General features: G+C 41.3%; 3 protein-coding genes and 3 pseudogenes across 3 annotated transcripts; 3 read left to right on the forward strand and 3 right to left on the reverse strand.

The window, feature by feature from the left end:
- The first annotated feature begins 1,363 nt into the window (after positions 1-1,363).
- TRMT2B (tRNA methyltransferase 2 homolog B) lies at positions 1,364-71,760 on the forward strand. The gene is made up of 13 exons (XM_069463513.1): positions 1,364-1,626; positions 2,314-2,368; positions 4,036-4,170; positions 5,309-5,408; positions 6,397-6,467; positions 19,529-19,675; positions 20,866-20,960; positions 21,304-21,518; positions 21,679-21,780; positions 22,563-22,679; positions 22,893-22,992; positions 29,240-29,424; positions 71,279-71,760. The coding sequence occupies exons 1-12, from the start codon at positions 1,379-1,381 to the stop codon at positions 29,364-29,366; spliced, it is 1,512 nt and encodes a 503-aa protein (XP_069319614.1). The 5' UTR covers positions 1,364-1,378; the 3' UTR covers positions 29,367-29,424; positions 71,279-71,760.
- ARL13A (ARF like GTPase 13A) lies at positions 46,294-58,713 on the reverse strand. The gene is made up of 8 exons (XM_069464236.1): positions 58,655-58,713; positions 58,210-58,280; positions 52,936-53,185; positions 52,167-52,272; positions 51,487-51,674; positions 50,779-50,869; positions 50,503-50,683; positions 46,294-46,442 (listed from the first exon to the last, which is right to left on the reverse strand). Exons 1-8 carry the CDS (start codon positions 58,711-58,713, stop codon positions 46,294-46,296), a joined length of 1,095 nt encoding a protein of 364 aa, XP_069320337.1.
- A 10,152-nt stretch (positions 71,761-81,912) lies between the features above and the next one.
- LOC138378289 (ubiquitin-ribosomal protein eS31 fusion protein-like) lies at positions 81,913-82,428 on the forward strand (annotated as a pseudogene).
- Positions 82,429-88,695: 6,267 nt separating this feature from the next.
- On the forward strand, positions 88,696-104,286 carry XKRX (XK related X-linked). The gene is made up of 3 exons (XM_069463861.1): positions 88,696-89,634; positions 94,504-94,772; positions 102,680-104,286. Exons 1-3 carry the CDS (start codon positions 89,300-89,302, stop codon positions 103,423-103,425), a joined length of 1,350 nt encoding a protein of 449 aa, XP_069319962.1. The 5' UTR covers positions 88,696-89,299; the 3' UTR covers positions 103,426-104,286.
- Positions 104,287-115,101: 10,815 nt separating this feature from the next.
- LOC138378932 (ATPase inhibitor, mitochondrial pseudogene) lies at positions 115,102-115,431 on the reverse strand (annotated as a pseudogene).
- A 22,067-nt stretch (positions 115,432-137,498) lies between these two features.
- LOC138378115 (tropomyosin alpha-3 chain-like) lies at positions 137,499-138,179 on the reverse strand (annotated as a pseudogene).
- Between the last annotated feature and the right edge of the window lie 6,000 nt (positions 138,180-144,179).

Here is a 144,179-nt window from a genome sequence, read left to right on the forward strand (position 1 = left end):
TTTCTATGTTGCCTAGGCTGGTCTTGAACTCCTAACCTCAAGTGATCCTCCTGTCTTGGCCTCCCAAAATGCTGGGATTACAGACATGAGCCACCAAGCCCAGCCATACTGTCTATAAACACATCATGATGGTTATTAATGCTTACCAAAGAGCTTTTGCCAGGTACTGGACACTGCTTTACAAACATCATCTCTATTTAATCTTCTGCTAAGTACTTTTTATTAATTATTTTTCTTTAACTCTTACAACCACTATGTGAGATAGGTAGTATTGTTATCTCCATTTTACAAGCAAGGTCAGAAGGAATGATTAACTTGCTAAAGGCCACCTAGCTAGGAAGTGGTGGGGCCAGTGGACCACCCAGGTCAGGTCTCTCTCTCTGATTCTAGGGCCTAACTCCTAAAATCTCAAAGCCTTCATTTGTCCCTACTGCTTTCCACTTTCCATTGCCTTCTTTTCCTTCTTTCTTTTGCCTCAGACTTACTGGATGTGTCAGTGCCTTCATCAAAGGCATCTCCCTTGGCTTCCATGGGTCCACACTCCCCTGGCTCTCCTTCTGAGACACCAGCATCATCTCTTCTTGCCCTGCAAATGTTACCTTTCCACCAAGTTTAGTCATTGACCTTTTGCTCTTTTCTTTACTCAAAGCTTTCTTTTTATCTTACAGCTTGTACTTTCACCAAATCTCTAGCCCTGACTTCTTGTACTGCTTCTGTACTTACTTGTTAGACATTTCGATTTGGATATTTCCCTACCATTTCAAATGCAACATGGCTCAAATGTGAACTTGCTTTTAGTCAGACCAATCTACCCACTGTCCTCTAAACATTTTATTTACCTCCTTGCCATCCTTTAAGACCTGGTGCCAGGCCTACCTGTTCTACCACCTTTCCTGAGCACTCATCAGGTATCAAGCGTATTGTGTTATTTACTAATGTCTTTCCTGTGTTGGCAATTAATCTCCTCATTTAGATTATAGCCTTTGTAACCCTTCCAGTATCTAGTATGGCGTGGTGTCTTGCACATAGTAAGCACTTATTAAATATTAGTTGATTGATTGGCTGTTGGGTGGCAGGGTGGAATAGGGAAAAAGATTGGTCACAGTAGTATGTTCAAAGAGTTGAACTCTTTTCTGGAGGGCAAAGACTACATTTTTCTTATCTCTCTATTTGGGAAGCCTAAGACAGTGCCTTGCATGCACCAATTCAGTTCTGTTAACAGGCCTGCTTTTACTGTGTACTGTGTACCAGCACTGTGCTAGGTGCTGGAGTTCCATAAGGGTTCATAAATGAATGAGGGGGTTTGGGTGTTGTGCCTCCGTTTCCCAACTTCTGTATCTCTATCTTTCATGCAGGTGAATTTCAGTGGTATCTTTGGATGGCAGGCATTAAGAGAAAAGTCCCAGTGCACAGATTGAGATGCTTCCTCTCTGTGGTGGGTTTCTTCTCCGAACCAGGGCTGTTTCCCTGGTGTGCCAGAAAATCACCAGGTTGGTCACAGCTCTTTTTGAGCACAGCATGTAAGGGAAATTTCACCCATATGATAGCCAAGAAGTGTCAAAAAGGACAAAAAAGTCAGAAGGAACCAAGCCATCTTGGACCACTAGATGGTTCCTGGCAGGAAAGGTAAGGCCCAGGCTGATTCCTTTCTCCTTACCAAGTCTCAATCTGTGGGTCTACTGAAACTCTGTATTCCTAATGTAACTAATGTGTCATTGCAAGGATTCGAAGGGGCATCTGAGGTGGGATACCCAGGGCAAACTTGAGGATATCTGAAGAATATTGGTGGAAGTGCTTTGGAAATGCAGAAAATATTCTCCTTGTCTTTGAGTATGTTTTTGTCAGAAAGAAGATATTAAACTGGGATCTTGTCTTTAAAAAAGTCCGGGGCAGGTATGCTTTAAACCAGGGACCCAGAATATTAGATGGGTTACAGATGAATAGTCCCCATTGCAGCCACAGAAGTACAAATATACCACATTTTATGCCAAAAATGTATTTTCTAAATCAAATTATATTTTAAAAGCATTAGGGAGGTAAGCTATTTAAAGCAACCCAACAGTGAAGCCTTTTGTAATATGATTAATTACCTCCTGATAAATCTGGATTTTTCTTATATTAGGTTTGCCCATCTGGAACACCAAAATGGGCTCTTCTCCCAGACTCCATCTCCCTAGGGGCATGAGAGTTAGGTGTTCTGAATAATAGATAAGTAAAATGCCAGAGAAAATGGTGGCAGGAAGTCCTTATGCATGGTAGGCGCTCAGTACATGTTTATATAATTAATGAGGTGCCTGAATTATTTTATTCAAGGCTGGCTGATGTTGTGACGCCACTCTGGAGGATGAGCTATGAAGAACAGCTCAAGGTAGGTGTACAGCTTAAGTCTTCACCTCTTCTCTCCAGCAGGGGGATGGTGCTAGACTTGTAGGAAGCTTCACTGGATAGTTCTACCCAGATGCCTGAGCAGTTTAAACTCAATATGCTAATGACTCTGAAATTTGAACTTTAGGCCAATTATATCTTCCACACTGTAGATCCATAGATCCAAATGCTTATTTCCTTTCTCCCTTTTTTTTTTTTTTGGTTGTTGTTGCCATTCTTATAGCTCTGTTTATGTGAGTAGCAGTGCTCTTGCTGTTTCATATATAGCTGTACTTTCCAACATGGTAACCACTAGCCACATGTGGCTATTTAAATTTGAATATAGTCAATTCTGTTATAATCCTTATTTTGAAGCAGAAATTTGTTCCAGCGGATTGACATATTAGGGAAAATTTGAGCATAATGCAAATTTCATGTTTGCTTAGGAGTGATTTCATCCATGAGAAATACTAGATGAAAGAAGGAAACTGCACTCAGTTGAACCAACCTACGTAAGAACACGTAAAACGAATGCATGCACACATCTCAAACATCTGTCAGCTCCCTCAGTTCCCCAAGCATGTTATGAGCCACACCTACCCATCTGCATCTTGATGTTAGGACTTTTCTTTTCTTTTCTTTTTTTGAGACAAAATCTTACTCTGTTGCCCAGGCTAGAGTGCAGTGGTGTCATCATAGCTCACTGCAACCTCAGACTCCGGAAGTCAAGTGATCCTCCTGCCTCAGCCTCCTGAGTAACTGGGACTACAGGCACGTGCTGTCATGCCTGGTTAATTTTTATATTGTTTTGTAGAGATAGGGTCTCACTATGTCACCAGGCTGGTCTCAGACTTCTGGCCTCAAGCGATCTTCCCGCCTCAGCCTCCCAAAGTGCTAGGATTGCAGACGTGAGCCTGGCAGAACTTTACATTCAGCTCATATAACCCTCCTTTTACCACTTCATGATAACTACAAACTGCAATCACTCTGACACCTGCTTCTACGAGCAAACTTCAGGTCTTTTTCAGGGTAAAGTGCCATCTTTATTGTAATATTCATATTTCTTAACCATTTGATGTGTGTAAAATGGTGCTACTATTTTTATTAGGTTCCTATCGTTTTTGTGGGTGTTACTGATAACATTTTGGAATATTGTGTGCCTAATCCCATTTTTCCCATGAGCCTTGTGATTTTTTTAATGTGATTTCACATAACGTGGTATAGGAACACTTATTTCACATTTTAGCAGAGCTGACTCTGTAAGTTAATTGAAATTAAAGATTAAAAATTCAGTGCCTGAGTCCCACTAACCACCATTTCACATGGTCAGTAGCCACATGTGGCTAGTGCCTACATTTACATAGAAAGAACAGGGCAGACATCGAACATTTTTGTTATAGAAAGTTCTACTGGACAACAGTGACATACACCTTGAGTGTTTAGTCTGAAAGGTAAGATAAAATGATGGGCTTACTACTACAAGAGCTCACTCTTGACTTTTCCTCAATGCCTGATTAGGTCTGTTCCTGTTCCATTGTTACGGGTTCCTTATCTGCTGAGACCGTGAGCTAAGAATCTGTGGGACACCCTTCTTTTGTCCTGTTTATTTTCCATTCTTTGAGGTGAAACTACAAAAGTATTTTGTTTCATTGCTTATATATTTTTTTGCAGGTGAAATTTGAAGCTCAGAAGAAAATTTTACAAAGACTAGAGTCTTACATCCAAATACTCAATGGAGTCAACGTGACAACAGCTGCACCCAAATTTGAGGGGCTCCATTGTCTTCTTCATCCTATTATACCCTCTGTAAGTCCCTACCTACATATTCCTTATTTACTAAGTCCCCTTAATGCCTAATAATATCAGCCAGTATTTACTGGGCACTTGCTAGGTACCAGGCCTTATGCTAAGTGATTATCATGAATCATTGTCTCATTTTACTGTTTACAGTAACCCAGAGGGGTAGGTACTATCATTTTATAGATGAAGACAGAGAGTCCCAGAGAGATTAAGTAATTTTCCCAAGACACACTTCTAGAAAATACTAGAGCTAAGATTCCACTCAGATCTATCTGGTACAGAGTCTACTTTATCAACCACTCTACTTACCTCCTTAGATTCCAGACTTTGGAAACCTTTTTAACGAGGCCTCAGAGAGGCAGAATTTCATTTATGGCTGGGGTTGGCAAACTACGGCCCTGGGGCCAAACTTGCCTTGCTGCCTGATTTTGTAAATAAAGTTTTATTGGAACACAGCCAAACTCACTTGTTTATGTATTGTCTGTGGCTGCTTTCACACTACAATGGCAGAGTTGAGTGTTGCAGCAGGGACCATATGGCCTGCAAAAACTGAAATATTTACGCTCTGGCCCTTGACAGAAGAAATTTGCTGACTCCTGCTTTATGGCAAGATTGGAACTCCTTTCTACTATGGAGTGTCTTGATCTTCTCAGCCACAGACTTTCACATATGGCATGTCTTCCAAGCAAGCATCCCTTATCCTTATCCAGAGAACATTCCTGCTTTCTTTTTTTTTTTTTTTTTTTGAGACAGAGTCTCACTCTGTTGCCCAGGCTAGAGTGAGTGCCGTGGCGTCAGCCTAGCTCACAGCAACCTCAAACTCCTGAGCTCAAGCTATCCTCCTGTCTCAGCCTCCCGAGTAGCTGGGACTACAGGCATGCACCACCATGCCCGGCTAATTTTTTCTATATATATTTTTAGCTGTCCATATAATTTCTTTCTATTTTTAGTAGAGATGGGGTCTCGCTCTTGCTCAGGCTGGTCTCGAACTCCTGAGCTCAAACGATCCGCCCACCTCGGCCTCCCAGAGTGCTAGGATTACAGGCGTGAGCCACCACGCCCGGCCCCTGCTTTCTCTTTATTGTTTTCCTCCTTGGTTTCATTTGACCTCTTGTCCCCTCTCCTGTCCTTCTGTCTTCTCCAGCCTGTCATCAGTGGCTACCGAAATAAGTCCACCTTCTCTGTGAACCGAGGTCCAGATGGCAATCCAAAGACTGTGGGGTACTACTTGGGAACTGGGAGAGGTCAGTTGAAGGCTGTGACAGACCAAGGACTGGGAGGAAGAGAAGGGTACAGAGAACAGTGTCAGCAGGAGCGGAAAATAATGGTATTCTTAAAGAAGAAGGTTGAATTGGAAGTCTTTGATGCAGAACATGATCACAAGGTTGATTGTGGATACTTTTTGATGGGTAATCATTATAACATAGCCATAGAAATCACAACCCTTGCCCTTTTTTACTCTAAAAGCTATACGCCTGATAGCTAGTAAACACTTAGTAAATGTTAGCATTGTTGCTGCTTCTGTCTCATCGTCATCATCATCATTTTTTGCTACTCTCCATACCGGGAGCAGTCTCCTCGTCTTTTCTATTTCACATCCCCATATGCCTGGAAACTAGAGCTTTCTGTGGTAATTCTGCCTTTAAAAAATTGGAAGGGGTGGTGCATACTGGTGAGGGAAATCACAATGGCATATTTCTGAGACTTAATTCCCGTATCCATTCCTAGATTCCATCCCTGAGCTTTCCATTTGCCCGTTTTCAATAAATCCACTTGAAACACCATCATTTTATATTAGTCACACTGTTTAATATCCATATGCCTTAAACTACAGTTTGTTAGGGCAGGCACTTGGCCTTTTTCCCTCTTGTGTGCTAAATTAAATGAGTATATGACGTCAGTGTTCTATTATTTAGTAATAGAAAAACAAAACCCATTACATTTTATTTCCCTCTTAAAATCTGAACAGAAAGCGGACGTTGGCATATTGCGCATTTGTGGCATGAGAGAAAATATTAAGGACTCGCTCCATTAAGAATTAGCTGCTTAATGTGTAGACCAGGAAACAATTAGGTTTTCTCTGAAAAATGACTGTGAGCTTGAATTAGGCACTTGGCTTCTTCATATCTACATATGCCTCTTTGAAGGAGGGAATTTGAAATGCTAGACATTTTATTTTAAATAATCTTTTGGGACTAAAACCATATAAATTAATTCTTTTTCTTTCCGTAGATGGGAACATTGTTTGTGTACAGTCTAAGCATCTGAAAAACATCCCTGAGAAACACAATCAAGTGGCACAGGTAAAATAGGAACAGGGCTGGTTGAAGATGACCTGAGGCATAGTAGTCTTATAACAGCACTGTCCCTGACATTTTAATAATGGAGCCGCTTCTAGTGCTAGAGGGTAGGAGGAGCTCTGTACTGAAAATGTACCTCTTCACTTGAAGAGAACATTGCTAGTGTTTCATTGCAGTAAGGGTGGAGAAGAGGAGAGAGAACTACATTCATTATTGTAAATGTCAGGCATCCAAGAAAGGACTTTAATAGTATGGAAGTATCAGGAAAGAGAGATATTGATGAGGCCACTACAGCAAGTGTTAGATGTCTGAAATATTTGGAAGGCTAGTGTTTTCAACAGGACAGAATTGAGAAATACGAGATGTAGGGGTGCTGGTAAGGTATATACATTATGAGATTGGCCTCTGAGACATTTTTCTATCATTCTATTTCATGTACTCAATATTTGTTAAGTGCCTCCCATGTGTTTTAGGCACTGTGCTAGATGCTGGGGCTACAGTGTTGATTTAGCATGTCAGTAGACATGGTGCCTGTCCTCATGGAACTTAAAAAAAAAAAAAAGACCAAAGCCTTACTAGTGAACACTGAACAGTACTCCCAACTGACTCTCCTGTTCCCTGTTAATTCTTACCAGCACCCACTCTCTTAGTGATTCAGGTTTCTGATACTTGGGTGCTGTCTTCTGATAGGACTTATCTTTTTTTTTTTTTTTTTTTTTAATTTTTTTTGAGACAGAGTCTCACTCTGTTGCCCAGGCTAGAGTGAGTGCCGTGGCGTCAGCCTAGCTCACAGCAACCTCAAACTCCTGGGCTCAAGGGATCCTCCTGTCTCAGCCTCCTGAGTAGTTGGGACTACAGGCATGTACCACCATGCCCAGCTAATTTTTTCTATATATATTTTTAGCTGTCCAGATAATTTCTTTCTATTTTTAGTAGAGACGGGGTCTCGCTCTTGCTCAGGCTGGTCTCGAACTCCTGAGCTCAAACGATCCGCCCACCTCGGCCTCCCAGAGTGCTAGGATTACAGGCGTGAGCCACTGCGCCCGGCCTGATAGGACTTATCTTGACCTGCAGAATTTCCCTGCTAGGACACAGCTCCCTTTGTAGGATCATTCTCTAGAAATCTTCCTCCATGGCTCTTGTTAGTTTCTTCTCCTATTCTTTTCAGTGACTATTCTAAATTCTTACCTCTCCTCAAATTTCCTACCCCATCACCTTTGCCCTTGCTCTTGGCAGATGACCCATGCCTGTTCTTCACTGGGAAATTAAGGCCATTAGATGAGAACTCCATTAGCTGTTTTTCCTACCATCTACAAATTTCACTGGAATCTTATCCCTCCTTCCCCCCTTCTCAGTGAAGGAAGTGACTGGTCCTCCCTTTGTCCAAGGCTTATCATTCTTCCTGTTTGGACTCATCTTCTACTTCCTAGTATCCTTGCTCCTTCATTGCATACCCTCTTTCTTCTATTTCTTTACCTCCTCCCCCACCTCTATCAGCTCTTTCAGTTCATAAGAATATTAAATATCTCCTATCTTTAAGAAAATATGGTGGTGGTTCTGCCCCCCAACACTCTATAGAAATTGATCTTTTTAAATTTTTTTGAGACACAATCTCCCTCTTGTCACCTAGGCTGGAGTGCAGTGGCACGATCATAGCTCACTGCAGCCTCCAACTCTATAGCTCAAATGATCCTCCTGCCTCAGTCTCCCGAGTAGCTGGGATTATAGGCACGTGCCACCACAACTGGCTAATTTTAACATTTTTTGTACAAATGGGGCCTTGTTTTGTTGCCCAGGCTGGTCTCAAACTCCTGGCCTCAAGCATTCCTCCCACTTTGGCCTCCCAAAGTGTTGGGATTACAAGTGTGAGCCACTGCACCTGGCTAGAAATTGATCTTATCAAAGTCATTAGTGACTTCCATTTTGCCACATCCAATGGAAACTTTCTGTTCCCAACTTACATTTTCTCTGCCTGTGGCACCACTTATTATTCTTATTTTCCTCTTTTTTTTTTTTTTTTTTGAGACAGAGTCTCACTCTGTTGCCCGGGCTAGAGTGAGTGCCGTGGTGTCAGCCTAGCTCACAGCAACCCCAAACTCCTGAGCTCAAGCGATCCTCCTGTCTCAGCCTCCCGAGTAGCTGGGACTACAGGCATGTGCCACCATGCCCGGCTAATTTTTTCTATATATATTTTTAGCTGTCCATATAATTTCTTTCTATTTTTAGTAGAGATGGGGTCTCACTCTTGCTCAGGCTGGTCTCGAACTCCTGAGCTCAAACGATCCGCCCACCTCGGCCTCCCAGAGTGCTAGGATTACAGGCGTGAGCCACCGCGCCCGGCCCTTATTTTCCTCTTGAAACACTGCCTTCATTTGGTTTCTGGGATAACATTCTCTGATAATTTTTTTTTTTTTTTTCTGATCTCGCTGGCTACTTCTTAGTCTTTCTCGTGGGACTTTTTCTATTCTTTCTCACTATAAATGTTGGTGTCCCCCAGGAATCTGTCCTTGGCCTTCTTTCTGAATATATTCATGGGAGACCCCATCCAACCATTGCTGATGACTTGAATGGCCACTTATAAATTGATTGACTCCTAAACTTATATTTGCATTCTGGCGCCCTCTTGAGCTTTGGGAGGTGTGTTTCCAAAAGGCTACCTACCGAATGACCTCACTTAGTTGTGATGCAGAGCTCTTGAAATCACCATTTTTCCAGATCAGATTTTCTCAACCATCACACTATTGACATTTTGGGTCAGATAATTTTTTGTTGTGGGGGGGTTGTTAAGTGCATCATAGAATGTTCGGCAGTATCATTGGCCTCTACCCACTAGATGCCATTAACTGTAACAACCAAAAATGTCTCCAGAGGTTGCCAGATGTCCCCTGGGCAACACAATTGCCCCACGTTGAGAACTGCTGCTCTAAACTTATCCTCTTCCCTTCCCAAATGTATTTCTTTTTTTCTCACCTTAGTTAATGGTACCACCATGTACTAGAAACGTGTCATCCTAGACTCCTCCATTTTAATTTCCCCTTCCTCCTCAGCCGTATCTAATCAACCTCCAAGTCTTAGAGGTTTTACTTTCTAGACATATCTTGGATCCACATACTTCCCTCATTTTCTTCCACCGCCACCACTCTAGTCCCAGCTCCTATCTTCTCTTGCCTAGACTACTGTAGTAGCCGCTAAACTGATCTCACTGGTCCCAGCCCCATCTCTCAGTGTATTCTCTGCACAGCAGCCAGAGCCATCCTTAAAATGCAAGTAAGATTATGCCACTCTGTTGCTTAAAATTCTGCAGTAGCTGCCCAATAGCTTTTGGAATGAAGTTTAAATTCCTTACCTTTTGCACTTAAGGATCTTTATGATAAGATCCCTAGCCTAATCTTCTGCTACATCCTCCCTAGAGTTAACCTATGCATTGCCCTGCTATCTCAGTTCTGCCTGAGGCTGTCCTATCTATCTAGAATGCCTTCATCTGGCTTCTGCTAACTCTCTAAGATTCATTTTGGGCATCAGAATCTGTAGAAAACTATCTGACTCCTCTGTCTGATTAGGGCTTCCCTCTTCTGTACTCCTGTATCTCCATTGCGTATCTCCTGTTGTAGTACTTGTTACACTTTATCAGGTCGTTTGGTGGTGCTTCCCATGCTGGACCGTGGAGGTAACAGCTGTGTATTATTTAACTTTGTACTCACACTTAACACAGATTCATACACACAGTGGGTGCTCACCAAGTGTTTGGTAAATGAATACCTCTTTGCAATATTACCCAAGTTTCTAGACCTTTTGGCTGCTATTGGGTAAATTTCTACCCTCCACATCTATCCAGACGAATTCCTCCTCCCTGCAAAATTTGTATGAGACCTAAAATCCAATCCAGTAGGTACTCAAATACAGGCCAGATGCCTTTTGTAGTACCTTTCAGGCATATACAAGAAGATACAAAAAACAAAAACGAACTAAAAAAATAATAGTACTTTACATGTATATAGCACTGGGCTGTTTTCAGTATTTTTTATACCTTTGTGTCCTTTCCCTGTTATTGGTATTGACATTCCATTCCATTAACATGGTAGCATAACCTTAGTTTGCCCCCTATTTGAGGCTTAAATATCTATTTTGAGGCTTGAGGCAAAATGTGAATTCTATGGGAGCTGGCAGCCAGAGCACCAAGACCTAAGAATCTGTCTTTATTTTTATTTTTATTCTTTTTATGAGACAGGGTCTTGTTCTATAGCCCAGGCTGGAGTACAGTGGCATGATCATAGCTCACTGTAACTTCCAACTCCCAGGCTCAAGCAATCTTCCTGCCTCAGCCTCCTGAGTAACTAGGACTACAGGTGCACACCACCATTCCTAGCTAATTTTTCCTTTGTAGAAATGGGGTCTCACCGTGTTGCCCAGGCTCCTCTTGGACTTCTGTCCTCAAGCAATCCTCCTGCCTCAGCCTCCCAAAGTGTTGGGATTATAGGCGTGAGCCACCGTAAATAACTTGGTTCTTTCACCTTCCTCAAAAAGTGATCAGCTTACATTTGTTTGTTTGTTTGTTTTGGTATCATTATGAACTCATAGAATTTTTAACATACTTGATATGTTTCAATCTGCCGTAGATACTATTTATTTTCAAATTGTTCCATTTTGGGCCATTGGAACCTCTCTAAATTGCCTTAGAGCCCTAGATGGCCCTGATAGTTCTGGACTGATAAGATAGTCGTAGCACATTTGGTCCATTTTCTGCCGGAAACTTGGAATCAGCCACTTCTTCAGGGAATCCTTTTTCTTTTAGTGGGAAATGGTATTTGGAGGCCACAGTATGGCTGCCAGGGTGTTCATTTGTACTGGGTTGGTCATATTTCAAGGCTTTTCTAGTGGACAGAGCTAGGAAATATATTTTTTTTTTTTTTTTTTTTTTTTTTGAGACAGAGTCTCACTCTGTTGCCCAGGCTAGAGTGAGTGCCGTGGCGTCAGCCTAGCTCACAGCAACCTCAAACTCCTGAGCTCAAGCGATCCTCCTGTCTCAGCCTCCCGAGTAGCTGGGACTACAGGCATGCACCACCATGCCCGGCTAATTTTTTCTATATATATTTTTTAGCTGTCCATATAATTTCTTTCTATTTTTAGTAGAGATGGGGTCTCGCTCTTGCTCAGGCTGGTCTCGAACTCCTGAGCTCAAACGATCCGCCCACCTCGGCCTCCCAGAGTGCTTATATATTTTTTTTAAATATATATGTTCTATTGATACATCCAAATCAAGTTTAGAATTAGTTTTTACTTAAATCTTTCAATTTTTTTTTTTTTTTTTTTTTTTTTTGAGACAGAGTCTCGCTTTGTTGCCCGGGCTAGAGTGAGTGCTGTGGCGTCAGCCTCGCTCACAGCAACCTCAAACTCCTGGGCTTAAGCAATCCTACCGCCTCAGCCTCCCAAGTAGCTGGGACTACAGGCATGCGCCACCATGCCCAGCTAATTTTTTCTATATATATTTTAGTTGGCCAGATCATTTCTTTCTATTTTTAGTAGAGATGGGGTCTCGCTCTTGCTCAGGCTGGTCTTGAACTCCTGACCTTGACCGATCCACCTGCCTCGGCCTCCCAGAGTGCTAGGATTACAGGCGTGAGCCACTGCGCCCCGCCAAATCTTTCAATTTTATATTTTTATCTCTTGTCGATTAAGTGAAAATTTTAGCTCCTGACAATGTTAATATAATTACATATTTGTTCTGTCTTACTATGTATATAATAATTTCAGAAACTATGATTACTAACAGATGATTCTTGAAACATAGCTCAGGATTTCTTTCTAGTTCTTTTTGTCAAATTATTGTGCCACTTGAAATAATTCCTCTTTTTGTAGTCAAGCTACCACCACTAGACACTTGGTACACAGGTTCTTTTTTTGCTTTCAAATTTTAGAGATTTTTTAATTTTTCATTTTGATTTAATTTTGTTTCATAATTTTATTTATTTTTTTTTTTTATTTTTTTTTTTATTTTTTTTTTTTTTTTGAGACAGAGTCTCACTCTGTTGCCCAGGCTAGAGTGAGTGCCGTGGCGTCAGCCTAGCTCACAGCAACCTCAAACTCCTGAGCTCAAGCGATCCTCCTGTCTCAGCCTCCCGAGTGGCTGGGACTACAGGCATGTGCCACCATGCCCGGCTAATTTTTTCTATATATATTTTTTAGCTGTCCATATAATTTCTTTCTATTTTTAGTAGAGATGGGGTCTCGCTCTTGCTCAGGCTGGTCTCGAACTCCTGAGCTCAAACGATCCGCCCACCTCGGCCTCCCAGAGTGCTAGGATTACAGGCGTGAGCCACCGCGCCCGGCCTTGTTTCATAATTTTATAAAATATTTACATGGTTCCAAAGTCAAATCTACAAAATAAAGGTACATTCAGAGAGGTCTATCTTTTACCTCTGTCCCCTCTACCTAGTTCCTTCCCTCCTTCTATGGGTAAAAATTTTTATTGGTTTTTGCTTATTTTTAAAAATGTAAAGAGATATTTGCATCTCCTCTTTTCTTAGCTAAAAGATGGCTTACTATATACACTGTTCTGCACGTTGATTTTTTTTCACATAATAATATACTTTTTTTTTTCTTTTTTTGAGGCAGGGTCTTGCTCTGTCACCCTGGCTAGAGTGCCTTGGTGCAATCATAGCTCATTGCAGCCTCAAACTCCTGGGCTCAAGCTATCTTCCTGCCTCAGGCTCCTGAGTAGCTGGGACCCCAGGCACGTGCTGCCACGCTAGGCTAATTTTTCTGTTTTTTGTAGAGATCAGGTCTTGCTGTTTCCCAGGCTGGTCTCGAACTCCTGGGCTCAAGCAATCCTGCCTCGGCCTCCCAAAGTGCTAGGATTATAGGTGTGAACCACCACCTGGCCTTACTTCATTTTTTTTTTTTTATAGTTGCACAGCCCTACATAGTGTGATGCATTTTACAACTCTTTGTTTTTATTGGCATGAATAATTAACTCATTTTTCCATTTACTTAGTTTTCCATGAACGTATTGTTAATTTTTTCCAAATGCTTTAAAAGCTCTGTGAAACATTTATCAATATTCTTCATATGCTCAAAAGCTTCAGTTCAAGTTTTTCCTTAAAGACCTTTGTCTCGGAGTCCATCATTCCCTGTTTCTTAACTGTCGTGTCTTCTTTTTTCTTGGTTCACACCCTAATTTGGTTAGAATGTAACCTCCATTAGCTTCCTGAGGATGGGTGCCTAGGAGGTAAATTTTTAGAATCTTTGCATATCTATAAATGTCTTTTTTCTGTCCTGACATATGACTGAAAATTCTTCTAGATTTAAAATTCTGAGTGTGAACTCATTTGCCTTTATAAATTTGAAGACACTGTTTCATTGTCATCTGGCTGCCAATGTTGTGTAAGTCTAAATGCTACTTTAAGTCCTGATCCTTTGTAGATAATCCCCTCCCTCCTTTTTTTTTCTCTAGAAGCCTTTAGGGAATCTGTCTTTGTCCCTGAAACTTCATGACCATGTGGGCCTTTTTTTTTCATTCATTGTAGTGGGAACTTTCTTAGGAGACTAATACTTTCTGGAAACTAATACTTTCAGATGTGGGAAATGGTCCAGTATTATTTCTTTGATTACTCCCTCACCCTCATTTTCTATGTTCTCTCTGTCTCCTATTATTTGGATCTTGGACTTCATGGATTGCTTCTATAATCTTCTACTCGTTTCTCTTCCCTATTTTCCATCTCTTTGACTGTTTGTTCTCCTTTTTCTTGAAATTTTCGTGAAATTTTCTTGACCTAAATGGCAACACCTGTATTGAATTTTTTTTCTACCATCTGTCCTTAATTTTCAAAAGCTTTTTCTTGTTTTCCAGTTGCTCCTTTTGTATAGCATCTTGTTCTTTTTTGGTAATGTAACATTTATCTGTCTATCTATCTATCTATCTGTTTGCTTTTTTCCTGTTCTTTGAGTTGTCTGTTTCCTTCAGGATTTTTGTTTGTTTAGGGCATTGTCTTTTATAATGGAGGCTCTAATCAAATAGCTGGTGATACTTGGCTGGCTGTTTGCATTTAAGAGTGAGGCCTTAAAATGTTAATTGGCAGTTGAGCCTCAGTGAGTTTACTGATTCTGGATTCACTGATGGTGATTGTGTGTGGGGGTGGGTGGAGGGGGGGAGGGAGGTATCCCCCATACCTCTGTCTCTTGAGTTCTTTATTCTGAGGCTATTCAGTTTCTCAAGAGAATTATCTCCAAATCTCCTGCCTGTCTGCTGGCCTTCTTGAAACAGGTGTAGAAAGGTGGCCATTAGGAATGCAGATTTAAGGCCAGGCACGGTGGCTCATGCCTGTAATCCTAGCAGTCCAGGAGGCCGAGGTGAGAGGATAGCTCGAGGTCAGCAGTTCGAGACCAGCCTGAGCAGAGCGAGACCCCTGTCTCTACTAAAAATAGAAAGAAATGATCTGGACAGCTAAAAAAAATACAGAAAAAATTAGCTGGGCATGGTGGCACATGCCTGTAGTCCCAGCTACTCGGGAGGCTGAGGCTGTAGGATTGCTTGAGCCCGGGAATTTGAGGTTGCTGTGAGCTAGGCTGATGCCACAGCACTCTAGCCCAGGCAACAGAGTGAGACTCTGTCTCAAAAAAATAAATAAATAGAAGAATGCAGATTTACATAAACTCTTCCTGCTTCTGTCCGTCTGCCACCACCACTGTGCCTGTATCTCCAGGTTCAGAGCTTTTATGGGTTCATTTCCTCCTGAGAAAAACCCTCCCAGTCTTCTGGTAGAGAAAGATAGAAGTTTTTGGTAGAATGAGGATGTTTACCAGTTTTGTGTCCAGATGTTTAACCAAACCCTGATTTTAGCCATGTACCTTACCCCATCTGGGCCTCCTGCAGTATCTTGCATCTTCAGGAGTGAGCCTTTCCGGGGTTGTGTGAGGCAAATAAGCTTTATGTCTCATGAGGTTCCCCTCTGTGGTCACTCTGGATGTAGCTTCCTTCACCTTGCTAAGTCAGTTGTCACTCCGATCTGCTTTCTGTCTTCTAAGACTGTATTGAGTTTGCTCTTCTGTTGTCTTTTCTCCCATTATCTTTGTTCTTTCTTTCATTTATTCATTCAACAAGTACTGTTGCACCCCTACAAGTACTAGGCACCATTCTAGATGCTTAGGATATAATAGTGAAGAAAATACCCCTTCCCTTGTGAAACTTAAATTTTAGTTGGGGGGGGGATTTTTTTAAAAAAAATAAGCATAATAAGTAAGTAAATTACATGGTATGTTAGAAAGTGACAAGTGCCGTGGGAAAAATAAAGTGGAGCAAGGAGAATAAGAAGTTCTGGGGGCTGGGGAAAGAGTGGGTTGTAGTTTTAAATAGGGTCAAGGTAGGCATCATTGAGGAAATGGTATTTGAATAAAGCAGTGATTCTCAACTGAGGGCAGTTTTGTCCTGGAGGTAACGTTTGGCAATGTCTGTAGACATTTTAGGTTGTCACCACTGAGGCATGGTTGGGTGATGCTATTGGTATCTAGTGGGTAGAAAGGCCAGGGATGCTGTTAAACATCCTGCAATGGCTTGGCATGGTGGCACATGCCTGTAGTCCCAGCTAATGGGGAGGCTGAGACAGGAGGATCTCTTGAGCCCAGGCGTTTGAGGCTGTAGTGTGCTATGATTGCACCTGTAAATAGCCATTATACTCCATCCAACCTGGGCAACATAGCAAGGACCTGTCTCAAAAAAAAACAAAAAACAAACCCAATCCCCGCCCCCACCATACAACATCCTACAATGCATGGGGCAGCTCCCTACAACAAGGAATTATCTGCCTCAAAATGTCACTAGTGCTGAGGTTGACAAACCCTGGAATAAAGACTTGAAGAAAGTGAGAGTGTTAGCCATGCAGAGGTCTGAGGGAAGAGCATTCTGGACAGAAAGAACAGCTATTGCAAAGACCCCAAGATGAGAGTGTGGCTGGCTTTTTGGAAGAACTGACAGTAGACCCCGATGAAGGAGGGGAAGAAAGATCACTCTGGTTGCTGTGTTGAGAACGGATTATGGAGGGGGAGGAGGGTAGAAGCAGGGAGACCAGTTAGGATGTTGTTGCAGTAACCTAAATGAGAGATGATATAGACCAGTGGTAGCAGTGGAGATGGATATACCTTGAAGATAGAACAACAGGATTTCTTGATGGATTGAATGAGAGGTATTAAGAGAAAGAGAGGAGTGAAAAATGGCTCCAGGTGTTTGGGTAGAGCAAGTGGAAGGATGGAGTTACTATCAACGGAGATGAGAAAGACTGTGGTAGACCAGATTTGGGTAGGGGAGATTTGTAGTTCAATTTTGAACATGTTGCATTTGAGATGCCTATTAGACATCTGAATGGATAGGTTAAGTAGGTAGTTGTATATATTAGTCTGGGGTTCAAGAGAGAGAAATCCAGGAGTTGTTAGCATGTAGATGTTATTTAAAATCAGGAGATTGGGCAGAGATCACCAAGAGAGTGAGAATAGAAAAGAGGAGAGGAAAATTAGCCGGGCATAGTGGCGCATGCCTGTAGTCCCAGCTACTCGGGAGGCTGAGGCAGTAGGATCACTTAAGCCGAGCAGTCTGAGGTTGCTGTGAGCTAAGCTGATGCCACGGCACTCACTCTAGCCTGGGCAACAAAGTGAGACTCTGTCTCAACAAAAAAAAAAAAAAAAAAAAAAAGAGGAGAGGAACAGGGACTGAACCCTGGGGCACTCTCATTTTAAGAAGTTTGGGAGAAGAGGAAGAACTAGTAAAAGAGACTGAGAAGGAACAGCCAGTGAGGTCATAGGAAACAGGAGAGTGTGGTGTCCTGGGAGCCAAGGAAAGAAAGTGAACCAACGAGGGGTGGCTCATCATCTGTGCCCAATGCCGCTGATAGGTTGAGGAAGGGAGGATGAGAATTGACCATTGGACTTCATAACAAGGAAGCTGGAGGTGACCTTAATGTGAACTGTTTGGGTGGAGTAGTGGGGACCTGATTCAAGTGGGTGAATAGGAGAAGAATGGGAGGCAGTGAATAGGTACAGTTCTTGCATGGAGTTTTGCTACAAAGAGGAGCAGAGAAATGGAGCAGTAGCTAGTAGGGAGTGTGGGGTTGAGAAGCTTCCTTTTTTTAATTTCTTCTTAAAATGGGACAGTAAGAACATGCTTGTATATTGATGAGAATGATCCAGTACTGGGGGAGGGAAGTAAGAGGAGAGAGAGAAGGGAGAATTGTTGGGAACGATGAGCTTAAGTAAATAAGCTCATGCTTTTTAAATTTTATTTTATTTTAGTAGGATTTTTAGGAGGAATATTCTAGTATTTTAACTAGAAAGTCCTTTCGATCTTAATACTTAGGCATTCCCATATAAAAATAGGAGTTTCGGTCTCCATTTTACAATAAAGAAACCAAGGTCCTGGAAGCTGTATTTCATATTTATTTACCTATTATCTTCCAGGTCTGGATCACCTGTTTAATTACCATCCTTCCAGGACCTCTATTAAATTTGAATCTTGCTTCCAAAAAGCATTCCTTTCTAACCAGCCCGTAAAAAACAGTTGAACCAGACTTTCTTTAAATCACAAACCTTAAAATTTGAAAACTAGCCGGGTGCGAAGGCTCACACTTGTAATCCCACCAATTTGAGAGGCTGAGGTGGGAGAATCGCGTGAGCCCAGGAGTTTGATATCCTCCTAGCCAACATAGTGAGATCCCGTCTCTACAAAAAAATTTAAAAAATCAGCCAGAGGTGGTGGTACGTGCCTATAGTCCTAGCTACTCAGGAGGACGTGGCAGGAGGATTGCTTGACCTCAGGAATTTGATGTTGCAGTGAGCTGTGATTGCACCACTGCACTGCAGCCTGGGTGACAAAGTGAGACCCTGTCGCCCCCAAAAAATTTTATTTGAAAACTATGTTCATTATAAATCAAGCATATCTTATATTGCATTTATATGAAATTATAGTGAAAGTGATCAAGTGCAGCCTTAATTGATTTAACCCTGTCAGGTAGCACTGTTTTTTGGTATAACTCCTCCTTCCCTGCATAATTTGGGGTTTGTTTAAAAATATGGTGGACCTAGGCTGCATGCATTATAAAGACAAAAGGACCTAGTAAATCAGACAGTATGTCCTGTTGTGGTAGCAACTGGTTTTTGTTTGAAAAGTTTGGCTTTAAGGATTTTTGAGATCCTAAAAACTAAATCAGGATTGCTTTTGACTTTTATTCACCAGGAAGAAACGGAGGATCTGACTAAGGTATAATGTAGTTGGCACCTGGTTACATGAAGAAATATAGAAATGATAGGCTAACATTAGGAAGTTATCAGTAAGAATGGAATCATAGCAGCTTAGTAATACATTAAGAATTGCTGTCAGGAGGAATTCACAGAAATGGAAGATTATTATATTCTATACTGTATATAGAATAAACTGAGATTCCATATATAAATAATTTTCCTGTTCATTCATTCATACCTTCTTTTAATAATATTTCTTGAGCATGTGGTATGTGCCAGACTAATGATACAACTCTAACCCTTCATGGAGCTTACAGTTTGGAATATTATTCAATGGATAGTATCCTCTGTAAGGTCACGGGGCAGGGACCATGTTTTTTATACCACTGTATTAGTCTGCTAGGGCTGCCATAACAAAATACCACAGACTGGGTAGCTTAAACAACAGATATGCATTTCCTCACTGGAGGCTAGAAGACTAAGATCAAGGTCTTGGCAGGTTTGGTTTCTTCTGAGGCCTCTCTGCTTGGCTTACAGATGGACACTTTCTTTCTGTGTCCTCACACTGTGGTCTTTCTCTTTATATACCCATCCTTAGTGTCTCTCTGTGTGTCCCAAATTTCCTCTTATGACATCAGTCAGATTGGTTTACGGTCTGCCTTAACAGCCTCATTTTAACTTAATCACTTAATCAAATACGGTCGCATTCTGAGGTACTAGGGGTTAAGGCTTAAATATATAGATTTTTGGAGGATACAATACAGCCCAACACAATCACCTAGCATGAATAATTAGCTGTGGAACTTGTTAGTTTTCCTTGTGTAATAATATTATTTTCTTCCTAGTACTATGAAATATTCCTTCGACAGTCTCCGCTGGAACCCTGCCTTCTGTTTCACGAAGGTGGACACTGGCGTGAGCTCACAGTTCGCACCAATAGCCAAGGGCACACGATGGCTATCATCACTTTCCATCCCCAGGAATTAAGTCAGGTGAGCCTCACGGGATGATAGGGCAGCTACTGTAGCAACCGTAACTGTTACTATGCCGCTGTTGGCTTTTGGAAGTTTCAGGACACATGGTAGGAACTACACATCCACAGAATATTTATGTTGATTGTGGAGAGGGGTTGGGGATGAGGAGGGGAATATGGCAAGGATAATATTTAACCATACTGCTGGCATAATCAAACCATAGAGACTGTGGCTCGTTACCAAATTAATTGTCATCTGAGGACTCCCAAGTATTTTCATAAGAACTTTGTTCATGGTATTAGGTGCTCTACTGAATCCAAAAGCCAATTCAATAGAGACTAGAATGTCAGAAATTCATAACCCAAACAATACTTTACAATTGTAGCATAGAGTTTTCAAACATTCACATGTTAAAACATTCCTATACTTACATGATCACCTCAATCCACTTGTGAAGTAGGCAGGAGAAGGAGAGGTATTGTCACCCTCATTTTACAGATGAGCAAATGGAGGCATAGAAATACCCAAGGTTAAGGAAATAGCAATAAATAGCAAAGCTAGGATCTGAACCCAGGTCCTTTGATTCCTGGTCTGGCGTTTTTAATTCTATAGCTCTAATGTGGTTTATTGCGATATATCCTTGTATCAGGCTAATACTTAGGCTCTCTGTAGTGATGTAAGAATTTTATAATGTCCTGAACTCAAAAAAAAAAAAAAAGATTTCACTACCATGCTCATTCTCTTCTGTATCCCCTCTTTTCTTTCTCCCAGGACTCACGTCTTCTGAGGTGGCATTTGGGTGGGTGGTTGGGATGCCTGAGGTAGAGAAGTATGAAGAGAATTGAAAGATTATTGCCTCTCCATGATGGGACAAAAGCTTAGTTTAGCTTCTTGTTTATAACAAGAATTACTCTCACACTTTCTTTAAAGAATTATTAGAGGCTCAAACTAGAGGAAGTGCCAATTCTGTTGTATAGGATTTGTCAAAAGCTGATAAGCAAAGCAGTGCTTCTACTGAGATGTGAAAATAGTGTGGGTTTTTTTTTTTGTCCTATAGAACCTTGCTTTATGGTAAATGTTATTTTTAATAGGATTTGAGAAATGTGTCTTCTTGTCTGACTGCTGCAGGGCTGATTACTGTAGAGCTTGGAGAAAAAATTTCTCAGAGATGAGTCTTTGCTTGACTGCTGATTTTGTGGTCTGGGCAGGAGGAGCTCTGTGTTCAGAAGGAGACTGTAAAGGAATTTTTCATCAAAGGCCCTGGAGCAGCCTGTGACTTGACCTCACTTTACTTCCAGGAAAGGTAACCCTGGGACAGCCAAACAGCAAGTAGGAGCCTGATGGCTTGCCAGAGTCTTGGTTTATGGATTGCTGATGCAGGGTTGCTGATTGATAGTGGAGAATCTGGGCTAAGTGGTTCTGGCCCTTGTATACCGGCCAGGTCTGGGAATCCAGGCCAGAATGTAGATGAGAGAGTGTCTGCATGGACTTACATCCCCTGAGGGAAAACTCCTACAGAACTCTCAGGACCATGGCAAGGAGGCTGTGTCTCCTAGCTGCGATGCCAGGGCCTCCCCTTCCAACCAACCACTGGACATGGAATGGTCTGCCATTCCAAGATGCTGTCTTCTTTTATTCTTTTCCAGCACGATGACCCGTTGCAGCCATCAGCAGTCGCCCTACCAGCTCCTATTTGGGGAACCCTACATCTTTGAAGATATCCTAGGCTTGAAGATCCGCATCTCTCCAGATGCCTTTTTCCAGATTAACACGGCTGGTGCAGAGATGCTGTATCAGACTGTGGGGGAGCTGAGTGGCGTGAACTCTGACACCATCCTCCTCGACATCTGCTGTGGAACTGGCAAGTAGTAGCCCAGGGCCAAATTTGCAAGCTGCTTAGCTCCCAGGGCCCTTGCAGCTTGCAAGGGTAGGTAGGGGGAGGTAGTGGTAGTGATGCAGGCATAACCTTGTGGGTTTAAAACCCTAAAATACCTTCCTCTTATTCTCTCTTAACTCCCCAGGTGTGATTGGCCTCTCTCTGGCTCAGCATACATCCCAGGTCCTTGGGATTGAACTGGTGGAGCAGGCGGTAGAGGATGCCAGGTGGACTGCAGCCTTCAATGGTACACAGCCCACAGTCTGGGGAGAAATTAAGGGGTGCAATTGTTTCTGTGCTATATAAAGGATTGTGTGGGAAGGGGCAACTATTGTATTTCTGACCCGCAGGGAGGAAGAGAGCGGATTCTGGAATGGTCAGAGTTGGGTCTTGATGGTTTTCTGGAAAAGGTTCCAATATCTAATATTTTTTAATTTCCTATCCAGAAGAAGAGTCTGAGGGAAGGAACAAGGCTAGGTAATAGGAAGGGCAGTGGCAAAACTTTAGACAGAATAGAAGAGCCTTCTTGACATTAAACTCATGAAGCATCATAGCATAATACAATAGGTTTCAAACCTATATTTTTAGCAACAAAACCTTTTATTCAAACAAAATCTTATGCCAACCTGCCATATAGAAAACAGATCATCTTGTCCCCTCTACTCCACCTCCAGACAGCTCCTGAGGCAGTGTGTGAAAACGCCTGATATAGCAGGAAGAGCACTTGAGTAAAAGTCAAGGTTCTTATCTTGGTATAGGTATTTATGTGCCATGTGAGTTGTTGTTAATAATTTACAAAATAACACTATCTAGTCACTCAATCTGAAAGGCTCACTGAGATATTTCAAGGGAAAGTACTTTGGAAAAAATGAAGTATATCCAAAAGCATTTCTTTCGTTGTTATTTGGAGATATGCCAGATCCAAAGTGAACATGGCAGAGCCCTGGCTCCTGTACATTTCTCTAAGCTAAAGCTCCCCCACCCCAACTGCTGGCCTTGAATTATGTCACATGAGCCTCTCTTCCACAGGCATCACAAACTGTGAATTTCACACTGGTCGAGCAGAGAGGATTTTGCCACAGCTGCTAAAGTCAAAGGAAGGTGAACAGTTAATTGCTGTGGTGAACCCAGCCCGCGCCGGACTGCGTAAGGATGACAAGCTAATTGGGTGTTTCCCATGATGGCTACCAGCTTTGGTTCCTCATTCCCACGCCGTGCTAAGGGGGCTCCCAGTGAGCTGGTCCTGAACTTGCTTCTTCTCTATTCCTAATCAGTCCTATGTGCTGATCAGTGGGAGTTTGTGATAACTGGGACCATGGTAGTTTAATTATGTTAATAGCAAGGTGTTTCTTCCTTCAGATTACAAGGTGGTTCAAGCCATTCGAAACTGCAGGGCTATCCGCACACTAGTTTTTGTTTCCTGCAAGCCCCATGGTGAAACCACAAGGAACATCATTGAGTGAGTCTTGACTTCTTTTTTAAATTATTTTGTCCCATTATCAAAGTAACCCATGCATGCACACAATTTGGAAAATGCAGGGAAGTGTAAAGAAACAGTAAAGAAAACATTATACCACCTTTAATAGTCAACTACAGGCCGGGCGCGGTGGCTCACGCCTGTAATCCTAGCACTCCGGGAGGCCGAGGCGGGTGGATCGCTCGAGGTCAGGAGTTCGAGACCAGCCTGAGCAAGAGTGAGACCCCGTCTCTACTAAAAAATAGAAAGAAATTATATGGACAACTAAAATATATATATACAAAAAAATTAGCTGGGCATGGTGGTGCATGCCTGTAGTCCCAGCTACTCGGGAGGCTGAGGCAGTAGGATCGCTTGAGCCCAGGAATTTGAGGTTGCTGTGAGCTAGGCTGACGCCACGGCACTCACTCTAGCCCGGGCAACAGAGTGAGACTCTGTCTCAAAAAAAAAAAAAAAAAAGAAAAAAAAAGTCAATTACAGAGCTGAGTCTAGGGTGAGACAAGTCAGGTACTCAGTTTGGGTGTGAAATTTAAGAGGGTGCCAAAAATCTCAGCAATCAAGATACATTTTTAATGTAATATTTTCAAAAATCAAAATTGATTTTGAAATCAATTCATGATGATGAATTGAGAAAATATCAAAATTTTTTTAAACAGTGGGATCTGCACCTGAATTTGCTGAACCCTGCCTTACTGCCTTACTCCAATTCTGGCTTTGGTTCCAGTAAATCTTTATTTATAAAAGGAGGTGGCTAGCTTACAGGCTGCAGTTTTCCAATTTGATATTCTAAAATATTGCATCAAAATATTAGTTGTCTTAATTGATGAGTTTTTTGGCACCCTAGTAAATTTTCCACCCAATGTGAGTGCCTCTCATTTCATTCTAGTTCTGGCCCTGGTCAGCTGTTTTGATTTTTGAAATGTTTTCTTTTTGTAATCTTTCTCTTTTTAACATAAGTAATATCATTTCTTTCTAACATTCAAACAACATAGACAGGTATAAAGTACAGATGATATACCTGAATGTAACAGGTGAGAATTAAAATCGTAAACATATGCGATTATTATTTGTCAATATATTATAAAAAAAAATAAGTGAATTGAGCTTTCAAGTCATTGAGCTAGAAAAAGAACAATAAACCTAAAGGAAACTGAAGGAAGAAATCAATAATGGTAAAAAAATTCTATAAATTGGCCAGGTGTGGTGGCTCGCACCTATAATCCTAGTGTTTTGGGAGGCCGAGATGGGAAGATTGCTGGAGGCCAGGAATTTGAGACCAGCCTGGACAACATAGTGAGACCCCATCTCTAAAAAAATAAAAATAAATAAATTAGCTGGGCATGGTGGTATGCACCTGTAATCCTAGCTACTCAGGAGCTGAGGTGGGAGGATCACTTGAGCCCAGGAGTTCAAGGCTGCAGTAAGCTATGATCATGCCACTACATTCCAGCTTGCACCACAGACTGAGACCCTGTCTCAAAAAAAATTTAATGTAAAAAAGGGAAATTATAATATAATTGCACCCTAGGAAATCAAAGAATTTTTTTATAATCTTGGAGTGCAAAAGCCCTTTCTAACAGTGAAAATTCAGAAGCCATATAATAAAAAGTTGTTAAAATTGACTACATAAAAATAACTTCTCCCTTCATTACACCATACACAGAAATGAATTCAAAATGTGTCAGAACTAAATGTAAGAGCTGAAGCTACAAAACTCTTAGAACAAAACATAGGAGATTTAGAGTCTTCATGACCTTAGATTAGGCGAAGCCTTCTTAGATATGACATCAAAAGCTTAAGGACCAAAAAAATGATCAAAATGAAAAAAAAAATTCTGTGCTGTAGATGATACCATTGATAAAATGAAAAGACAAACTACAGAATAGGAGAAAATATTTGCAAATCATTTATAAGGGACTGGTATCCAGAATTCAGACAAAAAAGTCCCCATATTACATGATTCCATTTATAGGAAATGTCTAGAATAGGCGAATCCATAGAAACAGAAAGTAGATTTGTGGTTGGCTAGAAATAGTGGTGGGGGGTTGGGGAAAATTGTGGCATGATTGCTAAGGGGTGTGTAGTATCTTCTTGCGCTAATGAAAAGTATTCCAAAATTGATTGTGGTGATAGATTTACAGCTCTGTGAATATACTAAAAGCCACTGAATTGTAGAAATGAGTGAGCTGTATGGTATGTGAATTATATCTCAATAAAACTATTGAAAAAGTCAGTAATTTGTGCATGATGAAAAGCACCATAAGTAAAGACAGGAGACAACATAACTGGAAAAATATTTGCAGCTCATGTCACAAAAACGTGTTTCCTTTATCTGTAACAAACTCCTGGAAATCGATAAGAAAAAGTATAATAGCCCCATAGAAAAAATGAGCAGATGATATGAAAAGGAAATGTTAGAACTGTGTTTATGAACCATGAGAGGATGTTGTCTCTCCCATAATAATGGAAATGCAAATTAAAAGTACCCTCAGATATTACTTTTTATATCTCAGATGGGCAAAATTTCAAAAGTTTGATAATGCATTGTTGGCGATAATATAGGGAAATGTGAATTCTAAAAAATTACTGGTGTAAACTGAATACTAACCCTATGCAAATTGGTATTCTCCCTATGGAGGGAAATTTAGCAATATAGATTAAAATTACAAATATATACCCTTTGACCCGGTAATTCCATTCCTGAGGCTTTATTCTACAGATATACTCACACTCGTAAAATGACATATATATACAAATATATTTATTGCAGTATTTTAACAGCAAAAGGTAAAATATCCTAAAAGTTCATCTGTAGGGAACTATTTAAATCAGTTATGCTACATCTATAATGAAACACTGTGCTGCTATAAAAGAATGATGTACCGATAATGAAAGATCTCTAAGGCATGCTATTTTTTAAACAGCTTTGAGATATAATTCATTGATTATACAATTCACCTCCCTTTTTTTTTTTTTAATAGAGATGAGATCTTGCTATGTTGCCCAGGCTAGCCTTGAACTCCTAGGCTCAAGCAATCCTCCTACCTCAGTCTCCTGAATAACTGGGACTGTAAGTGTGTGCCACTGTGCCCAGCTTATTGTTTTGATTTGCATTTCTCCAGTGGCTAATGATGTTGAACATGTGTTCGTGTACTTGTTGGCCATTTTTTTTCCTTCTTTCTCTCTCTTTTTTTTTTTTTTTTTTTTTGGAGACAGAGTCTCGCTCTGTTGCTGGGGCTAGAGTGCCGTGGCGTCAGCCTAGCTCATAGCAACCTCAGACTCCTGGGCTTAAGCAATCCTTCTGCCTCAGCCTCTCCAGTACCTGGAACTATAGGCATGCACCACCATGCCCGGCTAATTTTTTCTATATATTTTTAGTTGTCCAGCTAAATTCTTTCTTTTTTCTTTCTTTCTTTCTTTCTTTTTTTTTTTTAGTAGAGACGGGGTTTCATTCTTGCTCAGGCTGGTCTTGAACTCCTGACCTCGAGTGATCCTCCCGCCTCAGCGTCCCAGAGTGCTAGGATTACAGGCGTGAGCCACTGTGCCTGGACACTTGTTGGCCATTTTTAAATCTTCTTTAGAGAAATGTCTGTTCAAGTCCTTTGTACATTTTTAATTGGGTTGTCTTTTTATTATATTATTGAGTTTTAAGAGTTCTTTTATATTCCAGATATAAGTCCCTTATGATTTGCAAATTTTTTCTCCCTTTCTGTGGGTTGTCTTTTCACTTTCTGAATAGTATCCTTTGAAGCATGAGAGTTTTTTTTTTTTTTTTTTTTTTTTTTTTTGTTGTTGTTGTTGAGACAGAGTCTCACTTTGTTACCCAGGCTAGAGTGAGTGCCGTGGCGTCAGCTTAGCTCACAGCAACCTCAGACTCCTGGGCTTAAGCGATCCTACTGCCTCAGCCTCCCGAGTAGCTGGGACTACAGGCATGCGCCACTATGCCCGGCTAATTTTTTCTATATAGATTTTTAGTTGTCCATATAATGTCTTTCCATTTTTAGTAGAGACGGGGTCTCGCTCAGGCTGGTCTCGAACTCCTGACCTTGAGCAATCCACCCGCCTCGGCCTCCCAGAGTGCTAGGATTACAGGCGTGAGCCACAGCGCCCGGCCTTGTTTTTTTTTTTTTTAATTTTTTTTTTTTTTTGAGACAGAGTCTCACTTTGTTGCCCGGGCTAGAGTGAGTGCCGTGGCGTCAGCCTAGCTCACAGCAACCTCAAACTCCTGGGCTTAAGCGATCCTACTGCCTCAGCCTCCTGAGTAGCTGGGACTACAGGCATGCGCCACCATGCCCGGCTAATTTTTTTCTATATGTATTTTTAGTTGGCCAGATAATTTCTTTCTATTTTTAGTAGTGACGGGGTCTCACTCTTGCTCAGGCTGGTCTCGAACTCCTGACCTTGAGCGATCCACCCGTCTTAGCCTCCCAGAGTGCTAGGATTACAGGCGTGAGCCACCGCGCCCGGCAAGAGTTTTTTAATTTTGAAGATGCCATCTATTTTGGGAGAGCCCTTGTGATTTTGGTTCTGAGCTATGTTACCAAGTGTAAATAGCCAGGTACAGAATTGTTTGTATAATAGTAAACTATCTTTGTAAAAATAAAAGCAGAATAATATATATTTGTATTTGCTTGTATATGCATAGAGAATCTCTGGTAAGTTATATAAGAAACCGATAATAGTTATACAAGAAACTGATAATAGTTATCGATGGTTGGGGAGAACTGGGGAGATGGGAGTCACGGGTGGGAAGGAGACTTCACTGTATACCTTTTTATATTATTTCATTTTGAATCAAATGAAAATACTCAAATGCAAAACAAATTTAAAAAATGTAATGATTGAGCGTAAACCTAGGATTCCATTAACATTCATACTGAGTACAATGGTAAACATGGCCAAAATAGTGAAGAAAATTTTATTTTGAAAAGACAGTATGTGTATATGGCAGAAAAAATTCAAATAATAGAAAAGAATATGCAATGAACAATAAGTTTTTCTACTTGGCTTGTTTGGATGTAAATTGGTACAACCTTTTTTAGAACACTTTGGTGGTATATATTTTAGGGCCTTAAAAACATATAAGCCTGGCCAGGCATGGTAGCTCGTGCCTGTAATCCCAGCACTTTTGGAGGCTGAGGTGAGAGGATTGCTTGAGGCTAGGAGTTCAAGACCAACCCAGGCAACATAGCGAGACTCCATCTCTACAAAAATGGGGAAAAAATAGCTGGGCATGGTGGCATGTGCCTGTGGTCCCAGCTACTCAGGAGGCTGAGGCAGGAGGATCGCTTGAGCCCAGGAGTTTGAGGTTGCAGTGAGCTATGATTGCACCACTGCAGTCCAGCCTGGGCAACAGAGTGAGACCCCCCTGTTTCAAAAGAAGGAAAAAAAAAAGTATAGGCCCTTCAACTTAGCACTTCCACTAAATAACTGAAAATATGTTCAAAGATATAACTATAATATTCACGGAGGGACTTTTTGAAATAGCAAAAAGAAACTTAGATTTTTAATTGCAAGAAATTAAATAAACTATGTTACATTTATTTAATGACATACCATATAGCCAATAAAAGTGAGATAGCTTTACATATAATGGAGAGATGCTCATGATATATTATTAACTGAAGAAATCGATTGTAAAGCAGTAATGTAGTAAAGCAGTAATATTTATAGTGTGACTCCATCTTTAAAAATCAATTTTAAATAGTTGAAAAGATACATCCTGAAAAGTTAGCAGTAGTGGTCCTCTGAACGGCGAGTTTATAGGCGAATTTTTATAGGTCTCATTTTTGATTGGCTGTATTTTCTGTAATGAGCCTTTGAAATAAGGGGAAAAAAGTAATCTACTTTAAGAATTTTTAATAGAATAAATTTTAAAAATATTTAGTAATTACCTACTGTGTGCAAATCATACAGAAAAATATATGACCGAGGCCCCTCTCTCCATTCACCAGATACATATTGAACCCCTATTCTGTGTCACATAGTGGGAACACAGAGATGAATAATGAATAGGCAGTTTTCGCCGCATTTCCACCCTCAAAAAGATAAGATTGCAGTGAGGAAGTTGGTTAAGAAAAACAGTTACATTAAATATGATAAATGCTTTATAAGAGAGAAACACAAGCATCTGTGGGAACACAGAGGAAGGGCTTAAATTTTAAGCAATTGTATTCTTGTAGGTCCTCCTTTTGTTTTGGGGAACTGACATTATGATCTATTTCTACAGGCTGTGCTGTCCTTCAAACTCTGCTAAGAAGCTCCTAGGCAAGCCTTTTGTCCTGAGACAAGCCGTACCTGTGGATTTGTTTCCCCACACCCCACACTGTGAGCTGGTGTTCCTGTTCACTCGATAAGCAGCCTCCTAGAAGACTGCAGGCTACTTGTTAAGGCTGAAGTTTCACAAACTTTCAGGTTTGGCATACTGCTACATTGCAGACGCTGGGAGCATTACCAGGGAAACTAATGTTCGAATCATGAGCAGGAAGAATATAGTAGGTCTCCTGTCTGAGGCACATTTAACCTTGTTTTCAGGTTGCCTTGCGATCGTGCTTTGTTTGCCTGGCTTTGACCACTCTCCACTCCTTCACCTTGGATCCGGACTGTTTCTTCCTTTTGCTGTTAGCCTGTCATGGTTCTCTTGGTCCTAGTTTATTTTCTTGTCTTTTCCATCTGAGTCTGTTTATGGCATGGTGACAGCTGAGCTTTTTATAGCAGCTGGTTATAATTTCACATTGACTAGAGTCTGTATTTGTTCAGAGATTTTACTATTTTTAGATGTTTTTAAGACTTCTGAGTTCATGAGGTAGCCAAGGATTAGAACTAGAAACAAATTTAGCTTTTTAAAAAGCAGAGTGAGCCAGGGAGTGATTCCAGGGTGACTGAGTGATCATCAGTAGAGATTCATTCCTTTGGGTTTTCTTGGCTCTGGGGCCTCTAGAATGCCCTTCGATAATGTGGTTATCCCTAGGAGCAATGGCACCAATTAATTCTCACCCATGGAGGAAGAATTGGTTATTGGAGAGGCCCTAAGGGAAAGGAGATTTTCAAAGAAGAGACTAAACAACTATGATTGTGCTGTGTAGTATAGAGGGAGAAAGCTCCGGATTCTAATATGTAATATTATAAAGTGGATGTTGAAAACTGACTCTATATTCAACATTCTCTAGTCTATGATTTCTTCAACTCTGGAGTTGTTCTTGGATACTTGCCCAACAATTTAGATTATGTTTGGAAACTTTTAACGGCCTAAAGGACGTGTAATTTAGCAAGCGTTGTCTCACTTACAAAATGATACCAGGTCTACTAGTATTTTTAATTCTTCTCAATCCCAAGTACTTCTAGAGAAGCCTCCTCAGAAAAATACAGCTATTAAAGCTACTATATAATGTTTTGTATTCTTTTATGAGATGGCGAGTCAGATGTATCCACAGGAGAGGCTCAGGAAAACAAAGCCTGTTTGTACTCACAGATCCTTGAGACAGAAGGAACACCACACCACATGGGGTCACATGGGAAAGACACCAGAATGGTCAGGAGGCAGAAGGCGGGAACAAGGGGAAGGTTTAGGCCACTGCCTTTATTTAGGTTTCCTTGGGAAAGGCAATACAGGGCAGGGTGAACAGTTTAGGACCGGCTAGTTTGAATAATTCTTGCAGGCTCTAAGTTACAGGGGTGCTGCTCTCTATTTGTTTTGTTGTTTTTGTCCCTATGATGATTAAAACAGAGGAATATTGTCTCCAGGGGTATATGGGCCTAATGGAGGAGGAATTGCTGAGCCCTTGCTATCTCTAAGAATGAACTGGCCCAGGGAGGAGCAGCCAGAAAGATTTCTTTAAGATATCAGAATAGCATAACATACAGAAATACAGGCCGAGTGTGCTGGCTCACATGTGTAATCCCAGCACTTTGGGAGGCTGAGGCTGGAGGATTGCTTGAGATCAAGAGTTTGAGACCACCCTGGGCAACATAGTGAGACTTCGTCTCTATCAAACAAATTTTAAAACTAGCTGGGCATACTGGCATGTGCCTGTAAGTCCTAGCAACTTAGGAGGCTGAGGCAAGGAAGATCACTTGAGCCCAGGAGTGCGAGGTTACAAAGTTACAATGAGTTATCATTTTGCCACTGGACTCCAGCCTGGGCAATAGAGCAACAGAGCAAGACCCTATCTTCAAAAATTAAAAAATAAAAGAAATATACACATTACATAAAAGTATACAATACAATAAATATACATTTTAAAAGGCCAGAAGGAAATAACCTAAAATGATAAAAGTGTTGGTTTATGGTAGTCACATAAGTTTTCTTTTCCATTTCCTCAGTTTTAAATTTTATGTAATGGAGTTATATTATTTTTCTAACTAAAATTTTTAAAATAGCAATTTATTTTCCTCTTCTTTGTTCTCCATATCAGTAAATGGCAGTACCATCTACCAGTTATGTAGGCCAGAAACCAGAGTTTTCTTTCTCATTCTTGTATCCAACTGCCTACAAGGTTGATTCCTCCTGGACATCTCCTAGATACTCCAAACTCAACATATCTTTTTTTTTTTTTAAGTAGAGACAGGGGTCTTTCTCTTGCTCAGGCTGGTCTCAAACTCCTGACCTCAAACAATCCGCCCGCCTTGGCCTCCTGGAGTGCTAGGATTACAGGCATGAGCCACCGCGCCCGGCCGAAACTTAACATATCTAATGTTGAATGTTTTACATCTTTCCCCCAAAACTGTTTTTCCTCTATTCTTAATCTTGTTGAATATACCAATCTACTCAGTCTCCCAAGCCAGAAGCCTGGGAATGATTTCTAAGTCCTTCTCCTGTGCTATTTCCCCTATCTAATTTATCACCAAGTTGCCATCCCTGCATGCTACTACCATCATCTCTCAACAGATTACTACTGCAAGAGTCATTTTCCCAACTGATGCTACTTGTATCCACTCTTGTCCCCCGCCATTCCATTCTCTACAGCCAAAGTGATTTTTCTAAAATGCAGCTCTCATTGTGTTTCTCCATTGCCTTAAAATATGTCATTGGCTTCTTGTTGCTTTTAAAATAAAGTCCAAAATTCTTGATGAAGCTTAAAAGCCACTTCATAATCTGGGAACCCCATTTCTCTAGACACATTGAATTCTTTTCCCTGAAAAGAAAAACAGTTCTTCCATTCTGGTCCTTTTCACATTCTGTTTCTTCAGCTTGAAATGTTCTTTTCCCTACCTCTCTGGCTAACTCTACTCATCTTTATGTTTTTAACATAGATATTCCTCACTCAAAGAATATCTAATGAATAAATAAATATATGATCGGCTGTGGACAATCAACTTGCTGATAATTTTGTTACTCTTTTTTTTTGAGACAGAGTCTTGCTCTCTGTTGTCTGTTAAGTGTAATAGCATTATGTCTAAAAAGCAATGTATATACCTTAATTTAAAGACAACTTATTGCTAAAAAATGTTAAGGATCATCCGAGCCTTCAGCAAGTCATAATCTTTTTGCTGGTGAAGGGTTTTGCCTCAATGTTGATGGCTCCTGACTGACCAGGGTGACAGTCGCTGAAGTTTGGAGTGGCTGTAGCAATTTCATAAAATAAGACAATGATGAAGTTTGCAGTATTAATTGACTCTTCATGAAAAGATTTCTTTGTAGCACGTGATGCTATTTGATAGCATTTTACAGTAGAACTTCCACAATTGATGTCAGTCCTCTAAAACCTTGCTCCTATTTTATCAACTAAGTTTATGTAATATTCTAAATCCTTTCTTGTCATTTCAACAATGTTCACAGCATCTTTACCAGGAGTAGATTCCATCTCAAGAAACCACTTTCTTTGCTCATCCATAAAAAGCAGCTCCTCATCTGTTCAAGTTTTATGAGATTGCAGGAATTCTGTCACATCTTCAGGCTCCACTTCTAGTTCTCTTGCCATTTTTAACCACATCTGCAGTGACTTCTTCCACTGAGATCTTGAACCCCTCAAAGTCATCCATGAGGGTTTGAATCAACTTCTTCCAAGCTCCTGTTAATGTTGATATTTTGACTTTGTCGCATGAATCATAAATATTTTAATGGCATCTAGAATGGTGACTCCTTTCCGGAAGGTTTTCAATCTACTTTGCCCAGATCCATCAGAGGAATCACAGTCTATGGCAGCTATAGCCTTACAAACTGTGCTTTTTTTGTGTGTGAGACAGTCTCTCACTCTGTCGCCCTGGGTAGAGTGAAATGGCAGCATTGTAGCTTACTGTAGCCTCAAACTCCTGGGCTCAAGCGATCCTCCTGCCTCAGCCTCCCAAGTAGCTGGGAGTACAAGCACATCCCACAACACCCAGCTAGTTTTTCTATTTTTGGTAGAGATGGGGTCTCAGTCTTGCTCAGGCTGATCTCAAACTCCTGAGCTCAAGCGATCCACCCGCCTCGGCCTCCTGGAGTGCTAGGATTACAGGCGTGAGCCATTGCACCTGGCCCAAAATGTAGTTCTTAGATAATAAGACTTGAATTTTAAAATTACTCCTTGATCTATGGCTACAGAATGGATGTTATGTTATCAAGCATGAAAACAGTATTAATCTCCTTGTATATCTCCATCAGAGGTCTTGTGTGACTAGGTGTGTTGTCAATGAGCAGTAATATTTTGAAAGGAATCTTTTTTTCTTAGCCGTAGGTCTCAAAAGTGGGCTTAAAATATTCAGTAAACCATTCTGTAAACAGGTGTGTTCTTATCTAGGCTTTGTTGTTCCATTGATAGACTACAGGCAGAGTAGATTTAGCATAATTCTTAAGGGCCCTAGGATTTTTGGAATAGTAAATAAGCATTGGCTTCAACTAAAAAGTCACCAGCTACATTAGACCCTAACAAGAGAGTCATCCTGTCCTTTGAATCTTTGAAGCCAGGCATTGACTTCTCTCTAGCCATGAAAGTCCTAGATGGCATCTTCTGATAGAAGGCTATTTCATCTACTTTGAAAATCTGTTTAGGGTAGCTACCTTCATCATTTATCTTAGCTACATCTTCTAGATATTCTCCATCAGCCCTTGCTGCTTTACCTTCCACTTTTATGTTATGGAGACAGCTTCTTTCCTTAAACCTCATAAACCAGCCTTTGCTAGCTTCCAGCTTTTCTCCTGCAGCTTCCTCACCTCTCTCAGCCATCACAGAATTGAAGAGAGCTAGGGCCTTGCCCTGGCTTAAGGGAATGTTGTGGCTGGTTTGATCTTCTATCCAGACCACTAAAACTATCTCCATATCAGCAATAAGGCTGTTTTGCTTTTTTATCATTCATGTGCTCATTGGAGTAGCACTTTTAATTTCCTTGGAGAACTTTTCCTTTGCATTCACTGTTTGGCTAACTGTTTGGCACAAGAAGCCTAGCTTTCGGCCTGTCTTGGCTTTCAACGTGCCTTCCTCGCTAAGCTTAATCATTTCTAGCTTTTGATTTAAAGTGAGAGACATGCAACCTTCCTTTCACTTGATTACTTTAGAGGCCATTGTAGAGTTATTGATTGGCCTAATTTCAATATTTTTGTGTTTCAGGGAATATGAAGGCCTGAGGAGAGGGAGAGAAATGGGGGAATGGCTGGTGGAGCAGTCAGAACACACACAGCATTTATTAAGTTCACCATCTTATATGGGTGTGGTTTGTGGTGCCCCCAAATAATTACAGTAGTAACATCAAAGATCACTAATCACCGATCATCATAACTGATGTAATAATAATGAAAAAGTTTGAAAATGTAACATAGAGACAAGAAATGAGCACATACTGTTGGAAAAATGGAGCTGATGGACTTGCTTGACATAGAATTGCCACAAATCTTGAATTTTTTAAAAAATGCAATATCTGTGAAGCACAATAAAGTGAAACTCAATAAAATCAGGAAGGCCTGTATATCCTGTAAGATGATTTTAGAATCATGCTTCCATCATTTTTATTATGAAAATTTTCAACCATATAAGAAAGTTAAAAGACTAGTACAATGTTACCATCAAATTGGTATTAATTGATCAACACTTATGTGCACATATAGTAATAACATTCACTGGGTGTTGGGCAGGTGGGGGGGAGAGGAGGGGATGGGTATATTCAAACCTAATGGGTACGGTACACACCATCTGGGGGATGGACATGCTTGTAGCAGGGCAAAGGCAATATATGTAACCTAAACATTTGTACCCCCATAATATTCCGAAGTAAAAAAATAAAGAATAGTACAATGAACACCAGTATAGCCACCAAGATTCAACAAATGTTAACATTTTGCTATATGTGCTTTATCTCTGTGTGTATATGTTCTTTGGCAAACAATTTGAAAGATAAGTTGTAGACATCTTGACACTTCACCTTTAAATACCTCAGCATACATCTAAGCCTAAGGATATTTTTCTACGTAACTATAATACCATAAGTTCAGCTAATAAAATTAACAATACCTTACCAGTCTTCACTAATATGATCTAACATGTAATTCAGTGCTTCCTAAAGTGCGATCTGCAGACTGCCTGTTGATTCACAGGGAGATAAGGAGCTTGCACCACAGTATACATCAGAGCACTACATTCTTCATTGAGTCTTTTTTTTCTTTTTTTGAGACAGTCTCGCTCTGTTGCCTGGGCTCGAGTGCTGTGGCATCAGCCTAGCTCACAGCAACCTCAAACTCCTGGGCTCAAGCGATCCTTCTGCCTCAGCCTCCCGAGTAGCTGGGACTACAGGCATGCGCCACCATGCCCGGCTAATTTTTTCTATATATTTTTAGTTGTCCAGCTAATTTCTTTCTATATTTAGTAGAGATGGGGTCTCACTCTTGCTCAGGCTGGTCTCAAACTCCTGACCATGAGCAATCCTCCCACCTCGGCCTCCCAGAGTGCTAGGATTACAGGCGTGAGCCACCATGCCCAGCCCTTCATTGAAACTTGTAACAACAACAACAACAAAAAGAACTGGCAGCTGTATTAGTGTGCTTAGTGATATAGTTCATTTACATCTATGTACTGGCAGGGTGGCACTGCTCTATAGTCAGTTTCCCCAACTGTCTCTAAAATGTCTTTTATGGCTAATTCACACGTTTTATTTCGTAGTTGTGTCTCTTTAGTTTCTCTTAATCTAGAATGGTCTCCCTGCTTCTTTTTTCATGACACTGACTTTTTGTATATCAGGTCTGCCCCACATTATGGATTTATCTGACTGTAGGGTGACTAACTATCCTGGTTTGCCCTAACTTTCCCAGTTTCAGCACTACTCCTTATCCTAGGAAACCCCTCAGTCCTGGGCAAATCAGGATGGTTTGTTTCCGTAGGGTGCTGTTTAACTCCTTCTGGCTCCTGAATTTCTTGTAGGTCTAATGGCTTTATTAGATTCAGATTAAAACATTTTTGACAAGAATACTTATTAAGTGATGGTGTATACTTCATGTTGCATCCCATCAGGAGGTGCATAATATCAGTTGTCCAGTCTTAGTAAAGGTGATGGTTAGGTTGATGGCCCTCAGAACTCTCCGTGTAGTTTTTCCTTTGTAATTAAAAAGAAATGTGTAGGGTGTTATTTGGCCTCATGTAACTATCCTGTTTCCCAACAACCTCTCACCTAAAGATTTTAGTATCCATTGATTACTGTTTCCTGATTCAGTCATTTTTTTCTAATTTTTAAAGTTTATTTTTGAACTCAATTTAATTGGGGGTTGCAAATGGCGATTTCCTAATTCTTTCAGTCAGTCTATGTTTATTAGCTGGCATTCTTCTGTAAAGATGAGCTTTTCCTCACCTATAGGGTAGAAACTAGAGTTCCTCCAAAAAGGCAAGGTAAATGCCTAATTCTTTGCCCTTAAATACCAATTTTCAGAGCAACAAGTTGATATAATAGTTACTTCCAGTGATGACAAAGTTATTCTTTTTTCAAATATCACTTGATTGGGTTTTTCCTATTGTAATACAGTGTTTTAAGTTCAGTTCAATCATTTTCTTTTTGATGCCCAAATTTTCTCCAGTTTGGCCAGTGGGAGTCCTCTCAGGCTTGGCTCCATGTTGTTTAGACACGCCTACATTAATTAGCCTTTGAGCACTTCCTTAGGTTCTGGCACAAGATTCTCAGGCTCACTGTACATTTTCCCTGCCCTAGTCCTAGAATCAGCCATTTCCAATGAACCCTGTTTCCTTTCAACGGAGAATGATGTTTAGAAACCAAGATCTGGATGCTGGGTGTTACAAGAAAAATCTAATAGTATTGTATTACAGTTTGTGAGCTGTAAAACATTAGTACAGTGACCAACTGTCCTGATTTTCCTGGGACATGGGACTCAACAGTGCTAAAACTGGGAGCATCTCAGACAAACCGGGACAAGTTGCTCAACCTAAATTGGTCACATTGTTAGTATTAATACATAGTAAAGGGTAAGGAAGAACAGTAGAAATCGGGGTTGGGACATGAAGACTAGTGGTAACTAAAGTAGCTGTAAATTCCCAGGCGATTTTGGGGTTTATAGTAAATGATTTCTTCCAGTTGTAAAGTATCTAGGTCTATGGCAGTGGATCGAAAACTTCACTGCACATTAGTATCATCTGGAGAGCAATTTAAAAAGACTGATGCCTGGGCCCCAGACATTCCAATTTAATTGGGTTAGGGAGGGGCTCGGGCATCAGTCTTTTAAAAATGCCCCCACACCGCCCAGTGATTCTAGTGTGCAGCCAAAGTAGCAAACCACTGTTCTGGGTTGGGCTTTACCTGTGAAAGTGTGGTCCTTGGACCAGCAGCCTTGACATCACCTGGGAGCTTGTGAAAAATGCAAACTTTCGGGTTCCACCCCCACTGAATCAGAAACACTGGGGCTGGGGCCCACCAATCTGTTTTAGCATGGCCTACAGGTGATTGTGATGCACATTCAGGTTTGGGAACCACTGGTTTAGAGCGACTGTTCTTAGCTATGATTGCACATTAGAACCACCTGGAGACCTTTTAGAACAGGTTCCTGGGCACCATCCCTTCAGAGGTACTTTTAATTCATTTTGGGTGTGGCTCTAGCATCATTATTTTAAAAGTTCTTCAGATAACTGTAATATGTAGCCGAGGACGAGAATCACTGTCTGGGGTTTTTGTCTCCAAGCTTAGTGTTTGGCATGATGAGTAAAAGCGCACATCAAGTTGCAGATAAAAAATGAACTATAGTAGTTGGGTAATAGCTTGCTTTTCTGATTTCTCCTCGTCTAGACCTACCTAGGAGTTTTGAGCACTGGTTTTGAGTCCTTTGCAAAGGTTTTCATCTCTTTAACACATTTTCTTTTCCATTCCTTCTGCACTGATTTTGGTGGGTGTGGTAGAAAGTGTGGCTTTAGATATCATCAGTTGCTATAATCCTAGCCAAGCTATAAAATTAACCCTCATGCATGTGAAAGACAAGTGAGCTAATTTTAATATTACAATAGGACAATTGTTTTAAGGGTTTGTCCTTAGCCTGCTTCTTACCTGTCTTCTATTAAGTAGAACTGGCTTCTTCTCATTAGGCTCGTTTTAAGAGTTGCTGAACCAGTGAGTGCACATTTTGTCATTGCCCTTGCAGGTTTGGAGTTTCACCTACTGCAGTGGTTTCCAGTCTTGGCACATTGGAATCACCTGGGGAGCTTTTAAAAAACCTAGTTCCTGGGGCTTGACCCTTACCCCCAGATATTCTGATTTAATTGGACTGAGGTGTGGCCCAAGCATCTGGAATTTAAAAAGATTATCAAGGTGATTTGAATGTACAGCCAGGATTATGATCCTCTGATTAGGGCTGTGGTTCCCAAATTAATCTGCACATTAAAATCCCCCAGGGAACTTTCCAAACTTCCAAAGCCCAGGCCATACCCAGACCAATTAAATCATCACAATCTTGGGGTGGGACACAGGAGATGGTAATATTGAAATTTTCCCAGTAATTTCAATGTGTAGCCAGTGTTGAGAACCACAGGATTAAGGTATTTGATAATGCTATTTGATTGTTTGGGGGCTGGAAGGGAGAAGAGATTGATTGTTGTTTCTTGAGATTTAGGTCTTCCACCGCTTCACCTTCAAAATCACATTGCAAATTTATAACTTACAGGGTCATCACTATCATTTTTCTAAGGAATATATTTCAAAATGGCCCATAAAGTGCAATCATGAACCAGTTGAGGCTCCCTCTGTGCTCACCAGTTAACGTAAGTGCAAAAGGATAGTTGAAATGAATATAACTATTATGTCCCAGACTTGAAAATTTTCCATCAGCTGATTCTATTCCATCAATATATGTATTTCCACATTTTATTTCTCATTGTTTTTTCTCAAAGGTGACGAAGAGAGGTGACAATGCCCACATCTGGCCCAGAGCCACACAATGGAAGAACATATTCTCAAGTGTATTCATAACTGTTAGGGAGCCTCAGGGCACATGAGGGGGAGAGGCCTTTGCTCTGAGGACCTAAAAAAGGAATTTAAAGATTTTGAGATGTTTACATTCACCATTTGCAGTTACTGATTACCTTTATGTGTAACAAAGCAAGGAATATCTGAGAAGAAAAGAGGGGTATATTATACTTAGCTGTTTAATAGTCTGTCTCCTCCAACTAGACTGTAAAGTTTGAGAGGACAAACTGTATCTTGGCTATATCTTGGTCACTGTTGTATCTCTAACATCTAGCATGGTGTCTGAAGTGTGGCAGGTGCTCAGAAAGGCGATACAGCATACTAGCCAAGTAGAGCAGCTTTGGAGTAAGGCTGACCTGGGCTTGAATCCTGGCTTCATCACTTACATGCTGTGTGACCTTTGGCAAGTTACTTAATCTCTCCAACCCTCTATTCCCTATTCCTCTCTCTGTAAAATAAGGGTAATATTATTAATAGTACTTACCTCATGTGATTGTTTTGACTGATTCAGTGAAACAGTATATGTATTTAAAGCACTTTGCAAATTGCCTGGCACATAGCATGCATGAAATGAGTCATTCTTAATCATCTGATTATTTGTCGAGTGGATGTCCTGGCCTGCTTTCCCTTCTCATTCTTGAGGTTAACTACCAAAATTAACCTAATCAATTTGTTTTTGGTTAAGTTTTCAATGTTTAATTTTAGGTGAACAAAACCAAACGCATGTTGGAAAGAGTTCCTTCCCTGTTGTTGTGGGTGTTTCTCAGCATTTATGGTTTAGTCAAATATGATAGCTTCTAGTAAAAGGTTTAAATACAGTTTGAAGAAAAATGAAGCATGGAAAACAGACAAGGAAGGCCATCCCTCTCATTTTGTCACTTTCATAATATTCGTTGCTAAAAATAACCCAGTTGTCAAATTGCTTAGTACTACTGTGGGAAGTGCTAATGTAGGACATGTTTTCTGAAAATAACTGTGATGAGGTGTCACGGATTAAGGGCTTTGGTACAGAAGTAAGTGATGGAGTTCCCTTCTGGGTGGAATAGCTCTGGATCAATTGCTCAGAACACCTACTAGCTTGCCCTTTCAACCTCCTAAGAGGAAACTTGTTTCTAGAGGTGGGTTTTTTTTTTCAAACTAAACATACTGTAGATGCTATATGGAATCCTGGATTAGATCCTGAACAAAAAAAAAGGACGTTAGTGAAAAAAATTGGTAAAGTCTAAATCAAGTCTATTGTTTAATAGCTGGTATTTTACTAATGTTAATGTGGTAGTTTTGATCAGTGTACTAGAAGTAAGATGTTACCATTAGGGGAAGCTGGGGGAAGGGTACGTGTGAACTCTGTACTATATTTATAACTTCAGTAAATCTAAAATTATTTCAAAATGCAAAGTTAAAAGAAACTAAACATAGTCTTTTAAAAACTAAACATACTGATTAAAAGCAAATTCTAGAAAAACCAGATCTGGGCAGGTGTTGAGGCCAGGGCTCCAGGGTGAGAGTTTTATTCACCCAGATACCCAGATATGTGCTAGAATATTTGACTAACTGTAAGTACTACCCGTGACAAGGTGACAAGAGGGGTAGCATGTAGCAATTCTTTTACAAATAAGGAACTTCTAGCACCCTATCAAAAAAAAAAACAGTTCCTTTCCTTCAGTATAAACAAGCCTGTTTCAAAACACAACAGCCCAACTTCAAAGAGGTCCAAACAGAAGTTTTCTTAAACTCATATCTTAGAGTTATTTGGTCAGCTTGGGGTTTGGAAGGAATTTCTCATTGTAATGCTAAACCTGAAATGGTAATTGTGTTTGAGTAAGTGTCCTGAACATAAGCAGGGGAGGAGGAAGAGGAATGATCCAGCTCAATGATTTTTTTATTGATACATAATAGTTGTATGTATTTGGGGGTATATGCGATATTTTGATATGTGTATATACAGCGTATAATCAGATCAGGGTAATTGAGATATTTGTCACCTCAAACATTTTTTCTTTTTCTTTTTTTTTAGACAGAGTCTTGCTCTGTTGCCCAGGCTAGAGTGCCATGGCGTCAGCTCAGCTCACAGCAACCTCAAACTCCTAGGCTCAAGTGATCCTCCTGCCTCAGCCTCCCAAGTAGCTGGGACTACAGGCATGCACCACCATGCCCGGCTAATTTTTTTTTCTATATATTTTAGGTGTCCAGCTAATTTCTTTCTATTTTTAGTAGAGACGGGGTCTTGCTCTTGCTCAGGGTGGTCTCGAACTCCTGAGCTCAAACGATCCTCCCACCTCGGCCTCCCAGAGTGCTAGGATTACAGGCGTGAGCCACCGCGCCCGGCCCATTTTTTCTTTATGTTGGGAACATTTGAATTCTTCTCTTGTAGCTATTTTAAAATATACAATAAATTATTGTTAACTATAGTCACCCTACTGAACTTTTGAACACTAGATTTTTTTTTTTTTTTTTAGAGTCTAACAGTATATCTTGTTAGATACAGTATGTCCTCATAATGTATACATTATTTTTTGTACAATGATATGAAATAATATGGGAAATATTCATGATAAATTATTAAGTGAACAGTGCACAGTGCAAGTTAAAAACAATAGTTTCATATTTTTTTCCCCACCCCCCCTTTCCCGAGTCAGCACCTTCAAGTGTTACCACTCCCCAAACGGTGCGCAATGCACTCATTGTGTAGGCATACCCCCATCCCCTCCCCCACCCCCCACCTCAGTCTGATGTCCAATTGGTGTCGTTTCCAGATTTGTATTTAGGTGATGATCAAGGAAACCAATTTTCTGGTGAGTACATGTGATGCTTGTTTTTCCATTCTTGGGATACTTCACTTAATATAATGGGTTCCAACTCTCTCCAGGAGAACCATAGAGATGTTGTATCTTCATCATTCCTTATAGCTGAGTAGTATTCCATGGTATACATATACCACAGTTTACTAATCCAATCATGTATTGATGGGCATTTGGGTTGTTTCCACATCTTTGCTATTGTGAATTGTGCTGCTATAAACATTTGGGTACACGTGCCTTTGTTACAGAATGACCTTTTTTCCTTTGGGTATATGCCCAGTAATGGGATTGCTGGGTCAAATGGCAGGTCTACTTGAATCTGTTTAAGATACCTCCATAATGCTTTCCACAGGGGTTGCACTAGTTTGCAGTCCCACCAGCAGTGTATTAGTGTTCCTGTCTCTCCACACCCACGCCAACATGTGTTGTTTTGGGTTTTTTTGATAAAGGCCATTCTCACTGGGGTTAAGTGATATCTCATTGTGGTTTTGATTTGCATTTCCCTGATGATTAGAGATGTTGAACACTTTTTCATATGTTTGTTAGCCATTTTTATATCTTCTTTTGAAAAATTTCTATTCATGTCCTTTGCCCACTTTTTGATAGGGTTGCTTGATTTTTTCTTGCTGATTTTCCTGAGTTCTAAATAGATTCTTGTTATCAGTCCTTTATCTGATCTGTAGTATGCAAAAATTTTTTCCCATTCTGTAGGTGGTCTGTTTATTCTCTGGACTGTTTCTTTGGCTGTGCAGAAGCTTTTTAATTTAATCATGTCCCATTCATTTATTTTTGTTGCTGCTGTGATTGCCTTGGGGGTCTTCTTCATAAATTCTTTGCCTAGGCCAATGTCTGTAAGAGTCTTTCCTACATTTTCTTCTAGAATTCTGATTGTATCACGCCTAAGGTTTAAGTCTGTTATCCACCGTGATTTGATTTTTGTGAGAGGTGAAAGCTGTGGGTCCTGTTTCAGTCTTCTACAAGTGGCTAACCAATTCTCCCAGCACCATTTGTTGAATAGGGATTCTTGTCCCCAGAGTATATTCTTTCCCGCTTTGTCGAAAATTAGGTGACTATATGAGGATGGTTCTATATTTGGATTTTCTGTTGTGAACACTAGATTTTATTCCTTCTATCAAACTGTATTTTTATACCCATTAGCCAGCTTTTCTTCATCCCCCTACTTCCCAGCCTCCAGTAACTATCATTCTACTCTCTACCTCCATGAAATCCACTTTTTAAGCTCCCGCATATGAGTGAGCACATGTGATATTTGTCTTTCTGTGTCTGGCTTATTTCACTTAACATGTTGCTTCCATGTTGCTGCAAATGACAGAGCACCAGCCCCCTTGGTGTTGACTTCTTTTCTAGTCCCTGAATCAAATCATCTGTGGAGTTAACTCCTATGTCCGCTAAAAGACAGATGTCTTTGTAACCTAGTGTGATCAGCATGACACATTTCCAAAAAAAATGTATTATTAAAACATGTTGCATCAGCCTGAGCAAGAGCGAGACCCTGTCTCTACTAAAAATAGAAAGCAATTAGCTGGACAACTAAAATATAGAAAAAATTAGCCGGGCATGGTGGTGCATGCCTGTAGTCCCAGCTACTCGGGAGGCTGAGGCAGGAGGATCGCTTGAGCACAAGAGTTTGAGGTTGCTGTGAGTGAGCTAAGCTGATGCCACGGCACTCTGGCCCGGGCAACAGAGCAAGACTCTGTCTCCAAAAAAAAAAAAAAAAAAACACGTTGTGGGAGGGGACGTGGAATCTAAAAGAACTATGGTGCTCTTAATTCTTTTAAGTTCTTTAGAAATGTATTCTTATGTGTATGCTTTACTTAGTTAGGATCAGCATGTGTACCTGCTCTTTCCTATTCTGCTGTTTTCACTTAACATTATTTTACATTCTGGTTTCCACCCACACAGTGCACATAATTGCCATCTTTAGTGGCTGTGTAACATTCCATTGTATTGAATAGCATGCCAGTTCTTAGGACTGGGCTCATTTTTCTCAGCAGACCTAAAGGCCTGCTGTCTTTTAGCACCAGAAGTCTATTTTAGTTCCTGGAAGTGGTGACTAGCATAAGTGTGGGATCGCGTGGGATTCCTGAGTCATCGGCACACAGCACAGCCTAAGTGCTTTGTTAACATTGCTGTGCCCACTACCTGGCATCAGAGCCTTCCTGGGCTCCCTGGACCTGAGCTGGGCACTTCCTGGGAAGTACAAGCCCCCTGATTCCCATGACCCTGAGCTGATGTTATCTATATGCCAACAGCAGAGAGTATATACTGTTTTGTCCATCGCCTGGGATAACAGCTCCACCCATGTTTCCCAGAGAGCTTGACATGAAAGAAAAGGCAAGGGGAGTGGGAATATAAATTATTAATATCACAGCTGAAGGAATAAAACACAGGTCGGGGTGCCATGGCTATAGTTCTTCTGGGCACACCTATGAAAATGAAGTAGGATGAGGGGATGATTCAAGTCCTAGAAAGCTGGATGATAGCTCTTATTCTCTATACCCCTTCCTGTCAGAAATTCAAGTTTTGGTCTCCCAGTAAAGTGTTTACAGGGTGAGTAACAAAGCAGTGAGTCCAGGCTTGACTCTTCTCCCAGCCATGGCCAGTGGCATCTTATGCTTAAAAATACTAGTTGGCAGGATTCTCCTGCCTGAGTAGAGTGATGTTGTGTTCAATATACTTGATTATTACATCTTACCAGTGGCAACTGCCTTGAAAATGAATGATTTGATGAGGTTACTGGGAGAGAAGAATGCTATTCAAAACACAACTGGTATGGCTCAAATACCAACACTCGCATCTCTGGGGCATTTATAGCTGGGTTAGCTACTACTGGTTTCCATCCTTCACCCCTGAATGATCACTGTTCTTTCTCTACCTTTGTTGTGTGCTAACTATATGACACATGTTCTGTAGACCATAGATTGCTTAGCAACACTGCTGACGGGATACTACTGGCGGGTAGATACAGCATGTGAATGAGGAGTGGGAACTGGAGTGCAGGAGTTGGAAACCATTCACAGCAGAAGGACTCTTCTACGTATTCATAGTGAATTCTCAGAAAGCCCAGGTCTGTCTTGAAAGATAAAATGGGCAAATATTCAGAGCCATGTGGGGCTTATTGAATGATGAGCCAGGGTCATTCATATGCTGGAAGTGCCTCTGACAGGAGCTAGACTCTAAAAGTCTTGGAGAGAGGCTAAGACATTGACAACTAAAGAAGAGAAACCCGGGGGGGGGGGAAAAAAAAGAGAAACCCCAAGGTAACCACTTGCCTTTAAGAAAATTTGCCCTCTGGGCTCAAGAAACTATCATTTTGGTCTCTATGCTGAGATATAGATTTATAAAGCCTCTTTGACAGATTTAGCATTCTCAAAGACAAAGATATGGGAGGCAATGGTTGTATTAGCCTAGATTCTGCATGCTCTTTGTACTTTAGAATCACCCTTTGGGTTGTTCTCTACAGAAAAGGGGAAAGGGAATACCCCTCTCCCAGAAGCAGGGATATAGTTTTCAAATCATCTGACCAAACTTCTCACCTAAATCATAATAATGGTAGCTAACACTTAATGAGCTACTTAGGATATGCCATGCACTATGCTAAACATTTTTGTGTGGATTGTCCCCCTTAAACTTCACAACAGACCTGTAAGGTAGGCAGTTTTTCTTGTCTTCACTGGGGGAAATTGCCAGGTCACCCAGCTTCATCAGGGGTTTGGAAAGTACATTAATAGCCTGCAGCAACAAAACTAAGATTCACCCAAAAAAGATTTTTTTTTTCCTTCACATGAATAAGGGTATACTGGCTGTATTAGTGGGAGTGTTCTTTAAATAAGCTTTTGTGATTGATAGATTCTATGTAGGAAAATTTGGTTGACACCCGGAAACACATACATTGCACAAAGGGAATGTATGAAATTCAGTTTTATTAGAGGTTGTTCAACCTAAATTCTCCACTCAGCTCACGTTCATAGGGTACACTTCTACCTCCCTTTCCCATCTTCTTTCGTAGAGATAATTGCTGCATCCTCTGGTGAGAATGATTGTAAGCAGAATGCTCCTGTGATATTAATTGGGTGAACTGGAGGAAAGGAGGTGAGCTGAGCAGCTAGGGAAGACCCAAGGAGGATACAGTACTTTCGGAGAAGGTAGAGTACTGACTTGGGCACACAGATCTGGATTTAGGAGCAGCTCTGCCAGCGATCCGCTGTACCATCTTAGGCAAGTCGTAATCTCTCTGGACCTCACGTTCCTCATCTGTATAACAAGAGGGGTTGGACAAGAGGCTCTGTAAGGTTCCTTCCAGCTCCATAACTAATAAGCTTACCCTTGATCAGAGTTGTGTCAAAGACCCATAAGGTGCTTGGGATGCTTCCCTTGAAGATAGGAGCAAATAATACAGTCTTAGACAGTATCAGACCTTCCAGATGGGGTTGTGAGATGGATCTTTTTGTGTAAGATTTCTATCCCTCATAAATAATTATCAGTTAGTTGGTTTATACTGTTTGGTGAGATGATATAGGGTAGAGCTAAGAGCATGGGTTATGGAGTTGGACCTTAGTTTGAAAATCAGTTCTGCCACCTCCTCGTGGATGCCCCGGACAAATTATTTACCTCTCAGAACATCAGTTTCTGCCTCTGTAAGATGGTGATAATAAAATTGACTTCATAGGCTTGTGAGGATGAAAGACAATGATATATATAAAGCACTTAGCCCAGCACCTGGCAAAATGGAAGTGCTCAATCAACTGTGTCTGCTACAACTATTGATGTGCTGATTGACATTAATATAATGCTCCTGACAGGATACACTTCAGCATTTTTTCCTGGATATAGCTTTCTTTTTCTGGATAGAGTTTGAGAAAAACATAAGTGGATCTTTCTGGCCTAAAGTAGCTGTAGAGTCAGATCTGGATTCAGTTTCTTGCTCTGCTTTTTTTCCCCTCACCAAAATTGTTCTTTTAAATGTTATTTTTTATAATAGACATATATATTTTCAGGATACATGTGATAATTTAATACTTTCATATAACTTGTAAAGTTCAAGTCAGTGTAATTGGGATATTTATCACCTTAAATATTTACATTTCTTTATGCCAAAAACATTCAAATCATTCTCTTGTAGCTATTTTGAAATATACAATAGATTATTGTAAACTATAGTCACCCTACTAATCTGTTCAACACTGGGTGTTATTTCTTCTATCAAACTGTATTATTTGTACTCATCAACCTCTCTTCATCTCCCCTCCTCCCTACCCTTCCCGGCCTCTTCTAACCTCCAGTTTACTCTCTATCTTCATGAGATCCACTTTTGTAACTGCCACATATGAGTGAGAACATCCTGCTTTGATTTTTACGGGTGGTGGGACCTTGGGCAAGTTACTTAACTTCTCTGCCCTGTAGTTTCCCCGTCTATAAAATGCAACCAGGTATAGTGCCTACCTCCAAGCATTGTTTTTTGTGAATAAGATAATGGATGTGAAGAACTTAGTATTGTGCCTCGCATCCACAAGGCACTCAATAAATGGTGGCTTGTGGTACTCACAGTGAAAGTAATACAAATTGAGTATTCATAATCCAAAATCCAAAATGTTCCAAAATTCAAAACTTTTTGAATACTGACATGACACTCAAAGGAAATGCTCATTGGACCATTTTGGATTTTCGGTTTAGGAATGCTCAACTGCTAAGTATATATAATGCAAATATTCCAAAATCTAAAATCCAAACCACTTTTGGTCCTAAGCATTTCAGATAAGGGATACTCAATTTGTAGTAGTAGTAAATAGTAAATAACTATCACCATTATCACTTTTGGGATAGAGGGATGAATGCATTCAAGCTCCTACAGTTTTTACACACCTAACCAAAGTGTTAGGAGAAGCAGCAGTTGTTGTTTCTGAAGGGACAGCAGAGCAATTGTTCCTCGGCTTCATAGACAGTGACTGGGACTTTAAAACCCAGTTGTTTTTGGAGGTGACTGAAAATGACTCAGTAGAGCATAATTCTCAGCAAAGAAGTTCTATTTATTTTTCCCAGTCCCTTCACACCCAAGAACCTTTAAAGAAAAAAAAATGTATTTCTAAATGAACCCTGTACTTCTAAGGCTCAATTGTGGTTGGTCACCCGCGGCCTATTGTCTGCAGGCTTCGTCAGGAGCATCTGAGTACAAAGATGTAAAGTCTCTGTTCTTCTTTTCGAAGATGGTCTTAATTCTCAGATGGAGACACCTAACTTTTCTTGAGCCTCTCAGTGAACATAGAATTAATTTGATGGCTGGAACATAGGTATACGGGAACAATGGGGGTTCTCAGGGATGTCATGTTAGAGTAGGTGGAGTTGTAGGGGGACTGTAGAGGTGTTATCAGATAGAAATTAGAAAACTAAGTACTCCTGATGATTCTGGAGTTGAACTCATTTGCTGAGGGAGGGATATTAGATGTGTCTTTTTATTTCCCTCCATTTTTCTCTTTAGCAGTCTGTTAAAAGTAAAAAGAGAAAGAAAATGGCCAGTCACTACAAGTGAAGCCAAGTGCCAGGTTTCTTGTCCTTCCCAGACCACGTCAGGGTAGGAGGGTATTGGCCAGTTTCAAAAGGGGTGTAAACTCTACCCCTCGAGGTGCCCACTCTCTGCCCCGGCCTCATACTTTCTCTCACTCTTGCTTTCTCCCCTTTTCCCTTCATTTAATGAATACTAACCACAGGAAGAAAAGTCGTCTTCGCAGGTATTTTCCACTAACGTCTTCTTTGTATCCCAGGTATCCATTCTCTTTTTTGCCCTGGATTCTGAGATTATATAGAATTGAAAATGGATTTCAGTTTTAGACAGAGAGTTGGAAGTAGTTGCTGACATCTAGAAAAAACGTTTCCTCTTTTCTTTTACCAGATTCCTTCTACTCAACTCTTATCCCTACTCCCTGTCCCCAGAGTAGTGTCTATCTCCTCTTTAGTGGCCCTGGCCAAGTCCAGACCCCTCCATGTAGGTCTAACAATCCATGGCTCCAGGGTAGCCTAAAGGACTATATTCCTTTCAGAGCTGAGGTTACATTATAATATTGACAGTTGACAATCTGGGAGACTAGCGTCCCAAGGAACACTGAGGAAGAGTGGCCATTAACAACAGTGAGCCTTCAGGCCCTCATAGCTTTTTTAAAAAAATGCTTTTATTGTATTGGGAAAAATAACATCTTATTAAAAAAAGATTTCCAATAAAAAATCCCAAGGAAAGGCACCTAGGCCTTTTACTTCTCAAAATCACCTGGTATCTCACCCCTCAAGAAAACCACTGCTCATATTTTGGTGATATCCTTCCAGATACCTCTATACATGAATATACATCACACTGTACATGCTATACTCTAAGTTGCTATTTTCCCTAACAAAATGCCAGGTTGTAGAAAACTTTCCATGTCAGTAAATATAAGTCAACACTAGCCTTCTTAATGTCTGCATAGTATTTCACTGTGTGGCTACATCCTAATTTATTTAGCCATTCCGCATTGTTGGATATTTAGGCTGTTTCCTGCTTTTAGCTATTGCACATAACGCTATATCCTTGGGCATACTTTTTTGGAATACATATATAGTTATCTTTGTGGGTTTTTTATTTTTTTAATTTTTAAATCTTTATTTATTTTTTAGAGACAGGGTCTCACTCTATTGCCCAGACTGGAGTTACAGTGGCCTGATTGTAGCTCATTGCAGCCTCGAACTCATAGTCTCAAGAGATCCTTCTGCCTCAGCCTCCCGAGTAGCTGGGAATACCAGCACATACTATCATGCCTGGCTATTTTTAAAAAATTTTTTGTAAGGACAGGGTCTCACTTTGTTGTCCAGGCTGATCTCAAACTCCTGGCCTCAAGCGATCCTCCTGCCTCAGCCTGCCAAAGTGCTAGGATTACAGGTGTGAGCCACTGCGCCTGGCCTGTCATGAACTTTGGATACAGCTCAAGAAGTGAGATTACTGGCTTAAAGCATATTCACATTTTTAAAGTTCTTGGTGTGTAGATTTAGAAAGAGAAAGAAGGAGGGAGATAGCCAAACTACCCTCCATAAATGTGCCAATTTGTACTTCTGCCACTGGAAATCATAACCTTTAAGATAACCCTATAGTCATGTAAAGATCTTGTGTCAACTAGTGATGGAGTAATCATACTGGGCTACCAGAAGGTGGTCCCCAAGCACTCTCCCTGTATTCTTTTCTTAACCGCCAACCATAGTGTGTATAAAGGATTTCAGGCTCAAAATTGGAATACTATTATAGAAATTGTGAGGGAGGCCTATATATCTTCTCTAACCACTGATCCAACATTACCTTTAAAAAGATTGTTATCATTATACAGAGCTGCAGTCTGTAGGTCTTTGCGTCGATTATCGCAAAGCTCAGTAGTCCTTTTAGCTCTATTTTTCCCAGAACATTCACCTGCCTTCATGGGTTCATCTATAGCAAATGTTACTGATATATTCTTTTTAGGCCTGAATCTTAAGTCTTCTTTCTGTACAGCAAGAAGAGGGGGAGGAGGGAGAGTAAGTTGGTGTCCAAGAGTTCAGGGATTGGTACCTGGGCATTAACATTTAAAGAACCATTTACCTGTAGGATTGACTTTAGGGGCCTAGCTTCCATTGAGTGTTGTCCTAGATGCTGTCTTTTCTCTTTGGGAACTCTCATTCTGGTAGAGAAGCTGGGGAAGATGGAGAGGACACAGCAGTAGTAGAAAAAGACACACTTTAAGCTTCTTTATTTATTTCAGCTACTACCCCACCCCTGCCGTATGCTTTTGGGCAATTATAGTGACAACAGAGCAAGAGGACATTTAGGCCTTTTACTCCTCAAAACCTTGATCACCTTCTGTTTTCTTTCTCCTCTTTTCAGCATTTCTGTCCTCCTCATTATCAGAAAGATAAGAGAACTGGAGGCTGAAAATGTGGAGCAGTTCCATGACATCTATAGAATAATGCCAGTGGGCTCCTTCAGGGGCTCATCTTCCTTTTCTCCTCCACATGGCAAATCAGAGAATAACACCCCGTTTTAGAGAAGCTCTAATGCTGATAGGTTGGCTTTACTTTTATGAAACTCATGCCACTCACATGACCACTCTAGTTGTGCCAGGGATGGGATGTACCTAACAATATTGGAACTTTAGTGAGTACTGCCCTAGCCCCGTTTGGGCCAGCTGATGTTGAGAGACTTGCTCAGCACCATTCAGAATCCAAGCATCTACCAGAACTCCCTGCTCATGTGGAAGATTGACTCCTGCTTCTATTCTTATCAGTAAGTCTAATAGTGGCATCTCAGTACCTGTCTGATGAGCATCTTTCTTCACATCTTTGGGAATGCCTGGAGGTTGGGATGCTTGAGGTGGGTGGTGGTTGGCGAGTACATAGCTCTTCCTGTTTGTCTATAATGACAGCTAATAGCCAGCGCAGCCCTTTAATTATGGGTTCATGGTTCCTCCTTGTGAGATTTTGCATGGCTGAACATGGTTCCTGTGACAAAAAAAGAGAAGGCTTCAGACCTGGAGCCTGGGACCCCTGAGGCCCATAGGCTCAATCACTGTCATCCAAAGAGCAGAGGTACACATAAGCTCTGCTGTGCCTAGAGAGGCTCTGAGATTTCCTAGGAGGCACTCAGTAGTCACCTCCGAGGAGGTAAATGAAAGACACAAAAGCTGAGATCCTTTAATAAAGTGGTTGTGGTGTCTTGGATGTGTGACCTTGAGCAAGTCACTTAGGGTCTCTGAGCCTTAGCTTTTTTATCCATAAAATGGGAATGTTAAAACGTCTAACTTCGCAGAGCTATTTTGAAGGCAGAATGTAATACTTGTTATGAACATCAAGTCAGAAATCATCACTGTATATGTTGCCTGGTAGGGAGAGACTGTGCCCCAAACACAGCATATGGGGCTGATTATGGAAGGGGCCAAGGGCTGCCTCAGCTGAGCTCTAGAAGAAGAGGGAAGGAAGTAGTTGACAACTTACCACTCGGCACAGGGCATCATACTGATTCACTAGCCTTTTCAGGAGTAAATATTCAATAATATCACAAGGTTGGAGGGCATTCTTCTTGTCTTGTTTGTTTGCCAGGCTAGAACAGGGAATATGAGAGAGAGAGAGAGAGAGAGAGAGAAGGAAAGAGACAATATATGAATGAATTGCTTACTGGGATATGTACAGATTTGGAGTTTTTATGTCCTCTCCCAAACTCTGTTCAAGGTCTAGTTGGAGTTGCTAATGAGGAATGAAAAAGGCAAAAAGGGATTTGGGCTGGGGGCGGGGTGAGAATTGACTGGCCACCTGAATTGTCATGCTGAAATAAGTACTGGTTACATAACTCTTAATCAATCTACTCAGAGAAGAGGCTACTGGCATTGATTATACAAAATAGGGGTTCTCTGCCACCATGAAGTCTCAGGATCAGAGACTGAAACTAGCAAAGATTAGAAGAAAGTTCAGGAAGGCAGTCTTGAGGAAGGAATGGGGGTGGTATATCCAGCTATCACTTTCCATTCCCCTTTGATGCTTACCTTCAAATTTATCTTTGACAGTTAGGTAACATGTCCCCTATGGTAATGTGTGGTAGAAAGTGGCTCTTGAAAACAGCCTCCAGAGGGCTGGGCCACTCCACCTCACTGAGCTTAAAGGAATAGCAGGTCTGGCTGGGTGTGACAAAGGGACCACCCAGCCCTTCATTTCTATACTTAAGTTACAAATTGGAAAGGAAAAAAAGGACACAAAGGCAGAATCTTACAGTAAGATGGGTTTCCCTGCCACTCTTTTATCAGCCAGCAGACGTGTTAAGATGATCTTGGCTTCCTGCATGCGTTCTATGTCGCTGGAATCAAGGACAAAAACAAGCCCATTTGCCCGTGCATAGTAGTTTGGCCACATTTCTCGGCCTTTCCGATCTCCATTCAGGTCATAGATGGAAACTTCATATTCATCTAATAGGAGTGTAGTCAGTCCCGATTGTGTACAATTGTCTATCCTACTGGGAAGTACTGTGCATAGCGGGAGAGAGAAGAAACAATCGCAAAACAGGGAAATATAGTTAGATCAAAGAATTTCTTGAACCTTGACTAGAGCCTGCTCTGAGAAATCCTTCTGAGCATCCTCCCACCCTGCTCATATTCACGGATTCATCTTCCTAAACCATTGCTTTGCCCATGCTTCCCTCTTCTGGCTCAGTAACCTTAAGTGAGTGCCCACTTGCTCCCAGATAGAAGACAGACTCTGTTGCCTCCTAACCTGGCAGACCCATCTTCTAGCACTCTACTGACTGGTGGCCACACTGTCCCTGGTACACACCCAGTCTGTTCCTCCCTCTGCTCCTTTGCCCCCACTCTACATGAATGCCATGCTCTTTCTTGCCTTGGGCCTTCACAAGATGTCATTCCTTCCACTTAGAGTACCTTTCTACTACTCTTTGCTTATTTAACCCCTATTTTTTAAAATATCACTTTCAGTCTTGTTTATTCTAGAAAGTTTTCCCGCACACCACCATCCCCAGTCTGGATAAGGTAGCCTATCTTTGGGGCTTACCATTATCATAGCATACAGTACAGTGTTATAAATTCTAGGGTTTACTTACCTGGGTTATAAACTGCAACAGGGCAGGAACCCTTTCAGTTTTATTCATGATGCCTAGCACAGCAGCTGGCATTCAGATACTTAATCTAGATATCTCCCCCCAAATCTCTCTCTCCCTCTCCCTCCCTTTCTCCTTCCTTCCTCTCTTCCTCTCTTTCTCTTTCCTCTCTCCCTCTTCCTCTCCCTGTTTCTCTCTCTCTCCCTGTCTCTCAAACTGGTGCTTCATCTCTTTCTGTGCTTCCCTTGTCTCCCCAGACAAAATATAAGCCATCTGAGAGAGGGCCTCTGTATTACCTAACATACACTAGGTGTTCAATAAATGTTTATGGTGGCTGTTAACTGTGGATAAGGGTATGAGGTCATCTTCCACATATCTCTTCCAAAAAACCATGCCAGACTCAGGCACATTTTCCCTTTAAAAGCTATGGCCAGAACATAAAATCCCATAGGGCATTCTATACCTCATTCAGCTCCCATAGAAAAGCAGTTCAAAATGACAGTTTTTTTATGCATTCCGGTCTGTTGAACTGACCATTCTGACCTAGCTCTCTTTCCACCTTAGGAGCAAAATTATTTTGTAGTTCTCTACACCCATATCTGGGAGTGCTAAGACCAAAATCAGTAACTTCTTGTAGTCTCAGATTTGCCCGTGACATTTTCCATAGGATTGCCAAAATGAGTCATTAAGCTGAGAAGTTAGTAATATGTTTTCAGACCTTTGGAAATGTATGATTACACTAACACTTATGAGTATATATATATATATATATATATGTGTGTGTGTGTGTATGTATATATTATCATGTTTTAATGTGATTTTATAAACACCTGGTTTCATGTTAGTCAATGATCTTTTTAATTATAGCTTTCAGATAACATATAATTTTCAGTCAACATTGACGTGATACTTGCTATATATTAGACTACTTAGAAATAATAAGTGAAGGGCCAGGCATGGTGGCTCATGCCTGTAATCCTAGCACTGTGGGCCAAGGTGGGAGGATTGCTTGAGCTCAGGAGTTCGAGACCAGCCTGAGCAAGAAAGACCCCATCTCTCCTAAAAATAGAAAAATTAGCCAGGGGTAATGGCATGTGCCTGTAGTCCCAGCTACTTGGGAGGCTGAGGCAGGAGGATCACTTGAGCCCAGGAGTTTGAGGTTGCTGTGAGCTATGGATGACACCACTGCACTCTACCCAGTGCAACCAATTGAGACTCTGTCTCAAAATAATAATAATAAGTGAATAGATTAAAACTGTAAAGGTAATTTTAAAACTTTGTTTCCTGCATTGAGACAAGCTTTATATTATTTTTTTCCCTGTCAGAGAAAACAACATTTTCCCTAGTTTTCTTTTTCTTTCTACTTGAAACCTTACTAATTCCTCAGTAATGCAGTCTGTTTTTGGTGAACCCTAGATGCCATGAGCAGTTGTTCCCTGACAATTTACATTTCTCTTATTTCCTCTGTTAATTTGCAAACACCCTGAGGACAGGTACTGTATCTAATTCATCTCTATATCCCTAGCAGAGTGTTTCATAAAGCATGGTCTGGGCGCCATGTGCTTCAGAGTTACAGGGGGTGATTATTAAGGCCTACCCTAGACCAAAGGAATCGAAATCTCTAGGCTTGGGACCCAAGTGTTTGCATGTTTAACAAGCTCCCTGTAGTTAACAAAATCCCAGGTGATTCTTCTGCACTTTAAAGTTTGAGTACTACTGCCCGAGAGAGCCAGGAAACTCATCCCTGGTTGTGTCTCAGTGTCATCTTAACAGCATCTCAGCTTGTTAAGATATAGATTGATGGGGCCTCTCCAGACCAAAGTATTTGAATCTCCAGGTCCAAGATAAGTAGGTTTGAAAGCTCCCCAGGTGATTCTAGTCATTGGTTCTCAGTAGTCACTGTTCTCCATGATCACCTGTGGAGCTTTTTAGACCTATGATGCTAGGCCTCATTCTCTGAGGGTCTAATTCCGTAGATCTTGGGTGGAGCTCAAGAATCATGTTTTTTAAAAAGCTCCCCAGGTGATTGAAATGTATAGCTAGGTTTCAGAGGCACTAGTTTAAATGTCCTCATTTAGGGCACCTGCTTGAGCTCACGCTTGGGTTTCTTGCCCCACGTGACCATGCCAGGCAAAACATTTATAGTGAATGGTGTCATCAGTAATAATCGTTTGTGTGCCAACATGTTTTTCAGCTGACATCTTTAAATATTTACACAAGCTACTACTTGTAGGTGGAACTTCCTTCCCAGGCAATTTTCTGTTCTTGGCAGTCATCTTAAAACATTTGCAGAAGCGTATAGGGCAGAGGGAAGCTCATCAGTGGGGCCACAAGCTGAGAAAAAAAAAAACATTTGCAGGAGCAGGGGAGGTGAGCCATTCAATTCTTAACACAGAGCAACCTACTAGATTGATTCTAGTGGTCCTGCATGGAAGAGGTGGCCTGAGACATTCTTCAGAATGTGACATTAGTGCCTATTAAAAACTTCTCTGTTAATGTAGTCATAACCATAAACCAAGACACTTACGAATCAGCCCCAGGGTATTCACTGAGCACAAGGCAAGTTATGCACTAACAAAATAAATTAAATAGACTCCAGACATTGTCCTCTAGGAATTAAAATGGAAAGCAGACACTGTTCTCACAAAGTAACGTACGGTTAATTCCAGATGAGTGCTTCCCAAAGCTGGCTGGCTATCAGAAACCCCTGGGGTGTTCTTAAAATATACATTCGCATATTCCCACCCAGACTGAATGGGAATCCAGGGGTGAGGCTGAATTGGGGCTCTAGAAGATTATCTCCACTTTTATCAGTAATTTTATGATTGATCCTGGCTCCCTGATTTTTCCTACTGCTGTTTACCTTTTTATCATTTCTGCCTATTAGAAAACAGGGAAAAGCAAGGAGTCAAATTTGCTGCCCAGAAGGGGGGATAGCAGGCTGAACCACTGGCTAAAATGTGGTGTCTGGAGCTGCCACTGGGGCAGAGGAAGAAGTTAGAAAAATGGCAGCATGTAGCCTCAGGAATAGTGGAATGGGGGAGAACGTTCATTCCACAAATATTTACTGAGTACCTACCTGAAGATGCAAAAAGTACAGAGGCTAAAAATACAGAGATGAAAAGATCCATTACCTCTGCTCAGGGGGCTCACAGTCTAGGGGATGGACTTGCAGTTGCGAGATGATACTGTGATAAGTACGTGCTAGAGGGATGCGCGGAATAGAGTGGGAGCCAAGGAAGGAGGCTCTGGGAATTAGGTGAGGCTTTCCTGAGTTCAAGCTATGCTGTGGCTTGAGGCACTTGATTAAGCAGGTAGACAATGATGGGCATGAAATGCTAGGTAGTGAGCCAGTGTATACACAAAGCACGGCCATGTGAACTAGAACGCAGTGGTGGCAGAGGGATGGCAAGTCGTTTGTTTTGGCTGTATCAGAGGGCATATGTGGAAAGCATAGGAAATGAAGCTGGAGGAGGAGTCAGGGACCAACTCATGGAGGGCCTTGTATGCTGCTAAGGAACTTAAATTTTATCTTAAAAACAGTAGGGAAGCATTGAACAATTTTGAGCAGGGGAGTGCTAGAATCAGATATTTGCATTAAGTCCTTTTGGTAATTGTGTGGACTGAATACTGGGGAGACAGCTGGAGATGATGAGATCAGCCAGAAGGCTATGGCTACGGATCAAAGAAATTGAAGAGGGCTTCAAGTGGGCCAGTGGCAGAGGAGTCAGGTTAGCCCTTTCTCGTTCTTTGCTGAGGGCTGCCAGGGTATGTAAAACTCAGCCATGTCATCACACCCCTTCATTTATTCAATAAGCATTGTTGGAGGGTGTGCTAATGCCAGATACGATGCTGGCCTGTTTGGTTGACTAGCAGCTAGCTGGGCCTTCACAACTAGTAGAGTTAAGCTTCCTGAAATTCTGTGTAACTGCTTCTTGAAATGTCAAGATATTAAACTAGAGATCTGGTATTAAACGTGCACATCTCTGAACTGACATTACTCAAGCTTGAACTCTCTATATTAGCTGTCACAAAGAGTTTCATGTTATTAAACTTCTTTATCATCCCACACTTGTCTTTCTTATCTAGACCAAATTCCACTTCAATTGAGCTCTGAAACCAGACACCATTTCAAACATGCTATCCTTCATAATTGACTACACTGCTTTACATAGTTTGAGCTCATTCGTACTGACACTATGAAAGGATTTTCAATTAGGATGTTTTGTGAAACGAGCAGGTGACAGACAGTACATAAACAGACTGATAACACCTGAGGGGGCTGGGGGAGAGCATATGTGTGTATTGGGATGTATTTATCCTCAAATAGTGGGAAACTGAGGGCCATGAAGTAATGCTAGGAAGGAATGATTATTTCATTAGACCCTGGAGTCCATGGGAGACCTACACCAGTGTCTAATGCTCTTAGTTCCTTACATCTTTGGAACTCCTCTATGAGAACAGTTTTGCCGGAGTTGTCCAAGCCGATGAAAAGGATGGTCACATTCCTGGAAATGGAAAGGAAAAATGAACCAAAGCCTTAAAAAACAGTTTTTAAGCTAAACAAAGAGTTCTTCTCCTCCTTAGTGTTTGGGACTCTGTCTGCAGTACTTACTCCCAATGCATGTACCATAAAAGGCCCAGCAAAGGTGGTAGAAGGTGGTGTGGGAACCCCTCCTCAAAGCCTCCAAGGATACTGCTTTTCTTCCCTGATTCACTTACGTTGTAGAATTGGCCATCATCTCTCAACCCTGGCCCCAGTCACGCAGACACTGCTTAATCACTTTCCCTAACAATATGTAATTATGAAGATTTGTCCCTTGACGGACAGATACATGGGAGGAAATAGTGGCATAGATCTAGGGAAAAATTGTAATACTACCTTCGTGCTTCCTCAGTTGTCCTTAGCCTAGACCAGCAGGAGGTTAGCAGCCGTATCATGATTCATGTTTCTTAAGGGAAGAAAGTAAATGAGAAATCAGTTGGTGGACATGTGTGTTGTTTTGGCTCTTATGAGTAATGCTCCTATAAACATTTGTATATAAGTTTCATTTCTCTTGGGTACATACCTGGTCATTGCTGGGTCATATGATAAATCTACGTTTAACCTTTTGAGGAGCTGCCAGACTGTTTTGCAAAGTGACTGTAACATTCCCACCAGCAATACAGGATGGTTCCAATTTCTCCACATCTTTGCCAACACTTGTTTTTTGTTGTTTAGGTGTGAGGTAGGTATCTTATTATAGTTTTGATTTACATTTCCTTTATAACTAATTTACAGTTGGCCCTTGAACAACACAGGTTTGAACTGCATGGGTCCACTTATACGTGGATATTCTAGGGATGCAAAACCCAGGTATACAGAGAACCAACTTTGCCTATACATGGGTTCCGCAGGGCCTACTGCGGGACTTGAGTATGCATGAATTTTGGTACATTTTTGTGTCCAGGATCCAGTTGCCCTTATACAGAGGGATAACTGTATGTTGAAGCCCTGGTTGGGTTAGCAAAGCATTTCAGTTGATGCTTACTTGAGCTTTGCTTAGCTATCTAATGAGCACAACTTATGTGCCAGCTTATTTTTTTTGAGACAGAGTCTCGCTCTGTTGCCCGGGCTAGAGTGCCGTGGCGCGTCAGCCTAGCTCACAGCAACCTCAAACTCCTGGGCTCAAGCGATCCTCCTGCCTCAGCCTCCCGAGTAGCTGGGACTACAGGCATGCGCCACCATGCCCGGCTAATTTTTTCTGTATATTTTTAGTTATCCAGCTAATTTATTTCTATTTTTAGTAGAGACGGGGTCTCACGCTTGCTCAGGCTGGTCTTGAACTCCTGACCTCGAGCAATCCTCCCACCTCGGCCTCCCAGAGTGCTAAGGATTACAGGCATGAGCTACCTCGCCTGGCCTGTGCCAGCTTATTAATGGATAACTTAGCAGGGTTCTGCAGAGTCATCCAATCATCCGCTGTTTTGGAAAATTGCCACTCACAAATACATTTCACAGCATTTCTTAGAACACAGCTCGTTCCCTAGGAGATCATTAGACTTCCCATAAGTACCTCCTGGAGAATGGCTCTGACTTATGCCAGACAAAAGGGAAACCTTATATGTAACCAAAATGTTTATACCCCCATAATATTTTCAAATAAAAAATAAAGAAATCAATAAATTTGTACACAAGCAAAAGGGAAACCTTATATATGGCCTGTGATCAAAACCAACCTTATTCCAGCTTTGCTCATGAAGCTGATAAGACCTGGAGCCTGAAACACCAGAGCCTAATTGTCTGAGTTCCATGATATCCATCTACCTTTGAGAAGAGGCCAGTAACAGCCTCATGTCTATTTCCTGATAATTGGCAGAGCTTCCTAGCTTGATCTCAGGCTCTCTGTATTTGTCAGTGCCACCAAGAAGGGTCAAATTGGTATCACACAAGTTCTTCCTTTACAAGGAAGGGTATATAGGATAACCAAATGGGAAAACAACTAAACCAAGGATTACTGATCCTATCTTTTATTTCCAGTGCCTCTTCTGGGTAGCCTGAAGAGAAATCACCTAAATTAAATCTACCATTCTCAGGTATCTTATCTGTAAAATGAAGATAATGATGTATTTTGCTTACCTTAAGGTGGTTCTTTTTGGATGAAAGATGTAAAATGTATAGAGTAATAGGAAGGTAGACTGTGTTTTCTAGCCTTCTTGGCAGATTCACACAACTCAGTCCTTCACTTATAAAGGGTCTGGCCATATCCTAACAATGGTTGTGAAGGTTCTGATGTATCTATGGCAACCACTGCCTGGTTCATAACAACCAAATTCACATCTCCTTACCTTGTGTGACTACAGCTAACCACTAAATGAACTTTTAGTCATCACAGGTTTTTTTTAGTTTACAAAATATTTATATAGAATTTACCATGTGCCAGTGCTCATTTAAGCACTTTATACATATTAACTCATTTAATCCGTATTACAACATGACAACGTAGGAACTATCATTCCTATTTTTAAGAGATGAGGTTCACAGAGAGGCTAAGTAATTTGCCAAAAGTTACCCAGCTAGTAAGTGGTAAAGCCAGAATTCAAACCTAGGCAGTCTGGCTTCAGAGTCTGTGTATTAGGTTAAAGGTCTCAAGGCTGTGTGAGTGAGAAGACCTCAGGTACCAGAGAAACTGCCTCTGCTCTGGGCCTCTCTGTCTCTCCTAGCCAAACTGTATCATACTTACTCTTTTTTAGTGAACTTTTTTTTAAAAAATAAACTTTATTTTTTAGAATGGTTTGATATATGTAGAAAAATTGCAAAGATATTCCAGAGAGTTCCCATATACCCTATACCCAGTTTCCCCTATTATTAACATCTCATGTTAGTGTGGTACATTTGTTATGATTAATGAACCAGTATTAATACATTATTATTAACTAAAGTCCGTACTTCATATTTCCTTAGTTTTTACCTGAGTTGTTCAGACTTTCTTTGTTTTTGATGACCTTGACAGGAATACTGATCATTTTGTAGAATGCCCCTCATTTGGTATTTATCTGATGTTTTTCTCATAATTACACTGGAGTTGTGTGTTCTTGGGAGAAAGACAGTAGAGGTAACATGTAATTCTCATGAATCACATCAAGGATATGTGCTATCAACATGACTTATCACTGATGATGTTAAACCTTGATCACCTGGCTGAGGCAGTATTTGTCAGATTTCTCCACTGTAAAGTTACTCCCCCTGCATTCCATACTGTACTCTTTGGAAGGAAGTCACTATGCATTGTCCACACATAAGCAATGGGTAATTATCTTCCACCTCCTTGAGGTGGAATATCTACATAAATTATTTGGAATTCTTCTATGTATGGGAGGATTTGTCTATTCTTACCCATTTGTTTATTCATTTATTTATGTGGTATGGATTCATGGGTATTTGTTTTATACTCTGAGTTATAATCCAATACTACTTTATTTTCTTGCTCAGATTGTTCCAACTTTGGCCTTGGGAGCTCTTTCATTTGACTCCTCCCTTTGACATACTCCCATCATTGTGGAGTGCTTTTTTTTTTTTTTTTTTGAGCACTTCTTTACTTTTTGACACTACAAGATGCTTCAGGCTCATCTTCTGTATTCCCTGCCTCATTCCTAGAATTAGCTATTTCTCCAAGGAATCCTTTTCACTGGAGAAAGGTCACAGACACCAAATCTGGGCACTAGATGTGCTTGTTGCTACTGTGGTGTCATTGCTTCTAGGCCCTCTCAGGTGACAAAACAAGGAAATATAAGTTTGTATGTATAAACATACATATTTATATAAATATGTATATATAAATATTTATGTAACCCTGTGTATCTATAGTTGACACTCCATATTCCTAGCTTTGGCATCTACTGCTTCAACCAACTGTGGATGGAAAATATTCCAAAAAAATGAAAATAACAATATAACAATAAAAAATACAAATTAAGACCAATACAGTATAACAACTATTTACATAGCATTTACATTGTGTTAGTTATTATAAGTAATCTAGAGATAATTTAAAGTATTAATATATGGGAGGATGTATGTAAGTTTCATGCAAATACTATACTATTTTATGTAAGGGACTTGAGCATCTTCAGAGTTTGGTATCCACAGGGGGTCCTGAAACCATTCCCCTGTGAATACTGAGGGATGACTGTATATTGAGCTAAACATGATATCATACTGATGTCTTCAACTCTAATCTGTTATCATGTGGATCAGTCTAGCCTTCTCCCTTTGCTTGGCTATAACCTCCCACTCCAACAGTGAGAAACCTGGCTTCCACCATCTGCTATCCATTTACTTAATTGTTCAATTCCAGTGTACATGTATAGCAGTATCAGAATTGTTAATCCATATGCCCCTATGGGAAACAGCTTGATCAGCTGTAGTATGGTGCTGTGTGTAGGTTTGGGTTTTTTTTTGTTTTTTTTTTTTTTGCCTTTAGTCTTACAGACTCCACTTATTTTCAAAGTTTTTTAGGTTATCATACTTACCCTAGTGCATTCAGTGAGATTGTTTCATGTATTTGTAATATACATACTGTGATGGTTAATTTTATGTGTCAACTTGACTGGGCCACAGGGTGCCCAGGTATTTGGTCATTCTGGGTGTTTTTATGAGGGCGTTTTTGGATAAGGTTAGCATTTAAATTGGTAGACTAAATAAAGCAGATTGCCCTTCCCAAAGTGAGTGTGCCAATCAGTTGAAGGCCTGAATAGAATAAAAGGCTGACACTCCCCAGGTAAGAAAATTCTTCCTGCCTGACTGCCTTTGAACTGGGACATCAGCTTTTTTCCTGCTGTTGGACTTGAAACATCAGCTCTTCTTGGGTCTCCAGCCTTCTGGCCTTCAAACTGGATCTACACCATTTGCTCATCTGGTTCTCAGGCCTTTGAACTCAGATTGGAACTAAACCAATCAGCTCTCCTGGGTTTCTAGCTTGCCAAGTCACTCTGCGGATCTTGAGACTTACCAGATTCCATAATCACATGAACCAATTCCTTATAATAAATCTATTTATCTATCTGTCTCTTCATCTATTATCTCACCTATTGGTTATTTCTCTGGAGAACCCTGATTAATACACATATTTACTCTTCATGCCAAATTTTGAATTGGATCACAAACTAGGCCTTCAGCTAGGATGACTGTACATACCTATTTGACCAGAACAGACCTGATGTCTGTTGTCCCCCAGGCCTATGGCCAAATTTGTATCCTGTCCTGTTTTCTTATGGTGTCTGGACTAAGAATGGTTTTTACATTCTTGAAGAGTTAAAAAGAAAGAGAAGACTATGTGACAGACTGTATGTGGCCTCCAAAGCCTAAAATAGTTACTATCTGGCTTCTTTTAGAAAAAAATTGCCAATCTCCATTCCAGAGTAATTACCAATAGTGCCTCCTTTCACTCTCAAAAGTGTCCTGGTTTAAATGACACACTATATGAACACCTGTCTTCATCTGAATGAGGCACTTTACAGCCCTTTGAAAGATCTCAGCTGAAGGCTTTTCTAAATATGTATTAATAGGTTGATTTTTGTTCCATGTGAGGTTTCATTTTCCCCTTTTTTTGCCCATACTTGCTATCCAAAGGGAGCTATCTATAGCCGAAATCTTGTGCTATCTCTCAAGAGAAGTAACCCACTTGATGATACCACTATTTGTCTGTCATGCCTAGAGATATGTTAGGTAGAGGAATAATTTACTGTACCTTTTCCCCATCTTGGTTTGTTTGCTTTTACACACACACACACACACACACACACACAGAGTCTTGCTCTGTTGTCCCCAGGTAGAGTGCAGTGACATCATCGTAACTCATCCTGCTTCAGCCTTCTGAGTAGCTAGGACTACAGACACATGCCACAATGTCCAGCTAATTTTTTATTTTTAGTAGAGACGGGGTCTCACTCTTGCTCAGGGCTCAGGCTGGTCTAAAACTCCTGAGCTCAAGCAATCCTCCCACCTCGGCCTCCCAGAGTGCTAGGATTACAGGTCTGAGCCACCTTGCCCGGCCCGTTTGCTTAATTTGTAGATGACGCTGAATTCATGTCATTTACTTTTGTACCTACTTAAAAATATGAAGGAAAGTATAGACTGAAGAAGATGAGTGAGGAAATGTGACTGAGCCAGGCTGTACACTGATTAGACGTCATGCAAGGTAAAATGTTATCAGTAACTAGGATCATTTGCTTGTTACCAAGTGGCTAGCATTAGATTGAGTAGCATGAGGATTGGTGAAGAACAGGCTTATGATGAGATTGGAGCTAATCAGACTAACATATATGGTATTATTTAATATTATTGATTATCTTGACAATTAATAGAGATAGAATAAGTGAATAGTGACCATAATCATCTAGTGGTATGTGTCATCAGGGATAAATCCTACCTTTTAAACTGTGAAATATTAGAGGGGCATAAGTAAATGTCACAGCAGCTCTCCCAATGGGTCCAATTTTGTCCTAGGGCAATTGGTTGTGGGATTCTACTCATCTGAACCTGGTATGACATTTCCCTTTCAACACAACCTGAGTTGCCTATTAGGGTTATTTCATGACCCTCTGAAAACAAAGCTGTTTTTCTTTTGTACCTTTTTTTTCAGATTATTTTATTTCACTGTCTTATACTTACCACCAACTTAGTATACTGCCAATCACAATACCTCTACGTCTCTAATTTATTGGTGTTTTAGTTTTACTGATCAATTCTCCTGGGATTTTCTGATGGTTTATTTTCTATTTCATTATTTTATTTTTACAGGATAATTATATTATTGCAAAAACACATAATTAACCTTCCAATTATAAACATGTGTATGTATTTGTTTATGTCTGTATGAGCATGGAGAAATATGATTTAATAACATCAGGATGTTAAATTCATTACCTTCGAGGGGCAGAGGTGGGAAAGCAAAGGGAAGTAGTAAGGAAGATTATTATAAATATTTTCTTTGTTTTGTTCCAGTGGTTATTTTGAACAATTATTAACTTTGGATTGTTGTGAAATATTATAAAAGAGAGAAATTAGAAAGTAGCCACATCTCTCCTCATACCCAAAGCCCCCACCTACCTGCAGGTTCCCATCACCTCTTCCTGGCACTTCTGCAGTAGCCCCATTGCACTTCTATTTTTGCCCTTTTCTAAATATTTTCCCATCTAATAGGCAAGATAGTACTTTAAAAACCTAAATCAGAATGTGGCACTCTTGTTGTTAAAAACCTTCAGTGCCTTTCCTTACACATTAAATAAATTCCAAACTTCTTTTCTCACTCTAAAAAGCCCTGAGTGATCTGCATCTACTCACTTCTTCAGCTTCTCCTCTTTGTTCCAATCTTCCTCATGCCCACTGGGCTCCAGCCTCAACTGTTAGCTGCTGGGATGTGAACAACTACATATTCTTGCCTCAGGGTCTCCTTATATCCTACCCCTTATATTCTGCCCCCTGTTCCTTGCCTCAGATACTCTCCACCACCCTTTACTTTAGTAACTGTTTCTTATCTTTCAGTGTGCAACTTAAATTTCACCTCCTCAAAGAAGCCTTCTCTGACTGAGCTTGTTTCCCTTTCTGCTTTCCATTCCAGTTATTTCTAACAAGTTTCTAGTATAAAATAAAGCACAGTTGGAGAAAATTACACAAAACAAAACTGAGCTTAAAGAGTTATCTTATAGTGAACACCCTTGTAATTGCCACCCAGGCCAAGAAATAGAATGTTGTCACAGCCATCCTGGAAGCCCCTTCGTGTGTCACATTCAAATCACACCTCCCTCCTTCCTTGCAAAAGTAGCCACTATTCTGACATTTTTGGTAATCACTTCCTTGTGTTTCTTTACGGTTTTTATCCCCTAAGTATGCATCCCTAGACACTGCAGGTTTTTTTTTTTTAAAAAGATATTTTCGGCTGGGCACAGTGACTCACACCTGTAATCCTAGCACTCTGGGAGGCCGAGGCAGGAGGATTGCTCAAGGTCAGGAGTTGGAGACCAGCCTGAGCAAGAGCGAGATCCTGTCTCTACTAAAAATAGAAAGAAATTAGCCAGACAACTAAAAACATATATATAAAAAATTAGCCAGGCACGGTGGTGCATGCCTGTAGTCCCAGCTACTCAGGAGGCTGAGGCAGTAGGATTGCTTGAGGAGTTTGAGGTTGCTATGAGCTAGGCTGATGCCACAGCACTCTAGCTAGGTGACAGAGCAAGACTCTGTCCCATTCATACATATATACATAAATATATATATATATTTCTTTCTTAGTGGTTACTATGGGGACTAGAGTTAACATCCTGAATTTATAACACTGTAGTTCAAATTGATGCCAACTTAGTTTCAATAGCATATAAAAATTCTGCTCCCTACTTTGTTGTCACAGCTTTCACAGCTTATATCTTTGTACAGTGTATGCCCAGTAATATATAAAATTATTTTTATGCATTTGCCTTTTAAATCATGTAGGAACTAAAATGGAGTTGCAAACCAGACATGCAATATTACTGGCTTTCATGTTTATTTATGTAGTTACCTTTACTGGAGATCTTTATTTCTTCATATGGCTCCAAGTTACTGTCTAGTATTTTTTTTATTTAACTTGAAGGATGCCCCTTAGCATTACTTGTAGGGCAAGTCTACTGGTAATGAACTCTTTTAATTTTTGTTTGTCTGGGAATGTTTTAACTACTTGATTTTTATAAGACATTTTTGCTGGATATTGAATTCTTGGTTGATAGTGGTTTTCCTTTCCTATTTTAAATATATTAATTCCACTGCATTCTGGTGTGTAAGGCTTCTGATGAGAAATTGGCTGATAATCTTATTGAAGATACCTTGTATGTGATGTGTTGCTTATCTCTTGCTGTTTTTAAGATTTTTTGGTTTTGGCTTCCAGCGGTTTGATTGTAATGTATCTCAGTGTGAATCTCTTTGAGTTTATCCTATTTTGAATTCATTGAGCTTCTTGGATGTGTAGATTCGTGTCTTTAATCAAATGTGGGAGGTTTTCAGCTATTATTTCTTCAAATGTTCTTTCTGCCCCTTTCTGTTTTCTGAGACTTCCATAATGTGTATATTGGTCTGCTTGATGTTGTGTCACAGATCCCTTAGGTTCTTTTCACTAGTCTTCATTTTTTTTTTTCTGCTCCTCAGACTCAATAGTCTTAATTGTCCTATTTTTTTTTTTTTTTTTTGAGACAGAGTCTCGCTTTGTTGCCCAGGCTAGAGTGAGTGCTGTGGCTTCAGCCTAGCTCACAGCAACTTCAAACTCCTGAGCTCAAGCGATCCTTCTGCCTCAGCCTCCCGAGTAGCTGGGACTACAGGCATGCGCCACCATGCCCGGCTAATTTTTTCTATATATATTTTTAGCTGGCCAGATAATTTCTTTCTATTTTTAGTAGAGACAGGGTCTTGCTCTTGCTCAGGCTGGTCTCGAACTCCTGACATCGAGCGATCCACCTGCCTTGGCCTCCCAGAGTGCTAGGATTACAGGCGTGAGCCACCGTGCCCAGCCAATTGTCCTATCTTTAAGTCCACTGATTCTTTCTTCTGCCTGCTCAAATCTGCTGTTGAACCCCTCTAGTAAATTTCTTAATTTCAGTTATTATACATTTACCTCTAGAATTTCTATTTAGATCCTTTTTATAATTTCTGTCTCCTTATTGATATTCTCATTTGATTTATGAAAATGATTTATATATAATTTTCCTAGTTTTATTTAGTTCTTTGAGCGTATTTAAGACAGCTGATTTGGGTATGATAGCTCACACCTGTAATCCTAGCACTTTTGGAGGCTGAAGCAGGAGGATTGCTTGAGGTGAAGGAGTTTGAGACCATCCTGAACAAGAGCGAGACCCTGTCTGTATAAAAATAGAAAAACTAGCCAGGTGTGGTAGCACATGCCTTTAGTCCCAGCTACTCAGGAGGCTGAGGCAGGAGGATTGCTTGAGCCCAGGAGTTTGAGGTTGTAGTGAGCTATGATAACACCACTGCACACTAGCCCAGGTGACAGAGAAAGACCCTGTCTGAGAAAAAAAAAATGTCACAGACAGTTGATTTAAAGTCTTTTTCTATTAAGTCCAATGTCTGGGCTTTGTCAGGGATGGTTTCTGTCAGTTTATTTATTTTTTCCTGTGAATGAACCATACCTTCTGTTTCTTTATTTGCCTGGTGAGTTTTGTTGAAAACTGAACACTTAAATATTATAATGTGGTAACTGTGGACATCAGATTCTCCCCTTCCCTCAGGGTTTTCTGTATCTGATTGTCAAAGGCTATAGCTGTCTGTTTGTTAGTGACTTTTCCAAACTGTTTTTGCAAAAACTATATTCTTTATTGTGTGTTATCACTGAAGTCTCTGTTCTTTTAGCTTATATTAAGGTAATGTTTTGATAGAGATTTTCTTGAACACCGGGAACTAAAACAAAGAAACAAAAACCCACCTCTCCCAGGCTTTGCAGATTGGCTCAGTGCTGCAGGACTCCTTCAACCCTTATGGAAGCTGTTTACAACTCTGTGTTAGCCTTCACTTTCTGCTTTCACTGGACCTTGAGATCATCCAAAGGCAAAAGCTTAGGGTCTTTTCAGGCCTTTTCTGAGCAGGCATCCTGCCCAGGGTATGCATGTACTTTTCTACGTTCCCAAGTATAAACAGGCACTTAGGAATGTCAGAATTTCCCAAAGAAACTTTCTCCCCAGATTTTTCTCCCAACCTTTAGGCAGTATATTGTATGACTTAACCATGATCTTCGCCCCAGGCAGCTGCAGTTTTTTTGTTTGCCTTACGATATTTTCAAGCAGTGCCTCTCACTTTTCCACCCTGAGTGACTTCCAGGTTAGGTGAAACAGAAACAAGCACCTTGCACTCATTCCTCAGCTAGCCCCTAGACAGTTTAGAATAGATCTATACAATAATTTATGAATAAGGTCTGGTCTGCTCTCTCTGGAACCAGGGACTGGGGTCCAACACTGAGGATGCAGGCTGCTGTCTTCAAGGCCACCACTAAGCCAGGGAAGGAGTAGGGCAAGGATGAATAAAAATTCCACAAAGCTCTCCTGCCATGTATTTTTGGTTTCAGTGTTCACTTGGTTGCTGTAAACCTTTGACGGTTTTACAGAGTTCTGACAAAGTTGGTTCTGTTTCTGCTTGTTTTTCAATGTTTCTGTGGAGGAATGGGAGTTTAGAACTAGCTACTCTCATTGTGCTGATGTCACTCTCCTATACACTATAGTACTGCTCATTTTTAAAAAACTCGATATTTTAACGTATCTCTTAATCTATAGGTTCCCACTCCGTCCCTTTATCTTTTCTTTTTAAAATTATCATACATTAAAGTTGACTTTTTAAAAACATACCTATACAACTTCACATGTAGATTCATGTATCCACCATAATAATCAATATGTAAAACAGTTTCATCACCCCAGAAAATTCCCTCTTGGTATTCCTATATAGTTACGCTTCTCCTGCTTCTCCTCCAACTCCCGTCCCCCCAACCCCTAACCTCTGGCAACCAATAATCTATTCTCTGTCATTAGAGTGTTGTCATTTTGAGACTATTATATAAATGGAATCATGCAGTATATAACCTTTTTTTTTTTTTTTTTGAGACAGAGTCTCACTTTGTTGCCCAGGCTAGAGTGAGTGCCGTGGCGTCTGCCTAGCTCACAGCAACCTCAAACTCCTGGGCTCAAGCAATCCTCCTGCCTCAGCCTCCCGAGTAGCTGGGACTACAGGCATGCGCCACTATGCCCGGCTATATATAACCTTTTGAGGCTAACTTTTTTCACTCAGCATTATGCCATTGAAATTCATCTCATTTGTTGTGTGTATAAATAGTTGGTTTCTTTTTATTGCTGAGTAGTATTCCATTGTATGGATGTAGCACAGTTTGTTTTTTCTATCCTTTGAAGGACATTTGGATTGTTTCCAATGTTTGGCAATTATGAATAGAGCTGCTATAAACATTCATGTCCAGAATTCTTTTTTTTTTTTTGAGACAAGAGTCTCACTCTGTTGCCCGGGCTAGAGTGAGTGCCATGGCGTTAGCCTAGCTCACAGCAACCTCAAACTCCTGGGCTCAAGCGATCCTTCTGCCTCAGCCTCCCGAGTAGCTGGGACTACAGGCATGCACCACCATGCCTGGCTAATTTTTTCTATATATATTTTTAGTTGCCCATATAATTTCTTTCTATTTTTAGTAGAGACGGGGTCTCGCTCTTGCTCAGGCTGGTCTCGAACTCCTGAGCTCAAATGATCCACCCGCCTCAGCCTCCCAGAGTGCTAGGATTACAGGCGTGAGCCTCCGCACCCGGCCTATACAGGTTTTAGATGTATGTGTTTGTACATATTTTTTAGTGGTTGCTCTAATTATTACATTATACATAAGTAACTTATTACAGTCTTCTAGTGTCAACATTTTAACCTTTGGGAAGTTTTCAGCCATTATATTTTCCAAATACTTTTTTGGCCCCATAGTCTTTCTTCTCTTTGTCTCTGGAACTACAATGATATGAATGTTCTGTCCTTTTTTCAGTGTCTCTCAGGATCCCGAGGCTCTATTCATTTCTTTTCAGTGTGTTTTCTCTGTTGTTCAGATTGGGTAATTTCTGTTGTTCTATCTTCAAGTTAATGGATTCTTTCCTCTGTCGTATTTATTCTGCTATGGCCCATCCAGTGAGTTTTAAAATATTTATTATATTTTTTAATTCTAAAATTTTTATTTGGTTTTTCTTTATAGATTCTTTGCTGAGACTTTTTTTCATTTGTTTCAAGCATATTTTTAATTATTTATTGAAGTATTTTTATAATGATTGCTTTAAAATCCTTGCCATGTAATTCCAACATCTGTGTCGTCTCAGTGTTAGAGTCTCTGGATTTTCTTTTCTCATTCAAGTTGAGATATTTCTGGTTCTTGGTAATAATGAGTGATTTTCTATTGTGTTTTGGAGGTTTTGGATATTATGATGTGAGACTTTGCATTCTATCCTTCCTTTTTTGCAGGCAATCGCCCTGTTTAGATGTGGTGTGCAGGTCTATGTTGGGGTGGATATACAGCTCTCTACTGGACCCTGCTGACACTGGCCAACATGAAGCACCACCTCGCCCCACCTTGTTGCCAATGGATGGAAGTGAAAGTTTAGCTCTCCACTCAGCCCTGCTGACACCTCCCTGGTAAAAGCATAGTACTAGCTCACATCACTTTGAAGCTGCTGAGTCAGATTGGAAGTTCTGCTCCCCGTTGGGCCTTGTTGACATGGGGGTGGGGGAGAAGCCGAGTAGTGCCTCAACTGTTTTGTTCTATCCTGTTGCCACTGGGAGGAGCGGTGGAAGTTCAACTGCCTGCTAGGCCCCCTCCCAGCACTAGGTTGGGGACTGAGGAATGGAGGGCTGACTGACACCGCCTCATTGCTGCCATGTTGGATAGCCCCACTGACACTACCCCAGCAGGGAAAGTGGAGTGCCAACTAGCACCACTTTGGGTAGCTTTGTTCCACCTTTTTGCTACTGGGAAGATAGGGTAGAAGTTCACTCCCACTTTGCCCTGCTGATACCACCCCTGTGGGGGAAGCAGAGGGCCAACTTGCCCTCCCTAACTGCCGCCATGTGGGGGGGGGTCAGACATAGGGTCTCTGTTTGTCACAGCTGACACCATAGGAAGGGACAGATTTTCCCTTGATGTGTTTGGCTAGAATAGAGTGGATATTATCGAAAAGTTTTTCTGTTCTGCCAGGCCACCCTTTTCCTAGTCATTTACCAAAAGGGAATAAACTTTTCTTGAGGCTCTTTTTTTTTCCGTCTGGGCCTATTGGCAGTTTTAGGTTGCAGGCTTCTCCGGCACTCCATCTGCAATGTATATGGAAGACAAAAAGAAACTCCAGGCAGCTCACCACTGTACTGTTCTTTAGGTCTTAAGGTTTCCAGGCAATCTATACTACCTTGTCCTTTCTACCTTTCAGCGTCTTCCTATGCTTGATTGTTTTTGCATCAAGGGTTTTTTTTTTATTGTAAGAGGAAGGAGTAGTGAAAAATGGGTCATTGATTTTTTAAAAAGTATTTGTTAATTCTTTCCTTCTACTTTCTCTGGGTATGCTTTTTTGTTACTTACCTGTATTCTTGACTTGAGTATTTATTGTCATTGTATCTTGTTCATTTATTATCAGTTGAAATACATTTGAATATATTGGAACAAATAAATGAATTTAATGCTACAACTTTCTTATGAGTACCACTTTAGCTGTATATCATGGGTTTTGATGGGTTCTGATTTCCTTGCTGATCATTTTTGAACAGTTTGTAATTTCTGTTTTGATTCTCTATTTAACTCAAGGGTTATTTAGAAGAGTGTTTTTAAAATGCCAAGTGGATAGATGGGAGGCAGAGCTGTCCTTTGAGCCTGTGTGTTTCCACATAATGTCCTCAGGGAGCTAGGATTTTTCTGAGAAGCTCCCACGGAAAAATAAGATTGGAAATTTGGTGCCCTGCTATTCTTTCCCTATCTTTATTCTTCAGGTGTTGATTGTGTACTTACATGCAATAAGTCTCAAGGTGCTTTGCCTTGGCAAGGAGAAAAAGAAAGTTAAGACATGGTTCCTGCCTTCAAGAAATGTATACTTGTTGTGATGATATGTATATACAAACCACTTAAATAACAATATCTGACAGTAGTGACTAAATTACTGGCAATGGGGTTTAGGGAAATCAGCATGGGCTACAGTAGTTTGGAGGAAGGCCTCTTGGTAGTGGGAGAAGTATTTGAGTTGGACCTTAAAGGGTAAGTAAGATATAAATATGCAGAGAGGAAATGGAAGGATGCTGCGGGCTGAGAAATGGGCATATCCAAAGGCTACTATGGATGGAAATGGGAAATTTGACTTATGGTGGTAAAGGAAGATGAATTCAGTGTTTGTTGTGTTATGTTTTAGATGATTATAGGACATCTAATGGGGAAATACCCTGAAAGTTATTGATCCTCATTTAGTGATAAACTAGTTGAGTTTAGCTTTGTCCAAAACAGTAGTCTGTTCTCTCTTGGCTTGGTTAGAGGGATACGGTGTTCTGGTTTGGATGTATCTGAGTTGAGTATATGTGTCATAGGTGGTATACCAGATATCTCCTGCTTATCCCTCCTGATCCACTCTTTACTCTTTTATACTCTGCTCTGTGACCCAGGAAGCTAACCTATATGGATTACATCAGCAAGTCCCTTTCCCTTCTTGGCGTCTGACAGAGTTTGAGCAGTAGAGATCCCTGGCAGGACATCAAAGGGAGGGAAGAAACTGAGGTCAGAGTGTTTTATTCCTGTCTTCCTCCTTGCAGGATTGCCTTAGGCTGGCTACTATCCCTTAACTAAAAGTCACAGCTCTCTCAAGGGGACTCTTTCTATACCACATTTTTCCTTTATTCTTTTATCTGTTTCCTCCCCTAGTCCTTTTGGGCGTAGGGGTGTAGTAACAGCCCCAAGTTACTGTACTATCTCTCCCTATTGGTTTTCCTACACCCTGCCCACACCTTTGTATAGTCCTTTTGTTAAACTTTCCACTGATTATGCTAATTTGAGTGCACCATCTGTTTCCTGCTGGGACCCTGACTGATACAGATGAGGTCTCAATTTTCAAAGAATTAGAATACAGTGAAATAAGCCTAACAAAATATGACTAAATGTGATTCAATCTGTCTCTCTCTGATTAATCTAGGCTCTTACAGTGCTTTCAGATAATCATTCTGAACTGCAGTCTTTAGTGTATCATAACACATGGGAATGACAGTTCACGGAATATTAATAATAACTAGTATTTATTAATTACTCTTTCCATGCATGGTGCTAAGCATGTTTTATGTGCATTATTTCACTTCACCTCCACAGCAACCCTATGAAGTGGGTAATGTTTTATTTTTAATCTCCTTTTTATAGGTAAGAAAACTAAGGCTCAGAGAGATTAAACAGCCTGCCAGAGATTTGACAGCTAAGAAACAGAAGAGCTGAGATAGAAATTCAGGTCTGTCCGACTCCATAGCTCATGTTCTGAACTCAAAAAGTGTGGTCTTCAGTTCAGCAGCACCTGGCAGTTTGCTAGAAATGTAGAATCTCAGGTTTTACCTTACACCTACTGAATTCAAATCTGCATTTTACCAAGATTCCCAAGTGAATTACATGCATATTAAAATTTGAGAAGCAATACTTTAAACTATGTTGCTATTACAGTCTGCCAATTATAGACTACTGTAGAAAGTTCTGTTTGACTGATGCTGGGTAAAGAGAACATTTACTATTCTGTGCTCTTTAACACTAACATCATATGGCCTTCTAACTGGAATCTGAAAAGCCAGTGCTGTGATTTTTGAGAAAAGGGCATTGAGGGTCATCCGAGAGATGCCAGGAAGTAGCCTGAGCTGCCACAGTCACTACCTCTCCCCCATGTCCTTCATCTCACCACTACCCACCCCCCCTTTTTTTGGGGGGAGGGACAGGGTCTCCTCTGTTGTCCTGGGCTAGAGTGCAGCAGCATCATCGTAGCTGACTGCAACCTCAGATTTCTGGGCTCAAGCGATCCCCCTGCCTCAGTCTCCCGAGTAGCTGGGACTGCGGGCATGAGTCCTGACACCTGACTAATTTTTCTATTTTTTGTAGAGATGGGGTCTCACTATGTCGCTCAGGCTGGTCTCAAGCTCTTAGCCTCAAGTGATCCTCCCCCCTTGGCCTCCCAAAGTGCTACGATTATAGGCATGAGCCACCATGCCTGGCCTCATTCCATTCTTGTCACTGTTGATATCTGCTTTAAGAAAGCATATCAGGTGATAAATCTATGAAATGTGCTCTATCTCACTAGTAATTAGGCAAATTCAAACTAAAACCACAGTGAGATGCTACTGCACATGCATCAGAGTGGCTAAAATGGAAAAAGACTGACATTATCACATAGTGATGAAGATGTAGCTCTATTGTAACTTTTGTACACTATTGGTGGTAATGTAAACTGGAACAACTACTTTGGAATGCTATTTGGCAGTATTGACCAAAGCTGAATTTAGGCATACTCTAATGACCAAGTAATGTCACGCCTAGATATTTAATCAAGAGAACCCCTCCGACATGTATATAAGGATACACATACATATATATATTTATTTATATATATATATATATATATATATATATATATCTCCCCCCATTGAAAGATTTTGTTTGAGATAGTAAAAAGTGGGAAGCAACCTAAATGACCACCAACAGAATGAATACATAAATTATGGTTTGGCCGGGTGAGGTGGCTTATGCCTGTAATGCTAGCACTCTGGGAGGCTGAGGTGGGAGGATCGATTGAGGTCAGGAGTTCAAGACCAGCCTGAGCAAGAGTGAGACCCCCCCCATCTCTACTAAAACTAAAAAAATAAAATAAAAAAAGATTAAAAAAGTTATAAGTTATGGTATATTCATCTAATGAGATTCCATAAAGAAGTTAAAATGCATTATAGCTATATGTAGCAACACAACTAGAGGAAAATGTATCAAAACCATACTGTCCAGGGGGAAAGTTGCAGAAAATTCTGTATAATAACATTTATATGAAATAGAAAAACATAAAACAATATCCTATTATGTTATATAGGATATTGTTTATGGTACATGCAAAGATAGTAAAAAGAAAATTTTTTTAAATTTCTTATGTTTATGGTACATGCATAGATATAATGTTTATGATGTATGCATAAATAGTAAAAGGAAAAAAATTCTCACTAAATACACACAGAGTCAGTTAGCTGCAGAACTAGGACAAGAAACCAGTTTTCCTTATTCTTCTTTAACCTAAGTAAGGCTTCAAAATCCGAAGGGTGTGCATGATCATTAACTTGTCTTCCTGGCTGGGCTCGGTGGCTCACACCTGTAATCCTAGCACTCTGGGAGGCTGAGGCGGGAAGATTGCTTGAGGTCAGGAGTTCAAGACCAGCCTGAGCAAGAGCAAGACAGCGTCTCTACTAAAAATAGAAAAAAAATAGCCGGGCAACTAAAAGTAGAAACAAAAAATTAGCTGGGCATGGTGGCGCATGCCTGTAGTCCCAGCTACTCGGGAGGCTGAGGCAGGAGGATCGCTTGAGCCCAGGAGTTTGAGGTTGCTGTGAGCTAGGCTGACCCGACAGCACTGTAGCCTGGGCAACAGAGTGAGACTCTGTCTCAAAAAAACAAAAAAAAAAAACCAACTTGGCTTCCTGTCTCTGGTAGGTAGGCCTATAGCTCACAACACATTATGGAAGCCTGATGAGTTTGGAGAATCAGTAGGATTAATCATCTCTTTTACATAAAGGCAAGGTTGCTACAAACTTTTTTTCCATATCCTCACCCTCTGTCTACTGGCCAGGAATGCTGAGTTTGACCTGCTTAAGGGTATCATTAAACAGGGTAATGTGAAACACTAGTAAACAGTGACTCTTCCAACCTAAAGCTGAACTCCTCCAGCACTTCAAAGTCATGTTTGACTAGCTCTGGCAGCAGCTACTAGACACAAAACCCAGCCCAGAGAACCAAAAAAGTTATAAATGGTCTCTGGTGTGATCAAAATGGACCATTGGCAAAGTAGTTGAATCAAAATTCTAAGTTCTGAGCAACACAGTTTTTCATGTAAAGGACCTACAGGGTATTCAGGAGAAAACAGAATTCTGGAAAATGAAAGGCAGTGCATGGTCCCTGCTCTCAGCTTTGGTTAGTTTTTTCTCAATTACTCAGTAATTGCCTTTAAATTCCCCAGGCTGTTAAGACCTTGAAAATCTACCAGAGGGGTATGTAAGATAGGGAGAGTAAGAAAGAATTTTAGAAGGGCAGGGAAAAAGGATGGAAATAAAAGAAGAAGACTCTCTTGAATGGGTTGTTTCTGTTCTTTGATGATCTGACCCACCTATTTTATGCATTTGATCTGGTAATGACTCATGAGGAGAACCTTAGAAAACGTTTGAGTTCTAGTCCTAGCTTCACAAGTCCACTAGCTCAGTGACCTTGAGCAAATCAATTAACTTTGAACTTCAGATACTTCATCTATAAAATGGAGATAATAATAGTATTTACCCACTATGGTTGTTGAGGTATGTAAAATACATAGCATAGTGCCTGGTATGAGGTAAGTAAGTAACTAATAACTTGATGATCATTTTTGTTGTTGTTGTGACAGTGTCATGGCAGCAAAGGAGGAGAGCTTTGTGAGTAGGAGAGGGAAGTCTGGTCTACATAATGCCAAATGCAGCAGAGAGGTCAGAGAGGATGAGAATTGAGAAAAGACTAGGGTTTTGAGGCTTGATTAGAAATGCTGAGTGATGTTTACACTTGAGGCTTATTTTCTGAGCTCCTCGTTTTTCTGGAAATGGGAATCAGAGTTTAAAAAGAAAATCTCTCACTTTTTTGCTCAGGGTACATATTTACTTTAAGTTAGAGGAAGTGATGTTTATAGGGAGAGTATATAAGAAGGTAGCTGCAGCTGTGACAGCCATAGCAGACTCTTTCTGCTCATCCATTAGAACTTTCTGTGAGGTGGAAATGTTCTCTATCTGTGCTGTCCAAAGCACATGTGGCTATTGAGCACTTAAAATGTGGCTAGTGTAGCTCAGGAACTGAAATTTCAATTTTATTTCATCTTAATTAGTTTTAAATAGCCACATGTGGGTAGTGGCTACCATAATGGATAGTGCAGCTCTGGCTGCCTTGAAAAAGCCATCAGTCTAATTAGAGAACCAAGGCAGATGCTCGAGACCAGTTAAATACCAAAGGAATTGGGGTCAGACAGTAGAGACTTAATTGTTCAGAAAAAAATGATATTCTCTGGGCTGGAGAATTTAAAGAGAATTGTCTATAGCCGCACCACCCTGAACACACCCAATCTCGTCTGATCTTGAAAGCTAAGCGGGGTCGGGCTTGGTTAGTACTTGGGTGGGAGAATTTAAAGAGAGTCTTGTATAACAGGTGAAACTTGAGTTTGACCTGAAGGGATGTATAGTGTTTGGATACCAGAAAAGAAGGCAAAATGTTATTCCAGATGGGTTGGAGGGGATAGGCAAAGGTTTAGAGTTAGAAATGCCTCCTATATGAGAAGTTAGAGGACAATGGCCATTCTAAAATAGAGCATTCACATTAGGAGTTAGGTGAGTTCGGGCCAGGTCATGGACAGCCTTGAATGCTAGCACAAAGTTTGGGCTGTCCACACGGGCCAGTGTTTTGCAAAGCTTGTTTAAAACACAGATTCCTGGGCCCCACCTTGACCTACTAAATCAAATTTTCTGGGTTGGAGCCTAGGACATCAGTATTAAGCAAGCTCCCTGGGTGTTGATGAACATTCAAGTTTAAGATCTGCCTATTAGGCCAGGCGTGGTGGCTCACACCTATAATCCTAGCACTCTGGGAGGCCGAGGCGGGTGGATCGTTTGAGCTCAGGAGTTCGAGACCAGCCTGAGCAAGAGCAAGACCCCGTCTCTACTAAAAAAATAGAAAGAAATGATCTGGACAACTAAAAATATATAGAAAAAATTAGCCAGGCATGGTGGCGCATGCCTGTAGTCCCAGCTACTCGGGAGGCTGAGGAAGAAGGATTGCTTGAGCCCAGGAGTTTGAGGTTGCTGTGAGCTAGGCTGACACCACGGCACTCTAGCCCGGGCAACAGAGCGAGACTCTGTCTGAAAAAAAAAAAAAAGATCTGCCTATTAGGCAGAAGGGAGCTCGTGGAAGCTTTTAGTCAAAGGAGTGATGTGATGATAAAGGTATCTTAGGAAGCTTAATAAGGTGGGAAAACGTAGGATGTAGAAACTAGAGTAAGGAAACCAGTTAGGTGACTATTAAAGGAGTTCAGATATGAACTTCACAAGTCCAGATCTTCTTTCTGGCTAGTATCTAAGTGATTTTAGTTTAGACAACTAAATAGCTTTCTCTTTTCTGTGCTTCAGCTTCCTTATCTATAAACTGGAGATGATCATAGCTCCTACTCATAAGGGCATTTTCAGTGTTAAATTAGATCATAAAGGGCTTACAACAGTACCTGGCACATAGTAAGTACTCAACAAATGCTGATATTAATATTATTTAAACTAAAGAGCTCTTTAGGCTGGGCACAGTGGCTCACGCCTGTAATCCTAGCACTCTGGGAGGCCGAGGCGGGAGGATCGCTCGAGGTCAGGAGTTCCAGACCAGCCTGAGCAAGAGCGAGACCCTGTCTCTACTAAAAATAGAAAGAAATTATATGGACAACTAAAAATATATATAGAAAACATTAGCCGGGCATGGTGGCGCATGCCTGTAGTCCCAGCTACTAGGGAGGCTGAGGCAGGAGGATCGCTTAAGCCCAGGAGTTTGAGGTTGCTGTGAGCTAGGCTGACGCCACGGCACTCTATCCCAGGCAACAGAGTGAGACTGTGTCTCAAAAAAAAAAAAAAAAAAAAAAGAGCTCTTTAGTTTATTCCATTCCAGTTTACATAATAGTTAAAGCCAGTCAGTTACATTTCACAAAAAAAAAAGTGTTAAATGTGCCCATTTGGCATATTAAAACTAAGTCGTAGACTTTTTGCTTAATGATTTGTATTTCAAAGCATAATGCTTCACTTATTTTAACATATGATTATCCCTCATAAAATAAGTCAAACAGAGGATGAATAGTTCTTCCCATTGAATGTATTAACCTATGGTTAGTTATTGGCTATGAATTATATATTTTTTTAAACTTTGTACTTTTTCTATTGCTACTAGCTTTCAGTGAATGCTGTTGATGACATTTATTTCAAAAGAAGGGTCTCTTTTTTGCTCTTCTAGGGCACTGATAGTGAAAATAGAATTCAATTTCTTATCTAGGCATGTGGCCTGGTGTCAGTTGATCCCATGACATACCCTGGGGTGCAGCAACTGCTTTCTGAAGGGATGAGACTGTCTCTTCAGGTGCCTAACTTGGTAGTTTGTGAACCTCTGGCTGCTGTTTCACTCTTCTTCCAGGCCTCACTGGAACGGAAGCTTCTAGCTTCTCCAGTTTCCTTTGCATAGTCAACTAGCCTGAAGCAATTCTCAAGATGCCCCCTTCAAGTCTTGGGGTCAGGGAGGGAAAGAAACAGCTGAAGACCCATGATAGCTACCTACATACCTCTGAGCCAGGCTGGGCCAGGAGGTTGCCTCAGACTCTTCTTTCTGCTTTCAGAAACAAAGTCACCCCTACCTTTGTTCCCTCAGGTTCTTTAGATGGTTGAAAAAGATAAATCTTTGACATGGTTGGTTAAGATTCTTTTTTTAATGTTTTGAAAAGATTAATACATATTTTCCCTGCCACCTCCCTAGTTGTCCATTTCCCTTCCTGGAGGCAGTCACTGTAACCAGTTTTTTGTGTATCTTTCCAGAGATATTCTATGTATGTATGTATATGTACACCCTTAATTTTTATACAAATTTTAGCATACCATAAATGCTATTCTGCACTTTGCTCTTTTCCCATACTATATATTAGAGACTGTTTCATATCAGTACATACAGCACTTCTAGATGTTGAGGTTGCATCCAGTCTCTGGCTGTTATCAACATGCTTATACATATTTCACATGGGAGAGTATATCTTTAGGAGAAATTGGTTAGAACACTTTGGTGATTGGCTTGTTCAAGTGGCTATATAACCACAGTACTGTGTGTGTAATCATTGTGCCATGCTTAAATATGGTGTCATCGGATGTTAGAGCTAGAAAGGATCTTAGAGATTCCAGAGAAAGCCAAGATCACATAGAGACTTAGAGGCAGAGCCAGGACCAAACCCACAGTTGTTTACTCCAGTCCATAATGTAGTTCTTTTTACTACATCACACTGCTGTCTGTGAAAGATTTGGCATGGCCTGATTTCTGTCCCAACAGGCAGCACTGTGCATTATCTGGCCCCCTGTGATGTCACTACCCTGTCTTTACCTAATTTTTCTCTTTCCAGAGCCTGATTTTGCCAAGCTAATTTTCCCTACTTTCCCTGCTGCTCTAATAACTACTTTTTTCTTTTTAAGTTAAAACTGAAGTCCTTTATAGTTTGGGGACTCTTTCTTTAGTAGTAAAGCCAAGTAGGAGAGGCAGGAGTGCTAGGGAGATGATCTGATAATAGCCCAAGATTAATGATCTTTCCTGTTGCTAGAAACTCTTAGCTCATCCATTGAGTCATCGTGCAGTCTAGGGGGAGTCCCTTTCTCTTCTTAGTACTGCTGGAATATCTCCTTCCCTTGGCCATAAGATTGAGCACCTAAAGGTCCAGTGAGTGCTTAATGTGGCCAATAAGAAAGAATATGAAAGTATATGCACTTAGTTTCATTCTTACTGAATTATACTAGGGAAGTGATATTCTGTGTGCAGCCCAAGGAAATCAAGGGCTTTGGTGTCAGGGACAGACAGGTGCAAATGACTCTTAAGCCAATCTTAACTCTAGCTCAGACCACAGAGGGGTCAACTGCTGTGAATCTTTTTAAAATGCACACTATGATGAAACTGTTCTAGGACTGTAGATCTATCCCTAGGGTACTTTTTCTCAAAATATAATCCTCTGAGCACCTGCATTGCTTGAAGGTTGGGGCCTGGGAGTCTGTAAGTAGTCCTCCTCTGCCCTCAAGTGATTCTTATGTGAACTTAACTATAAGAAATACTGGCTTTTTCTGATCCGCCATCTGCGGTGGAACCGCCACCAAGATGTGTATTTTCGTAAAAACCCTTACAGGGAAGACCATCACTCTCAAGGTTGAACCCTCAGATACAATAGAAAATGTAAAGACCAAGATCCAGGATAAGGAAGGAATTCCTCCTGACCAGCAAAGACTGATTTTTGCTGGCAAGCAACTGGAAGATGGACATACTTTGACTATAACATTCAAAAAGAGACCACTCTTCGTCTTGTGTTGAGACTTCGTGATGGTGCTAAGAAAAGGAAGAAGTAGTCTTACACCACTCCCCAGAAGAATGAGCATAAGAGAAAGAAGGTTAAGCTGGCTATTCTTAAATACTGTAAGGTGGATGAGAATGGCAAAATGAGTTGCCTTCATCAGGAGTGTCCTTCAGATGAATGTGGTGCTGGAGTTTTTATGGCCGGCCACTTTGATAGACATTACTGTGACAAATGTTGTCTAACTTACTGCATCAATAAACCAAAAGACAAGTAATTGTATATGAGTTAATAAAAGACATGAACTAAAAAAAAAATACTGCCTAAGAAATGGTAAATTGGGGAGATGGTCACGAGTGTTTCAATTTGGGGTGGCCTGTAAAATTAGTGATAATAGCTGACTGGCAATTCCAGGTTGTATATGGTTATTTCATTTGGGAAGACATAAAGACTGGGTTAGGTGCCCCCTATGTGCTTTCACAGACCCTGTGCTTCTATCATAACCCTTATCATTGCTGTATTGTAATTGAATGTTTTTTTTTCTCTTCCCTGTGTAATCCAGAGTGTTCTTAGTTGTGAACAACAGAAATTGGCATATTCAGGCAGAAAATGCTTGTACTGAAAGCACATTGAATAGCTCGCAGAATCACCACTTAAACTGGAGAACCAGACTCAGGGCTACATAGCCAACACCATAGCTGCCACTGTTACTACCACCTCCACTCCTACTGACATCAGTGTTAGCTCACATCCTCCAAGGAGCAGATACCAAGATGGGATTAGACATGCAAGAAATTTATTAGGGGAAATGCCCATGACAGAAAATAGGGTGGGAATTAGAAGAGGCTGGGAGAGCTGTCAGACTGCGATGTAAATTTGACCGCTGTTGGCAAGAGACAGCAAGAAGAAGGTTGGGGAGGAAGAGTCAGATTAAACTGCAGTTCTCGTAAAATTTGGCCAAGCTGATGGGGAGTCCCATAGCCAAAGCCACCTATTGGAATAATTCTATGTCTCCCAGAGATGGGCCTAATTTAGTATCCCTGCTGTGCTCAGTCATTGGCTGGGAGCAGTGTGGCCTCAAAGCAAAGCAGCAAATATCGGGGTGAATTTAGAACATAGCAGCTAGGGCAAAGGTCAGTTACACTTACTACATTGGGAGAACTGAGAGGCACATTTTCATAGCTGTCTCAATCAGAGATTCTCCACTGCTTTGAGTCACTGGCTCCCAATTCAAGGAATGGATCCTTGGAATGAGTAAGCTTAAGTCATGTACCTGTGTCCTGACTGCAAGAAGTCCTGCTTCCCACCAAGGTTCCTGAGCCCTTTCCCCCAAATAAAGGGGTTCAGATGCTGGACAGCAACCACCCCCAAAAAAGGACATTTGTCCACTACACTGTGTGAACTCCTTGAGAGCAGAGATCTTTGTCTTGCTCATTGCAATTACAAATATTTACAAATAAATGTTTATTGAAATAATTGAATGACTTCAGCCAGCTGGTGTTCAAATGCCCTTACATACACACACACACACACACACACACACACACAGACAATCAATTTAGCCATCAGGGAAATGCAAACCAAATCCACTAGGATGGCTATAATCAAAAAGACAGATAACAACTGTTGTCAAGGATGTAGGGAAGTTGGAACGATCATACACTGCTGATGGAAATGTAAAGTGGTACAGCCACTTTGGAAAAGTCTGGCAGTTCCTCAAAAGTTTACACACAGTTACTATATGATCTTGCATTTTACTCCTAGGTATATACCCAAGTGAACTGAAAACATGTATTTATGAAAAACTTATACACAAATGTTCCTAGCTGCTTTATTCATAAGAGGCAAAAGTGGAAACAACCCTGTGGTGGTTAATTTTATGTGTCCATTTGGCTAGATGGTCGTGCCCAGTTGTTTGCTCAAATGCTATTAGCATTAAAATCAGTAGACAGTGAGTAAAATGGATTACCCTCCATCATGTGGGTGGGCTTTATCCAAACAGTTGAAGGCTTTAAGAGCAAAGGCTGAGGTCCTCTGAAGAAGATGGAATTCTGCCTCCAGACTGCAATGTAGAAATTCTGCCTGAGTTTCCAGGCTTCAGACTCAAGACTGCAACATCACCTCTTTCCTGAATTGCCAGCCTGCTAGCCAGCCCTGAATTTCAGACCTGTCAGCCCCCACAACTGCATAAGCCAATTCCTTAAAATAAATCTCCCCCTCTCTTGCCCCAGTTGCCCAACTGGTTCTGTTTCTCTGTGATATATCCATACAGTGGAATATTACTAACCATAAAAAGGAATGAGAGGGGGCATTGGTCCTAGGGCCCGGCCACTCCCACCCCCCCCCAAAAAAAGAAATGAAGTACTGATACATGCTACAACATGGATGAACCGTGACAACATTATACTAAGTGAAAGAAGCCAGACACAAAAGATCATATATGATCATACATTGTATGATTCCATTTATATGAAATGTCCAGAATAGATGAATCCATTGAGATGGAAAGTTGATTTGTGTTTGCCTAGGGCTGGGGGGAGGGGAGAATGGGGAATGAGTGATTAATGGGTATGGGTTTCTTCTTTGGGGTGATGAAATGTTCTGGCACTAGATTGTGGTAATGGCTGCATGACTTTATACTAAAACCACTAAATTATACACTTTAAATGGGCGAATTGTGTGGTATGTGAATTATATCTCAATAAAGCTATATCCATTTCATCCCCCTTCCTCCCCTCCTCCCCCTCTCCTCCCCACCAGGCAGTGTAAATAGAACTAGCCAGCTGCCTGGCAACACCCATCATCCCCAAATGCCATGCTGCGTTTTGTGACCGCACTTCTTTCCCTTCAAGGCTAATTTAGATGTTCATTTTTAACCAGATTTGCTGAAGAAAAATGCTAGGGGTGAGGGCTGCAGGGAACTCTGGGCTCCAGGCCCAGATCCCAGCTATGGATGATACTAATGAGGGAGTACCTGGGAACTAACAGGCGAGAGTCTTTGTTCTCAGGAAACTTACAGCAAAAAGAGAAATAAGACCCAGCTGATATGTAACTGATTTTGCATTAGATAATCTTTTAAGGATGCTAACAGCCCAAACTGAGCATTCTATAGAAAAAAAAAAAAACCAGCCTGAGCAAGAGCGAGACCCCATCTCTACAAAAAATAGAAAAATTAGCCAGGTGTCATGGTGCACACCTGTAGTCCCAGCTACTTGGGAGGCTGAGACAGGAGGATTGCTTGAGCCCAGGAGTTTGAGGTTGCAGTGAGCTATGATGACACCACTGCACTCTAGCCATGGTGACAGAGTGAGATTTTGTCTCCCCAAAAAAAAAAAAGAAAGAAAAGAAAAGAAAAAAGCCACCCTTCCATCCTGGCTACTGATTCTCTGGACCCTGTCCATCACCTCCCACCAACAAGGGTTCCGTGACTGGGCTGTCAGCCACTTGCTGCACTTCTCTGTCTTTCCTCTCCTCTTCCCTCGTGAATGCCAGTCACCTCTTACAAAACAGCTCCTGGAGGCCTATGAGTAGTTTTTAGGCTGTAGTAGCTTGGAAAGCTCAACCCTAGCCCTGAGCCTTACATGGTTCAGAGGGGTTCTAAATGCTGATAAAGCTGCCCATAGCTTTCAGACCAGATGACTTTTAGATCCATTCTTTGTTCCTGCTGGGTCAGGGGTCAGAGGTGGGGTGGGTAAGGAGTCAGACCTTGACCCTACCTTTCTTGCAGAATTCTGATGCTTTTCAGAGGGAGAAATTGACCCTTGAACACTCCCTAGCATTCAGGGGGCAGTCTGGGAATCACCTCAGATGACCAGTCCTTGGGAGATCAGTGCTCTTAATGGGCAAGGGGTCCCCAGGACCTCAGCAGTCTCATGACTGTCAACATTTTTAGCATCTCTAGTCCTACCTAAGAAGAGGAAAGAGCTGGAATCTAGAGATGGCACATGAAAGACCAAAAAGGGTTTTAGACAGAAACAGGGCAAATTCTCAGTTAGCTTCTCCCAGCAGGACAAAGGAACAGGGAAATAAGAGACCAGAGTATTTAATGACCTAAAACGTCAGAGAGTCTTAGGGCTGAAAATAGAGAAGCTGGTGGGTGAGGGGATCAGATGGCAGGTACTTTTAACGGGTCTATACCAGCTATGGAGGAATCCACTGTAAGTATAGTAGGGGCTCTGCCCTCAAGGAACCTATAATAATTCAGTTGAGGGATAAAAATTAATACACTTGAAATAATTTGTAATTTGGTGCTAAACTGTGGTATTGACAAAAAAAAATGCTGTAGGAACTCTGAGAAGGGACAGATCATGTGGGCTGTCAGGCATCCTCTGTGAGATGAATGCCCTGGCTTCAGTGGCGACAGCTTTTAGAGATGAGTATGTCTGAGTCTTGCATGGTTTCTTGGAGGAAGTGTGGGGGAGGAAGCTTCATCATCATCACCATTTGTCAATCACCATTGTCATCAACAAGTGTCACAATAAACATTCATAGAGCTTCCCTCCCTCGCTAACTTTACACTTCTGTTGGGGAGGCAGGGCAAGCATGGAAAGAGGTGAAAGGCTAGTACAAGAGGGCATGTGCAAGTAGCACAAAGAGCGAGAAAAGTGAGGGTCTGGGAGATCAGAGAAGGCTTCCTGGAGGAGGTAGTCCTTGAGCTAACCCTTGAAGGAAGGTTAGCATTTGGACTAATGGTGAAAAGGGGGAAAGGGGGCTGTAAATGCTATCAAGGCACAGAGGTGGGAGTGAGCAAGGCAAATATAAGAGGTGAGAAAAACAGCTGGATTAAAGCAAAGGGTGTGTGGTAAGGTAGCATGGGTGATAAAGTTTGAGAGGGAAGTAGTGTAGTGATTATAGAAAACCTTAAATGACAGGAGTCATTTTCGAACAAAGCAGGAAGTCATTGTAGATTTGTGCATTTGGGGAGAGATGCCACAGACGAGGAGGAAAGGCTAAAAGAGAAACATAGGGGTTCTTCATTCTTCCCAGCTTTGCTCTCTTGTGTTAGGGTGACCAACTCACCCTATCCCAGCAAAATGTGATGAATTGGTCACCCTGCCTGAGATCCACCTTGTAAACAGGTTCTTAAAGCAACCCTGAGAGGTTCTGCCTCATATACTGCTGGTGGAGATCCTTGTCCCAGTTGGAATGTCCCAACCAAGCAACACTTTTGTCTGAAGTTGTTCTCAATAGTGTTGCTTTCCCTTGTGAAATGTTGAGGAAGAAGCAGCCTCCCAGCTGCTAGCACAGGTGCAGACCAAGATGGGGAGTCTACTTAAGAAGGCAACCTTTAGATGCAGAATCTGCCTCTGAATCAGCCCTGGGGAAAGGAGGCAGCAGTCGTGGGAACCTTAAAAAACAACACAACGACAAGACTAAGTCTGTCTTGAGGCCATCATTTTGGTGGCTGCTACTTGGTCACTCCTCATATAGATTTGTTTTACTGACTTCCTGCAGCAAAAAGAGATTGACACAGGCTCTTCTATATTTGTATTATTACCAGGAGACAAATGTTTTCTCTTTTTCTCTGGGGTTTAGAATTATGCAAATGAAGGCTTGCAAACAAAAGCTCAGCGAGGTGGGGGAGGATTGCTCTTAAGAATCCAGGCAATTTTCAGAGCTCTTTAAGACACCCCTCTCAGTTTTTAGTAACAGCTCTCTTGGCTCCTTTCCAAGCTATTTAGAGCTTGGCACCTCTTCAGAACCTTTCAACCAAAGACCTGAAAGTTCATTCTAAAGCTCCTATCTTGGCCTCATTTTGCAAGTGGAGAAATCAAGTTGTATAATATGAGCTTTCAGTGTCTGTGGGCTGATCTCGAGTCTTGACCTCCATCCTGTGATTCTATCTTCCTTCTGCTGGAAACTCTGGCCCAATTGCCTCCCAGGTTCCCGTGATGTTATCTGGAGGGCAATAGGACCTAGGGAGGTTCAAGCCTGAGGCCGACCGAGGAAGACACACCTGCCTAACCGCGTGGGTTGAGTGAATGTGGGAGCGAGCCTCTTAACTAGTCAGGCAGGGCGGGATAGAAGTAGGCGCCTGCTACTCTTGGGGAAGAGGAAAGCTGTGGCTCCCTCCTTGGTCCGAGGGGTCGTGGTGAGAAGTGCTTCTGAAGAGTGGCCCAAGCCCCTTTTTGTCGCGCCTCTCCACAGGGAGCGTCTTTTGGCTGGCTGCCCTGGAACTCTCTGGCTGGTTTTGTTTAGTCCCAGCTGTCCCGCCCATCTCTCCCGCCCCCGCCATCCCGGTGCCTTCGTCCCCGAAGCTGCCAACCTCTCTCGGCTGGAATCGCGGGCCAGGCAGGACCCTGGCAGCAGACGGCATCCAAGAGTTTGGCGACATCTGCCCAGGCGGGTTGGCGCCCTCCCCGTTGTGCCTCTCACTAGCAAAGTTTCTCTCGGGAGAAGCAGCCTGTCTAGCCTTTTGTTGATCCTGCAGAGCGCGCGCACTCTGTTTCTCTCCCTGGAGACTGCGCTGGTGGACAGAGCTGTGGCAGTACCCCTGCCCCCGGCCCGGCTGTCTCGGGGCGGGGCTCCCGGAATCCGAGCAGCCATCCTGAGAACCCTGGACTCAGCGGCGGTCCTGAGAGAGTGAACGGGCGAGCGGGCGAGCTAATAGCCACAACCTAGCAGTAGCCAGGATACCTGGGCACTGAATCCCCAAAGGGACTCTCAGGCTGAGCCCCCTCTTCTGCCCTGGCTCGGTTCTCCGCTGACTTGAGAGGGCACACTGGTCAAGACTCCTTACGAGGCGCTGCTGACTGTCGGTTCCCCAACAGTGTGGCTACCCCCTGCCTGGGGTCTGCGAAAGGAGCTGCCAGGGAAGCAGCTGTTCTTTCTTATGGCTCTTCATGCGCCTGGAATTGGACTCCAGACTGGGAGCTGGGCTGCTTGCTTTTGTCTTGTCCAAGTTTCACAGCACACACGTTGATTGGAATCCTGGGCCAATCAAGAGCCAAGTTCAAAGTGGTACTCCCGGGCTCTCCATCCCAGACTCCAAGTCGAATTTGTGTCTAGAAGAGAGGGGTCTCCTGCTCTAAACTAGTGGATCTCCGTTCCATAACTGGACTTCACAGAGTACTCCTCACCGATACCTGGACTGCAGTGGCTACAGGGTTCTATTGGGCATAGGTGGTAGGGAACTCTGAACACCAGACCACAACACTCAGGAAGAACCTCGACAATGGACAGAGTTTATGAAATTCCTGAGGAGCCAAATGTGGATCCAGTTTCATCTCTGGAGGAAGATGTCATCCGTGGGGCCAACCCCCGCTTTACCTTTCCATTTGGCATCCTCTTCTCTACCTTTTTGTACTGTGGGGAGGCTGCATCTGCCTTGTACATGGTTAGAATCTATCGAAAGAATAGTGAAACGTACTGGATGGCATACACTTTTTCCTTCTTTATGTTTTCATCCATTATGGTCCAGTTGACCCTCATTTTTGTCCACAGAGATCTGGCCAAAGATAAACCGCTATCGTTATTTATGCATCTAATCCTCTTGGGACCTGTTATAAGGTGAGCAACTTTTTAATCTCTTCTCCATCCTCACCCCTGCTCCAGACTTGTGCAGAGAAAGATGAAACTAATATTTACAAGATTGTTACATGCCTGTAATCTAATCGATTCTCCCATTCCCTCCCACTCTTGGCTTCCTTGTCTACCATCCAAAAAACTTATCTGAAATCTTAAATGCCACCATGATGAACATGTGGCATGTACCTATGTTCCAAAACTATGAATGCTGTTGATAAGACTTCATTAGACAATGTTTGCTGTCTGGATTTGGGTTCTAAAAACTAGTATGGAACCAAAAGACGTGATCACCGTGTGCACACAGGCCATAGCTGCAGAGTGTGTAATTTTGACTCTGCCTTCTAGCTGCTCTGTAAATTGGATGAAAGTCCGTCCCCCACGCCACCACCTTCCATCACATCTCACATTCCGTTTCTATACCCTGAGCTACTTGGGCTGGTGCTACTGCTATTTTCAAGTTTTCCCAAGTAATTTGACATCTGGAAAAATACCTTAAACCATCTGTGGTAATGTGGTACCCCCAGCCCAATGTAGTTCACTTTTCTGTCAGTTCACCAAGCTCCTGTTTATCTCTTTTTTTTTTTTTTTTTTTTTTTGAGCACCAGTCTCCCTCTGGTGCTCAGGCTAGAGTGCCCTAGTGTCAGCCTAGCTCACAGAAACCTCAAACTCCTGGGCTCAGGCAATCCTACTGCCTCAGCCTCCCGAGTACCTGGGACTACAGGCATGCGCCACCATGCCTGGCTAATTTTTTCTCTATATATTTTTGGTTGTCCAGATCATTTCTTTCTTTTTTTTTTTATTTTTTTTTTGAGACAGTCTCGCTCTGTTGCCCTGGCTAGAGTGCCGTGGCATCAGCCTAGCTCACAGCAACCTCAAACTCCTGGGCTTAAGCAATCCTCCTGCCTCAGCCTCCCAAGTAGCTGGGACTACAGGCATGCACCACCATGCCGGGCTAATTTTTTCTACATATATTTTTAGTTGTCCTGTCATTTCTCTCTATTTTTAGTAGAGATGGGGTCTTGCTCTTGCTCAGGCTGGTCTCGAACTCCTGACCTTGAGCGATCCTCCCGCCTCGGCCTCCCAAAGTGCTAGGATTACAGGCGTGAGCCACCGTGCCTGGCCCTGTTTATCTCTTTGTATATTTCTGCAATAAAGGCACATAATTGGGAGGGGGCAAAGGAAGATAGTCCATCTCTCTATGTGGATGCAGTAGCACAATGTCATAGTATCAAGCATTTCCATTCAGATTGCCTTGAAGGGAAGAGAATGTGGTTAATCCTAGGGAGACAGGTATCTGTGTCAGCAGTCTCATATGGATGCTATGGAGTTTTCAAGGTAGGGAGACATTACAAAAACTTATGAGTTCTGGCCGGGTGAGGTGGCTCATGCCTGTAATCCTAGCACTCTGGGAGGCCGAGGCAGACAGATTGTTTGAGCTCAGGAGTTCGAGACCAGCCTGAGCAAGAGCGAGACACCGTCTCTACTAAAAATAGAAAGAAATTATATGGACAGCTAAAAAAAATATATAGAAAATTTAGCCGGGCATGGTGGCACATGCCTGTAATCCCAGCTACTCGGGAGGCTGAGGCAGGAGGATTGCTTGAGCCCAGGAGTTTGAGGTTGCTGTGAGCTAGGCTGATGCCATGGCACTCCAGCCCGGGCAACAGAGCGAGACCCTGTCTCAAAAAAAAAAAAACAAACAAAAAAAAGTCCTTTCCAGTTCTGAGTCTTTGAAGTTAAACTATAAAAGGAAGACCTCATCTGGAACTTGGAACCAAGAGTTTAAATATGTCACTAGAAGGCCGGGCGCGGTGGCTCACACCTGTAATCCTAGCATTCTGGGAGGCCGGGGCCGAGGCCGGAGGATCGCTCGAGGTCAGGAGTTTGAGATGACCCTGAGCAAGAATGACATCCCGTCTCTAAAAAAAATAGACATTATCTGGACAACTAAAAATATATATAGAAAAAATTAGCCGGGCATGGTGACACATGCCTGTAGTCCCAGGAGGCTGAGGCAGAAGGATTGCTTAAGCCCAGGAGTTTGAGGTTGCTGTGAGCTAGGCTGATGCCAGGACACTCTAGCCAGGGCAAAAAAAGCAAGACTCTGTCTCAAAAAAAAAAAAAAAAAAAAAAAAGATGTCACTAGAAGAGCCAGGAAACCATTCTTCTCTCCTTTTTCAAATGCAAATTGAGTTAACTGAGCAAGAGCTCTCAACTTGCAAATTTCAGCAAGTTACCAACCCCCCATCCCCCACTCCACCCCTGTTTTGACTTAACCTTTGTTTGCTTTGTGACCTCCCAATCCCTTTTTTATTTCAACCCTCTGTATGTAGTGTTGAGTACTGTTTTTCATTTTTATCCGTTAGCTTCTGCTAGAAATGATTGGGAAGCATTTAAAACCTCCGGCAGCTAAGCCCACAGCAGGGAAAAAAATAATTAAAAACTCATAAATTATACTCTTGATTTACTTATTTTCAAGGCCAATTACTTTTTAGGTAGTTAGGAACTTGATTTATGCTATGAGGCACATGAAGGTGTTTGTAGGGCCTGGCTCCCTTAAATAAACTATAAGCACACTTCTGGAAATGAAAATGTACTGTTATTTACTGAAGCTTATAAGCAAGACAAACACTATTACTTAAACCAGTAAATAACCTTAAGAACAGAAGCATAAACAGCATTTCATGCCACCACTTCCCCTGATATTTTATTCAGCAATAGCACTGATGGGTTTGAGTTAAAATCTGAAATCTTTGGTTGAAATTGCACTTAGGCATTTTTCCTGAATAGGAAGAAAGTGTTGCTTTTTCTTCTCTGTTCGTTCGTTCGTTCGTTCTTTCTTTCTTTTTTCTTTTTTTTTTTTTGAGACAGAGTTTCACTCATTGACCTGAATAGAGTGCCATGGTGTCAGCCTAGCTCACAGCAGCCTAGCTCACTGCAACCTCAAATTCTGGGGCTCAAGTGATCCTCCTGCCTCAGCCTCCTGAGTAGCTGGGACTACAGGTGCACACCATGACACCCAGCTAATTTTTCTATTTTTAGTAGAGACGGGGTCTCGCTCTTGCTCAGGCTGGTCTTGAACTCCTGAGCTCAAACAATCCTCCCACCTTGGCCTCCCAGAGTGCTAGGATTACAGGTGTGAGCCACCACACCGGCCCCTTCTCTGTTCTTTCTTTTCATCTTTTTCTCTCCCAGGTCTTAGAGTTTGCCCCTAAAAAGTGGAAGTTTCAAACTACATGCTTCAGAGTGGTACACATGCATCAATGTCAGGGTGATCTGTCAAGAATGGCAGGCAGCACATGTTTCAAACCTTCCTATCTGAAGCCAAAGCCTAGAGAGCATATAAATCTCTGAGCTTGGCTTTGGTCTATTTTTCTATTAAATTACATTGCTGTTATTATTATTCTCTCCTCCCATAATTTCTCACTCTGTATTCTTTTCTTCCTTCTCATTCTTCCATTTACTCAGCAAATATTTATCAAATACCACTATGTGATAAGGGCTGTGAACAAGATAAACACAACCCTCGCCCTCAATCTATTGGGGAAGATGTCTTAATTTCCAACACAAAGGTTCTTCCTGTCATAAGAAATAGTCCACAGTTTCTATTCATTTCAAGGTGGGTGGGGGAAGTGGTAACTGGGGCGTTCCAAAACAAGATGTTCTAGTTGCTACTCTTCTAGTCACTACATCAGAACTGCTAATGACTTCAGATTTACATGGGGGAGATGGGAAGGATGTAGTAGGAAATGTGATCTTATCACTATTTCAAGGATGATAGGCTCTCATAAGGATGTTTTCCTTTTTGTAAAGAAAGAATCCACTTTAAAAGGCTATTGTCGGGGGCACCGTGGCTCATGCCTGTAATCCTAGCACTCTGGGAGGCCGAGGCGGACAGATTGTTTGAGCTCAGGAGTTCGAGACCAGCCTGAGCAAGAGCGAGACCCCATCTCTACTAAAAATAGAAAGAAATGATCTGGCCAACTAAAAAATATATATAGAAAAAAATTAGCCAGGCATGGTGGCACATGCCTGTGGTCCCAGCTACTGGGGAGGCTGAGGCAGTAGGATCGCTTAAGCCCAGGAGTTTGAGGTTGCTGTGAGCTAAGCTGACGCCACGGCACTCACTCTAGCCCGGGCAACAGAGCAAGACTCTGTCTCAAAAAAATAAATAAATAAATAAAAATAAAAGGCTGTTGTCCCCAAACAGATCAAGAGGCACAAAAAGTAACCTTTACAGAAATTTTTTGAAATTCCCTAGGTATATTGTTCATTTGGTTCTGAGTTGTCAAGGCTTTTAAGTACCTTTGTTGCTTAAGTGGCTTCCTGTGTATATGAGAGGTTTTTCTCCTGATCCCTCCCAAGACTTTTTGGCTGAGACAGTTAATAGTTGTTGGTGCTTTCTTGAAAAAGCAGAACCTGAAAACTTTGATTAGGGAGCTGAATGCTTTGAATAAGGAATGCTTTTACCTCAGGAACTTGAGATGCTATGAAAACCGAGACCTTTTGGAACTTTCATCATTCTCTCTCAACATAGTATTGGCTTTTACGTTCAAGGCACTTTTCTACCACAAGCCTAAATCTTAAAAAGACAAATCAATTCCTTGAGTCCTCAAAGAAATACTTCTAAAATGGTGTTCTTAGGTCAGTCAGTGACCAAACAAAAAAAGGATCAGCTCATGTAACTTGCAGAAGACATGACCAACCCTTTGACTCATGAGAAATGAGCAGAACAGAAGAGAGAAAATGGCAAAAAGTGGCACAACTTCCCCAAGTTATTTTATCCCCTCATTACAACCTCCTTTCCCAGGACAGCTTTAGTTAAGTTCCCATGATGCTTTACTTCTGCAGATGTTTGGAGGCCATGATTAAGTACCTCACACTGTGGAAGAAAGAGGGGCAGGAGGAGCCCTATGTCAGCCTCACCCGAAAGAAGATGCTAATAGATGGCGAGGAGGTGCTGATAGAATGGGAGGTGGGCCACTCCATCCGGACCCTGGCTATGCACCGCAATGCCTACAAACGTATGTCACAGATCCAAGCCTTCCTGGGCTCAGTGCCCCAGCTAACCTATCAGTTCTATGTGACCCTGATCTCTTCAGAGGTTCCCCCGGGTAGAGGTGAGTGGGGTCAGGAGAGGGGAGGGCTCCACTGAAATCAAGGGTCTTAGAAGTCTAGACCCCAGCTGTCAATATACTGGCCACTAGCTTCATGTGGCTATTTAAATTAAAATTAAATAAAATTTAAAAGTTACTTTCTCAGTAATACTAGGTACATTTGAAGTGCTCAGTAGTCACATGTGGCTAGTAACTGCTTTGTTGGACAACATAGACACAGAACATTTCCATCATCGCCAAAAGTTCTATTGGACTGGTAGATAGTCAAAGAATTTGGAGAGTCAGACATCCCAGGCCTGTCAGATTGCTTAAACTGGGATAACCTGTATAGACTAAAAATGCCACAGATAAACCCTCTCTGGGTCCAGAAGAAGCTAATAATATGAGCAGTTAGTAGGATATGTTCCCCTGCCCAGAGTGTTTAAATTATGCTGTTAGTTTTATTTTTGTATTTCATTTGTTTAGGGATGGCTGTCTTTAATAAGAGGTTCCCAAATATTACTGATCATCAGAATCATGTGGTAACAGAATGGGAGAAAAAACCTGCAAACTACCCATGTAACAAGGGATTAATAACTAAAATATATAAGGAGCTTCAACAACTCAATAGGAAAAAAAAATCAAATAATCTGATTAAAAAATGGACAAAGTATCTGAATAGACATTTCTCAAAAGAAGACATACCAATGGCCAACAGGTATATGAAAAAATGCTCAACATCATTAGTTGTCAGAGAATTGCAAATCAATACTACAATGAGATATTATCTCAGTGCAGTTAAGATGGATTTTCTTTTTCACTCTGTTGCCCGCACTAGAGTGCCGTGGCATCAGCCTAGCTCACAGCAACCTCAAACTCCTGGGCTCAAGCGATCCTCCTGCCTCAGCCTCCCAAGTAGCTGGGACTATAGGCCTGCGCCACCATGCCCAGCTAATTTTTTCTATATATATTTTTAGTTGTCCAGCTAATTTCTTTCTATTTTTTTAGTAGAGACAGGGTCTCGCTCTTGCTCAGGCTGGTCTCGAACTCCTGAGCTCGAATGATCCTCCCGCCTCGGCCTCCCAGAGTGTAGGGATTACAGGCGTGAGCCACTGTGCCCAGCCTAAAATGGCTTTTATCAAAAAGACAGGCAATAACAAATGCTGGTGAGGATATAGAAAAAGGGGAACCCTCATACACTGTTGGTAGGAATGTAAATTAGTGCAACCACTATGGAAAACAGTATGGAGGTTCCTCAAAAACTAAAAATAGAACTACCACATGATCCAGAAATTCCAATGCTGGGTATATATCCAAAGGATAGGAATTCAGGCTGGGCGCTGTGTCTCACACCTATAATCCTAGCACTCTGGGAGGCTGAGGCAGGAGGATCACTTGGGGTCAGGGGTTGGAGACCAGCCTGAGCAAGAACAACACCCCATCTCTACTAAAAATAGAAAAAAAATTAGCTGGGCAACTAAAAGTAGAAAAAATTAGCTGGGCATGGTGGCGCATGCCTGTAGTCCCAGCTACTTGGGAGGCTGAGGCAGGAGGATCGCTTGAGCTCAGGAGTCTGAGGTTGCTGTGAGCTAGGCTGACGCCACAGCACTCTACTAGCCTGGGCAACTGAGTGAGACTCTGTCTCAAAAAAAAAAAAAAAAGGATTATCTGCACTCCCATGTGTATTGCAGCACTAGTCACAATAGCCAAGAGGTGGAATTAACCTAAGGTCCATCAGCAGCTGAATGGATAAAGAAATTGTGGTGTATATACACAGTGGAATATTATAAAGCCACAAAAAGAATGAAATCCTGTTATTTGCAACAATGTGGATGGAACTGGAGAACACTATGTTAAGTGAAATAAGCCAAGTACAGAAAGACAAATCTCTTATGTTCTCACTCATGTGTGGGAGCTAAATATTTAAAAAAAATTGATCTTATGGAGACAGAGAGTAGAATGACAGTCACCAGAGGCTGGGAAGGGTAGTGGGGAATGGGTGGGGATAAAGTAGGGATGGTTAATGGGTACAAAAATGCAATTAGATGGGCAGATAGAATGAACAATATTTGATAGCACAACAAAGTGGCTATAATCAATAATAAGTTAGGGTATACTTTAACTGAAAGCATAGAATTGGAATGTTCCTAACACAAAGAAATGTTAAATACCTGAGGTGATGAATACCCTAATTACTCTGATTTGATTGAGTCACATTGTATGCTTGTAGCAAAACATCACATGTATCCTATGATGATATACAACTATTATTTACCCATAATATTAATAATTAAGGCCGGGCGCGGTAGCTCACGCCTGTAATCCTAGCACCCTGGGAGGCCAAGGCAGGAGGATTGCTTGAGGTCAGGAGTTCGAGACCAGCCTGAGCAAGATCGAGACCCCCATCTCTACTAAAAATAGAAAGAAATTAGCTGGACAACCAAAAATATATGGAAAAAATTAGCTGGGCATGGTGGCACATGCCTGTAGTCCCAGCTACTCCGGAGGCTGAGGCAGGAGGATCGCTTGAGTCCAGGAGTTTGAGGTTGCTGTGAGCTAGGCTGACACCACGGCACTCTAGCACAGGCAACAGAGTGAGACTCTGTCTCACCAACAGCAAATATATATATATATATAATTAAAAAGAAAAAGGGAAAAAAACAACAAAAAAAGAGAAAAGAATCATGTAAGTTTCTTTTTAAAATTACTTTCCCTCCCCAGACATGATCAATCCCAGAGGATGGGGAGGCCAGGAATCTCTATGACTAAAAAGTTGCTTCTGATCAGCCACGTTTGGTAACCACTGATTTAATCATTTCTGCCAATGCCAGTGGAGAGGAAAAAAAAAAGGGTGTGTGAGGAATACTAATGAGAGTCAGGGCCTGGCCCAAGTTCTGACCTTCACTATGATCTTTGGAGGAAGTTACAAAACAATCATTGCCTTAATTTCCCACTTGTAAAAAGAGGGATCCTGAAATGAGTAAGACCTCTAGAAGAGGATGAAATGTGAGTCATTGTTTTGAAAGCTGAGAAAAAGTGCTGTTAATGAGTTATAACAGCCTGAGATTTGCTTCATCTGCTTGAGCAGGAGCTGGCATAGGTGTGGATACAGCTTTGGACTATTTCCTTATTATTAGGTGCTGACCCTGTTTGGCAAATTCCCACGTCTCAAATAAATGTAAGGAGGAAATTTTCCCTCTTTTTTCTTTTTCTCCACTAAGAATTGTTCCTAAAATTCTGTTGATCTTGAAGCTTTTCACATACATATAATTGACAATAGTTTGAAGAGAAAACTCTTTGTAAATAATGATGCTTTTCCATCTGAGAATTTTAAGGGTCATCAGATCATTTAATTAAAATATGTATGCATTACAAAAGTAATAATGGCCAAACTGAGTGACCTACAGGTAATTATATATGCACAGAAAATTTCTGGAAAGCTGTGTAAGAAACTACCTCTAGGAGTGGGTGGGAATGAGAAGTCAGCAGACTTTTACTTTTTACTTTAAATTCTTCTGTATGGTTTGAAAATTTTTTCATGATCATGTATTACTATTTTTGGTCATCATTTTTTTAATTTTAAAAATCAGACATGGCTATGGTAAAAATTCAAAACCATACAGACTAGATATAAAATTAGGAAATGTAATCTCACTTCTCAAAGTTAATCTCTGTTAACCATCCAGTATATATTCTTCTGGACTTCTTTCTACTATGTAAATATAAACATATATACAACATATATATGTATATGTTTTTGCCCAAAAATGTACTGTACAAAACATTCTATTCAGCAATGACTTTTTTAAAAGTACAGTATGCCAATACATCTTTTTTCAACAGCTATTTATAGGTACATATATAATATATAATAATAAATATACATAAATAATATAGTAGTTAATACATGAAATATGTTTAACATTTATGTAATATGTATAAATATATATATATATATTTATAGGTGTTCTATCTGTTTTTAAATGACCTGATTTTTTAAGTGCTAGAATAGTGCACAGTAAATGCATCTATTACACTTTTGGAAATGGGAAATGATGATGAAGAAGAAGGAGGAGGGAGGGAGGAGGAGGGAGAAGAAGAAGAAGGAAGAAGACAGCTAGAAGGTAGCATTTGCCAGGTTCTAGGGGCATTTCTCTAAGCCCTTTACATGCAATTTTTTCATTTAATCTTCACAACAATCCTATGAGATAATTATTATATCCCCATTTTACAAATGAAGAAACAGAAGCACTGAGAGGTTAAGTAAATTCCCCAAGGTCCCATAAGTAGTAGGTGGCAAAGATTGGATTGGAATCCAAGGTGTCTGCCTTCAAAGCCTATATTTCTAACTATGGCAGTATTTTGATCTATTATGGCATGAGTCTGTTTGTAGGGAGGCAGATGGAAAGCATTTTTACATTTTTGACAGCATCAGGTTTTCTTCCTCCTATTATACCACTATCAGTAAATGAGTTCTAATGTAAGGGAAAGCATCGCCACACTTGGCTATATGTACGCTCTGACATTCATTCCCAGCTCCACAAGAAGCGTCAGCTCTTGAGGGTGGCACTTTGAGTGGTTTAGAAGGTCTGGAGTAGCTACTTTGAGAGTCTCTCATTCCAGTCTTTGAGATTCCAACACTCTGCTTACAACTGAAGAAAAACTCAGAAACAGAGCTGTGCTTCCTTTTGGATTTTCCTGGAGAAATCTTCACTTTTCTTACCGTTTCGTTGACATTTCCATGCATCTAGTTTTTCTGGGGCCAGTGTCATTATAGGAACAGAAAGCTCCAGCTTTTCTTTTGGATGAGTATTCCTTAGGCTTCCCACTTTCTTTGAGAGCACTAGATTTTTCTTAGTAATCAGTATCCTTTGACATAAAGGAAGAAAAGGAAAGGGCCATCTGTGTGATCTATAGTTGAGGTTTAGGTAGAGCAGGTTAGGGAGCATCCTGCTCTAACATGTAGTGCTAGGGATGCCATGGGCTAGGAAACAGGAAATTTTTGAGCCACTCTGCTGGAATTTCAGGGATTCCTAAAGCAGGGGGGTAGATGAATTGATGTTGCTGATGACGCATATGAGCAACTCTAGAGTAGCTCAGTGAATTGGGAAACTCAGGCACATAAATAGATATTCAGTGATTTCCACAAGCTGTCACACAGCTGAGCCAAGGATTTCTAATCCTAGGTATTTCATGCTGCTCAGAAGTCTTCATTAATTCCACAAACATTTATTGAGCACCTACTATGTGCTAGGCAGTGTATTAGGCTCTGGGAATACAGCAGTGAACTAAATAGACACAGTCCCTTCTGCCCTCATGGAATTTCCAGTACACTTTCTTTTGTTTGTTTGTTTTACACAAGGACCTTGGAGAATGAAGTTTTTTTTTTTGTTTTTTTTTTTTTGAGATGGAGTCTTGCTCTGTTGCCCAGGCTAAAGTGCCCTGGCATCAGCCTAGCTCACAGCAACTTCAAACTCCTGGGCTCAAGTGATCCTCCTGTCTCAGCCTCCCCAGTAGCTGGGACTACAGGTATCCCCCACCACGCCTGGCTATTTTTTTCTATTTTTAGTAGAGACGGGGTCTTGCTCTTGCTCAGGCTGGTCTTGAACTCCTGACCTCAAGCGATCCTCCTGTCTTGGCCTAGGCAGGATTACATCCAGGACATATTTTGTCACTGGAGTTAAGCATTTAGAAGCACACACAAACAAGGTTAATTCCTTGAAGAAAATATACATCAAAGAAGGGATTTCTATTAGCAAGGGCATTCTCTATGAGTTTCCTAAGACTGGATTTTTTCAGATAGAGTTCTCTCTGCCTTATTTATTTATTTATTTATTTTGAGACAGAGTCTCGCTTTGTTGCCCGGGCTAGAGTGAGTGCCGTGGCGTCAGTCTAGCTCACAGCAACCTCAAACTCCTGGACTTAAGCGATCCTACTGCCTCAGCCTCCCAAGTAGCTGGGACTACAGGCATGCGCCACCATGCCTGGCTAATTTTTTGTGTACATATATATATATATATATATATTAGTTGTCCATATAATTTCTTTCTATTTTTAGTAGAGATGGGCTCTCGCTCTTGCTCAGGCTGGTCTCGAACTCCTGACCTCGAGTGATCCACCCGCCTCGACCTCCCAGAGTGTTAGGATTACAGGCGTGAGCCACCGCGCCCGGCCTGCCTCATTTAATGTTAGCCCGGAAGCCTGCTTCATCGAGTAGGTCTGCCTGATCCCTTTATATATGTACTCTTCTCAATGTTAGTCGTTTTTTTGAAGTTTATTTTGTATATTTATATACTTATTAAAGTAGTGCAGTATATGTTCATCATGGGGAATTTATAAAATAGAAATGTAGAAAAAAGATTTTAAAAACTGATATAAAACTCTATTACCCCAAAAAAGATATTTTGGTTCTTTTTTTTTTTTTTTTGTGCATGCTATTTTTTTTTTTTTTTTTTTGACAGAGTCTTGCTCTGTTGCCCAGGCTAGAATGCCATGGCGTCAGCCCAGCTCACAGCAACCTCAAACTCCTGGGCTCAAGCAATCCTTCTGCCTCAGCCTCCCGAGTAGCTGGGACTATAGGCATGCGTCACCATGCCCAGCTAATTTTTTCTATATATATTTTTAGCTGTCCAAATCATTTCTTTGTATTTTTTAGTAGAGATGGAGTCTCGCTCTTGCTCAGGCTGGTCTCAAACTCCTGACCTTGAGCAACCCTCCCGCCTCTGCCTCCCAGAGTGCTGGGATTACAGGCATGAGCCACCATGCCCGGCCGCTATTTTGTTTTATTGTATATATTTAAGGTGTACAAGGTATATATGTATACAATGATATATGTGTACATTGTGACATGATTACCACAGCCAAGCTATTTATCTGTCAGCTCACATAGTTGCCATTCGTGTGTGTGTGTGTGTGTGTGTGTGGTGAAACACTTAAGATCCACTCTCTTTGAAAATTTCAAGTGTATATTACATTATCAACTATAGTCACTGTGCTGTACATTAGATTTCCCAGACTTATTCATCTTGTAACTGAAAATAAAGTTTGTACTCTTTGACCAAAATCCTCCTGTTTCCCCCAACTCCCAGCCCCTGACAACCACCATTGTACTCTGTTTTTATGACTTCAACTTTTTTTAGATTCCACATATAAGTGAAATAATGCAGTATTTGTCTTTTTGTGGCTAATTCATTTCACTTAGCATAATATCCTCTAGGTTCATCCGTGTTGTCACAAATGCAAGGATTTCTTTCATTTTATTGCTGAGTAATATTCCATTGTATGTATATATACCACATTTTCTTCATCTGTCAACAGATACTTAGGTTGTTTCTATATCTTGGTTATTGTGAATAAAGCTACAATGAATATGGGAGTGCAGATACATCTTCGAGATACTGATTTCATTTCCTTTGCATATGAAATGAAATATACCCAGAAGTGGGATTGTTGGATCGTATGGTAGTTCTGTTTTTAATTTTTTGGAGAACCTCCATACTGTTTTCCATAATGGCTACACCAATTTATGTTCCCACAGATGATGTACAAGGGTTCCTTTTTCTCCACATCCTCACCAATATTTGTTAATTGTCTTTTTTTAATAGTCATTCTAACAGGTGTGAGGTGATAGCTCATTGTGGTTTTGATTTGCATTTCCCTGATGACTAGTGATTTGAGCACCTTTTCATGTATCTGTTGGCCATTTATATGTCTTCTTTGGAAAAATGTCTATTCAGGTGTATGCTATTTGTTTACATAGCTGTGATTGTATGTGCATCTTCTCTTAACTGGGGCTCTCAAGTCTCACCTATCATCTCTCTGGACCTCTGGGTGTGAGTATAGGCTTCACCACCAACATTAACTGATTGTTTTTTCTCTTCCTTGTTTTTTTTTTTTTGTTTTGTTTTGTTTTGTTCTGTTTTTCTTTACAGTTGTGCTAATGGTCTTTTCCCTGATATCTGTTACCTATGGGGCTACCCTTTGCAACATGTTGGCTATCCAGATCAAGTATGATGACTACAAGATTCGCCTTGGGCCACTAGAAGTCCTTTGCATCACTATCTGGCGAACATTGGAGATCACTTCCCGCCTCGTGATTCTGGTGCTCTTCTCAGCCACCTTGAAAATGAAGGCTGTGCCCTTCATAGTGCTCAACTTCCTGATTATCCTCTTTGAGCCTTGGGTTAGATTCTGGAAAAGTGGTGCCCAATTGCCCAATAACATTGAGAAGAATTTCAGCCGAGTTGGCACTCTGGTGGTGCTGATTTCCATCACCGTCCTCTATGCTGGCATCAACTTCTCCTGCTGGTCAGCCTTGCAGTTGAGGTTGGCAAACCGAGATCTTGTTGACAAAGGTCAGAACTGGGGACATATGGGCCTGCACTATAGTGTGAGGTTGGTAGAGAATGTCATTATGGTCTTGGTTTTTAAGTTCTTTGGAGTGAAAGTGTTACTGAATTATTGTCATTCCTTGATTGCTTTGCAGCTCATTATTGCTTATCTGATTTCCATTGGCTTCATGCTCCTTTTCTTCCAGTATTTGCATCCGTTGCGCTCACTCTTCACCCATAATGTAGTGGACTACCTCCACTGTGTCTGCTGCCACCGGCACCCTCGGGCCAGGGTTGAGAACGCAGAGCCATCCTTTGAGCCTGAAGCCAGGCAAAGCATTGTCTGATCCTATCTTCTGGGTATTTGAGGATGGGTTGGGGATTGCCAAAAGCAACTATAACATTGAAGGAGAGGATGAGGCTCATGGGTGAGTACCCCATCAGGACATTTTCTTGAGTTTTCTGTTAAGCCTATCTGAAGAAAGAGCAACCCCCAAATACGTTTTTTTAAAAAAGATTTACTGCTATGTTTGGACACGGGGGGTATCCACTATATAGTTGGAAGGGTCAGAAATACCGTTCACATCCCTCCTACCCAGGTCAGTTGGGATAACTTACCTCTTAGCACCTTGGGCTCTCTGTGGCCTTCCAGCTCTGCCCATTTGCTTGAGGCATGGCTGAGCTGAATGAAGACCCAGAATCCCACTAGAATATATCCTGAGTGATCAGAGGATGTGACAACTTACTAGTTACAGATGCCTCCCAGGAAACAGTCTGACTAATGTGGAACCTGCAACTGTGAGTGTGGCTGGGGTCTTTTAATTCCAATGAGAAACTCCCTGGCTAAGAGAAAACCCCCACTATCAAAAGAGCTGATCTTCAAACGAATTAGCTCTTGTTAAGGACTCAGCAAGGACCTCTCTTTTCAGTGTCCTTCATAGGCACACTGTAAGGAGGGAGTGCAGAGTAGGATTCCTTCAGGGCATAAACCAGAATGACTCTTTTTCTCAGGGACCTGCATGGGCCTCCAGCTTGTCAAGTGGAATGGCTGAGTGAAAGCCCTCATGTAGTGCCTCATTAACAGGGATTGCCTCCAACCCAGCTTTTCTGTACTCTTGGCATTTTACTACTTGGTGTGGACCTCAGAGAAGTTGAACTATAATTGAAAATGTTTCTGACATGTGGAAGAAATGAAGACTGCTTTGTGTTTGCTACTGTCCTGAGTATTTTGTTGATTTGTTTTTTCAGGGGAGAGAGAAAGTAATAATGGCTGAGACATCACCTTCATGTTGTTTGGAGTTGGGATGGGTGGCTAACACTCTAAGGTAAAGCGAAGGTGGAGGAGGAAGACCAGATCACATTAAATCTTCAATCAGTACTGGTTTCTGCCCACAGGATTTTATTTTCTAATAGGGAGCATATGTTTATCAACCCTCTGCTCATTCCTATACTCCCAGTGGATGAATACATGTCTCCCTTTCTCATGTATCTCAATGTTTACATCTCATATCAGTTGGGTATTTTGATGGGAACATCAGCTGGATACCTCTGAGGTAACCAAGGAATCGAGGTTACTATGGCCACTGCATATTTGGCCTGGATATGCTAACATTTAGCTAACTAATGCTTGCCCCTCGCAGACCAGGAAAACAGGAAGAATTTCTAGTTGTATGGACCATTTGTGGCCACCACAATGCTTCAAGGAATTGTAAATAATCTGACCTAAGGCTTCCCATCCCCATCCAGTTTTACTCTTGAGATCATGCTAAGAATTTATCTTCAGCCCTTTTCCCTCCTTTTATCCAGTATTGGGACATTATGTTGGGGGAGCTCCTTCTTCTAAGTCACAGTGCTATTAACTAGAATTATTCTATTTCCTGGTATGGCTAGTGTGGTTTTCCCAACTTTGGCCACTGTTTGGGGATAAAAGGATTGGATACTTATTTTGGGGGAGAGTGTAATGGCTTGCTTTGGGGCAGCAGACACTTTCTTTTTACACTCCAACTCCCTCATTTCATTTTTCATGATGAAGAAACTTAGGTTGTTGTCATATAAAGTTCACGCTGCTGTCTTCTGACTGTGTTATTCAAAGTGAACTTGAAAGAAATAACTTATCAGACCTCCAGGAGAACCCACCGCCTCCTTGGAATTCAAGCAAGAATTTCTCCCCAGTAGTCACCAGGCCCTCAATTAAGAGCAGGAGCTGTGTGGAACAATAAATTTGGTCCATAAAGCCATGCAAATCAGCTGCTTAAGCGGTGGGTGCTATGGAAACGTAGAGAGAGACACAAACACTGAGCCAGTCACTCCAACTAGAGCTAGAGTGGAGATGTGCAGGGCAGAAAAGTGTACCTCAGTACTGGACCAGGCAAAATTTTCCCTCTACGTATCTTCCCCAGCCTCCTGACTTAATATCCTGGGAATGCAAGTAGCTTAGGGAAACGGGTGTGGAGCAGAGTCTGACCTGAAAAACCTGCTGCCCTCACCCAAGGTGATACATTATGCAAATGAAGCCACAGAACTTCCTATAGGCGGTGGCCTTTCTGTTCCACAGAAATCTTACAGATACACAGGAAAAGAAGGAGTTGGGGAATATGGTAGTGGGGCAGGGGAAGTACCCACTTCCATTTGCAAACAATTCTTTAACTGGCTACTCTCTTTATACCCTCTGAAATCTTAAAGCAACACAAGGTACATGTGTAGGAGCAAGTCTTGCTGAGTGGAAGAGGAGGCAGAGATGGGGCCAGCAAATGGTTTCTGGAAAAGGGAGGCAGAACCACAAAATTTGGGGAAAAGAACTAAGCCATTGTAACAACAGCTACTCCCATATTATTGGAAATTTAGTAGGCTAAGTATGGGCAAATTAGCATGTTAGCAAGTGTATAAAACTAATAGTTGTCAATTCCATTTGCTCCACAAATACTTTAAAGACTTTGGGCATAGAACTGTGAGGCACTGTGAAAGAATTAAATAATAGCTTATGTTTATGAGCACTTACTATATGTTTGGTCCAGTACGAGGTACTTTATATGCATTATTTCATTCAGTCCTCACAACAACCCTTATCAGGTAGGTATTTTTATCCCCCATTTTACAGACAAAGATTCTAAGGCATAGAAAGGTTATGTGACGTGCCCAAGGTCACAGCCAGAGTCAGAGCCAGGACTCAGTCTTAAGCCCTCAGGCTCCAGAGCTTACACTCTTAATCATGACACAAGCCTTTAAGTCCTCTTAGGTCCTTTGTGAATTATTTTAATATGTTAGTAATTTCAGGAGTATTTTCTGAGTTGTGGCTGTGTTCATAACAAACATTCTTTCTCCCAAACACTGCTTATCAGGGGGCACCACTCAGTTGCCTCTAGAGAGAGATCAAATCCTACAAAGCCTGGGATGAAAACTGAGTGTGTGCTTACATGTACTTGCAGATTGGTACTGGGGCGAGTTGGGGGGAAGGATGGTAGAGGGGCCCATTTCCTTTGTAGTTTCAGGACACTGTCTCCTCTGTGTTCTTAAACACACACCTTCCAAACCGTGGCTGTGGGAAGAAAACCAGAGGGAGCAATTCCCACTTAGGTTTGTATGAACTCTGACTCCAGAAACAACCAATCAGGGCAGTGCTGAAGCCCGCTTACACTTCCTCTTGCCAACACTGCTTTTACTCCCACTGGGAAGCTGCTTCCTGGTTCTAGAACAGGCCAGCGGAAGTGGATGGTAGAGAATAATGATCTCCCCCAGCTGTCATAGCCTTGAGAGCCTAGGTCAACCTTCAATGCTCTTTCAGCAAGCTCCCTCATGCCTGCACCTCATGTGGTCATGGTCCTTAGTATTACCGAGTTTATTGCCACTTCCCACGGTGGGGGGTGGGGTAGGCATCTGTAGGGTAGGGTGCTCACCAGGATGTTCCATCTAAGCCCACAGGGTCCTGTCTTTAAGAAATTATTTAGTACAAAATCAGTTGACTCTGGACCCTCCAAAATATTTACCTACTCAGGAGTGGGGATCCTTGTTCTCTGAAACTTTTGCTTACTATCTTAAGTGGATGCATATTCCCATAATCTTGTCATGCCTTTCCTCCTGAAGGACTGGCACAGTCACACACTTTAGACCTTACAGACTCTGGGGTGCATAGTGAAAGTATATTATGAGTCTTGGCAACAAAGCATATTCCATGTGAAACTGGGAAACAGCAAGGCCAATCTGTATGAAGTATGAGAACTAAATGTGAAAAGAACACATTCCATGCATGAAAATAACATCTTAATAGTACTTAATAATATATCAGTCACATTTACACACATTATCTGTTACCGATGCATCATTATTTGGACCAGCCCCCTTGAGTTGTACACATGGATTTGCATTGTTTTAACCTTCAATTCACCAAACATTAAGCTTTTACTTTGTTCCAGGAAAACCTATATAAATATCTCAAAGTGCTATAAAGATACCAAAAGACTCAAAAATGAATCCCAAATATCTAGTGTAAGTAGTATGGGAGATAAATAGATACTTTCATACATTATTGGTATGAGCATAAAATATGATTATACATTTTTGGAACATGATTTGCTAATATTTGTCAAAATTAAATGGGTATACATTTTGACTCAGAATTTTAACCTCTAGGAATTTTTTTTTTTTTTTTTTTGAGACAGAGTCTCGCTCTGTTGCCTGGGCTAGAGTGCCGTGGCATCAGCCCAGCTCACAGCAACCTCAAACTCCTGGGCTCAAGTGATCCTCCTGCCTCAGTCTCCCAAGTAGCTGGGACTACAGGCATGCGCCACTATGCCCGGCTAATTTTTTCTATGTATATTTTTAGCTGTCCAAATCATTTCTTTCTATGTTTTAGTAGAGACGGGGTCTCGCTCTTGCTCAGGCTGGTCTCGAACTCCTGACCTCGAGCGATCCTCCCGCCTTGGCCTCCCAGAGTGCTAGGATTACAGGCGTGAGCCACCGCGCCTGGTCTAGGAATTTTTCCTATAGAAACATAGTCACAATTGTGCAAAGAGATATGTGCAGGGATATTAATTGCCCTGTTTTCACTGTTTATAGCAGTGAAAAATTGGTAACTTAAATTTCTATCTATGGGGAAATGATTAAACTCTGGCAATTTCATAACTGGAATACTCTCTAGCCATTTAAGAGGAGTGGGGTAGATGCATCCAACATGTACTCGGAGAAAAGTGACAAAAGCAAGTTGAATAAAATGTATAAGATAAGGTTATAAAGAAGCACTCAAAATTTGTAAACAAGGGTGTGATAGGAAAAATAATGACTACCATCTCCCCACAGATCTCCATGTCCTATTCCTTGGAACCAGTGAATATGTTATGTTACATGACTGGGGTAATTAAAGTTGCTAATTAGTTGACCTCGAAATGGGGCGATTACCCTCAATTATTTGGGTGTGCTTGATTTAATCACAAGGATCCTTATAAAAGAGAAGGTTGTGCTAAAATGGAGGCAGAGAGATTTGAAGATGCTATGCTGTTGGCTTTGAAGATGGAGGAAGAGGCCACAAACCATGGAATGCAAGAATGCAGCTCTAGAAACTGGAGGAAGCAAGGAAATATTTTCCCATAGAGCTCCAGAAGGAGTATGACCTTGCTGACTTGTTGATTTCAGCCCAGTGAAACTAAATTCCAAATTCTGATCTCTAGAACTGTTAAGAGAATAAATGTGTGTTATTTTAAACCACCTAGTTTGTGGTAATTTGTTACAGCCGAACTAGGAAACTATTATAATATTAATACTAAAGGAAAGATGGTTACTTGATACTTTAATGTCACATTGAGAGTGTTTTCTAATAGGTCTAGCTGAGGGTCACCTGATTCTTTAGGTCCAAAGAATTGTATTTCTTTCTTTCTTTCTTTTTTTTTTTGAGACAGAGTCTCACTCTGTTGCCCGGGCTAGAGTGAGTGCCGTGGTGTCAGCCTGGCTCACAGCAACCTCAAACTCCTGGGCTCAAGTGATCCTCCTGCCTCAGCCTCCTGGGTAGGTGGGACTACAGGCATGTGCCACTGTGCCTGGCTAATTTTTTTTTCTCTATATATTTTTAGTTGTCCAGCTAATTTCTTTCTATTTTTAGTAGAGACAGGGTCTCACTCTTGCTCAGGCTGGTCTCGAACTCCTGAGCTCACTCGATCCTCCCTCCTCAACTTCCCAGAGTGTAGGTCTAGAGAATTGTAATTTAGCATAACTAGAGTCCAGTCATGTTACAATTCTGTAAAACTGATAAGATGCAGTGATATTGTTTTCTGTCAACCTAAAGACGATACCACAAGGGGGAGAGGGATGAATAGGTGGAGCACACAGGATTTTTAGCACAGTGAAACTACTCTGTATGATACTATAATAGTGGGTACATGTCATTATACATTTTTCAAAATGCACAGAATGTGCAACACCAAAAGTGAACCATAATGTAAACTATGGACTGTGAGTAATAATGATGTGTCAATGTAGTTTCAAGTATAATAAATGCACCATTCTGATGGGGGATGTTGACAATGAGGGAGGCTATGCACATGTGGAGGCAGTGGGCATATGGAAAAATCTCTGTACCTTCCTCTCAATTTTGCTGTGAACACAAAACTGCTCTAAAAAAATAAAGTATTTTTTTAAAAAACCCAGAGCATAACATTATTGAATGAAACAATTGTATTCCCATAATATTCTGAAATAAGAAAATAATAAAGTTATTGCCACTGTTGTAAAAAAAAAACAATCGTGGCAGTACTGACAATTCATTTAATAGGACTGTCTCAGCTCTGAAATTATAATTTTAAATGCATCTTTATATTAATAGAAATAAAACTATGTACTAAAGTGTATGTTAAGTAGTAAAAAGAAAAGACACCACGGTTTTAGTTCTTATTTCCCTGTAGAACATTAACTAGCTTTGGTTCTAATTTAGCAATCTTATTTTAGCATTCCTTTTGTTTTTTTACTGGCTACATATAAAATACCAGATTTCATATCTTCTTTTGAGTTGACTTTGCCATCCTACTGGTTTCCTCCTCAATGAGATAAATCAGACTTTGACACATGCTCAGTCTCCATTTGTAGGAAACTTATGTTTCTTTTTTTTTTACACTATATTTTGAGAATCATACTTTAACAATGATTCCATTTTTGAAAAAAAAAAAAAAAAACTAACAGTAGGGAAGCATGGAGGAAAATGCTCCAAACTCTTTTCAGCAGTTCTCTGTTGGGGGAGATTACTGGGGACTTCTCCTGTGTTAAGTGCTTTGCAAACTTTAGATTTTGTATACATTTACACTATATTTACAATCAGAAAAAGTTATTACATTAAAAAGTAAAATACAGGCCGGGCGCGGTGGCTCACGCCTGTAATCCTAGCACTCTGGGAGGCCAAGGCAGGAGGATTGCTTGAGGTCAGGATTTCGAGACCAGCCTGAGCAAGAGCAAGACCCCGTCTCTACTAAAAAAATAGAAAGAAATTATCTGGACAACTAAAAAAATATATATATAAAATTATCCAGGCATGGTGGCACATGCCTGTAGTCCCAGCTACTCGGGAGGCTGAGGCAGAAGGATTGCTTGAGCCCAGGAATTTAAGATTGCTGTGAGCACAGCACTCTAGCCCGGGCAACAAAGTGAGACTCTGTCTCAAAAAAAAAAGTAAAATACATATGAAAAGTAATTCACACATAGTGTATGTCCTCAACAAGCTTAAGCTCTGCCTGAAGAGAGAGACATGTGTTTCATACAACTAACTAAAAAGACAAGAAAAGTTATAAGTGTTTTTGAAGGAAGGAGGCTATCATCTACTGAGTGCTTATATAGTTTCATTTTTATCATCACAATGACCCTGTGAGGTAGATCTATCTATATTTTTCAGATAAAGAAACTGAAGCCAAGAGTGACTTGCCCAAGGTCACCCAACTACTACGTCAAAGACCAAGAATGTTACCCCGGTCATTCTGATTCCAAAGCTCATATTTTTTCCATTCTACCTCCCATAGATGTTGGGAACCATGGAGTCTGCACTAGGTAGGACTGAAGTCAATGACCATTTTATACACTCATCTTTGGCTCTTTTTTTTTTTTTTTTTTTTTTGAGACAGTCTCACTCTGTGGCCCAGGTTGGGCTAGAGTGCCGTGGCATTAGCTCACGGCAACCTCAAACTCCTGGGCTCAAGGGATCCTCCTGCCTCAGCCTCCCGAGTAGCTGGGACTACAGGCATGTGCCACCACTTGTGCCCAGCTAATTTTTTTCTATTTTTAGTAGAGACGGGGGTCTTGCTCTTGCTCAGGCTGGTCTCTTGCTCTGGCTGGTCTCGAACTCCTAACCTCAAGCAATCTTCGCCTCGGCCTCCCAGAGTGCTAGGATTACATGTGTGAGCTACCACATCCAGCCCTCATCTTTGGCTCTCTAAATGAGGACAGGCCCATCCACACATCACACAGAAGGGAACAGGCAAAAGACCCCTATTTCTAATATTTACCCAAATTGGTTTATGGCTTAGCCTGTTCTATATGTTTCCCTGCCCTCCATGCGCTCATATTCTTGGCTTTGGGCTCCAGTCCTTCTTGCTTTCCTTGGCTCTGCTTCTCTGATTTACCATCTCTGCCTCTCTCACTTGACTCTCCAACTTGCTCTTCTCCACTAGATTGGCTCACTTGCCAATGAAACATTCCTCCCACCAACCTCCAGGTGCCCATACCTGCTAGACAAGCTTCTCTGTCTCCAAGCCAGGACAGTGGGATTGAACAGGTATAGCCAGGTCAGAAAATTAGAGCTTCCCTTGGAGTGGCATGGAAGAATCAGGTACTTAGGGGGCCAAGCAAGGAATTTAGCACCAGAGGAGAAAAGCAGGAACTTATTTAACTAAGAATGAAGTTGTGGATTAGTAAACTGTGGTATATGTATACCATGGAATATTACTCAGCTATAAGGAATGATGAAGATACGACATCTCTATGGTTCTCCTGGAGAGAGTTGGAACCCATTATATTAAGTGAAGTATCCCAAGAATGGAAAAACAAGCATCACATGTACTCACCAGAAAATTGGTTTCCCTGATCATCACCTAAATACAAATCTGGGAACGACACCAATTGGACATCAGACTGAGGTGGGGGGTGGGGGAGGGGATGGGGGTATGCCTACACAATGAGTGCATTGCGCACCGTTTGGGGAGTGGTAACACTTGAAGGTGCTGACTCGGGAAAGGGGGGGTGGGGAAAAAAATATGAAACTGTTGTTTTTAACTTGCATTGTTCACTTAATAATTTATCATGAATATTTCCCATATTATTTCATATCATTGTACAAGAAATAATGTATATATTATGAGGACATACTGTATCTAACAAGATATACTGTTAGACTCAAAAAATAAATAAATAAATAAATAAAAAAAAGATTGATGCTAGAAGTAAATTCCACATCATAGACCTGTGCCACAGATGCACACCCTCTCCCCAAGACCCACTGTCTACAAGGGTGCCCCAGGTAACTCTTGAGCTGTTAAGTCCTGATTGAGTCTGTGAGAAACAGCATTGCCCTCTCACCTCCTTCAGCCCATGCTCAATTCACATACGAACACGCTGTGCCCAACACAAACAGTAAAAAAAAAAAAAAAAAAGAATGAAGTTGAAAGATGGGGTTTGAACGATGGGGAGGTAAATAATGGGCAAATCTAAAATCTATGTGTGCAGCCTGGCCTGGAAACCAGTGGGGCATTGGGTACTGAGACAGGAATGGAAGGAATGCAAATGTTCAGTTGTAGTGAATATTTCAGAGTAAGGTTTGTGATTTTATTGCCCTGATCATTGGAACAGTGTCAGGCAATGAGATGTAAGCAAAGTGCTGTTGGCAGCACTGGAGAAAGTTTCTATTCAATTCTGACTGAGGAGATGAGGTGGTACACAGAGGATGTGAGATTTGAGCTAGCTGTGATAGATAGTAAGGTTTCCATTGGTGGTGGTGAGTGGGAGTGCATTTTAAGAGAGGGAAGATTACAGGCAAAGACAGAGGTGTCAAAGTTCATGACATGTGTTCACTGAACAGCAAGTAGTTACAGGGTGGCTGGAATTTAGTATGCGTTAGGGATGAGGCACAGTGAAAAAATGAGGTTGGAAAAGTATACTGGGAGGTGAGAGAACCAGGGAGGGTCTTAAATATAGTGGCTAAGACTGTGGAATTAGAATCTGCAAGCACTGAGAGAACTATTGAAGGCTTTAAAAAAAAAAAAACTATCATATAGGAAAATTGACATTTAAGGTAATGTACAGTTCTGTGAATTTTAACATGCATATAGATTTATGTAACCACTACTACAGTGAAGCCACAGAACAATTCCAGTACCCCATAGAATTCCCTTGGGCTATTCCTTTAAAATCACACCTTCCCCACATCCCTGTCTCTGGCAACTACTAATATGTTCTGTGTTCCTATAGTTTTTTGTCTTTTTGAGAATGTCACATAAATGGAATTATACAGTACATAACCTCTTGCATTGAAGGGTTTTGAGTAGAGAAGTGACTTGGTTAGGGCTATTTCCGGAAGATCACTTTGGTATTAGTGTGAAGGATAGATTAGAGGAGGGTAAAACTCGAAGCCAGGAGACCAGCTGCAGGAGTTCAAACTAGAGGTGACTATTCCTTTGGCACATGTGGTACATATTCTTTAAAAGGCTGGTTGTAGGCCAGGCGCAGTGGCTCATGCTTGTAATCCTAGCACTCTGGGAGGCCGAGGCGGGTGGATCCTTTTAGCTCAGGAGTTTGAGATCAGCCTGAGCAAGAGTGAGATCCCCGTCTCTACTAAAAATAGAAAGAAATTAGCTGGACAACTAAAAATCTATATAGAAAAAAATTAGCCGAGCATGGTGGCCGGTGCCTGTAGTCCCAGCTACTCAGGAGGCTGAGGCAGGAGGATGGCTTGAGCCCAGGAGTTTGAGGTTGCTGTGAGCTAGGCTGATGCCACGGCACTCTAGCCTGGGCAACACAGTGAGACTCTGTCTCAAAAAGTAAATAAATAAAAAGCATAGCCACTATGCTATCATCGCATCCAACAAAATTGATAATAATTTCTTAATTCTCAGTCTGTATTCAAATTTCCACAATTGTTTTTAAGATGTGTTTTTTGTTTGTTTTTTTCTTTTTTTTGAGACGGAGTCTCACTCTGTTGCCCTGAGTAGAGTGCCGTGGCATCATCATAGCTCACAGCAACCTCAAACTCCTGGGCCCAAGCAACCCTCCTGTCTCAGCCTCCCGAGCAGCTGGGACTACAGATTCACACGACAACATACAGCTAATTTTTCTATTTCTCTTAGAGATGGGGACTCACTCTTTCTCAGGCTTGTCTCGAAATCCTGAGCTCAAGTGATGCTCCCACCTTGGCCTCCCAGAGTGCTAGGATTACAGGCGTGAGCCACCACGCCCGGCCACAAGATGTTTTATAGTTGGTTTGTTCAGATCAGGAACCAAACAAGGTCCACCCATTGCACTTGGTTGATAAGGTCTTTTAACCCCTCTTATTCTCTCATCCTCCTCCTCCCTTTTTATATGTCACTGATTTGTTGAGGAAACTGAATCATTTTTTTCTGTAGACTGTCCAGCACTCTGGATTTGGTCAATTGCTTCCTTGTAATATTGTTTAACTTGTTCTTTGTCCTCTGTATTTCCTGTGAACCAATAATTAGAGATTTGATTAGATTCAGTGTCAATTTTTAGGCAAGGATACATCACATTATGAGGTGCATTATGTCTTCATATCTCGTTTTGATTCATGCTAAGATTGATCAGTGGATTCAGGTTATGCCAGCTTATCCCCCCATGATAAAGATCCTCATTAACCTTTTACCTAGTAATCATTGCCTAGATGTGTGATTTCATTAAGGAATTGCAAAATGGGTGATTTTTCTTTTTTTTTTCACTGATGACAATTTATTAGCATCTGTTAGTGGCACACAGACAAATATTAATTAAACCAGAACTATATCTACATAGAAGTGGGCAATGATATGTGCCATTCTATGGGGAACAATGTGCACTTAATCATCATCATGTTTTAGCCTTTTCATCTTCTGTTTCTGTCGCTCAATTTCTTTCTGCAGACACTCAATCTCCTTCTTATGATGACCAATCTCATCTTCATGGTATTTTTTCAAGGCTGCCAGTTGTTCTTTAGTTTGCGCCCGGAAATATCGATCCTCTTCCGCCTGCTCTCTTTTTCCGAAGGCCCTACCAGCTTCCCAGATCGAGCCCGAGCCCAAGCTCCTGTCGACATGCTCAGACTGATCCGAGCCGAAGCGTCGGGCTTGCACGGCCTTCACGCCCCACATGCCAAGCGGCGACCGCACCGCCAACACTGAGACTGCCATAGTTGCTAGAACTTCTTCTATCGGGTCACTGCAGAACAGCCTCTCTGAACGCGCTAGTCTGGGTGATTTTTCTAAAGTTAACATTACTTCTGCATTTATTAGCTGTAATTCTCTCATAAATAGGAACTTTTCCTCATCAGTTATTTGCTTACTCTGAGTCATAATGCATACAGAAAAGGCAGGATAAATGTTTCATTTTTCCTTCTCTAGAACCTAATTCCAAAGGAAGTGTTAATTTGTTTCAAAAACAGCTTTTTATTGAGAGAATGATGCAATGAATGTGACTAGTTATTAAGAGCTTGATTACCTCATGACCAAAAAGTCAGAAAAAGAAATCACGTTAACGTCCTGTGGACATTTCATTTTTTAAAGCCCTATTTTAAAAAATTAATTATCAGTAATGCTGCTTTCAATGAGATCAAACCATATAGAAGTGTATAAGTAAAATATGAACATCCCCCTCCCATCCCGCTCCAAGATAACCACTTTTAATAGTTTGGTGTGTGTGTGTGTGTATATAAACATACTGATGTATGTTCACAAGTGCATCAGACATATAGGTTTTGTTTTTTCTTTTGTTTTTGAGGTAGGTTCTATTGTTTATTCACTTTTTAATTTTCTTTTCTTTTTTATTTATTTAGTTTTGAGACAGTCTCGCTCTGTTGCCCTGGCTAGAGTGCCGTGGCATCATCATAGCTCACTGAAACCTCAAACTCCTGAGCTCTAGCGATCCTCCTGCCTCAGCCTCCAAAGTAGCTGGGACTACAGGCACCCGCCACCATGCCTGGCTAATTTTTTCTATTTCTGGTAGAGACAGGCTCTCACTCTTGCTCAGGCTGGTCTCGAACTCCTGACCTCTAGCAATCCTCCTGTTTCATTTTTATTTAGTTCAAAATATGTTTTTTTTTTTTTTTTTTTTTTTTTTTTTTTTGTTGAGACAGAGTCTCACTTTGTTGCCCAGGCTAGAGTGAGTGCCGTGGCGTCAGCTTAGCTCACAGCAACCTCAGACTCCTCGGCTTAAGCGATCCTACTGCCTCAGCCTCCCGAGTAGCTGGGACTACAGGCATGCGCCACTATGCCCGGCTAATTTTTTCTATATAGATTTTTAGTTGTCCATATAATGTCTTTCTATTTTTAGTAGAGACGGGGTCTCGCTCAGGCTGGTCTTGAACTCCTGACCTTGAGCAATCCACCCGCCTCGGCCTCCCAGAGTGCTAGGATTACAGGCGTGAGCCACCGCGCCCGGCCCAAAATATGTTTTAATTTCTAAACTTCTTCTTTGGCCTATGAACCCATAGGTTCATAGAAATGTATTGTTTAATTTCTAAATATCTGGGAACTTTTCAGCTATCTTTATGTTATTGATTTCTAGTTTAATTCCTTTATAGTCTGAGAATGCATTTTGTATGATTTCTATACTTTTAAATGTGTTGAATATGTTTTATCACTCAAAATGTGGTCTATCTTGATGAATGTTCCATGTGCACTTAAGCAGAATGTATTATTCTGCTGCTGTTGAGTGGAGTGTTCTATAAATGTCCATAAGGACAAGTTGGTTGGTAGTGCTGTTCAGGTCAGCTACATCCTTACTACTTTCCTTTCTGGTCTATCAATTACTGAAAGAGGGGTATTGAAGTCTCTAACTTGTGTATTTTTCTATTTCTTCTGTCCTGTCTACCAGTTTTCTTTCATAAATTTTTAGGCTCTGTTGTTAGGTGCATGCATATTTAGGATGGTATGTCTTCTTGGAGAATTGACTATTTTATCATTATGTTACCGAAAGTTCAGTACTTGTCCCCAAGGCTGCATCAGAAGAAGAAGGACAAGTTGTTTGAGAAGGAAAGAGGATTTTATTAATTTGCCGGCAAAGAGGAGGTTGGCAGACTACTGTCTCAAAGTATCAACATACTACTTCTGAGCACTAGTACAGAGCTTTTAAAGGTTCTGATCAATCCCATCTTTGGCTAAAACACTGTCATGACCTCGACCTCCGCCTGGATTCATCCCATCTTCAGTTAAGACAATCTCCTGACCTCTGCCCAGTTGCCCAGACAATTCCCTTTCTTTCTTTCTTTTCTTTTCTTTTTTTTTTTTTTTTGAGACAGAGTTTCCCTCTGTTGCCTGGGCTAGAATGCTGTGGTATTAGCCTAGCTCACAGCAACCCCACACTCCTGGGCTCAAGTGATCCTCTTGCCTCAGGCTTCCAGGTAGCTGGGACTACAGGTGTGCACCATGCTGCCCGGTTAATTTTTCTGTTTTTAGTAGAGACGGAATTTTACTCTTTTTTTTTTTTTTTTGAGACAGAGTCTCACTCTGTTGCCCAGGCTAGAGTGAGTGCCGTGGCATCAGCCTAGCTCACAGCAACCTCAAACTCCTGAGCTCAAGGGATCCTCCTGTCTCAGCCTCCCGAGTAGCTGGGACTACAGGCATGTGCCACCATGCCCAGCTAATTTTTTCTATATATATTTTTAGCTGTCTATATAATTTCTTTCCATTTTTAGTAGAGATGGGGTCTCGCTCTTGCTCAGGCTGGTCTCGAACTCCTGAGCTGAAACAATCCGCCCACCTCAGCCTCCCAGAGTGCTAGAATTATAGGCGTGAGCCACCGCGCCCGCCCGGAATCTTACTCTTGCTCAGGCTAGTCTGGAACTCCTGAGCTCAAGCGATCCACCTGCCTCAGCCTCCCAGAGTGCTAGGATTACAGGTGTGAGCCACCTGCTGGGCTCAGACAATTCCCTTGAGCCATCTCCTGTGGCACAAAGAACAAAAGACATTCCCCTGCCCCTCCCAACCACTGGCCTGAGGCAGGGATGCAGGTCTTAGTTCTCCAGAAGGAGTGGGGGATATTTTAAAGAGACATAAAACATTTTTGCCATTTTTTCAGGCCATTTCTTGTTATAATTATGTAATGCCTTCTTTATCCTAAATAATCTTTCTTGTCCCAAAGTCTGCTTTGTCTGAAATTAATATGGCTAGTTTTATTTTGACTAGTGTTTACATGGTATATCTTTCTTCATTCTTTAATTTTTACCTAAGTCTTTATATTTAAACTGTGTTTCAGCCAGGCACAGTGGCTCACGCCTGTAATCCTAGCACTCTGGGAAGCTGAGGTGGGAGGATCGCATGAGCTCAGAAGTTTGAGACCAAACTGAGCAAGAGTGAGCCCTTGTCTCTACTAAAAATAGAAAAAATTATCTGGGTGTGGTGGTTCGCACCTGTAGTCCCAGCTACTTGGGAGGCTGAGGCAGGAGGATATCTTGAGCCCAGGAGTTTGAGGTTGCTGTGAGCTAGGTTGATGCCACAGCACTCTAGCCCAGGCAACAGAGCAAGACTCGGTCTCAAATAAATAAATAAATAAATAAAATAAACTGAGTTTCTTACAGACTGCATACATTTGGGGTTTGATTTGATTTTTAATCCAATCTGACAATGGTTTATACTCATCAATTAAAATCCAGAGATTGTCTGAGCAATTATTATTTTCTTTTTTTGAAACAGAGTCTGACTCTCTTGCCTGGGCTAAAGTGCCGTGGCGTCAGCCTAGCTCACAGCAAGCTCAAACTCCTGGGCTCAAGCAATCCTTCTCCCTCAACCTCCCGAGTAGCTGGGACTACAGGCATGTACCATCATGCCCAGCTAATTTTTTCTATATATTTTTAGCTGTCCAGACCATTTCTTTCTATTTTTAGTAGAGACGGGGTCTCGCTCTTGCTCAGGCTGGTCTCGAACTCCTGATGTTGAGTGATCCTCCCGCCTCGGCCTCCCAGAGTGCTAGGATTATAGGCGTGAGCCACCGTGCCTGGCCTCAGAGCAATTATTGATATAGTTGGATTAAAATCTACAATCTTGGCCAGGTGTGATAGCTCAGGCCTGTAATCCTAGCACTCTGGGAGGCCAAGGCAGGAGGATCGCTTGAGCTCAGGAGTTCGAGACCAGCCTGAGCAAAAATGAGATCCCCATCTCTACAAAAATAAAAAAAAATTATCCAGGTGTGGTGGCATGCACCTGTATTCCCAGCTACTTGGGAGGCTGAGGCAGGAGGATCGCTTGAGCCGAGGAGTTTGTGGTTGCAGTGATCTATGATGATGCCACTGTACCCTAGCCAGGGCAACAGAGCTAGACTCTGTCTCAAAAAAAAAAAAAACCAAAAATAAAATCTGCAATCTTTGAAACTGTTTTCTGTTTATTATATTCATCCTTTTTTACTATTTCTTTTTCTACTCTCTCTGGTTTTAATTGGACATATTTTATGAATCCATTTTATCTCTTCTTTTTTTCCCTTCATATCTTTCCCCCTCCCCTTCCTGGCCTCTGATAACTACCAGTCTGCTCTCTATCTTCACGAGATCCACTTTTTTAGCTCCCACATATGAGTGAGAACATGTGATATTTGTCTTTCTGTGCTTGGCTTATTTCACTTTACATAATGGCCTCTGGTTTTATCCATGTCGGTGCAAATGACAGGACTTCATTCTTTTTATGGCTGAAAGATCTTCATATATATATACACACACACATACCCACAGACCACATTTTCTTTATCCATTCATTCATTGATGGGCTCCTAGGTTGACTCCATACTTGGGCTATTGTGAATAGTGCTGCAATATACATGGGAGTACAGCTATCCCTTTGATGTATTGATTTCCTTTCTTTGGGATATATACCCAGCAGTGAAATTGCTCGATCATATGGTAGTTTTATTTTTAGGTTTTTAGGAACCTTCATGCTGTTCTCCATAGTAGCTGTACTAATTTACATTCCCACCAACAGTGTATGAGGGTTCTGTTTCTCCACATCCTCACCAGCGTCTGTTATTTCCTGTCTTTTTGATACCGATGGTTTTAATTGGGGTGGGATCATAATGCACTGTGGTTTTGATTTGCATTTCTCTGATGATGTTGAGCATTCTGAGCATTTTTTAATACACCTATTGGCCATTTCTATGTCTTCTTTTGAAAAATGTCTGTTTGGATCTATTGCCTATTTTTTAGTGAGATTATGTGTGTTGTGTTTTTTGTTTTTTTTGTTTTTTTTTTTTTTTTTGCTACGGCATTGTTTGAGCTCCTTATATATTCTGGTTATCAATCCCTTGTCAGATGGATGGTTTGCAAATATTTTCTCCCATTCTGTGGGTTGTCTCTTCACTTTGTTGATTGTTTCCTTTGCTGTTTAGAAGCTTTTTGGCTTGATGTAATCACATTTGTCTATCTTTGCTTTTGTTGCCTGTGCTTTTGAGTTCTTACCCAAAAAAATCTTTGCCCAGATGAAGGTCCTATAGTGTTTCCCCAATGGATTCTTCTAGTAGTTTCATAGTTTCAGGTCTTATATTTAAGTCTTTAATCCATTTTTATTTGATTTTTGTATATGGTGAGAAATAGGGGGTCTAGTTTTATTCTTCTGGATATGGTTATCCAGTTTTCCCACCATGATTTATTGCAAAACCTGCCCTTTCCCCATTTTATGTTCCTGGCACCTTTGTCAAAGATGAGTTGGCTATAAATGTGTGGATTTATTTTTGGGTTCTCTGTTCTGTTCCATTGCCCTATGTGTCTGTTTTTATGCCAGTGCCACACTGTTTTGGTTACTACAGGGTTGCAGTAAATTTTGCTACAGGGTTGCAGTAAATTTTGAAGTCAGGTAATGTTATGCCTTCAGTTTTGTTCTTTTTGCTCAGACTGCTTTGACCATTCAGGGTCTTTTATCATTCTGTATATATTTTAGGATTTTTTTTCTATTTCTGTGAAGAATGTCAATGGCATATTGATAGGGATTGCATTAAATCTGTAAATTGATTTTGGTGGTATTGTCATTTTAACAATATTAATTCTTCCAATCCATGAGCATGGATTATCTTTCCATTTTTTTTGGTGTGTCTTCTTCTATTTCTTTCAACAGGGTTTTATAGTTTCTCTTATATAAATTTGTCACTTCTTTTGTTAGATTGATTCCTAGGTATTTTATATTTTTTGAGGCTATTGTAAATGGGATTGCTTTCTTGTTTTCTTTTTCAGATTGTTTGCTGTTGTTGTACATAAATGCTACTGATTCTTTTCATCTTAATTTTTTGTATTTTAGAGACAGGGTCTTGCTCTTGCTCAGGCTGGACTCGAACTCCTGATCTCAAGTGATACTCCCGCCTTGGCCTCCCAGAATGCTAGGATTACAGGCGTGAGCCACCATGCCCAGCCAGAATGCTACTGATTTTTTATGTTGATTTTGTATACTGAAACTTTACTGGATTCGTTTATCAGTTCTGATAGTTTTTCAATGGAGTCTTTAGGCTTTTCTAAGTTCTCTCTTCTTTTGACTTACCATTTATACTACTTAAAACTTTTTTTACAGTGCTTGCCCTAGGATTTATAATATACATTTTTAAGTGATCTAAGTTCACCTTCAGATAACATTATACTGCTTAACTTTTTTTTTTTTTTTTTTTTTTTTTTGAGACAGAGTCTTGCTCTGTTGCCTGGGCTACAGTGCCGTGGCATCAGCCTAGCTCAGAGCAACCTCAAACTCCTGGGCTCAAGCGATCCTTCTGCCTCAGCTTCCTGAGTAGCTGGGATTACAGGCACACACCACCATTCCCAGCTAGTTTTTCTATTTTTAGTAGAGATGGGGTCTAGCTCTTGCTCAGGCTGGTCTCGAACTCCTGACCTGAAGTGATCCTCCTGCCTCGGCCTCCCAGCTAGGTTAACAGGCACGAGCCACTGTTCTCAGCCCAATTGTTAACTCTATGTTTAGCTTTTGAGGAACTGCCAGACTGTTTTCCAAAGCAGCTACATTACTTTACATTTCCACCAGCAACGTAAGAGGGCTCCAATTTCTGTACATCCTTACTAACACTTCCTAATTTTCTGACTTTTTAAAAATTATAACCATCCTAGTGTGTGTGAAGTGGTATCTCATTGTCATTTTGATTTGCATTTCCCTACTGACTAATGATGTTAAACATCTTTTCATGTGCTTGTTGGCCATTTGTATATCTTCTTTGCAAAATGTCTATTCAAGTCCCTTGTTCAAGGCCTGGCATAGTGGCTCACACCTGTAATCCTACCACTCTGGGAGGCTGAGGTGGGAAGATCACTTGAGCTCAGGAGTTCAAGACCAGCCTGGGCAAGAGCGAGACCCCATCTCTACTAAAAAATAGGAAAAAGAATTATCCGAGCAACTAAAAATAGAAAAAAATTAGCGCATAGTGGCACTCACCTGTAGTCCCAGCTACTCGGGAGGCTGAGGCGGAAGGATTGCTTGAGCCTAGGGGTTTGAGGTTGCTGTGAGCTAGGCTGACGACAGGGCACTCTAGCCCAGGTGACAGAACAAGCCTCTGTCTCAAAAAAAAAAAAAAAAAAGCGCATGATCTCCATTAGTCAGGAGACCAAAGCTTCTCCCTTCCCCTGGCAAGACATCTGTTGTATTAAAAATTCCCTTCGGCTGGGGGCGGTGGCTCACATCTGTAATCCTAGCACTCTGGGAGACCGAGGCGGGTGGATCGTTTGAGCTCAGGAGTTTGAGACCAGCCTGAGCATGAGCGGAGACCCTGTCTCTACTAAAAATATAAAAAAATTAGCTGGGCAACTAAAAATAGAAAAAAAATATTAGCCAGGTGTGGTGGCAAGCACCTGTAGTCCCAGCTATTCAGGAGGCTGAGGCAGGAGGATCGCTTGAGCCCAGGAGTTTGAGGTTGCTGTGAGCTAGGCTGATGCCACGGCACTCTAGCCTGGGCAACAGAGTGAGACTCTGTCTAAAAAAAATAAAGAAATAAAAAATTAAATAAATAAATAAATAAAATTTAATAGTACAGAGTTTTACCTAATTATTTTATTCCTGTGTCTTTTTTCTCTTACTCTGACAATCTTCATTTCTAACTATATTAACCTCATTTCCCTAATTCTAAATAAACCAATAATAATTTAAAAATAACGATGCTATTGTTACTATTAACATTAAAACTGTAGAAAACAGTTTAAGATTTTTTTGTGGTTCATTTTGTTCTTAGACCGTATATTCATCACTAGGGATGTATAGTCAAAATATTGCACTTTAAAGTCGTTTGAAGGTATTCTCTTCTTTGCATAGTTATGCCACCAATTTGGTACACAGTGAAGTTCATTTGTTTCAGGTTGTTTTCAGTTCTTAGGGATTGCTTTTTATTTGCCTTTTGACTTAATTTTATTTTTAATTATGCTTCCAAAGTCAAAACTAGATAACAGGGCACATTCAGAGAAGTTTAGTTTCCACTCCCATCACTGCATCTTATTCCCTCCTTCCCCTAGTTCTGTTAGACTTTGGTTCATACTTCTATGTGTCTTATTTAAAAATATAAGCAAATACACACATACATACACTCTCTCCCCCTATCTCTCTCCTTTTTACTTTTTTAAATTTTTTTCTTATTGTTTGGAAATCCCTGGCAATGTGATTTATGATAGGCAGCAAATTCTATCCCCAGGAACCCCCATACTCTCCTTTTTGTACACAAAAGATGGTATATTTAAAAACTGTCCCTTAGGGCCGGGCGCGGTGGCTCACGCCTGTAATCCTAGCACTCTGGGAGGCCGAGGCGGGTGGATCGTTCGAGGTCAGGAGTTCCACACCAGCCTGAGCATAGAGCGAGACCCCGTCTCTACTAAAAATAGAAAGAAATTATCTGGTCAACTAAAAATATATATAGAAAAAATCAGCCAGGCATGCTAGCACATGCCTGTAGTCCCAGCTACTCGGGAGGCTGAGACAGGAGGATCACTTGAGCCCAGGAGTTTGAGGTTGCTGTGAGCTAGGCTGATGCCATGGCACTCACTCTAGCCTGGGCAACAGAGTGAGACTCTGTCTCAAAAAAAAAACAAAACAAACAAAAAAGAAACTGTCCTCTAATTTACTTTTTTTAATTAAATGAATTCAGAGATCATTCCATGTCACTATATGAAGATTATCTTCATTCTTTCTTATAACTGTATATTGCTCTATCATGTGGATGTATTGGGTTTCTTTCAGTCTTTTGATATTATAAATAATGTCAATAGATAGGATTGGGCATGTGTAATTTTGCATTTTTTTCAGTATGTCTTTGGGATAGATTCTGGGAAGTGAGATTGCTCTATGTATGCATATGTGATTTTATTAGATATGGACAAATCGCCCCACATAGGACTATACCACTTTGCATCCCCAGCAGTTATATGTGAGAGTCCAGGCCTCTTTACATCTCTCCACAGCATCAGTGTTGATGACATTGGCAACTCTGGCTTTTATGGCGTGAGAGAGGCTTCACCTCCCTCACCACTCATCCCACAGAAATATACCACAGCTTACATCCTATTATTTTCCCTATTACATACCCTGAGCTAAAAACAAATGGGTTGCCTGGCAGTTGTGAGGAACCCTTTGTGGCAAGCCTTGTCTTGTTATGAGCCACTACTCAAGCTGCCTAGATGTCTGGCTGCCTGGGGCTGAGAAAGGTTCTTAAACATGTTAAACAGCCCTGACAGCCTGATTGCCAACAAGTCCACATTGTCGGCTGCCTACACGAACCATGTGATCTTGGCCATGCACCTGTGTCTGGAGGGCACAGCCCAGTACACACAAGGCAGAGTGGAACATTACATGTCCATCTTTATGCTTCCCTAAAGTACTTGTTTCTGTTCATTATTATTAACTTTCAAATAAGCCCAGTGTAGGCCCCAAAAGACAAACCCATCATTATTTTTGTTATTGATCTTTCACGCGTGGCACTTGCCTTCACTTACAGCCACTGCCTCTGCCTGTGTCTCCTTGGAGCTCTCGCCATCTTGTGGCAGGTCAGCAGGCTTGAGAACTGAAATGATAACTTAGTTCCTAAGTGTGAAGCAAATAAAATCCAGTTTTTAAACACTAGACAAGAAAAAAGAAAAAGAAAAGAAAAGAAAATCCAAATCTTTACCACGCTGTATGTTATACATGCAACGTTTCATGTTGTTTATAATTTACTTCAAAACACTTCAATATCAGCTGTGCGATATACCTTATTTCATCTCTTCTAAGATACATACACATTTCACTTTTTATTCTGAAATTGGGGTGAGTTTTACCATTAATAATATGTCATAGTTTAATTGACAGCAATTTTTCTTTCTTGGTGCATAAAAGAATGATAGGTCTTACAACTGATGACATTGTGTATTCATAGAATTAATTATTTAGTAAAATATTATATCTGTCTACAAAATGATCTTTTGAAATACTGGTCCAGGGCAGCCAGTAGAAGTAGGAAGAAAGAGTGGATTTAGTATATATTTTGAAAGTGGAGGAGGAACTGGTAATGTTTATTCATATTGATAAACAATTTTTACAATTTATTGTAGATTAATTTTAATCCACACTCTGAGGGTACTTAACATTTGAATTATCCTAATCAGGAATACATACTGAGGAGTGATTAGTTTTAGCATCTGAAAGATCAAGCATTTAATGACTTAAGCATTGAGTGATTAGTGATTAGCATTTGAAAGATGCTACTCAGTTGTCCACACCTCAAAGGTAGCTACACCCTAGAATATTCACATTTTCCTATCTGAACCTGCACTAAATCAGAAGTTCTCATACCCTCTTTGTGCCATGGGCAGCTTTGGCCAACTGGTGAACACATTTAAGAGTCATGCTTTTAATGTGCAAAATAAAACACATAGGATTACAATTAAAGCCAATTGTGTTGAAATACAGTTAGCAAAATATTAAAGTTACTTCATGCTCACTAGGTAAAAAAAATAAAAAATTAAAAAATTAAAAAAATTGGCAGTGGCTCACGCCTGTAATCCTAGCACCCTGGGAGGCCAAGGCGGGAGGATCGCTTGAGGTAAGTTCAAGACCAGCCTGAGCAAGAGTGAAACCCCCTCTCTACTAAAAATAGAAAAAAAAAAATAGCTGGGCAACTAAAGATAGAAAAAATTAGCCAGGCATGGTGGTGAGCACCTGTAGTCCCAGCTACTCGGGAGACCGAGGCAGAAGGATTGCTTGAGCCCAGGAGTTTGAGGTTGCTGTGAGCTAGGCTGATGCCATGGCACTCTAGCCTGGGCAACAGAGCGAGACTCTGTCTCAAAAAAAAAAAAAAAGAAGAAATTTTTCCTTATGTTTTCTTCTAGTGGGTTTGCAGCTTTGGGCTTTATATTTAAGTCTTTAATCCATTTTGAGGGTTTGTTTTGTATAGTATGAGATAAGGGTCCAATTTCATTCTTCTGCATGTGGATATCCAGTTTTCTCAGCACTTTTTTTTTTTTTTTTCTTTTTGAGACAGAGTCTCACTCTGTTGCCCGGGCTAGAGTGCTGTGGCATCAGCCCAGCTTACAGCAACCTCAAACTCCTGGGCTCAAGCAATCCTCCTGCCTCAGCCTTCCGAGTAGCTGGGACTACAGGCATGTGCCAGCATGCCTGGCTGATTTTTCTATATATATATATTTTTAGTTGTCCAGATAATTTCTTTCTATTTTCAGTAGAGACGGGGTCTCGCTCTTGCTCAGGCTGGTCTCGAACTCCTGAGTTCGAACAATCCTCCTGCCTCGGCCTCCCAGAGTGCTAGGATTACAGGGGTGAGCCACCGCACCTGGCCTCTTGGCACTGTTTATTAAAGAGACTGCCCTTTCCCCATTGTGTGTTCTTGGTACCTTCCTTTGTTGACTATTAATTGATCATAAATGTGTGGATTTATTTCTGGGCTTTCTATTATGTTCCATTGGTCTGTATGTCTGTTTTTATGCCAGTACCATCCTGTTTTGATTACTATGACTTTGCAGTATATTTTGAAATCTGTAGTGTGATGCCTCCAGCTTTTTTTTTTTTTTTTTTTTTTTTTATTGCTTTGGCTATTAGGTTCTTTTGTGGTTCCATACATATGTTAGGATTGTTTTTCTATTTCCATGAAAAATATCATTGGAATTTTGATAGGGATTGCATCGAATCTGTAGATTGCTTTGGGTGGTATGGGCACTTTAACAATTACGTTTGCTTCTTTTTTTTTCCCAGTTCTACTATCACCACTGAATATGTGTGCTTCTTTATTAACCTAGCAAATAGCAAGATCTAGAGCAGGTCTAATAATCATCACAATTTTTAAATAGTGATGAGCATAAGTGATCTTTTGAAATATTGGCAGCAGCTATAATGTAATTTGAAAATATCTTTGATATGTGTTGGTCACAAAGTCACAGGTACTGCTAATAAGACTGTGATTTATTGACTACATTCAGCTAAAAATTGATAAAAGTAAAGCTGTGATTTTTCCCATCAACAGAGTCCTCTGAATTCTCTCTACAGAACCCAAGGGTAAGAAACCTTGCCATTAAGAGTCCATTAATTAGTATAAGGGATGTAAGAAATAATATTTCATTGGTGAAATGAACTGGGTTCCAAATATGTAGAATGACTAGAAATATTGTTTGGGTGTCTCCATGCTTGCATGAAATGAATATAAAAATCTGACAAACCAGCTCAACAGCTCAGCACCTTTTGAAGTGGCATCTTGAGCCTCAGACTCTGTGTGGTCCTATATCCCAACATGTGGTAGCCAGCCTGCCAGATGGTCCCGGATGATAAGAAATGTTTGTTGCTTTTAGCCACTACATTTTTTGGATAATTTGTAACACAGAAATAAATAACTAATATATATCATTTAATAGAAGATTTTCCTGGGGGAAAAAAAGATTTTCCTGATCCAATCAGAAGATAGGCTGATCCTTGTTATCATCATATTGGGCCACCTGTTTCAGGTCAAACTTTTATGCAAAGAACTTGCTGGAGTTCCTAAAGATCAGAAAGCCTGTACTTGACCCAGTTTGTGAGAAAAGACTCTAAGACTGTTTGGGTCCCTGATTGCTAATAACTGCATGTGTCATAGACTTCAGTCTGACAATTACCTTCATTATATTCTACCTTACAAGGAGGCTGTGAGAGAGGTGACTATAGCTCTCACCCACTTCTAGTCTTCAGAGGCATCCTAAGTCTACCAAAAACAGTGGGTTTAGGCGCATTTGCAACACATTTTCAAAGGCCTGCAAGGCCCTAGCTAACTTTTCTTTTACCTACCTCTCTGAACTCATCTCTCACCACCTACTCTCAATCCTCTTTAGTAATACTGGTTGTATTAGTTTGCTATGGTGCGGTAACAAAGTACCACAAACTGAGAGGCTTAAACAACAGAAATTTGTTGTCTCATATTTCTGGAGGCAGGGTTTGTTCCTTCTGAAGGCTGTGAGGAAGAATCTGTTGGCGCCTGTCCCCTAGTTTTTGGTGGTTTGCTGGCAATCTTTGAGATTCCTTGGCTTATAGAAGCATAAACCTGATTTCTGTGCATTTCTGTGTTCAAACTTCCCCTTTTTTATAATGACACAAGTCATACTGGATTGGGAGCTCACTCTACTTCACTATGACCTCATCTTAACTAATTACATCTACATTGACCCTATTTCCAAATAAGGTCATATTCTAGGGTACTGGGGGTTATGCTTTCAACACATGAGTTTTTAGGAGATGCAATTCACCCCATAATACTATACTTCTAGCACACCAAGCTGACTTCCATCTCAGGTCCTTTGTACATGCTAGTCCTTCTGTCTAGAACTCCAAAAAAAGCATAGCTATTCCCTTCTCAGTATACAAATGTCATCTCATATGCCACTTCCCCAAAGAGACCTGCCCTGATCACCCTATCCAACATAGCCCCTCTACCACACATGCATCATTCTCTACTCCCTTTCCTGTTTCAGTGTTCTTCATAACACTCATGGCTGCCTGAAATATATTTCTTTTTACTTGTTTTTATCTGTCCCTCCCACTAGAATGTAAGTTCCATCAGGACAGGAAGCTTGTCTATCTTATTTACTTCTGTATCATCAAGCTCCTAACACAATGCCTGTTGTAGAGTAAATATTTAATAAATGTTTGTTGAATGAACATTGAGTGAGTGAATGCTCCTTTCGTTCTCTGATTGAGTCTCTGGAAAGTCCAATAGAATCAAGTTTTCACTGAGAAAATGGAGCTTATCTCAAACTCCTGAAGACATTCATTTTCCCCCTTTGAACTTAACTAAACCTATCTAAGAGACCAATTATAAAACAATAAAATAATTTTACTCTTCTCTCCAAAAGCTGCCTATTTTCCCTCTATTAATACTTGTATTACCAGGAAATTACTTGATGGTGACAAAAATCAGAGTGAAGAGAGGTCAGTTCCAAAACAGAGACACATTTTCATTCTTTACTCAGAGACGGTCTATTACCCGCTCTCTCTCCAGCCTGGCTAGTTCTTTTCAGATCCAGTAGGCACACATTAATGGGCCTGGCTGGATCACCTATTAGGAAAAAAAGGGATTATTTCCATTAGATCAACTGGCTCAGAAAAGGCCAAGGAACTAAGCGGACTTCCAACTGCGATTTCCAAATTTAAGAGCCCGAAGTCACATCAATGGCTGTATTTTGTTCCTCAGAGGTTTTTTAAAAGACAATTGTCCACTTCGAGTTCTGATCTGTCGAAAGTAGAGGGGTGAACCTAATGACCTCCTACCTACTTCCCAGCTCCAGGCTGTATGACCTATGACAGGTGCTAAGATAAATTGATTTTTTTTTAAGTTTTATTTTTAGAGACAGGGTCTTACTCTGTTGCCCAGGCTGGAGTGCAGTGGCACAATCATAGCTCATTGTAGCTTTGAACTCCTGGGCTCAAGCGATCCTCCTGCCTCAGCCTCCAGAGTAACTGGGACTACAGGTGCATGCCACCACACCTGGCTAACTTTTTTTGTTTTCTGTAGAGATGGGGTCTTGCTATGTTGCCCAGGCTGGTCTCAAACTCCTGGCTTCAAGTGACCCTCCTGCCTTAGCCTCCCAAAGTGCTGGGATTACAGGCCAGCCACCATGCCCACCCAGCCTAAATTGATATCTAAATAAAGTCTCTTGGGGAGCTTTTTTTTTTCCAAGCAGAGTCTGACTCTGTTGCCCTAGGTAGAGTGCAGTGGCATCATCATAGCTCACAGCAACCTCAAACTCCTGGGCTCAATCAATCCTCCTGCCTCAGCCTCCCCAAGAGCTGGGATTACAGGCACCTACCACCACACCTGGCTAATTTTTTCTATTTTTGGTAGAGATGGGGTCTCGCTCTAGCTCAGGCTGGCCTCGAACTCCTGACCTCAAACAATCCTCCCACTTTAGCCTCCCAGAGTGTTAGGATCACAGGTGTAAGCCACCACATCTGGCCTAAACAGTTTCTTAAAATACAAATCTTCTTTAAATAAAAGGAGGAAGGAATTTAATTAAGCCATTTTGTAAGATCAGGTCCCAACTTTTTTCCATTTAATCTTTTTCCAAACCTGCTTGAATCATTGGTTTTTAAGCCCTGTGGGTTGCAGACCTCTTAGAGCAATGTATCTCAAATTTAATATGCACATGGATTGCCTGGTGATCCTCTTAAAATGGAAATTCTGATTCAGTAGGTCTGGGGAGGCATTGTGGAATGGATCGAGGGGATCTTCCAGCTTCCCCATTTAGGCACTTTCTGTGGCTTCAGCCCATCTCCAAATGCCCAATGCACTCCAGTTTTATGAAGTCTTCTCCTGCAGTACCCTATTCTAACTACCCCTTCTTGCCAGATGCTCCTGTTTTGAATCTTTCCGGTTTTACCTCACCGTCGAATTTACTTCTACTGGGTTGCTGTCTCTCTGGACCCTGCCCTCTGTGAAAATATAATGAGTAACAGGTGACAGTGAGTTGATGAGTTACTTCTCTCTCTCTCCTTTGGACAGAAGACCAACTCCACCCACCCCCTCCACCACCACAAGGTGACAACAGAATTTAACCACAGCCTCTGAGGACAAAGCTTTTTCTCAAAGAAATAATTCCAATGGGAAGAATTTCCTGCCTTATAACGGGGTAATGAACAGGCTTTTTTTAGTGGGGCAAAGAGGAGGAATATAATTTCAAATTTCAAAAAACATACAACACAGGGGACCACCAACCTGACTTACTTATACTCTTTGCTCTACCTCTTGTTGGCTCTGGTCTCATTGAAAATAACATTGTCGGCCAGGTGCGGTGGCTCACACCTGTAATCCTAGCACTCTGGGTGGTTGAGGCGGGAGGATTGCTTGAGGTCAGGAGTTTGAGACCAGCCTGGGCAAGAATGAGACACCGTCTCCAGAAAAAATAGAAAAATTAGCCAGGCGTGGTGGCACATGCCTGTAGTCCCAGCTACTCAGGAGGCTGAGCCCAGGAATTTGAGGTTGCAGTGAGCTATGATGATGCCACTGCACTCTACCCGGGACGGCAGAGTGATGACACAGTGAGAGTCTGTCTCAAAAAAAGAAGAAGAAGAAGAAAAGAAAAGAAACATTGTCTTATTTTAGAAGTGGAATCATGAAACTGTCAAATGACCAGCTATTTCATGGTTATGTCCAAAGGAGTTGCAATTCCAAAGTAAGGGAAGCAACAGAGATCTGAGTGAAGGTTTCCTTGCAGATGATAGTGCATTACTTGGCACTCACTGAAGCTTAAAGGATCCTGGTGCTATTTGACCAATATTTACCCAATAATTTACTTATAATTTTTCTATTTTGGTAGAATTGAAACTGGTTATCTAAAACTATTCAGGCTTTCAGTTCACACAACAAAATATTTTATATGGCTTATTCTCATACCCATTATATGTGGGCTCATCAAGAGATGTTCTCAAAAAAAGAAGTCACATATTGTGTGATTCCATTTATACGAAATGTCCAGAATTGGCAAATCCATAGAGACAGAAAGCAGAAAGCAGTTGCTAAGGGCTTCAGGGAGGTGGGAATGGAGAGTGACTGCTTAATAGGTACGGGTTTCCTTTTATGGTAATGAAAATGTTTTCCAGCTACATACTGGTGATGGTTGTACAACATTTTGAATGTACTCAATATCACTGAAGTGCAAATTTTTAAGTGATTAAAATGGTGAATTTTATGTTGTGTGTATTTTACTACAATAAAAAAATTTTTATTGAAATCCAGGCATTGCTCTTTCCCCCAGAATGGTCAGCTGATAAAACATTGGGGCAGAATAGAGTCATGTTCTTGCTCATGTACAGACTGGAGGATCTATAGGCACAGGTCCTGGGTGTGGACATTGCCCTTTAGCATGGCATTTACCTAGCTATAGGTGTGGGGACTGCATTCCAGGAACGAGTCCCAGAGTGCCTGGACTATCTTACCTAACCTATCCAGTAATGCTCTTCCTTGTCTTCCCTACTCCAAATACTCCCTGAGTTTCAGGATACCTCCTCTCTATCCAAAGCCCAATTCTTTTTTCTTTACTGAGAAACCTTAATGACCCGTGGTGAAGAGCTTCAAACTAGAGTCCAAATTCTTAACAATCAAAAATATCTTTTTTAAGAGACAGGGTCTCCTTCTGTTGCCCAGGCTAGAGTGCAGTGGCAGGCTCATATCTCATTATAGCCTCAGACTCTTGGGCTCAGGTGATCCTCCTGATTCAGCCTCCCAAGTAGCTAGGACTACAGGCATGCACTACCTCACCCTGCTAATTTTTTGCTAATTTTAAATTTTTTTGTAGAGATGGGGTCTCATTATGTTACCCAGGCTGGTCTTAAATTCCTGAGCTCAAGTGACCCTCCTACCTTGGCCTCCCAAACAGGGATTACAGGTATGAGCTGCAGCACCCGGCCTCAAAATCTTTTCTTGACTGCAAGGAGAGCTGCCTTCAAAATTCAGTTCATCTCATCTTACAGGAAGGGCAAATATTTGCATTCTGTGCTGGGAAAGGTCCCTTTCCCTAAGAATGAGCCAAGTACTTGTAATATAAAAAAGGAAAATATTTTTTTAAAAAGCGGCTGCATAACAGACTGTTGATATGGGTTCTAAAAATAAAAAATAAATTTATAAAAAGCAGTTGCAGCTTGGGCAACATAGTGAGACTCTGTCTCTACAAAAATAAAAAAAATAGCTGGGCATGGTGACATTCGCCTGTAGTCCCACCTACTTGGGAGGCTGAGGCAGAAGGATCATTTGAGCCCAGGAGTTCAAGGTTACAATGAGCTATGATGATGCCACTGCACTCCAGCCTGGATGACAGAGTGAGACCCTGTCTCTAAAAAAAATCTGTAAATAAAAAAATGAAAAGCAGTTACATTTTCTTATTTTATTATTATTATTATTATTATTATTTTGGAGACAGAGTCTGTCTCTGTTGACTGGGCTAGAGTGCCGTGGCATCAGCCCAGCTTGCAGCAACCTCAAATTCCTGGGATCAAGCAATCCTCCTGCCTCAGCCTCCCAAGTAGCTGGGACTACAGGCGTAAACCACCACGCCTGGCTACTTTTTTCTATTTTTAGTTGCCCAGCTAATTTTTTGTTTCTGTTTTTCATAGAGGCCGGGTCTTGCACTTGCTCAGGCTGGTCTCGAACTCCTGAACTCAAGTGATCCTCCCGCCTCAGGCTCCCAGAATATTAGGATTACAGGCGTGAGCCACTGCGCCCATCCTATACTTTGTTATTTTTAAAAGGCCAATCATTTACATCCTGCTTTACTTGCAACCAAAATAGTTCTACCTCATTTACCCACAGCACAAATTATGTTAATGATAAGGACTGTAGATTGTCAACTTTTAGCTCTGAAAACTTGTTGCTTTCTCCTCCTTCCCAGGCAGAGTAGTCAGTTCAGAGGCCGATGAGGTGGGTCACACCTGTAATCCTAGCACTCTGGGAGGCCCAGGCAGGAGGATCACTTGAGCTCAGGAGTTCGAGACCAGCCTGAGCAAGAGCGAGACCCCTGTCTCTACTAAAAATAGAAAAAAATAGCCGGGCATGGTGGCACATGCCTGCAGTCCCAGCTACTTGGGAGGCTGAGGCAGGAGGATTGCTTGAGCCCAGGAGTTTGAAGTTGCTGTGAGCTAGGCTGATTCCACAGCACTCTAGCCCGGGCAACAGAGCAAGACGCTGTCTCAAAAAAAAAAAAAAAAAAAAAAAAAAGTCAGTTCAGAGCCAGTAAACAGTAAATATGGTTGCTGGAAAGTCCTTTCTTATAATCTGTATGAATTTCCTATTGCTGGTGTAACAAATTACTACAAACTTGGTAGCTTAAAGCAATACACATTTATCATCTTACAGTTCTGGATGTCAGAAGTCTGCAATGGGTCTCACAGGGCTAAAACCAAGGTGTTGGAGGGGCTGCATTCCTTTCTGGGGGCTCTAAGGGAGAATCAGTTTCTTTGCCTTTTCCATTTTCTGGAGGCTGCCCATATTCCTTGGCTCCTAGCCTCCTTTATCTTCTAAGACAGCAACAGCACATCATGTTCTTCTCACGTCTCATCACTCTGACTTCTTCTGTCTCCCTCTTCCATTTTTAAGGATCCTTGTGATTACATTAGGTCCACTGTATAATCCACAATAATCTCCCTACTTCTAGATCAGCTGATTAGCAACCTTAATTCCATCTGCAACCTTCATTCCCCTTTGCCATGTAAGGCCACATATTCACAGGTTCCAGCACTTAGGATGTGGACATCTTGAGGGGGTGTGGGGTGGGGGGGGAGTATTATTCTGCCTACCACACCACCTGCTGGACAAATGTTTATTGAATACCTACTATGCATAAAGAACTTTGTGCTCTGCCTTAAGGGGCAATCTGGATGAGACAGCACTTTCTGAGAAAAAGGTAAGTAACAATAGAAGGTTTCACAGGCTGTAGGAGAGCTAAGAAGAGGAACTCTTGCTATGCAAATTAGAAGAGGGTGGTGTAGCGTGATAACTGAGGCTGTCAGAGAAGGCTTCCTGGAAAAGGTGGAACTTGCTCAGTCTTTTTTTTTTTTTAGAGGAACTGGTTCTTTATTTCAAAAAGACACTTGTCAACATTCAGTATCAAAACAGTTGCACTGTTGATTTTCTCTTTCTCCCAATCTGCCCCAAAGAGACCACAGCAAGGGAGAGTACATCTTAAGCCAATCAGCTGTAGGATGTACACCTAACAGACCTCACAGAAACCTCATCAAAAAGTGAGGATTGGGCAGGGAAACAAAATTTAAAAGATTAGCACACTGCCAGCCCACAAACTGCAGAGAGCTCTCACAGCCAGATGGGATGGCCAGGGTGCCCCAAATCCAAAGAAGCAAAATCTCAAAATAATATAACATTTTCAAAGTTTTGTACATAAGCTATTCAAGATTTCTCCAACATCGACTGATAAGAAGCACAATGAGATGGCACTTTTATTTTTTTTAATTTTTTTATTGATACATAATAATTGTACATATTCATGGAATACATGTTACATCTTGATACAAGCACACAATATACAATGATCAAATCAGGGTAACTGGGACAAGATTCACCTAAAACATTCATCCTCGCTTTATGTTGGGAGCATTTGAAAACTTCTAGCTATTCTGAAATACAACAAACTATTGTCAACTATAGTTGCACCATTGTAATAGTGAACATCAGAACGTCTTCCTTCTATTAAACAGAATTACCCCTTCACCAACATCTCTTCATTACCCCTTCCCACCACCCTGACCAATCTCTAGTAGCCACCATCCTATTCACTACCTTCTTGAGATCAATTTTTTTTAGGTCCCATATATGAGTGTGAAAATGAAATATTTGTCTTTCTGTGCCTGGTTTATTTCACTTAAAATAATGTCCTCCAGATCTATCCATGTTTCTGAAATGACAAAATTTCCTTCTTGGCCTGGCGCGGTGGCTCACGCCTGTAATCCTAGCACTCTGGGAGGCCGAGGCGGGTGGATTGCTCAAGGTCAGGAGTTCGAGACCAGTCTGAGCAAGAGCGAGACCCCGTCTCTACTAAAAATACAAAGAAATCATCTGGCCAACTAAAATATATATATAGAAAAAATTAGCCGGGCATGGTGGCACATGCCTGTAGTCTCAGCTACTCGGGAGGCTGAGGCAGTAGGATCGTTTAAGCCCAGGAGTTTGAGGTTGCTGTGAGCTAGGCTGACGCCACGGCACTCACTCTAGCCCGGGCAACAAAGCGAGACTCTGTCTCAAAAAAAAAAAAAAAAAATTTCCTTCTTTTTCATGGCTAAATAATATTCCTTTGTGTACATACACCACATCATTTTTATCCATTCATCCCTTGATAAACCCTTAAGCTGATTCCATAATTTAGCCATTGTGAATAATGCTGCAATAAACACTGAAGTGCAAATATCTTCTGGTTACATTTTATGACTTTGGAGATGGCACTTTTAGAGATAGCAGCTTCAGACCCACAAAAGTGGAATGAGATAAGTTTTATATGGCTAAATCAGTGACAAAAACATAATTTGCTTTCTTTCAAGGACACAGGAGAGCAATTACGTGGTCAACTCAACGTAAGGGGCACATGATCCATTCTGTGAGTGGTTAGGAAGGGGGCAGAGATAGGACAAAAATTTGGTCTCAAAGGTCTCACCAAATTAATGTGGTCACTTCTAATGAAAAATAAAGTTGTCTAAAGATACCTTAAAGCTGAAAACCTGAACAACATGTTTTTGTTGGTTGTTTTGTTTTGGCTAACTCCTCCTGGGATCACCTTTCCGGTTTGGCTGGTACTTTGTACAGAGCAATGAGGTTTCCCATAGTGGAGTCTTTCCCTGAGCTCTGTTTGGTTCTCAGTAAGGCAGACCCATACCTTTTTCCCTCCTCTATGGAGAGGGCAGTATGTATTAAGCTGAAAAGTCACCTTCCAAAAGTGAGAAAGGGATTAGATTGATGCATCAGAGCTGTGGAAGTATTTGGAATGTTTTACAAATGGTTGCTACAACAACAAAAAAGGTACTTGCAAAATGTGTGCATCATAACATGCTTTTAAAGACATTTTGCATTTTACTCAGATTTCCTTAATTGTTGTTCCCAAAGGTGCTCAGCCTGTAGCCCAGCTGGAATCTCTGGGAAGAGGCAGAGACTGTTTGGTGAAAAAGACATGGTGGTGAGTTGGGCAAAAGGAGAAAGCGGCCTTCCAGTTAGAGATCAACCCTCAGTTTAAAGGTCACCTTTGCTTCAGGCAGGCTGGCTTCAGGTGGAGTCTGGGTCAGAGGGAGAAGCAGTGACAGGGCGGGACTGGAGTGCTCTACATCTCATTCAGGTCAAGCAGAGTCTGATCCAGCACCCTTGGCGTACAGAGGTGCTCCTCTTTGGTACATTTCTGTTTATCTTCCAAATCATCAATTGTCTTTTCCAGCTTTGCTACCTATCTCCTGGCAAACTAAACACGGTCTCTGCCTCCTTTAGTTTATCAGTAAGAATCTTTATCTCTTCCTCATATTTGTCTTCTTTTTGAGAATACTTTTCCTCAGCAGCGCTCACACACTTCAGGTTCTGGTCCATCCGTCTGATCTGCTTATCCATCTCTCGACAACGGCACTCTGCCAGCTCAGCTTGTTCCTCTGTGCGTTCCAAGTCTCCTTCAATAACCACCAGCTTAGGAGCCACCTGTTCATACTTCCTATCTGCCTCTTCCGCAATATGTTTAGCTTATTTGAGTTGGATTTCCTGGAGTTCCATCTTTTCTTCATCTCTTAAGGCCCGGTTTTCAATAACCTTGATACCTCTCTCACTAGCATCAGCAGCTTTTTCCACTTCCTTCAGCTTTTGCAGGGCAGTGGCCAGGCGCTCCTGAGCACGGTACAGCTTCTCTTCAACCTGCTGGATCCTGCAGTTCAAGGAGGCCACCTGAGCCTCAGCCTGTTCCCGGTCCGCCTTTGTCCCTCCTCTTCCCGCTGGAGACGCTTGGCTCTCTCCTCTGAACCATCAGCCTGCTGTTACAGAACCTGGATCTCGGGCTTCACCGCCTCAGCGGTGGTGAGCACAGCCACGGTGCCTACCTTGCTCCTGCTTGCGCTCCCGTTCCTGCTTGCTCCTCTCGGTGTTGGAGCCGCTCCTCGTCAATCAGTCTTAAAGAAAGAGCAAGACTTGGATATTGTTTCTGAGAGGAATAAATCTTACATACACACTTTTGAGGGCAAATTTGCAATGCAGCAATTGTAATAAGTACTCACTGCCATTCTAGTAATGTCTCCATAACACTTTAATTTTTTTTTTTTTTTTGAAACAGAGTCTCGCCATGTTGCCCAGGCTACAGTGCCCTGGCTTCAGCCTAGCTCACAGCAACCTCAAACTCCTGGGCTCAAGCGATCCTCCTGCCTCAGCCTCCCCAGTAGCTGGGACTACAGGCGCACACCACGACGCCCCGCTAAAGTTTTTTTCTGTTTTTAGTAGAGGCGGGGTCTCGCTCTTGCTCAGGCGAGTCTCGAACTCCTGACCTCAAGCGATCCTCCCGCCTGGGCCATCCACAGTGCTAGGATTATAGGTGTGGGCCACCCGCGCCCGGCCTCCATAACACTTTAAAGCACCTTTATACACAATAGCTCATTTGATGTTTACCGCAGCTTGTGAGGTAAGTAGGAAGGAATGGGAACCACATGAACCTTTCCGCCATTGAGTGCTCCCCCTTTCCATGCCTAGGGCCACTTCCCATATTCTTTCTTTCTTGCAGATGAAAGGACACAGCTTGATTTTTCTTCTTTTAGTAACTGTCTCCCCAAGCCTACACTGCACAATGAGACAGTCTTGCCACTTCCCCTCTTTCTTACTGCCGTTTTAGCCAAGCACGCAGGCTCATTTAATTTTAAAATTTATCTGCTGGCCAGGCGCAGTGGCTCACGCCTGTAATCCTAGCACTCTGGGAGACTGAGGTGGGTGCATCCTTTGAGCTCAGGAGTTCGAGACCAGCCTGAGCAAGAGCGAGACCCTGTCTCTACTAAAAAAAAATAGAAAGAAATTAGCTGGACAGCTAAAAATATATAGAAAAAATTAGCCGGGCATGGCGGCACATGCCTGTAGTCCCAGATACTTGGGAGGCTGAGGCAGAAGGATTGCTTGAGCCCAGGAGTTTGAGGTTGCTGTGAGCTAGGCTGACGCCATGGCACTCTAGCGCAGACAACAGAGCGAGACTCTGTCTCACCAAAAAAAAAAAAAAAAAAAAAAAAATTATCTGCTAAACTCTGGAGAAAACAGGGGATAAAACTGACAAGCGGCCAGGCGCAGTGGCTCAAGCCTGTAATCCTAGCACTCTGGGAGGCCGAGGCAGGAGGATTGCTCAAGGTCAGGAGTTCGAGATCAGCCTGAGCAAGAATGAGACTGCCTGTCTCTACTAAAAAAAAAAAAAAATAGAAAGAAATTAGCTGGACAACTAAAAATATATAGAAAAAATTAGCTAGGCATGGTGGCACATGCTTGTAGTCCCAGCTACTCAGGAGGCTGAGGCAGAAGGATCACTTGAGCCCAGGAGTTTGAGGTTGCTGTAAGCTAGGCTGATGCCACAGCACTCTAGCCAGGGCAAAAGAGCGAGACTCTGTCTCAAAGAAAAAAAACAGGTTGTTTCTGCCAAAACTGACAAGTATAAGGGAGTGACAAAGATTCCATAATCACAAAGTACTTGAGTTTGGGTCCTCTGCTTATATTTTCTTAGGGATCATGATCATCTTCAACACAGCAAGCAAGTGTGGAGTCAGGCACTGTTCTAAGTGCTTTACACATTTTAACTCATTGAATTATCACAGAAACTCATTTTATAGATAAATATAATGAGGCAGCCTTCAAACCTAGGCAGACTGGCTCTGGAATCTATGTTTCTAACTATAATACCATATTACCTTGCTGTCTCTTCCCTACCACCATTCTGCCTTCTGCCTGTCAATAGAGGCTACTATTTGGACATCTTCTCCATGAAGGACCAGTACATTAAGTTACAGATGAAGAACCTGAGGCCAAAAAAAAGTTAGACTTTTTGTCCAGGCTCATGCCTGTAATCCCAGCACTCTGGGAGGCCAAGGCCAGAGGATTGCTGGAGGTCAGTTAGTTCGAGACCAGTCTGAGCAAGATTGAGACCCCCATCTCTACTAAAAATAGAAAAAATTAGCCAGGTGTGGTGGCACTTGCCTGTAGTTCCAGCTCCTCGGGAGGCTGAGGCAGGAGGATCGCTTGAGCCCAGGAGTTTGAGGTTGCTGTGAGCTAGGCTGACGCCACGGCACTCTAGCCTGGGCAACAGAGTGACACTCAAAAGTTAGACTTTTCTTTCTTTCTTTTTTTGGAGACAGAGTCTCGCTCTTTTGCCCTGGCTAGAGTGCCATGGCATCAGCCTAGCTCACAGCAACCTCAAACTCCTGGGCTCAAGCGATCCTCCTGCCCCAGCCTCCCGAGTAGCTGGGACTATAGGCATGCGCCACCATGCCCGGCTAATTTTTTCTATATATTTTTAGTTGTCCAGCTAATTTCTTTCTATTTTTTAGTAGAGATGGGGTCTCGCTCTTGCTCAGGCTGGTCTTGAACTCCTCATCTTGAGCGATCCTCCCGCCTCGGCCTCCCAGAGTGCTAGGATTACAGGTGTGAGCCACCGCGCCTGACCCAAAAGTTAGATTTTTCCAAGGCAGCATTAGTGGTGAGTGCAGAGCTGGGGGTCAAAACCAGCTCCATCACATCATGCTGTCTCTCAGAGAGGCTACTTAATAAAAAGAATTGATTTCAAATGATTTCACATGCATCAATCCTTCTTATCATTATGGGATGTTTCATGATTGGACACTGTTATCAAGGCCATATTGATACCCTTAAAGGCTGTGCACTCTAAAAAGAAAAGGTTGTCCTCCAAACACCATCCTCCATAGATTCAAATTAAAAAGAATTATAAACAATAAAATAAATAAAACAAACTACCATCTTTTTCCTGTCATGACTACTTAAATTTTTCTTTTTAAAATAAGAACCATCAAATTCTTTGAACAATTCTTAAAAGAATTGTTAAAAGAACTTTTTCTGGTGTCCTAAGCACATGTGTAAACTGTTCAATGATTCAACGTTATGTTACATATTAATTCCTGGAAGGGGCGTATAAGAGTTGTAACTGTAAAGGCAAGTTTAGGACAAATGATGCTGGAGACAAGAGATCAGGAAGAAGACAGAACAGGCAAGTCAGGGAAGGGCTGTGTGTTTACAATTCACAAGAATTTACTTGCTGTGGGTGGGGTCAACCGTCTACAGGAAATTCTTCCAAAAAACTGTAGCCTATGTTATGACTGTGGATAAGTTACTGATGACATTTAAGTACTCCTTATAGATCTCCAGGAAGCAGTCAGCCTCAAATCTAATCTATAAACCTGGGAAATGCAAACACTAATATAGTTGGGTGAAATAATACAGGGTGGAGGGAGATCATTATAATGTCTAGATCCAACAGAAGGAAAGCAATTCTTGGAGAATTTACAAAAAAGGGAGGTTGACAGTAGGAATTTTTTAGTGTGTCCAGCATTGCCCAAGGGAGAGAGGTCTGATATTTGGGGCATGGATATTTTAGTTAAATTAGCTGGTATAATCTTATTTTGAAATGGGCCAACTGAGCTGCTTCTGCAGCTTAATAATTATATTCCATTAAGATCATCTGACAGCTGAGTGCGGTGGCTCATACCTGTTATCCTAGCACTCTGGGAGGCTGAGGCAGGAGGATTGCTTGAGCCCAGGAGTTTGAGGTTGCGGTGAGCTAGGCTGACGCCACGGCACTGTAGCCTGGGCAACAGAGTGAAAAAAAATCATCTGAACATCTGACTATCTTAGCTCAGATTCTGTGCTCACCCACTTATCCATTGACTTCTTAGTACTCTGATGTTGGGAATGGGAGCCCCTACTCACAGACATAAGGGTCCAATCAGCATGGCATGTATAATTCTTTTTTTTTTTTTTAAGACAAAGTCTCGCTCTTTTGCCCTGGCTAGAGTGCTGTGGCGTCAGCCTAGCTCACAGCAACCTCAATCTCCTGGGATCAAACAATCCTCCTGCCTCAGCCTCCAGAGTAGCTGGGACTACAGGCATGCGCCACCATGCCCGGCTAATTTTTTCTATATATTTTTAGTTGTCCAGGTAATTTCTTTCTATTTTTAGTAGAGATGGGGTCTCGCTCTTGCTCAGGCTGGTCTTGAACTTCTGAGCTCAAACAATCCTCCTGCCTCGGCCTCCCAGAGTGCTAAGATTACAGACGTGAGCCACCTAGCCCGACTGGCGTGTATAATTCTGTAGGTGATACATAAATTGTTATCTAGCTTATAAATCATTCTCTTATGAGTCACAGGATCTCTAAGTTGGAGGATACTTAAAGGACATTCAGTTAGCCATTCATCTGGTGCTGAAATTCCCCCTATAAAATAGCTGACAAGGGGACATCCATCTTTCCTTAAGCCTCTTAAGGAATAGGAAACATTACCTCTTTACTTCTTTGCACACTTGTGTTGGGAATTTCTGCTTTATACTGAATAAAAACGTTGTCACTTTAGAGCTTCCATTACTAGGTTGACTCTTGGGTCCACGTATAAAAAAAAAATCTAAACCTTCTCCAAAAAAATTATAGATAAACTCATGTCCCCAACAATCCTCTTTTCCAGGTCAAATTCCCTAAATTCTTTTTTTTAATTAAATTAAATTAAATTAAATTAATTAATTATTTTTTTTTTTTGAGAAAGAGTCTCACTGTGTTGCCCGGGCTAGAGTGCCATGGCATCAGCCTAGCTCACAGCAACCTCAAACACCTGGGCTCAAGCAATCCTCCTGCCTCAGCCTCCTAAATAGCTGGGACTACAGGCATGCACCACCATGCTTGTCTAATTTTTCTATTTTAAGTAGAGACAGGGTCTCGCTCTTGCTCAGGCTGGTGTCGAACTCCTGAGCTCAAGTGATCGTCTCGCCTCGGCCTCCCAGAGTGCTAGGATTACAGACATGAGCCATCGAGCCAAGCCCAAACTCCCTAGGATGCTTTCAAATCATCACATCATCCTGGTTGCCCTCCCATAGACAGGCTTTAGTTTCTCTTTAAAGGTGTGGTATTGGGAATGGTAAAGTATTTTTGTAAAATTTGCAAATGTAAGATATTTTCATCAAAAGTGGTTAAGATGACTGTCTCTTTCCACTTCAACTTCCCTCTGTCACACTTCCCCTCATGACAAGTGATAGTGGAGTGGCCATGAGCATTTCTGAAATACATCTAAGAGGTGATTGTGTTGGTGGTATATTCAGTTTAGGTTTAGAAAAAAATATATTATATTATGTGGTTCACTGCCATGTTCATGTATAACTGATTACTAGCTGCCTTAGTTTAGGAATGGCTTCCAATGCAAATCAAAACCACAATGAGATATCACTTATCTCCAGTGAGAATGGCCTGTATCAAAAAGTCCCAAAACAATAAATGTTGGCGCAGATGCGGAGAGATAGCGACACTCATATACTGCTGGTGGGACTGCAAACTAGTACAACCTCTGTGGAAGGCAATATGGAGATGCCTTAAACAGATACAAGTAGACCTGCCATTTGATCCAGCAATCCCATTATTGGGCATCTACCCAAAAGAACAAAAGACATTCTATAAAAAAGACATCTACACTCAAATGTTTATAGCAGCAAAATTCACAATTGCAAAGATGTGGAAACAACCTATGCATCCATCAATACATGAATGGATTAATAAAATGTGACACATGTATACCATGGAATTCTACTCAGCCACAAAAAACAATGGTGAAATGGTGATCTAGCACCTCTTGTATTATCCTGGATAGAGCTGGAACCCATTCTACTAACTTCATTATAACAAGAATGGAAAAACAAGCACCACATGTACTCACCATCAAATTGGTATTACCTGATCAACACTTAAGTGCATATATAGTAATAACATTCATCGGGTGGCAGGCAGATAGAAGGGGGGAGG

This window comes from Eulemur rufifrons, chromosome 30, assembly GCF_041146395.1.
Source record: "Eulemur rufifrons isolate Redbay chromosome 30, OSU_ERuf_1, whole genome shotgun sequence".
Lineage (NCBI taxonomy): Eukaryota > Metazoa > Chordata > Mammalia > Primates > Lemuridae > Eulemur > Eulemur rufifrons.

What these genes read in the sequence shown, in the direction of transcription:
- XKRX (XM_069463861.1), top strand. Translation starts at nt 89,300, where the DNA reads ATGGACAGAGTTTATGAAATTCCTGAGGAGCCAAATGTGGATCCAGTT. An exon ending in CTCTTGGGACCTGTTATAAG is followed by an intron (nt 89,635 to 94,503) that starts GTGAGCAACTTT and finishes TTACTTCTGCAG; the next exon opens with ATGTTTGGAGGCCATGATTA. An exon ending in AGAGGTTCCCCCGGGTAGAG is followed by an intron (nt 94,773 to 102,679) that starts GTGAGTGGGGTC and finishes TTTTCTTTACAG; the next exon opens with TTGTGCTAATGGTCTTTTCC.
- TRMT2B (XM_069463513.1), top strand. Translation starts at nt 1,379, where the DNA reads ATGGCAGGCATTAAGAGAAAAGTCCCAGTGCACAGATTGAGATGCTTC. An exon ending in GATGGTTCCTGGCAGGAAAG is followed by an intron (nt 1,627 to 2,313) that starts GTAAGGCCCAGG and finishes ATTTTATTCAAG; the next exon opens with GCTGGCTGATGTTGTGACGC. An exon ending in GTGGACTGCAGCCTTCAATG is followed by an intron (nt 21,781 to 22,562) that starts GTACACAGCCCA and finishes TCTCTTCCACAG; the next exon opens with GCATCACAAACTGTGAATTT.
- ARL13A (XM_069464236.1), bottom strand. Translation starts at nt 58,713, where the DNA reads ATGATACGGCTGCTAACCTCCTGCTGGTCTAGGCTAAGGACAACTGAG. An exon ending in ACAACTGAGGAAGCACGAAG is followed by an intron (nt 58,281 to 58,654) that starts GTAGTATTACAA and finishes TTCCATTTCCAG; the next exon opens with GAATGTGACCATCCTTTTCA. An exon ending in GCAGGGAAACCCATCTTACT is followed by an intron (nt 52,273 to 52,935) that starts GTAAGATTCTGC and finishes TCCCTGTTCTAG; the next exon opens with CCTGGCAAACAAACAAGACA.